The sequence below is a fragment of the Sphaeramia orbicularis genome, chromosome 16, assembly GCF_902148855.1.
Source record: "Sphaeramia orbicularis chromosome 16, fSphaOr1.1, whole genome shotgun sequence".
Taxonomy (NCBI): Eukaryota; Metazoa; Chordata; class Actinopteri; order Kurtiformes; family Apogonidae; genus Sphaeramia; species Sphaeramia orbicularis.
In genome coordinates, this window is record NC_043972.1 from 21,847,781 (window position 1) to 21,991,959 (window position 144,179).

General features: G+C 36.9%; 9 protein-coding genes and 1 pseudogene across 15 annotated transcripts in view; 6 read left to right on the forward strand and 4 right to left on the reverse strand.

Moving 5' to 3' along the window:
- LOC115435458 (mothers against decapentaplegic homolog 4-like) overlaps positions 1 to 2,180 on the forward strand; it is a 14,887-nt pseudogene extending 12,707 nt beyond the window's left edge.
- Positions 2,181 to 5,512: 3,332 nt separating this feature from the next.
- Positions 5,513 to 10,690, forward strand: LOC115435446 (acidic leucine-rich nuclear phosphoprotein 32 family member E-like). The gene is made up of 7 exons (XM_030157868.1): positions 5,513 to 5,729; positions 7,294 to 7,443; positions 7,521 to 7,643; positions 8,523 to 8,676; positions 8,835 to 8,962; positions 9,045 to 9,111; positions 9,375 to 10,690. The coding sequence occupies exons 1-7, from the start codon at positions 5,676 to 5,678 to the stop codon at positions 9,452 to 9,454; spliced, it is 756 nt and encodes a 251-aa protein (XP_030013728.1). The 5' UTR covers positions 5,513 to 5,675; the 3' UTR covers positions 9,455 to 10,690.
- A 5,301-nt stretch (positions 10,691 to 15,991) lies between these two features.
- Positions 15,992 to 48,728, reverse strand: LOC115435439 (pleckstrin homology domain-containing family O member 1-like). 3 transcript variants are annotated; one of them, XR_003937696.1, is made up of 7 exons: positions 48,489 to 48,728; positions 45,875 to 46,024; positions 27,021 to 27,161; positions 21,822 to 21,926; positions 19,907 to 20,005; positions 17,381 to 19,585; positions 15,992 to 17,265 (listed from the first exon to the last, which is right to left on the reverse strand). XR_003937696.1 is itself a non-coding variant. In XM_030157855.1 (6 exons), exons 1-6 carry the CDS (start codon positions 48,513 to 48,515, stop codon positions 18,893 to 18,895), a joined length of 1,215 nt encoding a protein of 404 aa, XP_030013715.1. In that variant the 5' UTR covers positions 48,516 to 48,728; the 3' UTR covers positions 17,294 to 18,892. The 3 variants fall into 3 exon arrangements, 1 of the variants encoding a protein (XP_030013715.1); XR_003937695.1 differs by having other exon boundaries at positions 17,300 to 19,585; XM_030157855.1 differs by lacking the exon at positions 15,992 to 17,265 and having other exon boundaries at positions 17,294 to 19,585.
- A 5,344-nt stretch (positions 48,729 to 54,072) lies between these two features.
- Positions 54,073 to 61,854, reverse strand: LOC115435441 (uncharacterized). The gene is made up of 7 exons (XM_030157857.1): positions 61,773 to 61,854; positions 60,465 to 60,851; positions 59,211 to 59,477; positions 58,586 to 58,679; positions 56,079 to 56,139; positions 55,845 to 55,954; positions 54,073 to 54,664 (listed from the first exon to the last, which is right to left on the reverse strand). The coding sequence occupies exons 1-7, from the start codon at positions 61,846 to 61,848 to the stop codon at positions 54,601 to 54,603; spliced, it is 1,059 nt and encodes a 352-aa protein (XP_030013717.1). The 5' UTR covers positions 61,849 to 61,854; the 3' UTR covers positions 54,073 to 54,600.
- Positions 61,855 to 64,070: 2,216 nt separating this feature from the next.
- Positions 64,071 to 72,716, forward strand: LOC115435448 (methyltransferase-like protein 27). Of its 2 annotated transcripts, none has more exons than XM_030157872.1 (6): positions 64,071 to 64,132; positions 68,709 to 68,843; positions 69,113 to 69,241; positions 70,094 to 70,229; positions 71,367 to 71,459; positions 71,570 to 72,716. In XM_030157872.1, the coding sequence occupies exons 2-6, from the start codon at positions 68,730 to 68,732 to the stop codon at positions 71,818 to 71,820; spliced, it is 723 nt and encodes a 240-aa protein (XP_030013732.1). In that variant the 5' UTR covers positions 64,071 to 64,132; positions 68,709 to 68,729; the 3' UTR covers positions 71,821 to 72,716. The 2 variants fall into 2 exon arrangements, with proteins under 2 accessions (XP_030013732.1, XP_030013731.1); XM_030157871.1 differs by lacking the exon at positions 64,071 to 64,132 and adding an exon at positions 65,397 to 65,703.
- A 1,378-nt stretch (positions 72,717 to 74,094) lies between these two features.
- LOC115435452 (methyltransferase-like protein 27) lies at positions 74,095 to 76,938 on the reverse strand. The gene is made up of 5 exons (XM_030157876.1): positions 76,790 to 76,938; positions 76,137 to 76,140; positions 75,546 to 75,669; positions 75,248 to 75,383; positions 74,095 to 74,366 (listed from the first exon to the last, which is right to left on the reverse strand). The coding sequence occupies exons 1-5, from the start codon at positions 76,905 to 76,907 to the stop codon at positions 74,185 to 74,187; spliced, it is 564 nt and encodes a 187-aa protein (XP_030013736.1). The 5' UTR covers positions 76,908 to 76,938; the 3' UTR covers positions 74,095 to 74,184.
- A 4,966-nt stretch (positions 76,939 to 81,904) lies between these two features.
- On the forward strand, positions 81,905 to 96,036 carry syt11b (synaptotagmin XIb). The gene is made up of 4 exons (XM_030157848.1): positions 81,905 to 82,174; positions 87,304 to 88,238; positions 90,185 to 90,305; positions 91,845 to 96,036. Exons 1-4 carry the CDS (start codon positions 82,141 to 82,143, stop codon positions 92,153 to 92,155), a joined length of 1,401 nt encoding a protein of 466 aa, XP_030013708.1. The 5' UTR covers positions 81,905 to 82,140; the 3' UTR covers positions 92,156 to 96,036.
- Positions 96,037 to 100,605: 4,569 nt separating this feature from the next.
- On the forward strand, positions 100,606 to 124,435 carry LOC115435417 (NLR family CARD domain-containing protein 3-like). 4 transcript variants are annotated; one of them, XM_030157809.1, is made up of 13 exons: positions 100,606 to 100,661; positions 103,198 to 103,335; positions 106,441 to 106,560; positions 107,621 to 107,719; positions 110,517 to 110,609; positions 110,856 to 110,960; positions 111,461 to 111,568; positions 114,218 to 114,270; positions 116,437 to 118,318; positions 121,650 to 121,823; positions 122,028 to 122,201; positions 123,148 to 123,321; positions 123,463 to 124,435. In XM_030157809.1, the coding sequence occupies exons 1-13, from the start codon at positions 100,621 to 100,623 to the stop codon at positions 123,470 to 123,472; spliced, it is 3,171 nt and encodes a 1,056-aa protein (XP_030013669.1). In that variant the 5' UTR covers positions 100,606 to 100,620; the 3' UTR covers positions 123,473 to 124,435. The 4 variants fall into 4 exon arrangements, with proteins under 4 accessions (XP_030013669.1, XP_030013672.1, XP_030013670.1 ...); XM_030157812.1 differs by lacking the exon at positions 111,461 to 111,568; XM_030157810.1 differs by lacking the exon at positions 107,621 to 107,719.
- A 3,973-nt stretch (positions 124,436 to 128,408) lies between these two features.
- plin6 (perilipin 6) lies at positions 128,409 to 142,132 on the forward strand. Its single transcript, XM_030157847.1, has 8 exons — positions 128,409 to 128,482; positions 129,504 to 129,543; positions 130,104 to 130,302; positions 131,752 to 131,834; positions 131,949 to 132,186; positions 135,509 to 135,690; positions 139,478 to 139,744; positions 141,102 to 142,132. The coding sequence occupies exons 1-8, from the start codon at positions 128,478 to 128,480 to the stop codon at positions 141,495 to 141,497; spliced, it is 1,410 nt and encodes a 469-aa protein (XP_030013707.1). The 5' UTR covers positions 128,409 to 128,477; the 3' UTR covers positions 141,498 to 142,132.
- A 362-nt stretch (positions 142,133 to 142,494) lies between these two features.
- The window catches only part of LOC115435451 (ras-related and estrogen-regulated growth inhibitor-like protein), a 4,972-nt gene continuing 3,287 nt past the window's right edge, over positions 142,495 to 144,179 (reverse strand). Inside the window, exon 4 of the mRNA XM_030157875.1 lies at positions 142,495 to 144,179. This exon is cut by the window's right edge and continues 639 nt beyond it. The gene's annotated coding sequence lies outside the window, so the exon portion shown is untranslated.

A 144,179-nucleotide genomic window follows, 5' to 3' on the forward strand; every position in this document is an offset into this window, starting at 1 on the left:
TTAACAACCTCAGGTGTAGATTAGCCCAGTTACACATGTACTTCACTTTTTTCTTGTTGTTCTGCTGTCTGTCTGTTTTCAGGTCCAGAGTTTTGGTGCTCTATCTCATACTTTGAGTTGGATGTTCAGGTGGGTGAGATGTTTAAGGTCCAGTCCAGTTGTCCTCTAGTCACTGTGGACGGATATGTGGATCCTTCAGGAGGAGATCGATTCTGCCTTGGACAGCTGAGCAACGTCCACCGTACGGCTGCCAGTCATCGGGCCAGGTAACCAGTTTAAACCAGATTAAACTGGTTTAAAGCAGCTTGAACTAGTGTACTGACATACAGGAGAATAATACACATAATTTACACAATAATGTGATGTAGCCTCTATGAAACCACATCAGAATAACTGTACAAAACTCTAAATACATACATTGATTGAAAATAGCATCCCATCAATATTTTTTCAACATTATGTTTCCATTTTATTTTGGCTTGTGGCATTTTCTAAAGGATATTGTTTTCATAACAATTTGTTTTTAAATCTTAAATTCACTGTTCCACTGTTTTTTCCTGTACAGGCTCCACATTGGTAGGGGTGTTCAGCTGGAGTGTCGAGGGGAGGGGGATGTCTGGATGCGTTGCCTTAGCGACCACTCTGTGTTTGTTCAGAGTTTCTACCTGGACCGAGAAGCCGGCCGAGCACCAGGAGATGGAGTTCACAAAATCTACCCTGGAGCTTATATCAAGGTGATGACACAGTGAAAGGATGAACACACCCTGCATCTGGTGACCAGTCTGTGTCTCACCTGGCTGTCTGTCTATCTGTCTGTCTCACCTGTCCGTCTGTCTCTTCAGGTGTTCGACCTGCGTCAGTGTCACAGACAGATGCAGCAGCAAGCAGCAGCGGCTCAGGCAGCCATTGTGTCTCAGGCGGCAGCAGTTGCTGGTGCAATTCCCGGTCCGAGCAGTGTGGGAGGCATCGCTCCAGCTGTCAGTGAGTAATACCAATCTCTCGAGAAACACACAGCTGTGAATAAAGAAATGAACTAACCAGCTGTTGACCAGTTGTTGAAATTTTAGGCCACAAAATGCTGTGTTTGTACATAGTGCATTAATAGGTGTTGACCTTTAACCCCTTCCTTTACAGACGTGTGCTCATCAGCAGGCCTTGGTGTGGATGACCTTCGCAGGTTGTGTATCATTCGTCTGAGTTTTGTTAAAGGCTGGGGTTGTGATTATCCGCGGCAGAGCATTAAGGACACGCCCTGCTGGTTGGAAGTTCACCTACACCGGGCGCTGCAGCTGCTCGACCAGGTGCTGCACACGCTGCCACCGCGGGAACACACACTCTGACATGGACAACCAATCACAGCTCAGTGTTTGAGGCGTGTTATTGACCAAAACTTTCCAGAGACGCACAGGCGCCTGATGACATCACAGTCCCCGCCCACCTCATCCTCCTCCAGACAGGTGTGCTCACTCTCATCATTCCAGTTTTCATGGATACCAGCATCCAGCATCATTAAAGGGTCAGTTCATCTAATCACTAAAAAATATTTTCATTATATAATCTAAAACATAAATGTTTAACATAACAATTTGTATTTTATAGTAATAAAATTATCTATGTAATAGTTAGACCCATAAGCTGTGTTCTTCTCTGATTTGTCAGAGAAATTACATTTTTGTTATTGCAAAATACAAAAACAACAAGGAATGCAAAACAACAAAGAATTTGATGACACAGAGCTAATTTTTCTAATTTATAATCTTGAGTTCAGAACGTAAAATGTAATTTTGTGTTTTTAAGCAGCTTATATTTGTATCAGCAGGTGGCAGCAGAATATAAATAAACAGTATGAACATTATACTGTTTTTTATGCGTATTGCATTCACATGAAAAAATAAAAATCGGCTCTGTTTTTCTGAATTAATGAGATAATTATCTCGTTAAAACAGAGCCAATTTTTTTTTTATTTTTTCATAAAATCGTTTCTTGTAATTATGAGATAATTATCAGTTTAATTCAGAAAAACAGAGACGATTTTTATTTTTCCATGTGAATGCAATACGCTTCCATAGTTTACTAACTGGAAATGACAAAGAAAACTTATTTGTCAGCTCTTATTGCAGTCCATATTTCTTTATTCTTATTTGTAAAATGTCTTCACTTTGTAAAAACACAAACATGTACTATAAATAAAAAAAGAAATTTCGTGAAAAGATTTACCTAAATATTAAGAAATTAATAGAATGTGACACAAAACTTGTTCATTTTATTTCCTTGTTCTTATAAAGTAAAACCCTTGATTTTTCAGTTTTGAGCAGTGTTTTTTGTACCAGCAGAGTCAAAATGAGCAGAGGGTTGTAAGTGTGAAAGCTGTGACTAAAAATGATCTGTATAAAGTTTAACCATGTTCCTTTGTTACAGCAGGATGAAGTAATGTGAGTCAAAAGTGCGTTTAGTTATTTTCTCATGAGAATTCAATGGGAAGTTTTTCACAATTTTGTGTGATTTTCGTGGTTACTTGAATCGCAAAACATTATCTGAATGTTTCACACATCTTTATATAAAGATTATGTGTAATTTATGTGAACTGGCCCTTTATATTGATAATAATACTCAAATCCGAGCCCTGCTGGAGATCTTTATTTTTTAATGTTTATTTATTTCATTGATTAGCTACCAAAGATCTGTTTTTTTGCTTCTGTTGGTATCATATTCTGTTTTCTTTGTGATTCACTATTTATTCTGTTGTTACTCTCTCTATAATTTTATTTACCATTTAACAGTTTTTAACAGATTTTATACTGAAAATGTGTCAGATGTTTGTTCAGATGAAACTTTTCTGATGAAAATAAACCTGTTGTTTCCTCTGTGTCTTTGTGTTCTGTTACTCAGTACTTTAAGTAGTTGAAGTTCGCATTAAATCCTATCAAAAACTAGAATAAAATAGATTAAATATCAGAAAACAAAAAAGAAATAAACCTGCGCAGGAGTGTAACATGATGTATGTGGAGTAAATGTTATCTCATATTGCATACATACATCTCAATATAATTTTCAATGGGCTGCACACATGTCAGCATGTGAAAACGTGCTTCTTTGTAGCTGGTTTCACAGCCAGTGTTAAGGAACTATATGATTATATGAAATTATTTTGGTTTGCTTTCTCTTTTTCTTTCACCCAGACCCCTTTCCTTATCCTAACCGAACTTACCCTAAATGACTTGCCCTAATGAGTATAAAACATACAGAAAATAAAGATTAACCACAACATTGTCAATGCATAAATGCAATAGTTGTGTAGTTTACATGCCCTCTGAATTCCAGCATATTTTTAGTATAAAACTCTGAATTGCTAGAGCAGAACAAACCATGAGAAAGCCACTTAGCTATGGTTAAAAACTATACTATACTTGATTTTACATTACTTTCTCTACTAAGTATCTTAGATGCTGCATTGAAGCCTTTAAGGGAAAACCCTGTTATAAACTGTATTTGTGTTCACAAATGTCATGTATGTGTTTATGATGTTTTGAAAATGACTTGACAATACAGTTTTAAACACCAGTTTTGATAGTTTTGGCATTCTATGATATAAAAAGTCAATACTTCCACCATTACCAAAAACTCCCTAACTCATTCTTCTGTGTATGAACTCCAGACATTCATGTCCACATGTTTTGGTGTTTCTAAAAACGAACTCAACTACGCCCCCTTGTGGACATTTGTGTGTCTTCTTCCTGTACATCCTGAAGCACAGATGAATGACGTTGGCTATTTTAAATTCATATTAATCAGTGACAATGGATCTCACCTTCTGCACACACTGGCTTCATGACATACAGTTCCTTAAAAACATTGGTTTCTTATTTATATTAAACAGATAATCAAGTTTCTCTGTATTCCCTCATTTATTCCCTCAACAATATTACATTTTGCACAATTATTACAAATTGGAGCAAGATTTTTGACATTTTGAAAAATTTCAAAATAGTCTTTGTGTAATTATTGTGTACAAAATAAACAGTTACCATTTTCATCCTCTAAGTTTCAGTTATTTTCAGAATCACAAATACTCAGAAAAGCTATAAGCCAATATGCTATTTTATGAGGGTTATGACAGTATAGATTTATAATTATACAAAAATGTAGTTTTTTTCTGTCAAATAATGACAAATGTATACTGACGAAGGTGGAGGGATATCTCGGAAAAATCCACGTCATTCTCTTCACCACATTCTGATAAACCAGAAAAGCTGCAGTAGATGAATCCCAGCATTAAGATACAGGACCTAGAGATATAGAAGATCCTTCATTCCCACTCCCATCAAAGTCTACAACATCTTAGTCTAATGATTCGTGGATTGGTGAGTACTCCTTTTTATCTTTCTTTCTTTTTATTGAGCTGATCAAAAAAAGTAAATTTCCCTGTGGGCATCAAGCTCATTAGGGGCCAGGAAGTTGACAAAGATACAAAATCCCTTGAAGGATCTAGGGTCATGCAAGAAATTTTTTTTTTAAATATCAGCTTTAAAACATGCATTTACTATTGATTTTTGGGACATGGAAGAAGACGCCTTAGAATTACTTAATCTTACCGCTCTGTAAGTAATATCATTTATTTTAGTTTAGTGTACAGCACCTTCTGAATGCAGGGATGTGAAATGGATTTCATTACATTTTATTACACACACCCTATAACCTTAAAGTGTAAATATATACTTAGTTTGAGTCTTAAACTGAATATCTGGAAATCATTTATAGTTAAATAGTTTATCTAATGTTCTGTTAATGTGTTTATATTGCTGATGTTTCACCCTTTATTTCACAACAGTTAATGTAATTAAATTAATATTTACTGTTGAGTTTAGGAATATCAAAGACCAAACTTTATAATTAATTTGTTATACTGCTCAAAAAGCAGCTTAATTTGATTCAATTTTTTTTATTTTAAACCCACCTTTCTGAAGCTACATATGTGATCTGGATTTTGTAACACTTTGTTACACACATTCTGTTGCCTATAAGGTGAATGTCCACTGATTCTGTGATTTATATTGAATATTTGGGAATCATCTCCAGTTTATCCTGTGTTCTGCTAATGAGTTCATATTATTGACATTTGACGTTTTATCTTAAAACTGGCGAATAACAAAGTTTCCTACTTCTTGTAGGCTATTATGACTGTCGGAACCGTGCACACAATGAAATCTGAAAAAACTGCTGGTGAACAGCTGAACAGTGACACCATCACATTAAAAAGTGTTTGTTTTCATGGCATTTGTCTTCACTTCTATGTTATTGGCGCCATTGAGGACAAAGACGGGGCGTGTCTAAAGTTTAAATGTTTCGTGTTATCATTGCTATTGGATATAATATGTGAACGCCTTTGTGACTCTGCCCAATGGAGGAGAAGAATCTTGCATAATAAAGTAGCGAAGTTGGGTTTTGATGAGTGCTATCTCCAGGGGCCAATCGCGAACTAGGATCTAAATATTCACTGCGAAAGGGGTGTGGTCTTCCACTGGAGGTCGGGCGCGAGTGAACATGGCGGTTTAGTTATCTCCTGGCGTCCGTCGGAGTAGGAAGGCCACCGTGAAAGCGCGCTTCGCTGTATCGTGTTTTATTTTCAGTTTTCCTTTGTTATACTTTGTTTTTGTGCCCTTTGTCCGGGCTTCACCATGGAGATGAAGAAGAGGATTAGCCTGGAGCTGAGGAACAGAAATCCAGCCGAGGTGTGTAACTACATCAGCGAGCGCGCACTTTAATTTATTTATTTCTTTAAGAAATTCGTGAGGGATGCAGACTCGATTAGAAATGACGATGCCGTGGACATTCGCGGCGAGCGGGCGTCGAGTTTTCAGCGGTGGTGACCCAGAAAACGCCCGGTCCAACATGGAGGAACCCGTGTGTCTCCAACGGTCGGCTCCGGAGGCGCCCACCGCGTGCAGCCGATGCTCCCTCGCGCTGTGACATCTCGCACGCTCGTGGGGGGCAGCCCGGAGCCTCGCGCGAGCCCCTTTGAGTTAGCATTGTATGCTAACAGGCTAACCAGAGTCTGCTAGTTTGGAGTCCGTTCTCTCATTGTAGCGGGCGGAGAGTCGGCGCTGCTGCCCGTTTGTAGAGAAACTTAACACACCGACATGTTTATCTTACTTCGGTTAATCTTTAAAAAGCCGCCCGGTTCTCAGTGTGGCCGAGTTGGCTTCCATTTTAACCTTCAGTGTTCAATAGTTCACGATGCTTGTGATCTGAAGGCGCAAACCAGGCTCCGTTCAAAACAACCGACATTTTAACGTCTAGCTCACAATGTTTGCATCTATTTCACTGTTGTTAAACCGTTTTAGCCCTTTAGGAACCATGTAGATGCTACTTATGTGTTCAGCCCACTTATTTTGCAAACTATTGGCTGTAGACGAAGTTGAACCCGGTTGTTCCTACGCTTCCCCGCCCACTGAAGCGACCATTGGGCTGATGATAAACACAACTCCCGTCGACAAGAGGCGGCAACAAAATTTTAGCGAATTAAAACGGCTGAATTCAACGGCTTTACGTATTACTTTTAATATTTTATAACTATTGATTATATAGATATAAATGAGTTTAAGCACGTGCACATATAATATGCACTGACTGATTAATGTGCTTTACAAATATTTGTATCGACTCAATCGGGATTGACTGACCAGCTGTTCGCAGTTAAAATAATAGCCAAAAAACAAAACATAATGACCTCTATTTACGTTTAGCTCGGTATTCATTCGACTTGCATGTTCAGTTATCCGGTGTCTATTTAGGTTAAAAATAGATCATTCTTGAGCTGTAGCGATTAATCGACATAATTGGCTATTAAAAGGCAGACGTTTTGATCATTTTTGCGAATACTTTACCAGCAAAGTTTAAAATCTGTGTGCAGCTTTGTAAATGTTTTCTAAACCAAGTCGATTAATTGCAAGAATGATCAACGGCTTAGTCGATAATTGTTTGTTACATCCTTAGTTGATCCCCAACAATTGATGTGTACCGATTAAGTAGTTATGGTCATAATATGACTTATTGTTGCTATATGGGCTTAAAAATCCACTATATTATTTACTATTTGAAAACAGGAGTACTGACTGAAGATGATTTCGAATAATATTTCATAATCATGGCAGCAGTTGGCTTATTGCAGGTGTTTGACTGAAGTGTGAATCCCAGGTAGTCTGTGGTTACTCTACTGTTAAACCACGAAGGCGTTGCCCTGGTCACATGGTGTTTTTGATGCGGTCACATGAGCTAACTTGTTGTGGTCCTCAGGTTGCAGAGCTGGTGGTGGATAACTGTCGCTCCAGTGATGGGGAGGTGGAAGGTCTGACAGATGAGTACTCGGAGCTAGAGATCCTCAGCATGGTGAACGTTGGCCTCAGCTCGCTTGCCAAGTTGCCTAAACTGCCCAAACTGCGCAAGGTCAGTATGCTGCTTTTTCCCCTCCCACAATGCACCATGCTCTGTTACTCCCAGTCTCACTTGAGTGTCTGTTTCAGCTGGAGGTCAGCGATAACAACATCGCAGGAGGTTTGGAGTCATTGGCAGAGAAATGTCCTGCTCTGTCCTATCTGAACCTGAGCGGAAACAAAATCAAAGAGCTCAGCTCCATCAAGGCTCTGGTAGGTCTCACTGGTTCTGGGTGTGTGTGTATAGAGAGAGAGGCTGTGTGTGCACGTGCATTTAAACCAAGTGAACAAAGACAAAGATGACTGAGGGGACAGTTCAGACTTAGTTAATGTACAAGGTTGTCTAAATTTTGACTATTTGGTATAGGTCTGGTTGATCTGATAATCTCAGGTGTAATAACTTGTATGATCTGCTGTTCAGATAGAATGTACAGATCATGTCACTAAATAAATAACAGCCCTATCAAAACTTTCCAACTCAGCTAATGTCTGTTTTAAATGTCTCATTAATCATAAATATGTTGTTCACAGCATTGAACTGGGTGCTGTGTATGTATTAGGATGGGTACAATGTAGAGGCAGAATTTCCCTATGGGGCTAATGAAGTGAATTAGCTTTTAACTGAACTGTGGGTGTGTAGCATGGTTGGCCCTAGTCTAGTAAGTGTATATCAGTCTGTATAGTGGTTCTTTAGCATCCGTCTGTTCTAAAATGTTTAGTCACTTTAACCTGCTGGCTTTGTGTAATGTGATTTTTGTTGCTGGTGAAGAAATGCAATGAAGCTTCAACCTCAGTCAGAGCTGATTTTCTTCCATTCAGATCTGCTTGGACAACCTCTGAACTCTTATGTGCAGGGAGTGTGATTTACACAGATGTTTTACATTCATGTCAGTGTGATACATTTTCATTAAATTATAAAACTGTTGGAACAATTGAGGCCACATTCTTAAATTAATAAAAAAAAAAAATCAGATGGATGCAGTGTCACAGATGGATGTACAGTTATATCAGTCTGTGCTGAGATAAAGGAGTTTCAGATTATGTCTGAGAAGCTGTTGAGACCCAGTGTCTGTGTGCTCTTGGCCTTTGTAGCAAAACCTGAAGACCCTGAAGAGTCTGGACCTGTACAGTTGTGAGGTGACCACGCTGGACGACTACAGAGATAATGTGTTCGAGTTGCTGCCGCAGCTCACATACCTGGACGGATATGACGAGGAGGACAACGAGGTGCCCGACTCAGAGAACGGTGAGACTCCTTTGGATCTCATTCCAACCGGGTTTATATAAGAACAGGGTGTCAGGGTCTTTTTAGGTCTTTTATCACAGCACAGTTCCAGTAATTCAGGTCTGCATTTGGACCAGTTTGAAACTCACCTGAACTGTCATCTACATGATTGTGTCCAGATGACGATGATGAAGCTGGTCCCCCTGGAGATGATGACGATGAGGATGATGAGGATGACGATGAGGAAGGCTCTGAGGGGGATGACGATGAGGTCGGTCTGTCATACCTGATGAAGGAGGGAATCCAGGTGAGTCTAGGATCCAAACCTTAGCCGAGTGTCGTGATAGATGTGCATGTCTCTTCATGGAGCTGTATCGTCTTCATTTCAGGATGAAGAGGACGATGGAGACTATGTTGAAGAGGATGACGATGATGAAGAGGAAGTGGAAGATGGAGGTTTGTGTTTACATCCGCACATCAACGGTTCTTAGTGTGTTTCAGGTCTTTAGATTAAGCTGTGATTTATAGAGGTTAAAAGAGGGTTTATGAGAGTTTTTGACTTCAGATATGATTTACAAAACCATTACAAACAATTTTGTAGGTTGCTTTTGTGTTATATCATTATCTTATAAGTTAGTTTTGTTTTCATCTGGTTATCATTTAATTAAAAAGATTAAGATGTGTGTTGACGTGTCCATCTGTGTTTTCATTCCCTTCAGATGAGGATGGTGCTGCCGTTCGAGGAGAGAAGAGGAAGAGGGATGCTGAGGACGAAGGTGACGATGATGATGATGAATAGTTGAACCCCCTGAACACTGGTTACACCTGACCCCTCCCTCATCCAATGACCTCTGACCCCACCAGAGTGGCGGCCACCACAGGGACAGGACGCTGCCTTCAGGTTCAGGACTCATAATTGGAAAATATCCCCATTAGCTCAGCCTGGTTTCACACAAACATAGACATTTCTGCTTCATTTTAAACTTTTCCTCCACTTTTATCTGGTTAATGTTTTACAGTCGTGTGATGAGACATTAAACACTTTATTTTTCATGTGTGTAAATGTTTTAAGTAAGCAGTAAAATCCCAGTTTGGAACCATGTATACAATGTAACTAATCAATGACTGTTACTACTTTCAATCTTGGCGTTAAAGTTGTCACTGCTTATCCTAATGAACATCAAATTAAACTGAATGTTTATTATGATCAAAAGCCAGTTTTTCTCCAATATTGACCATTTGATTCTAATACTCAGTTCTACACTGTAAAAAAAAAAAAAAAAAAAATGAACGATTGATGGAAAAATGTGCTTAAGTCACACAAAGTAGGGTGTTTTTATCAAATGAATGAATTCATGTAAAAAAAAACTGAGAAGGCGTAAATCGAAATAAAATAAATGGCAAAACGAGGTTAAGGTAGAATAAAAGTAGTTAAATGTGGCTGATTATTGTGTTTTTTTCATATTTAATAAATTAATGAAAGCTGTGAAATAAATGAGGTGGAGGAAAAGTATAAAATGTCATTAAAGAATCTGTTTATGTTTAATCACTGGAAACATTAGACCAAACTTCAAAATAGGTCAAAATTAAATGTAACCTGTTATTTTATTATTGGTTGATCTTTTTTTATTGTTTAGTAGTTGTTTGTTATAAAATGAATCGTAAATTTTTTTTCTGCAGTTGATCTAATACTTAAATCAATAACTAATCATTGATTGGTTTTTCAGCTGCAGCTTTAAGTGGTTCCGTTTGTTTTGTTTCTTCTACTGCGTTACCCAAGAGCCTCGGCAGCCCTCATTTTATTCTCTGTGACTGTTAGTGCGTCTGCGGTCAGGTGTAGCTCCGCCCCCTTCCCTGGCCCCGCCCTCTCACCTGTCGTCTGCGGCTCAGTCTCATCCATCTTTCTCTGTAAATAGAATGATCTGGTGTCGTAGGTTTGTGTCATGTCGTCGACGCTTCTTCTCTGGTTTATTTTATTTTTTTATTCCTGTGTGATGTCATCAGAGTGTTTTTGAATAAAACCAGCTGAATTCTGTTTCCTGTTTAGTGTCAGTCTGTCACTTGTTGCTGATTATTCAGACATTGTGATATTATGTTAACTTTTTTCAACTGTTAAAATAAGTTGGGTAGAACTGTGTAAAAAGAAAAAAAGAAGAGAATGAAACCGAGTTAGAAACTGTCATGATCACAGTTGGTGAAGTAAATGAGGTTTCTAAATTTCCATTAACTGGGTGAGTTTTTCTATCCTTTTAAAGCTTTTTCCACATATTAAAGCTTATGAGGTGGGGGGTGTTCCAGTTTGTAGTAAATGAATAGCTTTGCAAACCTGAATAACTGAGGGTAAGTGGTGAGTAATTACAGATGCATTTTAATGATGCTCTGTTCTTCCAAATACTGAAAAGTGTGTTTCCATCAGTATTTTGTCAGTTGCTCAGGGTTTGCTTTTTGCTTTTTTGCCACTTGGGGGCGCTGCACACCCAATGAATTTTCATCTCAAGACAATGAGTTTTCAAACCCTCCTGCGTGAGCTGACTTTTACAGTTCCATTTACGGAGTATGTTCTCATTTTATTTCTTGAATTTTCCTTCTGATGTTTGTATTTTCCAGTTGAACAGATCAGTGTTTTTGTTCTTGTATGTCTGATTCTTAATGATGGTGAGTTGCAGCCTTGGTGACCTTTGACCTTGATGATGCTGAGCATAAACTGGCAGTCAGAGGTCATACAATGTCACTATTTCCTTAGAGCCATTCAAGCTGATCATCGGTTTCTTCCTGTACTAACACACACATTCATGAGGAGTGTGTGTGTTTCCTTATCTCCTTATATGGAAGTGCAGATTGAGTGGGCGGGGCTTATTCAATTAAGTCAACTTTATTTCTAAAGCACTTTAAAAACACCACAGTTGGCCTAAGTGCTGTGCACAGGCAAAAATAAAACAAAATAAATAGCCTCTAAGAATGAATTAAAACAATAAAAGCCAACCATTATTATTATTAATTTGTGATGATGACCATGTGTGCAGGTTCTTAAATCTTATCATCATGAGGCACCAGAGGATTTTTTTTTCTCAGAGCCTCAGAGATTATATTCAAAATCTTACATACTTTAATAAGATGAATGGGAAAACAAACGAAAAAAGTGTTGGCTAGCTGATGTCTATGATGAAGTGTTATTACACATATATGTTGGTTTATGTACATTTATACAATAGATTTGCAAATCTTCCACTTGAAAGAACCTATAAAATGAATGTTTTGTAATGTAAAATCTATTAGCTCTGAGACAAACATTCCTTTCAAGTAAAACCCATTCCCTCATCAGTTCACACAGTTTCATGTTTTGATCCAAGTCTGTATCTTGGAAGCTACAGACAACCAGTGTTTTTGACAGAATATTTTTTTATTAATGAATCAGACTTGGTAAAGTTTCACTACTTTTATTCTGGATGTTTTTTTTTGTTTTGCTTGTGGGCAAGTGTTACCACAAACATTCGATCAAATACCATTAATAACATTTTACCATAGTTTTTGTGTCGTGTTTTTATGTTTGTGTAGTTTAATTAAGTTGTTTAAGCTTGTTTGTTGAAAAACCATAAATTTTACAATGATTAATCTCAAATTTATGAGCCAAAAACTTTGATTGAATATTCAAGTTTTTTTTATTTTTTGTTTGTATGTCAGTTTTCCATTAATTAGATCTGGTTATTCTCAGAGTATAGATTCTCTTCCTTTGAAAATATACTGTTTTCTCGTAAATTCATAATTTCAGTATCAGGGAATATTAGATCTTTTTCTAGCAAATTGTGCAGGAAATCTGTTTAACTTGACAGTGTGGAGTGATGTAGCCCCGCCCACACATACCTTATTGGTCAGCTGTGTTTTCTGTCCCAGCCTCACCCGTCTGTGTCTCAGTCGGGGGATTTTAATAGTTTTGTTTTGATTTGTTTGGATGAGCGCAGACTCCACCTGACAAACAAATGAGCTGCAGATACAACCTGAGTTTGTCTGTTCACCTCAGTCACTCAGGCTCCGCTCCCTCAACACCTGCAAGCTGAGGTCAGGTCAGAGATTAGACAGAGGTGCTTTGCACTGTGTTGCTGACCTGTAAAGTAATTTAAAGGTTCAGTCAACCGCACTTTAGTTATTGTAATCACATCCTATGAATGCACCAAATACATTCAGTTACACCATTTAAATGTTATAAATCATGTGAAAAATCCAAAATTGGTCAGTATTTCCTTGACACTTTTTCTTGTATCTCCTCGGGTTTTCACCTCAGGCTGTGGTTTGTATAATCCAGGCGCTTCTTTCACACGTCACAGGTCCAGTCGGTGGAAAGACTTCTGTAAAATCTACAACCTCTTCAGTCCCTGATCCTTAATTTGCATTTTAACAAATTGAAGCATATTTGAAGATGGCACACTGAGATTGTTTTCCAGCACAGAATCAAGGTTCAACAAGTGGAGGAAGTGAAAAAACAAGGAACTGACACCAGTGTTTTGTTCATTAAAAAAAAAAAAATTTAAAAATCCTGTGATCTGTTTTTTTGTTCATTATTACTTGTTGTGAATATGTTTCTTCAGTCATTGCCTGGTGAAGATGGCAAACTTTTATTTAAAATAAAACAAAAATGATGCAAAGGACACCACTAAAAACAAAGAAAATACAACAAAATAATGATATAGAAGACACAAAGTCAAAACGCTGTAAAAGTGTTTACGTGAAACGGACACTAAATGGAGACTATTGCAGAGAAAAGGTGTCATAATGCTGTGGCCTAGAGGGGCAGTAGCCCAAAAAATTATCCACTATAAAAAAAAGGAGATTGTGATTTTTTAAAAATTTTTTTTTAAAAGAAGTATCTGAAAAATAAATGTACCCCTTAAGTAAAAATACACTTGCATGAAAAAAACTATCTCCTGAAAAAAAAAAAACAACTTTTGATAAAAACTTAATTTGTACAAAGAAATAAAATAAACTTTAAAACCAACTTCATGCTTTGAGAACATTTTAGAATCAGTTTTTTACTTTTACTATAGCTGTGTTTTTACATTTATTTGTATTTCCACTGGACAAAACAGTGTAATCATTGTAAAACAAGAGAAAAAATGGAATGATCCTTTAAAAGAAACATTAAAATACCATAAGATGGAATTAAAACACACACATCCAGAGGTGAATCATCAGCTGGTGTGAACTGAGGTGTCATTAAAAGCATCTGAGTGTTAGTTTGAGACAACAGGTCGCCTAGCAACACACACACAAACACACACACGCACACACTCCAGGATTCCTCATTAACAACTCAATAAAAGCTGCTGATCCAGGTTCAGTTTGCAGGTTTTATTTTAGCACATGAAGCTGACTCACATGTCACATCACTACTGACTACATCTCCCATCATCCCCTCTGGGTTTAAGGCTACAGCAGCTGTTCAGTCCCAAAGAAAACAGAAACATAAAACAGGAAGACATGTTGAAGAAGCTGCGGAAAAAACCTCAACAGGAGAACGTTTAAAGTGAATGCAGTTAGTCTGAGATGGGGATTTTTCAGATTTCGTTATTTAGAGGGAGTTTATTTTGACTTTAGAGTGACAGATTTATATTAAAAACAAAAAAACAAAACAACTAAAACCTTTTCCTACAGACGCTTCTACAACACTTTATTATGGCCACTGTAGGTAAAATGATTAAAAAAACAGCCAGAGGAGGTTAATATTAGAGAAAATTCTCAGATTCATGTTGTATATTTATAGGAATCCACTTTTTCTTGTAAATTTACTTTAATCTCTGAGAATATCCCCATATTTTTCCCTTGAAAATGTGCAAGTTCTAAATTTCCCACTGCATCCCAGAGAATATTTGAGTTTTTCTTATAGATGCACTGTTTTTATTCTGAGTTTCTTCACTGAATATTAGCTCCCTTCACCTTTTCTTTGTTAAACTTACAGCACAGTACGCTGCTGTACTCTCAAATGTTGAGGAATTTTATATCCATTAAATTCAGCCTGAAGTTTTTACCATTTATTTGTTCAAAATCACTGATGTGAAGTCCATCATGTTTTTTTTTTATTGCTACATCTCTGACTGTAAACACACACAGAACCGAAACCAGTTAAAATCAAGCAGCTTTTACAGTACAAAAGTCTGAATCTTATTTAAAAAAATAAAACTCTGTATTAACTGCATTGCTGGCTTGTGTACAAATGGTTCAAACCAGCACAAAAAGGACACTGACCAGCTGTTTTCTACTATTCATTGTGTTATCCTAAATGAATATTATGTGAGAATTTTAACATTTTTATACAGAGGAGAGCATCCAGGTTCTGGTACAGCATTGACATAATTCCATTCAACTCCAGACACATTTTAGTAAAAATACAGCCTCAAACCATGTCCTGAGCTGTACTTGAAACATGATTTATCACCAGTATTTCATAGTAGTTTACATCCATTTTTTACATCCACATCCAAGAAAATGAAGATAAATGTCACTTTTGGTTCGAGTAGTTGTGAAATGTAAGATTCAAAGGGGAAAAAAAGCTTTTATAGCTGCAAAAATGTGTAGAAATTATTCCTGAAAGCTTTGTCAAAAAACAGTTTCTCTGCTTCTAAACCAGAGGTGTCAAACATATGGCCTGCGGACCAAAACCGGCCCACCATAAGGTCCAATCTGGGCCATGGGGTGAATTTGTAAAATGCAAAAATTTTAACAATCAAGGGTGTCAAACTCATTTTCGCTTTGTTTTAGTGTAAATAAGTAAAATTACATGAAAATGTTTACATTTCTAAACTATTCTTTAAAATGTCTTAAGAGAGGTAAGTGCGATTTTAATAATATTCTGTTACTAAATGTTTTGTGCCTTTTTAGATCCACTGTAATCTGTAAGTTGTAATACGCATATGTAAATGAAGCTCAGACATAATATTGTTAAATTGCACTTACTTAAAATTTTTCTGAAGAAATTACAGGTTGTTCATGTTATTTAAATTTTTTTACAGGATACTTTGTAGATGTAAACATTTTCCTGATGTAATTCTACTGTTTTCTAAAACATAGAAAAAAGTTTATAGAGTTGACATTATTTATAGGTTATTATGTTATTATTTTCCTGGCCTGGCCCATTTGAGATCATATTAGGCTGCATGTGGCTCTGAACTAAAATGACCTAAAAAATTAACATGAAGTTAAGTGGACCAGTGTTACCTTTCAAACTAAATGTAACTCATATTAATCAGTGATCTTAATTTAATGTTATCTAACAATGTAACAGCAAATAATGTGCAGGAAAGACAGAGAAGTTCCACAAAAAGGTGAAACTAGGGCTTTTTTGAAAACAGATTTCAGTTCAAACTGGTGGAAAACTTGCTCTGTTGTGAAATTGTGTTGTAGTTGAATAAGATATCAACTTCCAGTTCTTTTCAGTGTAAGTTTTGTTCTTTACGCTACAACATTAGGGAATTAATCACAATATGCCAATTCATTCACACTGAACAGAAATGACAGGAAACTTGAGGGTGTTTTGAGATCTTACATTATTTGTAAAGAAAGAGATTAATTTATTAAATTAAATAAATGAAATGTAGCTAATCTTGTATTTCATTAGTACCAAATAATAGATACTCTTCTTAAGGAGACCATGTAACTTAATATAAAAAAAACCCCAGTAAGAATCTTCCATTTCATCACTAGTAAAACCATAGATAATATTAATTTAATGACATCTACAACACATTTTATTCAGAAATACTGGTGACAGAACATTCATCTTCACATTGATGCCATTTTTTCCTGTTTCGTGACATATTTGGCCCCACAACGTGCAGTGAATTGTCATCATCCTGACAGACTGAAGCCGGTGGAGTGGTGTGGATTTGTCCCTAATCCAGATCTGACTGTAAGGTTTTTAGACGTTCTACAGATTAACGCTAACTAGACAAACACTCAGACCATTGGGGGTTGGACGCTTCCTGCTGCTGGACTTTACGATGTTTGAGGCTCTCTGAGGATTTTGGGATTAAACTGAAAGTGAACCAGTCCAGTTTTTTGAACCTGAGTCGTTGAGTTTTATTTTATTCCAGCTGAGACTGATGGAGGCTGATGGTTCATTCACCTCCTGTAGCCTCCGGTTTGTTAAAAACATTCACATTCGGACAGAAGAAGGAAAAAAAAAAAAAAAAAAAAAAAGAGTCCAAGGTGGATCCAGTCGATACTGGATCTGCACAGTCTGGAGACTAAAATCTGGTGCTATTTGTTCACAGCGTTCATAACATGTCATTGTACCTGCACCAAACATCAGTCTGTGACTCTTTAAATGAAAATCAGCAAAATGTAATAAAGCAAAAAGAACAGGATCTAAACTAACAGACCTGAACACATGAAACCTAACCCAAAGTAAATGTAAACAGATTCAGAGCAAATATAAGATGCTCAGAATAAAGGTTTGACTGTTTATTTATTGTACAGTTACAAATTTAATTTTATAATATCAATTTTTTTCTCATTGATTAGTATCTTCTTGTAAATCTACCACTTTAATCCCAGAGAATATAAAGTTCTGTCTTGGATATTTGAGTTTTTTTCCCTTGTAAATGTGTTATTATTCGGTTTCTTTTTGTTTGGTTTTTTTTTTTTATATATTTACCACCATTTGCCAGTCTCAGTTATTTTTCACATTCAAGTTTAATCTCAGGGGACATTCAGATTTTTGGAAGTTAATGGTGACTTTCACATCCATCTCCTTCTGAGTTTGTGTTTTAAGTGTTTCAGGTTTACCTCTTACTGATCATTCTGAACGCATCAGACATAAAAGACAAAACCCTGATGCTTTTTGTATGAACCTAGAGTGTCTTCAGATCAGCTCCTACTAGATTGGATTTGTTTATGACGCTGCATTAACTTGAGTGTCTTTTGGTAAAAATTAGTATTGATTGTGCTGTAATAAAACTACAAACCAACATGGTACGAATTATCAGGGCAAGTTGTGCAGCCTGTCAGAATTTACCGGATGGGGTATCAGTTATGGTCAAAAAAAGCTACTCCCACAATAATAACTGTTAACATTACCTTAATCTAATATGGGTTTAGGTTTGGAAAACTGATTTTCTTTCATATCCTACATGCTTTTTTTTTGCCAGTTTGGATGTCTTAAAATAGCAGTGATAAAGTTCTTAAACTGTGCTGGGGTTTATCAGATGCCAAAGTGCTCTGAGGTGCTGAATATTTACTGATATTTATTTCCCAAAAAGAAACTCAGCAAACACAAAGATGGTAACATAATCCTGATCTGAGCTCACGTTTAACAACTCCGTCACCTCTTCATGTTCAACCTGCATTAGTACCGTTAACTGCACCCATGTTAGTTTTCTGTGCCTGCTCACAAGTTGTATATAAAACTACTTCTGTGAATTTGTTTTGCTAAATCGACACTGCAAAGTCAAAGTACCACATGTGGACATAAATAACAGACAGAATCAGGTGTCTTTCACCTGCAGACTCTCCTGTTGGCACATTTTCATTCCTAAAAACACAATTAAACGTACCTCAACTCGATTCACTATAATCTTTGCTGACAAACTGAAAAAAAAACTGCCAATCCAGACATTTTTTTTGTATCTGGACATGTATTTCAGGTATTTCCTAAATGTCTGCTGCACGTCTTTTAGACAAAGAGTTCAGTGCAGAGGTCTGATGCTCCTATGAGGATTGCTGTGATCCCTCTAACTACTGAAACAAAGGGTGTTTTCAAGTCTACAGTTTGGTCACACTGCTCCACTCGAATTTTCTCTTTCTCTTTCTTCTCTTTCTTTTGCTTTTCTTAGACATTTGCTTCAAATACACTTGAATATTTTACAGAAATGCATCTGTTTTTGACAATACACATCCCTGTTCAGCTGGTTAAAGAATCTGGTTTGTTCATCCGGTCATATTTGACTTGAATTACATTCTATGACAAATAACCTGTTGGATTGTTTGGTTGTCTTTTTGAACTGGAGTGTGAGTCTTGTGGAAGAACCAAAACATGTAGAGAAACTAACTGGAGTCTGATTGGACTGATAAAGCCTGCCATAGCAGGTCTGAAAACGCCCCCAATCAGAATCTGAATCCTTCAATAAATTAAAAGCCATCGATCCCATTTTTAGGAACTTTTCCAGCTGACAGAAATCAAAGCAGCTGCTGTCTTCAGCTTCATGGATTTGTCATTTCAGTTTCAGACCAGTTTGAGCCGGTTCGGTTGTCACATGGGGCTCTTGCGGTCCTGGTTCTGTTTGGTGCTGTTGGAGGGGCTCAGTGAGGAGTTGGAGTCCAGTTGGCTGTACAGTGCTTTCAGCTCCTTCACCTCCTCCAGCACCTCTTTGGCCTGACTCCAAGCCGCCGACGCCTCCTTCAGGAGTCTCTCAGCTTCGGCTCGAGCTCCCTCAACTGACTCCTTCCCCTTTCCCTTCCCACGATCCCCTGCTTCCCCATCCGCCTCCGCTCTCACTTCGGTCAGCAGCCGCTCAGTTTTCTGCAGCTTCTGACTGATGAGCTCCTGCAGCTGGTCGATAGGAGCCTCCGCTGGCGAGGAGGAAGATGATCTGGACGCCACCGCCGTCTCTGTCCGGCTCTTTGTTTTTGTCTCCGAATGCGTCAGGATCTCGTCCATGGAGGCGCAGCGGTTCTTCTCTGCCGTGGTCAGCCGCTTTCCTGTTTGTACGGGGCCCACTGGCGTCACGTCACGAGGAAGGCTTTGGGATTTCCCAGAAGCCTCTGTAGTCCGCGCAGAGAGAGCACCATCAGTTTTAGATCTGGGACAGTCTGAGTTGAGGTGGGAGAGCGATTTGTCCAACTCGACCCTGAAGCTATCGCAACCATCGCCATTATGAGACGGACCATCCTCCTCCTGGATCAGGTCCAGAGTTAACATGCCATCTGAAGATGACGTGGACGCCTGGAAAGACCAAGAGGAGGTGGATCAGTCCACTGAAACCAGAACCATAATACTGAAAACATATGTGATGTCCCAGCTTCAACAGCTCAGTTTGAACCTGAAACATGTTCATTCACAGTTCATGGTGATTCATTTTTAACAAATTGAATTGGCTGTCAACAAAAACTCATTGTCTTCAAATATTAGCATCAGACATTTACTTTACAATCTTCAACTCTTCTCCTCAACAACTTTTTGATTAGCTTATGACTTGTAGCCTTAGTTTTACATGTTTCTAATTGTTATGGAATTGACAAGTTAAAGGAGGAGGAGCCAACTGACCACAGCTAGCAGGTGACCTCTGGTTGGCAGCCGTCGGTTGTGAGGAATCTTCACTCGATCTCGTGTCAGATGAGAAAGCTGAGCATCTACAACCGTCACCTGGAAACAACACAAACATCTCAAATCAGCCCTTTACTTTTACAAAGAAATAAAACATGTAAAATGACCTTTGTAATATAACCAATAATGGACCGAGGATCAATACCTGTGGAACTCCATTTTCACTCTGAATCAAACTCAAGTCAAAACAAAACAGATTGTAACTTGTGTTCATAAACACAACCTCAACTCTGAGGACATCACTAACTTGACCTAAAATATTTTATGCAATTATTAGATAAAATCATTAGTTTAGGTAGTTGTTACAGAATGTAGAAGTGCATTATATTCACAGTGCAAATCAAAAACTTAGAATTGTTATTGTAGATAAGATAAAAGCTAGCTGTAATAAAAAGCTTCATACTTAAGGATATCCATTATCATAACAACATATTTTCTGGGATGAAGATTTACAAACTCTTAACGCATAATTATGAGGTATATTAATTACAAAATCCTGATCTCATAGTTTTCATAAAAAACCTCATAGTATGAGATTTGTACCTTATAATTATAAAAAACTAACCTTATGATAATGAAAAAATACCTCAGAAATTACTACTACAAGTATTACTGAAATTATGAGAACTTAGTGTGCAGACATAAACATAATCCTAAAATCTATCAAAAGAGAAAAGTCCAATTATCTGAAGGACATTCATGATTATATTCATACATGGGAAACTGACGTAAACATTTCCAGTATTTAACCCGGGAGAAGTTCCCTCCAGATATTTTACCAGTTTCCCAGGACCCACTGACTCTGAGTTTGGAAAACAGCAAAACATCGATACAACACGAATGGAGCTTCGGTTCATGAAAGGCTTTGTTTCAGCCTGGAGCAGAAAGTATCGATCACAGTATTGATCAGAATATTGGCAGGTGGAAAATTTAGTGGAGGGAATGTTAACCAGCTGCTGCTCACAGACAAACACCACAACACACAAGATAAAATGTGTTGACTCTTTGTAAAAGAAACTATAACCGCCTGTGTTGTCTATTTGAATTAAAAGGGGAGTCTACTGAAGCAGGAAGGAGTGTTTACATACTCCTGTTTTCACTTTCACAAACATGAGTCGGTGTGACGTGTAAATGAACATAAACAACGTCCTGATCAGACTGTATAAAGCTGCACATCCTGCCCAATAAAACTGAAATGTCAGTTCTCAGATGGTTTGTGGAGGTGTTAACATCAACAGATAAATTAACAAATGAAACACTATACATGGGTTTGCAGGAGCTGAAACCATGAGAAAATAAGAACATGAGGCAACAGTGAAGAGTCATCAGAGCAGTGTGATAAAGGAGAAATATAGCGGTGATAATAAAACAAGTACTTAGGAGGTTATCACAAACACACCATAACTATAACTGTTATGTAATCAACCACCAATGATCTGCTCACTGTTCTTTTTTGTTTTGTTTTATGTGTCTGTATTTATTCTTTTTAGATTTTTATTATTCTTTTTTTTTGTACTCCTTTACTGTAAATGTCTTATATGTTTTGTTTATGATTTGGGTGCCTGGGATGTATTTGCATGCCTGTTTTGTCAAGGGATGGGGAATGGATGGGTGTGGGGGAGGGTGGTGGGAGTTTGTGTTCTTTGACTTCCATATGAATATTTGTACTGTAAAATCCTACATTTGTGCTTTAAAATGAATTTAAAAAAACCTTGAAGAGAGAAAAAAGTGGTTCATGACTGATATGAAGGAAGTTAAAAGTAATAACATGATTCATTAAAGTGGTTTTGCTTCATTTTACGCAGTTTTTTCCAGCATGGAACTGACTCCTATGAACCTCCGGTGATGGACATACCTCGTCTAAGATCCGGTTCTTGGCTCTGGTGATGGCAGCATTTAGGGCATTGATCCAGGATTCTTTTTCCTCCGGACTCACAGCCAGGAAGATCAAGTTGGGAACCTACAACATACAATAAATATGTTTTCTTTGTTCTGGTCCTATCACCGTTATTCCATTAACTCCAATTCATCATTGTGATTACTTGACATATTCAATTCATACGTATAAAAGCAGTTGGTGAAAGTAACAGATATAACAGTTTAATTAACAATATTTCATCATTATTTCCATTTCAAGTTTGTACTCTTTAATGACACCACAGCATTGCATTTTATTCTTCTTCTGCTACAAGTTTAATGTAGAACTTGCACTGCAAAGTTTATTAGATTTTGTACTTTATTAAATATTTAAGTTTGTTTAACTCATATCATATCTGACATATTAATGTTGCAGTGTTTGGTAGTTTTAGTGTCATTGGGCAAAAAATACATAATTCCCTTTTAGTGTATTGAGAAGAAACCACAATTAATTTTACCCACTTATGATCACAAAGGGTTTTCAGAATGGTAAAATACTGACAGATGTAATTACAGACTCTCATCCATGGACAACTGGAAAAGTGATGTGGAGGTTCATCTGTCTTTGTATCTATTCTTCTGATTTGGATTGAGAGGAGAAGCTGCAGAAAGACAGTGTGTAATCTCAAATTCTTATGTTTTTTTCATCTCCTGTAGCTTTAACAAAAATCAAACACAAGACTCCAACAGTCATGAAAAAACAGGAAAAATCATGGACTCAAGTTTCATTTTTGAGGCCTGGAAAAGGGAAAAATTAAGTGAAACATTGTAAAGTTTTGGAAAAATCATGGAGTGTTGTAAGTTTGAGCAGTTTGACATATTACTGAGTGAGGATTTTTTTTTTTTTTGTTACAGCTCAGTTTTAAGTCAGTTGTAAGTTCAGTTTCTCTGACATTTGAGTTTGTTTGACTCTGTTTCTGCAGATTAGCATTACTTTTACAATGTTGCTTTAACTTTACTCTCTTCTGAATGCGCTTTGTGGAAAATGTTCTCTGAAAATATGTAGGAATCCTAAGAACAGAAATATAATTAATGTCACATATTTCAAGATTCAGTTACAAGAAGTGTCTCTTCCTCATAAGGTGTATAATTAAACTCTTATTAGAATCATGTGGGGTAAAATAAAGTTAACAGAAAAGACAATGATATTGTTATTGTTATCACAATTATTTGTGTAGTAATTGTCAATGCAAATTTCAAGATTGTGACAGTTTTCTTGGAGAACATGGGTATAAAATAAACCAAAAGTGCACAATATGAAGTTTGAGTATCTTCATTATAATGTGAATATGTTTAACCCTTTATATGGCATTAAAATTTCAACCATAGTGTGTTATTGGACATCATCGTCTATCTTCTCTTGCCATAAAACATCTGAGCAGCACTTGCTAAAAAGTAAGCACTTGCTACAAAAAAACTGTTATAAGGTCATAAGCTGACAAAAATCCCTCATATGCAATATTTACAGTTTCAAAATGTCTATAAAATTTCTCTGAATCACTGTATAGTGTTATAAAAAACACAGGCACAGGATTGGCTCCATATTTAATGTTTGAGGAAATTACCAAAAATAGTCACTTGCCTGATAAAGGGTTAATAGTCAGATCACATTGGCAATCAATGTCAACAACAAACAACTGAACTCAAACATAAGCTGATAATGAGTGAAGAACAAGATAAAAATACAGAAAAGAGAGATTTAGCGGCAAAAAGAAAATATGTGAAATTTGTATGAAATTAGTTCAGACACAGAAATGATGATGTTGAACAAAATCTTCATCCATAGTGACTTCATGTGAGTTAAACAGTGCAGTGTATTAAACTTCCTCATTTGCTCTAAAGTCACTCAGCTGCTTAAAGTCTATGGAAATATAACATTGTGAGTTTCATTGTCCACATCCACCCTCTTAGATCACTAAACACATTTCACAGTTTCTAGTTGACAAAGTACCAAGATGCAGACATTCATTATCATTTCACTGAAAATCAAACAAAGTCTGCAACTGTTATTCAATCCACGTCCTGTGTACTTTATTATATAGAATCTACATAATTAGATTGTTCCTTTAGTGGAGTAAAACCTCAATCTTAAATAATTGAACAACAATTATTTTAATAATTAATTACTCATTTAAATTAATATTCAACCACACATAATTTACTAAAAGGTTTGGGATTGCAGTGTGAATACTTCCTGGTTTTCTTTCTTTTTCTGTGACACTAAGTGAATATCTTTGAATTTTTGGCCTTTAAAATGGTGATCAACATGTTTAAACCAATCACAGTTAATAAAAACTCTGACTAAAACTGAAAATAGAAATGAAATTACCCCTCTGTAAATCATGGCTTACCTTATAAAGCCTGAAAAACTCAAATTAAAACTAAATTTTTTAAGAGAAACTCAACTAAAACTAGTCAATGCATCTAGAAAAAACTCAACTACAGCTACTCATGCACTTGTAAAACTTAAATAAAATCAAAAAATATACTCCAAACCTGTCATTTGTACTTGTCTATTGTTACATCCTGATTTATTTTGGAAAGCTTCCTGTTTGCTTCCTGTTGGGTTCCTGCTGGTCCACCTGTGCCTTCTCGAGGGCAGGGCCTATATAAGCATCCCCTCTCTCTCTGATCCAGCTCTATAGACGTCCTGCCTCAGAAGCACACTTGGGCACTTACATCAACCTGACTTTCATTTTGGTTTGATTTAGTTTTCTGTTATTTCAGTAAACTTTACTTTATTTGTTAATTGTGGTCTTGTGTCCATCATTATGTTTGACTCATGAGCCAGCCCTAACATAATAATGGAGGCCCATCCCAAAATCTAGTTTTAGTTTGTGAGGTTATGTGTGGTTCCATGTGTGGTGATTTTTGAACTCGCCCAGTTCAGTTAGCTGTGGTGCCGGACAGACCAGCACCACTTTGTTGTTTTTGTGTTCGAATCCTAGGGTGGCCCCTGGCATGAACCACTGAACATATTTAGGTAAAGTACGGTAGTATATAAACTACCAGACAGAGAGGGGCCTGGGCATGTTCATGGGTTGATTTGTGTGGTGCATTCAAATTTGTTGCTGCAGTCCAACTGTGAGCTCTGGTACTTTGTGTGAAGTTGACTGTTAGCCTCAGCATTAGCTCCTTTTGTTAATTTTGGGCTCTTGTGTGTAGTTCCACTGGGTAGAACTTTGTGTGAGGTCGACTGTTGGCCTGTGTATTAGCTCAGTTTCACTTGTTTTGGGTCAGTGTGTGTGTAGTTCTACTGGGTAGACTCCACTGTGTAGTAGTCAAGGTTTTGTGGTGGACTCCGTTTGAATGCTTGTGGATCTGTTTGCTGCACTTTGTGGATTTCTGTCTTTGTGGCTATTGTTTCCTGTTTTGTGTGGTAGTCTTGTGGATTATTTTGTTGGCCAGTTGCAGGTGAGAGCTGCTCCTGTTCAGTGTATTTGTGGTCATTTGGTCATGTTTGATTTGTAGATGTTGTTTCTGATGCCCTATCACTGGTTCCTGTGTGATACCACCCCTTGGATGCCATTTTTAATGGAGGGGGAGGGGGGGTGTTACATCCTGATTTATTTTGGAAAGCTTCCTGTTTGCCTCCTGTTGGGCTCCTGCTGGTCCACCTGTGCCTTATCGATGGCAGGGGCCTATATAAGCAGACCCCTTTGTTGTTGTCATCCCCACTCTCTCTGATCCAGTTCCGTAAACCACCTGCCTCAGAAGCACACTTGGGCACTTGCATCAACCTGACTTTCATTTTGGTTTGATTTACTTTCCTATTATTTCAATAAACCTTAGTTTTATTGTTAATTGTGGTCTTGTGTCCGTCATTATGTTCGACTTACAAGCCAGCCGTAACACTATCTACCAATAAAGCATATTTCTGTTAGAATTTCTAATCTGTTAGTTAGTCTATTTGGTCATATTACTGACATTCTAAAAAAAGGTAGTTTGATACTGAAACTAATTTTATGACTAATTTTACAGTTTTCATTTAACTAAATGAATAATAATTAACTAAAAATGCTGCAACGTGCACCATTATTCTTTAAAAAAGCTGTTGTGAAATGATTTAGGGTAAAAACAATAACAAAAAGCTGATGAAATCTGTCCAACGGTATAATCTGCTGTAGCTGGTGTGTGTATTTTCACTTTTCTGAAATCTAAACCTTCATGTGGGCGGGACCAAATGTTGTCAATCATAGACAACACTGAGTGAACAAACCAATCACAGAGCAGAACACACACACAGTTTAGTGAGTCTCAGTGGGAGATGGATCAGCAGATGGTGGAGTCGAATGCAAGCGAAGAATAGATGCTAACAACAGTCAGTAGGACACCCTATCCCCTCCCCAAGGCATTCTGGGTATCTGTGGGAAGGCTGTCGAGGAAAGTGTTGTTCAGCAGAAGCCGCACCTGTGTTCGCTGATCCTGAGTCAGTTCTATTCACTCTGCTCAGTCACTTTCATGGCAGCTGAGTCTCAGGTTTTAAAGGCTTTTATCAGTCGCTGTGGTTCCATGGATTAGTTCAACACGACTGAAATCTGTATCAGAGATTCAACTCAACTGTTTACATGGACGTTAAATACAGTTGCATGAACCACGAAGTGCAAGTGGAACAGTGGAATTGTAAAAGAACAATAAAATAATGATACTTTGGAGCAGGAAAAAGCTACTACCTGAGTAATGCAAACTGATGTCATGCCTGCTTCTATTCCAAAAAAACAAATGATGCATGTTTGAGGTTAATTTATACTTTATTAAAAACAGGAAAAGTTTGAGCTGAACATCTAAGTCAAAGTAATAAAATACCTAAATTGCTAAGTTTATTTTTGGACATATTTATTTCCTTCAAGGCCAGTTAATTCAGTGCCAAGTTCTGCTGATAAATGTACTTTTATTCTGTCATAATATGTCAGATTTAATCACAACAGAACTTTAACCTGAACAAAGTGATTCTACCTGTCATGAAGTATGAGCAGATGCTGAACTGGACATTTTACAAACTATCAGGATTAGCAGAACTCAAGCAGATGAATGACATCAAGTGGAATTATTCACTTTTGGGAAAATAATATGGTTTATAAACAATATGGTTCAGTTAGTGTTTAGATAATATCATTTAACAGTTGTAATAACGTACCGTGTTTCCTGGTGAGCTGCAGCGCTGTAGTCTGAACTTGCTGTGGTTCTTCTTGCTTCGGCTCTTGTTCTTCCTGATTTCTTCACATCGTTCATAGTCCGTCAGGTCCAACACCTCGTCTGCCCGACCCAGCTCCTTCACCTGCAGAGACACAAAAGTCAGAGGTCACAGGTCAGCACACCACGTGACTTTAGATTCACTGCTACTTAAAACCACACCAGAGACCACTGCTCCTCAAACACTGTTTTACATTTGAGTTTGTCAGGGTAGGGTTGACCTTTTTATAGTCTTTATACCATAATCTGTACAGTGAATAAAGATGGATGTAAGAACATGTTACATGGCTTATGTCAGAAACATCTTTACCTCCACCAGGAGGTATTGTGATCACTTTGCTTTGTGTGTTTGTTTGTGTTTGTTAGAAATTTTACAGGAAAACTATTACAACCATCTTTACCAAATTTTACCCACAGATAGGCCTAGGCCCTGGGACAAACCCATTAAATTTTGGGCCAAGTAGGTCAAAGTTCAAGGTCACAGCAAGGTCACAAAATCTCAAATTTTCCTCTCACATTGAGCAATTTTCGAAAATTCATAAAAAATTCAAAACAACTCAGATTAGCCTCCAATTTGATACACATATAGCTTATAACAATATCTTGTATCTGGCACAAAATCATCCACATCCACTGTGGAATGTGGACTCTGTGGACATTTCAATTTAACATGGAAAATCCCATTTACGACACATTTTTCATTATAACTCAACAAATATTGATCGGAATTTAATATAATTTGACATACACATGACTGGTACCAAGTTTCAACTTCTTCTGCTGTATGGAACAACCTTGAAACTGTTTAATTTAAAAAAAAAATAGTCGATCCACATATGGACACCGTTCAGGGTGCTTGGCGGAGGTTTGCATTGTCTGAACACTTGTTCTAGTTTTGATCCCGGTTCTCTGTCAGCTCTGGAAACCTAACAAACTGACTGAAAACTCCAGCCACAAAATTAACTATAGCATTTGTAGCTGAACCCCCTGATGGTCTTGTCAGTGTAACTTCTTTACCACAACTACCAATGAAATGTCTGTTAGGGCTGCACGATACTGGCAAATCTTGCAATATGTGATATGGGTGTACAGTATTGCGATAATGATAATCTTGCAATATTTCCCATGCACCTAAAGAAATACCAATTTCATCTACTAAGAAAAATGTTCCTTCACAATGTTAAAATGAGCCAATTGTTTGTATGCTGACTCAATTATTTATAATTTAAGACAAAATGCTGTCCTACTGCAATCAATTACACAATTCTGTCCAAGAACCTGGTGATGTTGCACCCATAGACATTCAGACACAAACATAGTCAAATATTTTGTCATTTTATTTACATATAACAATGTGTAAATGACATGGATGTATTTCATAATAACAAAAGTGCCAGAGTAACGCCATGTAAGAGCTTTAACAAAACACTATTCCATTGCTTGCCTGGTTTGGTAAATACTGCATATAAAAATAAAATCTTTTAATATAATTGTTGATCAGGCCTTGCCCAAAGTTGTGTTCTGAAAATATTCACATCTTTTCAACATTAATAACATGTGAACTTGTATTCAACCAGCAGCAGTAGCATTACTTCAGTCTTTTTTCCAGAAAAACTAGTATGTTAGAGCGATAGAGAAAACCACTCTGGTACCCCATGGCATGTAAAACAGAAAGTTAATGAGAAAAAAAAAAAGATTGCAAGTCTTTGCGATATGAATATGGCACACTCCGTTATTGTAATAACGATATTTTTTCAATATATTGTGCAGTCTTAATGTTTGTTATGAAAAAGTATATTTAATTCAATACTCAGAGGCTCCAGCATCTGTCAGTAGCTTTATCATCCTTCTAGAAAGTCGTGGCCAAGACGGATGGAGAAGCAGCTTGTGACAGAAAGGTTGCTGGTTCAATACGACATGGCAGCCCACTGATCACAGTCTGCAGTGTGTGGTGTGTTCCTGTATGTTCAGCTATGGGTTAAAGGCAGAGGCTGCATGTATATATATTAACAAATAATTATTTAAGATTCAACAGTGTCTTCAGTTTCAAGATGTTTTAGGCTAAATGCATCCAAATCACAGACATGAGACTTTGTCATGTCAACACCAGAGACCAGACAGGATTCTTCTGATAATAGTCAAATACAGTGTAATAAGGCTTCTGGTTTACATAGTAAAGCAGCTGCCCTGAAACAACATACAGATGATTTACATACTCTGCTTTGGCTAAATTAGTTTTATCTTCTTATTTTACATTTATTTATCCAGGACATCCCACTGAGATACAAAATCTGGTTTTACCAAAGATAGCAGCTCTACAGACTCACAACATAAAAACAACTCAACATATATAGTACATCATATTGGGCAGAAACCACAATGACAGGAGAAAAAATTATTTAACACACAAAATAAAAAACACTCATATGTAAATATAAGGTGTACCACATGCCTCTTTCACCACAATCTATGTTGTCCTTAAATTCTGGACCACAAATCACTGCACACTCTACTGTATTGTTCTCTGGTATTACCATATGCACACACATACACACGTACAAAAACACTACATCCATTATGCACATGGCAAAAGGGAGCAGTACTGTTAGTTAACAACGTGGAATATCAAGATCACACAAATCCACTATTATTAAAGGAAAAGAAAGTGAAATGTATGGATCTGGTCGAATTCAAGACTGCACAAATAATGTACAAGGCAACGCAATATGTGGGGTGAATTTGTGGACTGGTTTGGAGGAGTTGAAAGACGGTAAAAACATTAATCACTTTTAAAAAATGCACAAAAAGAGGTTTATGGAAGAGGGTGGCTGTTAACTCTAATGACACTGGTGAATATATGGGCAGCACATTAAGACAGGATAGAATGTAGTATAGATGTCTAAGTTAATATGTAGTGGAATATATGTATATATGATATATTTTATATATTAAATTAATATAAAATAATATAGTTTTCAGGTTGTATAAAAACATAATTGAGATTATATACAGAGAGTCATATATAGTATAAATTATAAAGAGGGTCATGTATAATTAGAAATGATAACAGATTGTATATTGTATTTATATGGGTTTATATTAAGCACATATGTAATGGATTATGATGTAGAATTATATATGATCATTATTATATCCTCATTTTGTTTTATTATTTTTGTTTGTTTTTAAGTAAAGCTGTGAAACTATTGTCCCCTCCAGAGGATAAAAATGCATTGCTGGGTCTCAGGATATTGACTGGTATAAACATATATATATTTTGTATTAATATAAATTCATATAATTTGTGTGTTGTTAATGAGTTGAATTTGGGGTTTAGATGGATAACCTTTTGCTTCAACCTGCTCCATTTTGAACACTTTACAGAAATGACCTAAATTTATGTATTTATTTGTATTATTCTACATGTTCAAAGACAAATATTTGATTCATTCATTCAAATTCAACAATGGATAGAAATGAACCTGTAGCTTCAGAAATCTCTAGCTTCAGCTTGCAATGTGAAGCTTTTTGTTGGATATTTGCACGATAGGAGTAGTAGTTTCACAGACCCTTGGCATTAGGGCTCCTGCTTTTTCAGTAAAAGTAGAAGAGGCCTCAAAAATCCTGCAACAGTCTGTAAATCAGGACCAGTGAAACCAGTTCAGTAACAGCTGGTTGGTGACCAGATGGGGGTGGGTGGGGGGTGGGGGGTCAGCTGTCTGTGTGTGGCGGTAACAGAAGGTGGGTGAGGCCTCGTCCCAACACATGTCACATCAGCTGTACAGACTGACGGCGGCAGAACTGACTCTGTGTCAGTGTTTTTCTTCTAAATTAAGCTCCATGGGCGAGAATTCTTCAAAATAATTCTGACTAGTGATTCTGACTTAAATGTTAACATCACATAGAGGCAAAATATGAGGGCTGGAATCAGTGCTCAGAGAAAAGCAAAACAACGACCCAAAATATGAACTGGAACAGTGTAAAGTGATTATATTAGAAACAGTGTAAGTGACTAAAAACAGTCCCAGTTATATAATAATAATAATAATAATAACTGAACACACAGAGAAAAAGAACTGATAAGTGAATATGGCCATGTAGTTGTTCATAGTGTCAGTAAAAAAATTCTTTGTTGACAATACTGTTATTTAAATACATGTCATTTCAGATAAAATTACTTTAAAGGAAAATAACAGTTAAAAAACAAAAATTGCATCTAAAATCATCTGGATTTTTGATTAGTTTGATGTTCATTTTCAGATTTACTGACTTATTACACTGAAATTGTTGATTAATCTAGGTTTATTTATAAATTAATATATTACTATTTTTTCTTTTTGAGAAAATGACACAAAAGAAATAACAAGATGTTTGAGATTTTCATTTGAGTATAACATTTCCCCTACACCTTGCAATAATAATGCACTGTTGCCCTTAAAGTTGGAATAAAATACTTTTACCTCTTCTCATGAAATGAATGTGACAGTAAGATTTATTCTTGTTACATAAAGTGTAACTGGAACTTAGTATGTAATCATCACGTCTGGTCAGAGGTGATTACTGATATGTATAAACAGGAATAAAAAGAGGCATGTCTGAAAACAAAATTATTCTAACTTTATGGGTAACAGTATAGTTTAGCTGTAGTGTAGCTGTTTGTCAAATATTGCATTATCTTTGACAGGACCCCCAATCTGAGACTCTGTCCACAACACAAAAGCCACTCATAAACCACAAAAAAAACCCTGAATGTGGATTGTTTTATGCAAGCCATGTTTTCATCTTCAGTTCTGATTCAGGCGTGAGGAAGTCAACATGTCTTTTTTTAGTACGTCCCAGGCCTTATGAGCTGTGAGTAAATATAAAAATTCTTTGTTGCTCTAATCAAATTCATGTTTTTAGCATAATGCTTCACTTTTTGTTTCATATGTATAACTATTTACTCACTTATTCTCTTATCACTGGCATTAAATAGGTGTTTTTAATCATTTTATCATTTAACATTTTCCATGTCTACTTCTACTGAAATAAACAGCCTGAGCAGATCAACTCAAGCTGTGTCCCCAAAGTATTAGGGCTTTTTTGATCAGTTATTGGCTGATATTAATAGGCTGAATCTCACATAGCAGGTGTTTCTTCCTTTAGCAGCAGCAGCAACGGCAACAGCTCGGTGGTTTCTGCAGGTTAACCTCAGCTCATTAATCTCCATGGAAACAGCATCCATTATTAAACAGCTCTAAACAGGGACACTTCCTGGGAGAGAAGCCACGCCTACACACACACACACACACACACACACACACACACCTTGACAGAGCCAACAGGACAGCAGCTACACATAGGTATGAATGGATCTCCTGTGTGTGACTCTGATTGGCTGTAATAAGTATAATGTGACTCTGCATCATCTGTCAATACTCAATTATCAATATTCAGACAGTCAGTGGAATCCTTACATAACAACAGACCACAAGTGACCCCTGACTTCCTGCTGGTTTGTCAAGTTTCACCATGGTTTATGGTAATCTGCAACATTTTTTATTTTTTGCATGTCTTTATTCAACATTTCAAAGTTAAGAAATACCGAGGCTGTTTAAGAGACGACAAAATAAATATATATAGTATTAAATAGTGTAATTTTTCTTCTACATGAGGTGCAGCGGGGATGATGATGATAAAACTGATGATATTTGTAGTGTGTTGTACAGCATGCATAAAAACTGAAGTAAATGGGTTCTAAAGCTTACAGTTATTATACAATGTGACCCCTGACCCCATGACAAGAAACAGCACAACGTTAGAAATGCCTGACTTGTGTTGAATGAAACATCAGAAAATGAATGCAATAAATCTTACATTGTCTGAACTAAAAGGGTTAAAGACATGCAAAGAGAGGTCACGTTAAATACGACCACTTTGGACAAACACATACACTCATACAATGTTCATTAAGTCATACTTGGGTATTTTTATGGAAATCATGAACACTAAAAAACAATTTGTCATAAAGTGAAGACATGTGTCAAGGATTGCTCATATTCCTTTAGTTCAGGGTATGATTTAAGGAAGTACAGGTAAAATTCAATGCTATTTCAAGAATGCTTATTTTTAGTGCAACTCTATATTTGTTCTATTTTAGTCGGCAGTATTATTTAAGTCAGTAGCATCATCAGTGACAATCAGTATCAGAAACAGGAGACTTAATCAGAACTGGTGAAGACTCTTGGATGAGAGACGAAACGTTTTGAAGAACAAGTCCCGTCCAGTTGAACTTTGGAAAAACTACAAAGGATGAAAGACGACCTGGACAAATGAGAACTTCTACAGACTCCAGTGTTGATGTCACTCCAACCTTGTCCCACAGAGATCCATTATAAACTTCCAAAAATCCTAATAAGAGCATAAATATCCCACTTGAATCTCAAAGTGGACTGAGTTTGAGGGAATATTGCATTCATTTTACCAGGAAAAAAAAAATTTGGAAAAAGCTTAATTTAAAAAAAAAAAAAGTATAAAAGGTAAAAATGGAAACATAATAGCAATAATGTCTTAAACAAGCTGCATGTTTTATCAGTGTTCTTTTTTGTCTTATTTTGATAATGTGGATTTTAAATAAACAGTCAATGCAGTACTTATGTGTTTTTAAAGGTCTGTGTATCTTTGTTTAATATTCGACATTGAGACGAGGGTTTAATGTCATGAGACAAAGCCTCCGTGTTTTTATTGACATGTATGTAATATCATCAGCGGCCCGCGGAGCCACAACTAGTTACATCACATGTGAAACACACGTATGTATGTACACACACAGGACAAGCAGACAGATGTATGTGCACATATCAGCCTCATGTGTGACACTGATTCTGCTGAGGAGGATTATCACTGAGGCTTAACGTCACACTCAGAGTAGCAGTGGATTATGGGTGAGCACTGTAGGCAGGCGGGGGTTAAACAGTTTGTTTTCTGTGAAAGTCTTCCTGTTTTAGACTCCAGCTGAAGCTCTGATGGAGGTGAGAGGTCAGCGGCTCTGATCCTCTGTCTGGCACGTGCACTCAGACGTTCAACACCACCTTTACACTGTTTCCACTTTGAACAAAATGTTTCTAGGTTTTCCGGCCATTAGAGCGCTTATAACGGGACCTAGATTTCCTCCTAATTCTCCACATAAAAACATAAGTACACACTGAAAATACATAAATCTAGGCTACTAGTCTCAAATGTTCTGCTGTCATTTCAAGTCCATTCAGATTACCCTGTTATTGTTTAACTGACATTATTTTGTGGATGGTAGATTTAATACACAAAGGAATATTACTATGCAAAGGGTCACTGCAGGACATCATTAATGAACATATTTATTTCAGTTTCTCTGTTGCCAGTGTCTTATTGTAAATCAATAATAATCTATATCATAACACTGGAAGGTTTCAGAGCATCTGTGTGTGTGTGTGTGTGTGTGTGCGTGTGTGTGTCTGCACAGTTCTGAGAAACTGAGATGTTTTTACCAGGCCAATTTGGTACCTACAGTTGAGGAATAGTCCCATCTCTCCATTAAATATCTCGGCAAGTTTATAGGATCAATATTTTGGGAGATATTAGCAATTTTGGAGTACAACAGCCTATCACATTGCATTGCCCATGACGGCTGACAGGAAGCACAGTACCACGCTGCATGATGGGAAATTACAGTTAAATACAGGAATGACGCATTAACTTCAGTTCTTAGATATTGGTATTAATATGACCCGTGAACTATAATATGTAAAAACAACAACAAAAAAAACCAAAACAAAAGCACTAAGTCAAATTTGACCTGTCAGAGGACATATAAGCCTCCACAAAATCTAAACATGGGACTTGTTAATAATTTTTATTTACTTGAGCGATTTTGTCTTTAAAAACAGGGGAGTTGACTAGTTTATGAGCATTTTGCCTGAAAACTATGCAGTTGTTTTTACTTCTGAAATGGAAACTATATATATGTTGTGAATTCAAATATCATGACAGATGACAATACAAGACAGCAAAATGACCCACTTCAACATATAAAAATAAAAAAATACTGAATGAAAATCTCTGAAGCTTCTGCTATATCAGTGTCTCAAATCTGATACTCAAAAGAAGTCTTTTTTTTTTTTTTACTTACTTTAAACTTTTGCAAAATAAAAGCAAACAGCAGAAAAATATACAGGGTGAGGAAGCAAATTTTACAATGAACATTTAGTTGTTTTTTCTCAGCAGGCACTACGTCAATTGTTTTGAAACCAAACATATATTGATGTCATAATCATACCTAACACTATTATCCATACCTTTTCAGAAACTTGCCCATATGAGTAATCAGGAAAGCAAATGTCAAAGAGTGTGTGATTTGCTGAATGCACTCGTCACACCAAAGGAGATTTCAAAAATAGTTGGAGTGTCCATAAAGACTGTTTATAATGTAAAGAAGAGAATGACTATGAGCAAAACTATTACGAGAAAGTCTGGAAGATACTATTAAAGAAGAATGGGAGAAGTTGTCACCCGAATATTTGAGGAACACTTGCGCAAGTTTCAGGAAGCGTGTGAAGGCAGTTATTGAGAAAGAAGGAGGACACATAGAATAAAAACATTTTCTATTATGTAAATTTTCTTGTGGCAAATAAATTCTCATGACTTTCAATAAACTAATTGGTCATACACTGTCTTTCAATCCCTGCCTCAAAATATTGTAAATTTTGCTTCCCCACCCTGTATGCCAGGCAAAAAGAAAGAAAGAAAGTCAGAGAGAAAGAAAGAAAGAAAGAAAGAAAGAAAGAAAGAGAGAAAGAAAGAGAGAAAGAAAGAAAGAAAGAAAGAAAGAAAGAAAGAAAGAAAGAAGTTCCCACCCAGATGTAAGTAAGCAAAGTTCAGATCCTTCCACTGGATAATTCCTGCAGTGAGTAATATATTTCAACTGGTAACAAGTTCTTTAACCTTTAACTAATGCAATGAGAAGCTTCTTATTTCTTAAATAACCATCAGTTTGTACAGAGAATAAAAACTGAACTGTGTTTCAACAGTAAGAGGTCAGATGGTGGTCTGATGAGCCCAGACTGATCCTGTTCCAGAGTGATGGAGTGATTACCCATCATGCCTAGTGCCTACAGTACCAGCCTGTGTGGGCAGTGTTATCATCTATGGTTGGTTCATTTGGTCAGGTCTAGGTTCATTAATGTTATGTGTCCAAAAAATGATGGAAATAAATGTGACACTGTATAAGCTCATCTAAATGATGCTACTGTGCATGCATGTCATAGTCAAAACTATAGGTAAGTGTGGGTCAACCTGTATAGTAGGCGACTAATTCAATAGTTGACAACAAAGTGATAATTGTTGCAGCTCAACATCAAACCCATGATCCTGATGCAGACACTAAAACCCCAGAAGTCAGAGGTCTTAGCACAGACTATCTGAACATGACCTCCTTTGTCTCCTCTGGTTTAAGGAGGATTAAACTGGTCTTTATGGTATTGACTGACCTTAAATACAGTAGGATCAGAATTTATGACTTGTTAACAGATAATTATAAATGTACTTGTCATGTTTTTGGTACAGACAGACATTATAACACATAACAGACTACAGACTTTAACCCTTAAACACCAATAACTATATTTTGTATCAACCTTCAAATAAATGTTCTTTATATTTAAGCTTTCCTGAGTGATTTATCTTTATTTATAATTTTTTCCTGTGCATTTTTCCAAAGAAAATCAGGCATTTTCCTATATCGAATTTACTGATTATGTGGATGTTCATAAAAGCTCAGTGTAAATTCAAAGGTGATTATATCGGAACAGAGAAAACTGAAGAAAAAATGACTTGTTCAGCAAAATATATGATAAAAATGAATGTAAAACATGCATTCACAACCACTGTCATCTGTCAAAACTACATGGGTTTTACTGGTGAATTATGTTTACTACAGAGTCTGAACATCTATATGGGTCATATCTGATGACGACAAAGAGCTGACAAACTGCATTTTACATAAATTTCATGAATATATGAATAGGATTAGTGGTTCAAAAGTTGTTAAACTGTTTAGACCAGTAGATGTTTTTTTCTTGCTGGTGGTTGTCAAAGTCTTTGAGGATTAAAACCAAATCTAGCCTGTAAGTCTAGACCACATCGAGACCACCAAGACCAGGGAAGGTTTGTTGGCATGGTTATATTATATTAAATACTTATTCAGTTGTATTGTTACTTTAAATTTCATGAAGAGTATGACATCAACTACAACTCCCATCATGCCTCAGTCAGGGGGCTGGTTGGCATCATTAAGACCCTGCTGACCCGTTGCCATTGGCTACAGGAGGGAGGGAATTGGATGGGGGGACATCTTTGGAGGTTTTCTATGATGTCGCCATGGTAACAGCACCCCCCCACCTTCTGTCAAAGCCTTAATTAGGACTAAACACAGGGCCTGGACTCAGCTGAACCCTGATATATTAAACAAAATATTACATTTAATAAAGTGAAAGACTGAGAATATGTGAAAAGTATCACAAATGAAAATGAGGAACCATCAGATATTTAAGATAAATTTAATAACACACCAAACTGTCATCGAAATAGTTCCAATCACTTTCTGTCGATAAGTTAATTCATGAATCTGCTGTGATGCAACAACTCTAAAAAGACGAAAAGACAGCTTTGAAAACCACTAAATTAAAAACTATAAGAAACAGTGCCTAAAATATAACTGATGAAGAAGAACCACTTTGGTTTGGATTGGTAGTCCTGTGGTTTCTAACTTCATCTGTGTTTTCAGGGGTTTCTTTAGGTTTTAAACAGGATTTTTGTTACTTCTTTATGGACGTAAAAAGCAAATTAGACATCCAACCCCACCCACCTTTAACACTGAAACTCATCATCACAGATACAACATGACCAAACACCATCCAGGCCTGTTTCTACCTGTGCATGGGTTTTTATCTTTACTGAGTCAATTCAATTTAAGTTCAGTTTAAGTTAGCTTTACAACTTATTTCGAATAACAGATTTTATTTTTTTTTAGCTTAATTTTTCGTTCGTTTTGAGTTTTTCAGCTTTTGTGAGTTAAAGTTGATTTACTGAAGCTAAAAAAAAAAAGTTGGATGAAAGAATAAATGACGAATAAATGATGTTGTGTAAAGATATTTGACTCTTGTTCATCATGAACTTTAACATTTGAGTAATTCTGTTTACCTTCAGTTGGATGGCATAACGGTGTTTTATTGCGTTTGTGTTTATTTTAAAACTTGCTGCTTCATTTTCTGTTGTTTTAACTAAACTAAAACTCGGCAGTTCATTTATTTATTTAACCTTTATTTGACCAGGTAGGTCAATTAAGAACCACTTCTCATTTCCAATGACGACCTGGAACAGCAGAACAGGCAGAAAACAGTACAAATGAAACAAAAAAGAAACTAGTTATAAAGTTATAAAGTCACATAAAGAGCCATAATAGTGCTAAAAGAGAATATTTTTTTTACAGTATTTACAATAATATATTTTTTAAAAGAGTAGTTATTAGCAGTAAAAATATAAAAACAGATATTAAAGCTTTACCACATGCCGTACCAGTGTTAAAAGGAAACAACAGGTGGAGTATTGTATGGTGACATCTATTAAAAAACAAAATGGCTAAAAGCACATGCAATATTCGTGTAATAATGGTAGTATAGAGTACCATATAGAGTAGAGAATTAATCTAAACAGAGATAAATGTACTCATGCACTTGTAAAACTAAGCCATGAATTGAGTTTGTATCAGCAAGATTTTATGATCATGTCATATCTCAAGTAAAAGAGGAAGAGCTACAGATCACTGGTTATTATAAGACTTCACAGAGGAAGTTTTAGTCTTGTCAAATCTAAAGCAGATGTGTGTGTGTGGTTTCTATTCCTGGTTGGACAGGAAGTCGAAGTGATGACTGGAGAAACAGACCACCACAGAAGCAGAACCAGAGTGTGAAGCTCCGCCCACAGACACACAACCTAATTTGGAGGTTTTGTTCGCTTTCTAATGAGGGTTTGTCAGGTCATTTGAATGACAGAGGAACCGATGAAGAACAGTGCCATAGAAAGTGTTGCGCTGCAGCTGAGACGACTCTAAAGCTGAAACTGACGTCACTTGAACGCATCACAGTCAGCTGGTCAGACAAAAAGAGACTAAAACGGAAACCACAAACACCTCCACACTGGTTCTATCAGACACCATTTACACATATGTACGCACATTTTTACAACCAGATTAAGGGTGAAATAAACGAGACAAAAACATCAAACCTCCAAAAGCTGATGCACATGTCTAGTTTGTAGTTGTCTGCAGCTGCTTATATGACCACCCAAGTACAAACACACAGAAATTTAATGGTTTAATGATCAGATCATACACGATCAGCTCTAAGTGTGTTTCTTCAAATGTCTTCACTCCAATTTGTACAATGACTTTTAGTCCCACCACCAGAAACAGCTTATGTGTGATTAGCTGCAGTGTAGCATTCTAACATGATGGAAAACTGACTCAAAGATTTTACCATGTGGTCAGAAATTGCTGACTAAACTGGTCAAAATAGGAGCATATGAGCCACGGTCACATTGTGTAACCGTTATCGAATCTTGTGACCATCATCAACTGTTCGTCTATCTTCTAACCACATTGTCATTTCACTATTTTAACTCATTCTTAGTTCCTGTTTCAGCCTATTCTTGGATGCGTTGCAGAATGCGATGAGTGGATGTATATTTATAAATGAAATGAAGCTGAAATATGTTGTGTTCATTCTGTCTGAGGTGGAAGTAAGTCATACATGTGCAAGCAAAAAGATAGTATTGAGTCTTAGCTTTTAAGTCTGAAGAAAGTCCTAATGTTCTGAGGTGAAAATCAAGCGAGTCAAGTCGAGTCATTGTTCAGGTTGAGCAAATGACGAGTCATGAGTTATATATCCTACATGAAAAGTTCAGCCATCGAAAACAAGTGTCCCACATGAACAACAAAGTTTATTGGTGGTTTAAAATTTTACGTCATTCCTCATTCCCTCTATGTCTCTAATTTCAGTTAGAGGTTGTTTTACAATGACAGACTCATTTTGCATTAGAAATCACCAAATTGTTACTTGCAAAATTATATGTGATTTTTCACTATGTTTCTGAGCAACATCAAGTCAGCTGAACTCAGTACGATTAAGGACAGCTGGTCTGAGTTTGCATTCACTCTGCAGTTTGTCAAACGAAACAATAACATATGATAACAAGTGGTGCCAGACACAACAAACCCCGCCCCTCGCACATACTGTAGCTTATTTTGGCATAGATCCAGCTGATGTCATCATGTCTATGCGTGTGCTGATGTCAGCATATCAATTGCCTCTATATATGTGCCAAGTTCGAAGTAAATTGAAACAAAATTGAAATTTTGCCCATTATAAGTAAATGGAGAAGAATAAAAGACTTTTTAAAAATTTATAAAATATGTGAACTTTGACTTATTTTCCCCAACACGTAACCAAATCTATTCTGGGTCACTGGCAATCTATAAACCCAATTTGGTATGTATTGAACCAATAGTTGTGCTGCTCCAGACATGTGAAATTTCACCCATTAAAAGTAAATGGGAAAAAAAAAAGATTTTAAAAATTCATTAAAAAAATTCGAACTTTGACCCACTGTTCCCAAAAAGTAATCAGATCTATTCTGGGTCACTGGCAATCTATAAACCCAAGTTGGTATGAATTCAACCAATAGTTTTGCTGCTAGAGTGTAAACAAACAAACAAACAAACAAAAACAATACCCATTGCCTTCCCTTCAGGGTCAGGGTAATAACATGTCCCCCTCCTCACATGTGGTAGCACTGCACCAAGAGGACAAGACAATGAACAGAACACCTTTGCAAATCTACTGGTTAATGTAGGGTAACTTCTGTTTCTGCCACAAGTGTTTACCCAAAATGCCCTGCGTTGTAGTCCACTTCCTACATTTGGGTGCACTTGTAGTAGTAGTCTTTAGGTGGACCAGAGTTCGATCCACATTAAAGTTCAATTGTGCAATCACACCTCCCGAAACAAACTGAATTTTCTGAGCAAATGAACTAGACTTGGATTAAACAGGTCTGGTGTGAATGCACCTTAAGTCTCAGTCAAGTCTGATCTTTTATCAGTGTGAGTCGAGGAAGTCTGAAGTCACAGAAAAGTGACTTAACACTAACTTAATTCTTCATCTCTTCTACCAATATAATTTTCTGCACTAGGCCAACTGGCATTAATAACAATAACAACAAAATTGACAATAGTACCCATAATAATACTGATCCCAGAGTTGCCCTTCTCAGACTACAGATTAGGATTCTACATTCACAACATTAAATAAAAATAAAGCAAAATGAACAAAACAAACATGAAATCACAAAATCAGGGACTAGAGATGATTTTTTTTGTCTTTCACACCTTATTTTATATTCATTTAGCCATCATGTTTCATAAATAAGTTAAAACCACAATTAATCATCTGATTTCTTCAATTGAAGATTAAATATCAGCCCTTAAAATGCAAAGAAATAATGACTGACAGTTATCAAGACTGACTGATATACAAAGGTTTATCATGACACTATCTTCACTTGTATCGCCTGGTCCTGAAAACCTGATGATCTCAAAACTAAAATAGCAAGATTTTACATTTTTATATATGAGGAGGAGCTAAAAAATCTTTAAAAAAGCGACTTTTAGAGGCAGTTTTTGACAATAGTAAAGTCACTGAGTCGTGTTTGTTTGTGTGCACTGTTTGTGTTTGTGTGGGTGTGTGTTAGTTGGCTAACATTACTTGTCAGTGTTTGAAGTAATTGCTGATGTTATCTTCTATCCCTGACTCACATTCTGATATTCTATCCTCCAATCGTGGTTTGTCCCTGATGTGGATCAGGCAGCCAAGGTGCTTTAATTCACAAATGAAAGAGCCACTAAAGTGTAGATGTTAGGTTTAGGGTTATCATCATGTAGTTTTATAAGGTTAGATCCTAGGGAGAAAATAAAGCTGAAAAAGTGTGGGAACCCCTGTCCATGAGGTTCACCAACCACAAATATTTAAGATCAGCCCATTTTCCACAATAAATATATGAGTAAATGTGATGTTTTTGTCTGGGTTGTAGGTTTGGGTTTTCCTCGATCTCATTTTTGGACTAAAAATCAGATTGTGGCTTAGTTTAGATTTAAGCAGAAAAGCAGTAAACGTATGAACTGGAATTGTAATGTACATGATAGAGGTTTTGTGAGGACGTTACTGGTTGTGTACGAGGTTCAGTGGTGAAACCGGAGCTTTATCTCTGTCAGTGTGTCTGCAGCTCACAGGGACTGAAACTCGACTCCTGCAGAGTAACGGCTGTAGAAAGTGGAGAACAAACTTTCTGTTTCCAACCAGAACCAAAACAACAACAGCAGCAGAACCAGGGCCTGAACAAACCCGGGCCTGACTGAACCAAACAGACACACTGAATTGAAAACACACTGAAGGGCTCCGATGGCTCCAGGTGACCAATCACAAACATGGACAGGTGTAGAGCTGCAAATGCTCACAAGATGAATCAGAATTTAAAGACATTAAATGGGCTAAAAATGTAATTTGTTGCATCCAAAGAAAGAAACAACAAACTGTCACTGTGTGAGTTAATGCTATGACCATTAACAAACAAATACATCTACCTATCATTATAGTTCTTTATTGTATTTCAGTGTTTTTCAACCTTGGGGTAGGGACCCCACATGGGGTTGCCTGGATTTCAAATGGGGTTGCTTGAAATTTCTAGTAATTGATAAGAAACAAACAAAAAAAAAAGACTTACTAATAAAAAATATATGATGAGTTGAGAGAAACAATCCCAATTCATAAAAGACCTGACAAACTGTGAGTCTGAAACTGAAGCTGAAGCACTGTGGTTCTGTTTATGTGTCAAATGTTCATTGTGGTCGGTTTCAGATGCTGCAGCTCTTTCATAATTCATAGTTTCAGTTCTTGTTTGTTCAGTATTAACTGTCAGCCTTGTAAATTCAAGCTGGACTGACTGTACATATCCTAACCAAGGAAAATAAAATTCTCCCTTTGTGCAGTAATCTACACCTGGCTTTTCTGCCTCTGTCCAGAATAATATACATTATATAGACTAAATGTTGTCTAAAATTAAGTTTATTTGCAACATAATATAGCAAACTATTACATGATCAAAAACAAATTAATTTTTGCAAAAAAAAAAAAAATTGTTTTGAATGTCTGGGGTCGCCAGAAATTTGTGAAGTTAAAATGGGGTCACGAGCCAAAAAAGGTGGGAACCACTGTTGTATTTAATGCTTTTCATGGTTGTTGTGGCCTGATTACTTCAGTTACACGCTGTCACTGTTCAAATCTGTTGGGAAACAAGTAAAGAACAAACATAAAAACAGAATCCACACACTCAAAAGGTCTAAGCTTTTAATGCTTGTGTTCTTGTTGCTTGTGATAAACACAACTTGCTGAAATGTTGACACTTGTTTTCTGCTTTTTGCTTTAGTTAAGTTTCTGACTCGAGTACAATGTTTTCTGCAAAAGCTGACACTATTGTGACAGAATAATGCAGTAACAGAGCTACGTCTCTGCTATTTTTAACCCATAAAGACCCAAGAAACCACTGGTAACACAAAGCATCTGCTGATCTAAAATGTTAATCCCTGTTGCACCATGTAAATAGCTAGTGTAAAATGCAGTTTGTCATCTTTTCATGGTCATCAGATATGACCCATTTGGACGTTCAGAGGCTCCGTAGTGAACGTGGAAACATCATCATTTTCTACAACATTGATTCACAAGTAAAACCCATGGAGATGAAGTTGGACAGTGGATGGAGATACATGTTTTTGTGTTCAATTATTGATATAATTTCCTAAAAAAGTCAACTTTTCTTCAGTTTTCTGTTTCTGATATAATAACCCTCAACTTTAATCTGAGCTTTTATGAACATCTACACAATCAATAAATTACGTATTGGAAAATACATGATTATCACAAAAAAAAGCACTAAATACATAGCGTGTTATTATAATAAATGATGATAAACCACTTAAGAACGGTTAAAATAAAGAGGAAAAATTCACTTGGGAACAGCCACAAAAGTAGGACTGGGTCTTTATGGGTTAATAGCATTTCTTAATATTATGACAGTTTTGGTCTTTTCCTGTAATCTCTCAACCAGCTTGTACTGATAAGAAGTGACAGCTGATAGTTTGTTAACAGTAACATCAGTGTGTTTCAGCAGAGCTACACTTTCACCATGTTGGACTGACGCCACACTTTCACCTCTAAACTGATTATTCCTGTTCAGACCTGGCATTAGCACATGTATCCAAATTTACTTCCAGTGATCCCTTTGTCGTCAGATCTCACTTCCAGCTCTAAGGGTATTGTGAACCAGCATCTTTGAATGATAGTGTACACAGCAACAGACGCTGAAACTGTCACTTCACGGTGTTTCACATTAATTATATACACTGACAGCGATAACCTGGATCTTTCACATCAATCTTTTGTTTTAAACAGTGATCAGAGCGATTAACACGGGGCTCGTATTCAGTACTCAGAGGTAAAACTTCACAAATCTGAAATAAAAGAACATAAACTACGCACAATGTAAATAATCATACTGTAAATATTGATATAACAACTCTGATCTTTTTATTGGTTCTTTTATTGGTTCTTATGCTGTCATAATGACTGAATATTCATGTTTAAAAGGTTTATGAATTTCTATTGGATTATGTGAACTATCATTTTCTCACTGTGTAAAAAGTGTATTTCAGCGTCTCAGGCAGATCTATAGAAATGCATTTCTGTGTATTGTTGAAATGTTCGTACGTCTTTAACTCATAAAGACCCAGTACTACTTTTGTGGTAGCTCCCCAAATAAATCTCGCTCTCCATTTAACCTTTCTTAAATGATTTATCATCATTTATCATAATATTATCCTCTCCATTTTGTATTTTTTCAGTGAAAATCTGGTATTTTCCTATATTTATTTTACTAATCATGTACTTTAATCATCATGTTAAGATTACATTTAAGGGTTATCATACCAAAAATAGAGAAAACTTGAGAAAAAGTGACTTTTTTCAGTAGAATCCATCATCAACTGAACATAAACCAAGTGTCTCCATCCACTGTCATTGATCCAACTCCATGGGTTTTACTTGTGAATCAATGTTGTAGAAGATGAAGGTGTTTCCACGGTAACTACGGAGCCTCTGAACGTCCAAATGGGTCATATCTGATGAGCATGAAAAGATGACAAACTGCATTTTACACCAATTACTTACATGCACTGATAGGATTAGTGGCTCTAAGGTTATTAAACATTTTAGATCAGTAAATGCTTTTGCTTACTGGTGTATATTTAGGTCTTTATGGGTTAATTTGACATTGCACACTGAGTATTGAGTCATTCAGTCTGCACCAGGACACATTACCATTCAGTGATGTGATCATGTGATAAAGAAAGTCGGATGTTGACAGATGTCTGAACGATCAGACTCATGTTAAATCTGTTATTTCTGTTCAAACAAATTAACCAACTGCGATGACATCCCAGCAGGTTGACGTTTGTCTCCATGACGACACTGCCTCTCTCTCTCACCGTGCAACATCACCTCTGACACCTCGTTACCATGGTGATAATTAAAAGTCTTGTTAACGAGGTGTCAGATCTGTCTCCACAGCTGATAGTCACCTCTAGGCCCCTCCCCCTGCAGACCCCGCCCCCTCCAGACTCACCTCCTTTTCACAGATGAACAGCTGTTCTCCCCTGAGCACCGCAAAGCGGTTCTTCCAGATTTCACGGAAGATTCCTTTACCGCAGAACTTCCGGATCCAGCCGACCTTTTCAGGCTGAGTGTTCGGAGGTGCTGAGTCCTGACCTGGACCCTGCAGACAGGAAACAGGAAGCTGCCAGGTGAGACTAAGTACTCACTTTAAAAATAAAAAATATATATCAGTAGTTTAATGTAAATGAGTGTATCATGTTGTTGGGATATGAATTTATGCAGGTTTACTGCTTATTTATTAATTACAAAAGTTTGCACTGTGTATTTTTGCAGCATTTTGTCTAACTGGTGCTATTTTTTTTAATCTTTTTTTTTATACTTGTTTTTTTCATTTCATTGTACAGGGAATATGTTTCCTTGCTGCATATGACAATAAACGCTTTGAATCTTGAATCTTAAAAGAAATCATTGTTCAGAATTTGTCATTTTGTTGATAAAGTCTTTAAAATTGTTAAAAATGTAACAAGATACAACTGGTAAAATATTATTGATCGGAAAAAATATGCCTCTATATCCTCTATCAGTCAGCCTCTAGCTAAATAAAATTAAACTATGGTGATGTTGATGATATAAAAAACTCCTGTAAAATAATCAAATGCAATGAAAAAATTAATGATAATCGTTGAATAAATGACAACAACAGATTTAAAGTCTGTTGTCAGTGAGTCAGAGATGAAAATGAAAACAGCAGTGACTCCTGCAGCTTCATTCATGCTCAGACTCAGTTTGTGTCTTTGTCATGGAGATTCAATCACATTCCTGAATCTTCAGCGTCTCCAACAACCTGAACAACGCCTCCCTGACCTTAAACCAGCAACCGACTAGCAACCAAAGACCTGCAGAACTGATGGGAGTCATACTGTTCACAAGGTTTTTCTAATATTAGTCATGAAGAAGATGTTCCTCTGAAAAAGGGGAAGTGGTTTTGCAGATTAAACTTCCTTTTTTAACTGCGAACAGTCTTCAACACCATGAGTCATTTGAGCAAAAAGGTTAAAATCACGCGACACAAGGAAAACAAAGAAGCCATAAAACAACAAAAATGTAATATTTAGCCTGAAAATGTGAATACAGATAAGATTAATGATTATCTGTTTTGTTTTGTCCATGAAATGTGGGCATTTATCAATATAGTGGCAAAGGATTATGAAAAATGTTCATTGTTGTTTCCAAAGATTTTTTGTTGCTGTTACAGAAAGAAACCAGCAGTTATTCACATTTAACAAGCTGAAGTGTGAGGATTTTTATTTGTTTTTCTGACAAAAAAAAGAAAGAAAGTTAATAAATTCTAAGAATAGTTGGCAGTTAATCCAGTTGTTGAAAACTGAAGAATTAATAGATTTATTGAAGCGGCAGTTGGACCAAACAGCAAACTGCTCTTTTGATTTCCAGACACGCCACAATGTTTATGAATGCCTATCAACTCATAAAATGAACTGCATTCATGTGGTTACTGATGCTGCAGTTTCTGGACTAATGGTGGAAAGTTTCTAAATACTTTTACTGCAGTATCTGAGGTACTTGTACTTTACTTTTACATTTACAGTATTTTCAACAGCTTTCTCCTTCAGTGTCTCAGTCAAATATTCTGATTTCTACTCAATTTGTTCCTTGTTTCTCTGCTCAGATATCATACAAATCCTTATTTTAGTTTAGTTTGTTACTGGTTAGATGTAATTCAACTGAAATATGTGATTTAGGACAAAGTTAGAAGCATTTTACCTGTTTTTCTTTTTGGGAAATAAATGGCTAATTTTCCAGAAACATTTTTTCTTTTCGTTGTTGAAATTACCTTTTACAGTTTCTAAGGTTAACACTTTCTCCACCACTGTCCTGTTATGAATAGAATAATACACTATTATTCCCACAGCTGGGACTTACATCTTTACAATATAAAATATTACAAAGCAGATTAAGATTGAGTATACAGAGTAAAAATTATAAACTATTTTTGGATACAGGAATGTCAGTAATCACAGTGAAAGATAAAAAATTAGAAGAGAAAATGGAGATATACTGTATACATTCAATATAAACAATGTGCACAGTAGTGAAAACAGTACATCAAAAGCTGGGACAGTCTAGTTATTCCATAGGAACAGAGATGAGTTCCTCAGTAATATGAATAATAACAATAAACCAATCATAAAGAGCATTCAGACTGGAAGAACAGATGATTCTGATGTATTGATCAGTCATGTATTGATGCTGTGTGATGCGTTCAGGGTCCATTTGTTATGTAAGTGCATTAAATGGCCTCTCGGAGTGGAACCGGATCTGTTCAGATATAATAATTTGATCTATATCCGTATCTAATCTCATCCTCTTGTTTTTTTTAATACATGTTGTGTGTTTCGTTATTGTTTGTTTGTTTTAAGCACTTTCCATCATCTATAGATTCGTCTTTTATTTTGAAAACAGGAAAACTAGCGCGTGTTGTTGCCTTCAAAATAAAGGCTTAAACTAATCCTTGAGGCTTTTGTTCCTCGAGCTTCAGTCCGGACCTTCTGGAACCGGACCGGGACCAGCCTCCACGGTCCGGACCCGGTGCCGGGAACACTCACCCGTTTCCCGGAGCTGTTCTTCTTCATGCTGGCGGCTGTCAGGCTGCCGGTGGCGGACGTCTCTCGGTACTTCTCCCACTTTCACGGTAACTCCGTTATGTCCCCACAATAAAGAGCGGCGGAGGAGGAGGAGAAAAGCGGCTTCGGATGAGTTCAAGTCCGGGCGGGAGGACCGGAGCCTCCGCCTCAGCTCCACCGTCCTCAGCTGCTGGTGTTCGGGGTGCCGCTGCTCGTCGTCCCGTTGTTGTTGCTGCTGCTGCCGCCGGGCTCCGCTGTGCTCTGACCGGCCCGGAGCTGCTCTGGGAGTCGGTGTCCGGTTACTCCTCCTCCTCCTCATCCTTTGGACTCCCTGCTGGCTCAGCGGCTCCTCGGCAGCCTCACACCGCCCCCTACCGGGAGAAGTTGAGGACACATGTATAGAGTTGTGCAGGTCTAAGAGCCTCATACACCCCAATATGATCTCAAATAGGTCAAACTCGTAAAATAATAAAAACATACTAATCTGTAAACAAGTGGTGCCAGACACAACAAACCCCGCCCCTCACACACACTTCTCCCATTACGAGTAAATGGGAAGCTTTTAAAAATTCATTAAAAAAAAAAAAAAATTGAACTTTGAACGACTGTTGTCCCAAAATGTAATGAGATCCATTCTTGGTCACTGGCAATTTATAAAGTGAATTTGGTATGAATTCAACCAATAGTTTTGCTGCTACAGATGTGAAATTTCACCCATTATAAGTAAATGGGCAAAAAGAAATATTTTTAAAAAATTCATAAAAAATGTTAACTTTGACCTACTTTTCCCAAAATGTAAGGACATTTATTTTGGTCACTGGTAATCTATGCACCAAATGGTAGGAATTCAACCAATAGTTTTGCTGCTAGGGTGTTAACAAACAAACATACAAACAGAACCAAAAACAGTATCCCTTGCCTCCCCCTCAGGGTAACGACAACTCCTAAAACCTTTCTTTATGTTCTACAGTTAACAACCTGAAAAATACATTTACATTTATGCATTTGGTAGACGTTTTTTTCCAAAGTGACCTACTGGGGAAAACCAATCAAATCAATCAATCAATCAATCAATCAATCAATCAATCAATCAATCAATCAATCAATCAATCAATCAATCAATCAATCACAATTTTATTTATATAGTGCCAGATCACAACAAAAGTAAGAAAAAAATAAACAAACAAAAAATAAGTGCAATTTTAACAACATAATGTCTCAGATTATCATTTACACGTTACACAGTGGATCTTTGTAGATCACAGTGGATCTACAAAAACACAAAACATTTAGTAACAGGTAAAATATGATTGAAATTGCACTTCAGACATTTAATGTTGTTTATATTTTTTCAGGTTATTCACTTTTTGTACGAAAAGATAGTTTGTAAATGTAAACATTTTCATGTAATTTTGCTTTTTCACACTAAAACAAAGAGAAAAAAAATGTTGTTATTACTTACAGGTTATTATGATAGTATTTTACTGGTCTGATTACAATTAATCAAATTGAGGTTAAATATTTACAAATGTTACTAACATTTCCATTAGTAGGCTATTGTGTTAGTGGGAAAACCCATAAATGCTGAACAGATTTAGGCCCTAAGTTTGGGATGTCTTTCCATTATTAGGCTGTAAAGATGAAATATATGGATCTTATTATCTATTTTAACTTTATTAATTGTCATATGTTGCAGTGTAATGGTTCTGGAAAATGAAATTTATACTGGATATCGTCTACTTACATTATATCTTTACAAAACAATTTGCTAAATAAAATAAAGTGCCACAATAGAGATATAACAGTGTTTTGAAGGAGGCATTTGTAACAACGACACTTCATATTCTAATTTATTTTGTTGTTTTGTTTTCATTATTAAACCACAAACCTGTCTCAGTGTAATCTCCATCTGAAAAACCAAGTGAGTGTATTTTATTTCCTGCCCATTGGTCTCAGATCAGCTCAGTCAGACTGGTGGGGGTTACATCCGAAGTCAGAGGTCAGAAGGACAAGGGGGAGAGGGGGCCAGACTGGGATGTGGACTGATGTGAATCAGTGTTATGTGGTTCAGACTGATATGGACAGATGTTCTGATCTGGAGTCAGTTTCACTAAAGTGGGTCAGAGCGGCTGATCTGAGGATTATCTTCTGTCACGCTTCATTAAAAGCATCACGCACAAAAACACAACAACAATAAACCTGTCGGTTCACGTCGCTCCGCACCCGCTAATCAGACAGAAACCTCAAGAGAGAAATCGAAGAAACTTTACTGAACATGAAAAGAAATAGCACATGGTTAATTTGTGGTTGTAAGACAGAAATACAGTTTAATCAGCAAAACAGGGAAAGAAATAATATTAACAATATCATAAATAACTAATATAAAGGTATTTTTTTACAGAATGGCCACTCCAACTGTATTTGTGTCCAATACACAATTTACACTGATCCGCCAAAACATTATGACCACTGATAGGAGAAGTGATAATAATATTTATTATTTCATTGCGTGACCTGTCAGTGGATTAGATATATTAGGCAGCAAGCCAACATGTAGACCTCAAGGCTGATGTGTTAGAAACAGCAAAAACGGTCAAGGGTATGGATCTGAGCAACTTTAACAAAGGAGAAACTGTGATGCTCAAATCACTGAGTCAGATCACCTTCAGATTTTGTTGTTCATTCCGATGTAAAGTGCTTTGTCCCTACCAAAAGTATATATAAACAACCAGATCTCAACTAATCCAGCATCTGTGGGAGCAGAGCATTATTACCATCTGTCTAATATTGTGTAGGTTTCCCTTTTTCCACAAAAACAGCTGTGACCTGAGGCCTAGACTCCACCAGACCTCTGAAGGTGTACTGTGGTATCTGGACCCAGACGTTAGCAGCAGATCCCTGAAGTTTGAGAGATTGGTCCATTGTGGTGTAAAATTACTGAGATACTGGGAAACTGGTTGGGTTCTACTATGCCTCTACACCCTCAGTTTTGTCTTCTTGGTGACAAGACCATGGTACCTGGTGTAACAAATAACAAATTTAGTATTACACAGCCACATGACTGATTCTACTCAGCTGGAAGAAGCCAAGATGTCCCTCTGTGAAAGAATGGACTGATGAACTGATGAACTTAAGACAGTGTTTTTCAACCTTGGGGTCAGGACCCCACGTAGGGTCACCTGGAATTCAAATGGGGTCACCTGAAATTTCTAGTAATTGATTAAAAAAAACAAAAAAAACGTACTTATAGAAAATAAATATACGGTGAGTTGAGAGAAACAATCACACTACAAAAAAGACATGACAAAGTCTGAAACTGAAACTGAAGCACTGTGGTACTGTTTATCTTTCAAATGTTCATTGTGGTCAGTTTCAGATGCTGCAGCTCTTTCATAATTCATAGTTTGAGTTATTGTTTGTTCTGTATTAATTGTCAGCCTTGTAAATACAAGCTGGACTGACTGTGCATATCCTGACCAAGGAAAATAAAATTCTCACTTTGTGCAGTAATCTACACCTGGCTTTTCTGCCTCCGTCCATAATAATGCACATTATATAGACTAAATGTCGTCTAAAATTAACATTTATTTGCAACATAGCACAACAAACTATTACATGATCAAAAACAAATTAATTTTAGCAAAAAAATGTTTTGAATGTCTGGGTTTGCAAGAAATTTGTGATGTTAAAATGGGGTCATGAGCCAAAAAAGGTTGAGAACCACTAGATTAAGATTTCATCATACGAACCCATGCTGGGAAGAACTGACTGTAAAGGGAAAGCAAGTCAGTTTTGGTTGCACGTTCATTTAAATTTAAACTAGAATAGAAAGAATTGACTGACTTTTTTTTTTTTTATCTTTCATGTCCATTGTTTTGTCTTATTTTAGTGTTAAGGGATGGCTGTCTACTGTTCTTTGCAAAAGTTGTGTACTGTATTTGTTCTATGCATGCTGCTCTGCTTTGAAAAATGAATAAAAATTTGAATTATAAAAAAGTTTGAGAGACTGGGATGTCTTTCCTTGGTCCATTTTTGGTCAGTACTAACCACTACAGACCTGGAACAAACAACAAGACCTGCGGTTGTGGAGATGCTCTGATCCAGTCATCACCGCTAAAGTATGGACCTGGTCAAAGTCACTCAGGTCCTTATGTTGCTCATTTTTCTGCTTCCAGCACATCATCTTAGAGGTAGCCTAAATGTTCACCTGCTGCCTAATATATCCAATCCAGTGAAGGGAACCATTGTAATGAAATAGTCAATATTATTATCACTTCTGTCAGTATCATAATGTTATGGTTGATTGATGTAAATATAAACTCAAAGGCTTTTAAGCTTCAAACTTCAATCCTTGTAACTTTCATAAAACTAACACAGTCCAAAGGGTTTAACTAAAAGGAATAAAGCTGTGTGTCTGAATCTCTTTCCAATTTTTTTTTCTCACAGCCTCGCATTCAGTGAAACAATGGCTGATGTTCTAGTTCAGTGGTTCTCATCTCCCCTCACCGATCCTATACTGACCCACTTTTGTAGAATTAAAACCTGCAGTTTTTACTTCTGCTGCCTTTTGAGCTGGGTTTTATTTTTAGTGTAAATTAAAACGTGGTGCCAGGCACAACAAACCCCGCCCCCCACATATATTTCACCCATTATAAGCAAATGAGAAGATTTTAAAAATTCATAAAAAACTTGAACTTTGACCTACTGTTTCAAAAATGTCATGAAATCCATTCTGGGTCACTGACAATCTATAAACCAAATTTAGTATGAATTCACACAAGAGTTTTGCTGCTACAGACATTTGAAATTTCTCTCATTATAAGTAAATGGGAAAAAAAAAAAAAAAAATTAAAAATTCATTAAAAATTGTAACTTTGACCTACTTTTCCCAAAATATAATGAGATCTATTCTGGGTCACTTGCAATCTACAAACCCAATTTGGTATGAATTCAACCAATGGTTTTGCTGCTAGAGTGTTAACAAACAAATAAACTGAACCAAAAACAATACCCCTTGCCTCCCTTTCGGGGGGTGGGGTAATAAATGACAAATAAAAATGTGAATTTACATTTTTAGATTCTTCACATGTGTTTGTTTCATTGCCAGCAGTTTGTGTGTGTGAGGAAACATGACCCTGATTCACCTGGGTATGAACACTGCCCCCCCCCCCCCCCCCCGCCCCAACAACCTGACATTACACCGAAGTCACTCATACTCCTTATATAGTCTTGAATCACACAAGGTTTTTTTGTTTTATTACCTGTTTTTTTGCCTTTTATGTTACTACCTTGTATACATAAGTACATATAACAGTAAATATACACAGGAGAGGAAAACATAAAAATACAATAAAAGAAATTAATAATCATTCAGTTAAAGCAACATATTTATACAGTGTGTTAATGTTGTTTAACAGTTTGTTAATTTATTCTTTTATGTTCGTATTATAATATAAAATATCCTCCTGAGAAAGTAAAGATTTTTTTTTTTTTTTTAAATAAAACATATATTAAATAAGTACCTTCATTGTAAACAGCAACAGTTTGTTTTTTGCTTTTTTTTTCCCCCAGAAAATGTTTTTAAATTAAAGCTGTGAAATTCTTGTCCCCAACACAGGACAAAAATATATTGCTGGGTCTCAGGCGGCTATGACCTAAAATGAAGAGAGAAATTTACAAAAGTAAATAAGCTGCTCCTCACAGGTATAGATTTATTACACTTATTTATAACATTTCATAAATATCTTTGTGTCTGTGTTGGTGGTGTCTGTAAAAGTTTTCAACAAAAAATGAAATTAAGAGAATGTTTCAGTGATATAATGTAAAACAGCAACAAACTCTGCCTGTCATTAAAAACAAAAACAAAAAAACAGAAACAAAAACAGATGAACTTTGACCTTTACTTTGTACCTTAATATACTTACAAGTGTCAGAAAAACAAACACATGCAATGCAAACATCTTTTTTACTTTAAACAGGAATAAGAAACCAGTTAGATGTTTTATTATAAAAGTGTTTGGTGACTGTTAACAAACACCATTTCCCACAAGCACCACACAGTCACATGGTAGAAGAAGAGACTTGATCACCATCATCATCTGCAGACGACTGAAGAGTAAACGACGGCCTCCTCTTTGCCCGCAATTCCTCTATTAGAACTGGCAAACAATAAAAATAAACCAGTTAATCTATAATTTACCTGATCAGAAACAGAAACACTAGAAACATTAGTCACCTTATAATTAAACCTGCCTTAGTGCGTCAAAGTTCTGTTATAATTACCTTTAACACAGGGCTATTCAACAGGCAGCACGCTTTCCAGCACAGGCGCATCAATCAAATTGGGCCCACTACCCATAAATAGTAAATAAATAGTTTAACTACTGCTAACTGTACATATGGCTATTTGCAGCACTGCCACTGTTTAGCAAAGACCAGAAAAACTGGCTATTATATGAAAAGATGGCATATTCAATGGAGAAGAGATGCAAATTTTAAAATAGGATATTTAACAAAATTTGATTTGTGTTGGTCAGCGAACAAAGCAATATAGATGGTCATAAATTGCTTTAAATGTTATGTTTACTTTTCTTACTTGCACTAAAAGCCAGCAGTTACTATGACTGCGATTGTATGTTATGTTAAAATTTAACGAAACCTTAACAGCTAAATACAAATGTTGAAAATGCGATGGCGCTGTGTGTCAATTGTACATCCAATGTTAGAGTAATACTACGGGGGTCTGGCCCACAGTCCATAGTATTGCAATAATTTTGGCCCATGGGAAAATATAGTTGAATAGCCCTGCTTTAACATGGGATTTGTAATGTTTCTAGATTAAAACATTCAATCTCATTTAATGCTTTGTTGTAAGTAAATAAAAATTTTGTAAGCTCTTGTTTAAGTCAAATCATGTACAGATTATGCAGTGTACATTTTCTCTGTGAGAATACAAAATATAGATAAAGTTACAGAATTAGTAAATTATAAACACAGATTGCAGTTTTATGGATGTGTTTTCTTCATTATGAATATGAATCTGACACCTGTGACATTATTGTCAAAACTACATCATCAGGTGGCAGGCATGAGTGGAAGATAACATCAACTCTGCAAACTGCACATGCAAGAAAGGTGGTGGATACGAGGGATGAGGAGCAAAATCAGGTATGTTATTTACATCAAATCATTTCAATATAACTTTGTCATATTATCTGTATGTTGTTTGTAACATTTGAGAAAATAGATGATTTAGTTATCTTTTTTCTGTGTTTGTAAATGTGTCTCCACTGGAAATGTTACATATTTTCATGTTAAATGTCATGTTTTCAGTGTTACCTGCTCTGCTTGGTGTGTTTGAACAGTATGGCGGCGTAGCTGACGTCGTCCACGGTTTGAGTGATTTTGTGCCCATCAGACAGAACTATGTGACTGTAGATGTGATCAGACTTCACACACAAAACAACATGTAAAAACTAATCCGGAGAAACACAGACGTTAAAGATAACTGATGCTGAATATAGAAATATGAACTGTTCAAAATGATCAACACAGAATGATGAATATGTTCACCTTTACACTTGTTTCCTCTCCAACACTTGTATGACCCTCATGGGCCGCAGCAGCACGCTTCCTGTAAAACCATCATCATCATCATCATCATCATCATCATCTTCATCATCATCATCACGTCACTGAGAAAAAGTGAAGACAGAGTAGAGCAGCAGAGTTCCATCTGACTGAACCTGATCAGTGTCGTCTAGTTAACCCCTTCCTGTCTGAACACCTTCTGTCATGGTGTGGATGTCCCGAGAAGAGTGTGGACTTCTATTTTCTTCTCAGAATCTTAAATTGTAAGATGGGTAAGGGTATTATGGAATTTATGACCATCATAAACTGCATTTTGTTTTACCCTTGAAGAAACTCTGAATGTAAAATCATTTGACTGGTTCTCCAGGGCCTGTAAAACGCCTCTTCAGCCTGAACCAGAACTTACTATTTTTGGCTGTCCTCAGACTATCGAGAATGTACCTGCAACACTACAGCGTCCACTGGAACTCGGAATGATAATCACTAAGAGGCTGATATTAAAAGAATGGAAGTCTCCAAATCCTCCTTCTTTTCAAATGTGGGTCAATGATATGCTGTCACTGATAAAGATAAAAAAGCTCTGGTCTTTGAGGACATGCTCTGTGAACACTTGGACTCTGTTTCTCGCAAACTTGGAGGAAGTTAGATTGGACTAAGGATTTTATCTGTATGTCAGTGACTGTCCTCTGTCTCTGCCCCTCTTTCTTTAAGTAAGGACTGGATAGTTTATTAATTAATTAGTTATTACACACATCTGAGCCTTTGGTTTTGTGTTTTAATGTAACTGAAAACTGTTACTTAAAATAACAAAAAAATAAAGATAAAAAGCAATCAATCTTATTAGCTCTGGCTCCTCTCACTTATGGTGTTGCACATATTATCATGATGTCTATAAAACGTTCATCATTGTTTTTAGGTTATTCTTGATAAACCTTCACAGAACATTGAGTGAAGTAGTTTTCCAAAGCCTTTATGCCCTTTTCTTGAGGATTTCCTGGAGGTTGTTTCTGAACACTTCAGTGACACCTTTAGAAAATGTCCTCATCAGGTTCTGAAGAGTCACCCCACAAGTGGTTTCTCCGAACCCCTCAGGAAACATATTATCAAACTTAAACCTGTTCCTTGTCTGAGGCCTATGCAGCACACTTGGGATTTTCTTGACCGAATTGTTTTTTAAAACATGTCATTGTGCATAGAGGTGCTGTCATGTTGAAACAGGACAAAAAGTTTACTAAACAGTTCAACTAGATGCTGTGGCTTCAGAAATAAAACTTAAATGGAAAAAAAAAAAAAAAAAAAAAAGATCTCACCAGGAAAAAACAATACTGGTGTATTGTTTTGTAGCCATGTGTCGACCTCTTGTGGTTGTATGGATAAGTGCATGTAAAATATAAACCTATGGTTGACCATGGTTAATAAAACTGTGTAGATTTAAAGGTTTGAGATGTGTCCTGGGTTGAACTGAAGATAAACAGTGTGTTTCCTTTATTGATGTTCAGTATATAGCTGTCTTATCTTGACCTGACCTTGATCTTTTCTTTTTTTTTCTTGTCTAAACCTAATCAAACTCTATTAGTCAAGACATTGTCACAGCCCTAAATGCAACAATTACGTAGTATTTTAACATTACCTGTATTTTGTGAGCATATGGTAATTTGGAAGTCATTAACAACTGATTTATTTTGTCATTTCCATGAGGACATTATGCATGAAACAACTAAAAGTAACTGCTCACTATGTGACCACAACTATATAATCACCTCATCACAATTATTTCAGTTAATTTTTTTTTTTTACATTATTGGGATAATGATGTCCATTAACATGAAAAATAACAGAAATGAAATATTTTATGATTACAACAATGTTTACCATTGTATGACAAGTGTGTTGTAATAACATCATCTTGTTGCACTGCATTCTTCTTCAACTATCAAATAAATGTAGAACTAGCACTTCTGTGGTTCATTTTGATTTGGTTTCTCTGCACCACATCAAGTCTAACACAGGAAGAACTCATTTCCTCATAGCGACTATGAAATCATTTGCACTCAAACTATAACTAAGATTAACACTGGATTGCACTGCAAAGCAAATATGTATGTATATGTACACACACACACACACACACACACACACACACACGTAACATTTGCAAATTGCACAGCGTACATATTGTACACTGCACATTCTCTTGTTTCGTAAATATAAAAGTGTGTTTCTGAGTTTGTTTTGGCAGTCACTTTAATTTTATACATTTATTTGACTCTATATGTATAATTAAACTATTATTGGTCTCACAAGTGGTGGCATAAAGTTAATAAAATGGACAATAGCATTAATCATAATTATTTGCATTTATTTTGTAACTAATTATCAACTTGAATTTCAACATCCTGCTGCTCACTAAAACTGAAATCACTCATTTTCTATGTGTAGAAAACTTAAGATAAAAGCTGAATTTAATTATCTAAAATCCCCAGTTTTACCTTTTAAAGATGATGAAGAGCAGAATGAGAGTGAACAGAGCCAAGAGGGCCCCGAACACCACACCGACCGTCAAAATCAGATTATCACTGTCCTCTGGAGACAGAAACATAATGGTTTAATACAAACTGTCCATCTACACACATTTAAATACAGAGGTGATAAACTGAAACAAAAAACAAAGAGTAATTATTACACAACTAAGCAAGAAAACATACATTTACAGCTTTTTTTTTTGGAATAGAAGTTGTATTAAGGTATGAACTAATAAAACTTAATGGATTATGATGGAGGTGAATTGAAAAAAGCAGTTATAAAATGGATAAAGTGGATTATGTTCTTATAAATTATCAAGCGATGTTTTTATTTATTTGAGAATGACTCAAATGGTGGTGATTTGATAAAAACAGAGCCATGATGGGTTTTTTTTTTGTTTTTTGTTTTTTTTTTGTCTTATATTCATCATTCACAACAGCAAATAAACTATATTTTCGGACCAGTCTAAACTTCAAATGGTAGAGAAGAAATAGGTTTTACTTTTTTTTTTTTTCTGGTGTTTTTTAAATTTAATTTGCTCTTTTTTATTATTTGATTGTTTTATGTGAAACAGTGCTGCTGTCGACCAACCTTCATCTACATTCATAATCAGGCTGAACGCTGCAGAGCCTGTATTCTTGACATTCTTCAAAGCACATGTGTAGTTCCCTGAATCCCCTGCTGTCAGCGCGTTGATCCGTAGGGCGGGGCCTTTCTCAGAGAGGGTGTGGCCATCTTTCATCCAGGTGACCTCCATGTTCTGGAAGCTGCAGTGTTGTGACTGAGCTGAACAGAACAGAGAGAGGCTCCCACCTGGACTCAAAGCTCCATCATGTGTTACCTTCAGCTTCATACTTTCTGTGGGACAAACAAAACCACCATCAGCGGAAGTACACATACTGTGGTAGAAGTACAAGTACTGAATCAGCATGTGTACAGCAAAAATGTCCTCAAGGTATGAAAGTGGGTTGGAGAATAGCAAAATACTTGGCAGAGTTCAATGACATGAGAGATTGTAATGAAATATATCACAAATGCATGGGGTGTCCAGAATTTTATTTTTTCCAAAACTGCATGTACCGGTAAACATTTTGGCATTACACAAATGGGATCAAAAATTGCTTTTATCTCTTGTAAATGGCATCTAAGTGCAATTTTTTCCCCAAAAAAATATTTCATGAGGCAGAAGTTCAGCTCTTGTTCATTCATGTTCAGTCTTTATTCACCCTCTACATCCTGATGGTGACATAAATTACATATTATGTTCTGCTGATCCATATCAATAATAACCTTTAATCCATAAAGACCCAGTGCTGCTTTTGTGGCAGTTCCCAAATGAATTTTACTCTATTTTAAACCTTTCTTAAGCGATTTATCATCATTTACTCTAATACACTGCTCTGTATTTTGCATTTTTAAGTGAAAATCAGGTATTTTCCTATATTTAATTTACTGATTGTGCAGACGTTCATAAAAGCTCAGATTAAAAGTTAAAGGTTATCATATCCAAAACAGAGAAAACTGAAGAAAGAGATACATTTTTCCATAAAATATATCATTAAGTGAACATAAAATAAACATCTCCGACCGCTGTCATTTGTCAAACTCTATGGGTTTTACTGGTTGAATCAATGATGATGTTTCCGTGGTAACTATGGAGCCTCTGAATGTCCAAATGGGTCATATGTGATGACCATGAAAAGATGACAAACTGCATTTTACACCAATCATTTACATGTACTGATAGGATTATTGGATCAACAGGTATTAAACATTTTAGATTGGTATATAATTTTAGTTGCTGATGGATGTTTGGGTTTTAATGGGTTAATATGAGGTTCTTACCGACCACTTTGAGGTTCACTCCTGACGGCTCTGTGAAATGTCCCACTGAGTAATTCACCTCCATCCTGAAGCGCAGAATGCTTTCATCACTTTTCTCCACATTTCTGATCTGTAAAGTGCAGTCTCCAGTTTTGTTTCCCAGGTATTTGTATCTGGATTCCCGGTTGAGGTCTGTGGTTTTGAACTCGCTGTCATACACTGATGGGGTGGTACCGTGACATATGAGATGGTTTGAACACCACCTGACTCTGACAACCTTTAGTTTGACCTGTGGTCCTGTAGGACTACAACAGGTCCTCAGGGGGGTGAAGGTGCAAGGGATGGTGACAGTCGACCCGGTCATGGCACAAACATTAGATGGATGATGCACACTCTGACATGCAGCCACTGGTCACACAGGGAAAGAAAATGAGTAATACAAAGACAAAATAGAACTCTGTGACGCCTTCAGCCAAAATGATCTCACAATCATTGTCATAGTGAAAGTTGCAAGAAATAAAAACAGTCTTTCCATTTTAAAGGCTGATATTTTGGGCTAGAGCGAACATTGAAGAAACCAGACGGTTATTAGTGGTTTTAAAATGTTTGTAAATCATTCAGCCAGATGAAAACAGTCATTTTTGTTCACTTATTTGCTCCTTTTACCGATTATTTCATTCCTTTTTTTGGTCATTTTATTGATTACATTGTTTGGTTTTGTCTGTTTAATTTCTTTTCTGTTCTTTGCTGTTATTGTTTTATACATTTGTATTGCATTAATTATTTTGTCTATTTTTGTTCACATTGTTGCTTATTGTGTTCATTTTAGTTTGTGCTTTAGATCCCTTAGTTACAATTTTTGTTTGTTTTATTGATCATTTTGTACATCTTTGTTCATTTTGCTGCTTTGTTTTGTCCAGTATTTTTCCTACGTTTAAAGCTACAGGGTGTGTATGTCTTCCTGTATGAGACATTGATATTTCTTAAGAAAAAAAAACAAATAATTAACACCTCAAAACAAGTAAAAAGCTGCTAAAGGTATCCATTAGGGAATCAACTACAACTATTACATCAGGAAAAATCATTGTCATAGTCATAGAAATGGCATAAAACATGATTTACAGAGTTTTATAACATTTTTGCCCAAGATTCAACTGATCATTGAAAACATGTGACACGAGCCTGTCTTCAGCAGTTCCTCTGCTGTGTTTAAAGCCAATACATTCACATAAATCTGTCCTTATTTAATGTAACTGACATCAGATACAAATATATGACAACTGTACCACTTATTTGCTTATAAATCTAAAGTCAATAGTTGAGTGTTACCTGTAAAATGAAGCATTAATCCCCACAGAATGTTTTTATCCCTACCAGACATCCTTAGTTTCTGGCATTGGGTCATGCTCTGCTATTGTTAAACCGACTGATTGTGAAATGAAGAAGCATTTTGAGGCACTTTCTGACTTCCTTCTTTCTTTCATTTTTCCGAGAAGTCTTCAACTTCACTAAATACAAGAGAATTGTGTGGCAGCTCTGTAACAGAGAGAACGTAAAGTCATTTGTCTATTCTGCCGGAAACTCACAAAAATGAACAGTTGAGGAACTGAGTCTAAAAGCTATTTATGCACTGATCAACCTAATATGTAGATATGCTTCATATCTGTTGAATGTAAGTGTTTTATGGGCTTCTTAACCCCCAAAGACCTAGAACTATTTTTGTGGTGACTTCCAAAAGATTTTTTCTCTACATTTAACCTTTCCCATGTCATTTATCACTAGTTATTATAAAATTATACTCTGTGATTTTCATTTCTTACTGAAAAGCTGGTATTCTCCCGTATTTAATTCACTGATTGTGTTTATGTTCATAACAACTCAGAGTAAGTTTGAAGGTTATTAAATCAAAACAGGGAAAACTAAAGAAAAAAGTGACTTTATTGGCATAATAAAAAAAAATGAACTGAACATAAAAACTCTCCAATCACTATCATTTGTCATAGTACATGGGTTTTATTGGCGAATCATTTTTGTAGAGGAATTGTACATGTAATGATAGGATTAGTGGTTCAAGGGTTATTTAACATTTTAGATCAGAGGATAGTTTTGGTCTTTGAGGACTGATGTGTTTTCATTTATGTTTCAAAATTTTCAACAGAGTTTTATGGATTTGATGCAGTTTTATGTGTATTTGATGTTGTTTCTGGTGGGTTTTATTTGGTTTCATGCAGGACTGATATACTTTAAGGCAGGGGTTCCCAAAGTGGGGTACATGTACCCCCAGGGTGCACTTGAATTTTTTTTTTTGAAAAATACATGAAATAAGTCATCATGTACCAATACAAAATAAGTGATGAGAATTAATGCTGAAATATAAAAGACAATAAATACATTCATATAATAGTTTTATTGTCAATCATCTTGTTTAAGCTTTGGTAACATTTAAGAACATTTCTATTTTATATTATTCAAAATGAGTTTATTTGATTAGCTAAGTAATTATATTTTGTTGATTGAAAGGTTAATTTATTATTTAACAACCAATTTATTTATTTTTCGTATCAGTGAAAGAGGGCACTTTTCAGTTTATGTTTTGCACAATAGTTACTTTAAAAATGTGTTATTTTAGAACACATTTTATTCTCAAATTGGAGTGTCAGAAGGTAGTTTTCTTCAACAGACATTTAACAAATTGTGTTTCTGCAAGCAGATTCACTCAGAACATTATTATTTATCAGAAAACAATAACAACTCCAAGACTTTCAGAAATACTCAAGATGGCTCTGGAACATAGAATGGCAGGCCACATAAACAAGATGAAGAGAAGTGTAAAATCCAGCTATACTGTAAAAAAACAAACAAACAAACAAACAAACAAAAAAACTACACCTAAACATCTGATCTATGAAAATGAAGGTGAGGGCAAAGTTGATAAAAGCATTAGTCAATAGAACTTGTGTTGAAAGCTGAAATATTTCATAATAAACTTCAGTCTGTTCTCTTTCGGGACAAAACAGATGTTTGTCAGTTTTTATCAGTTGGTTTACGATTGAGCAGATTCTTTCAACAGTTCATCTGGTTATCTTTAAGGTGATGGGCCACTATAGGTGACAATTCGTTTTGAGAAATGCCACAAGGGCACAAACCGAGGCCATCAACAAGTTCAGGAAAGACTCTGAAACTGATGAAATCTCCCCTTCCTGTTCCTCACACATATGTCTGTCTCCAATTACAAACCCTGACTCTATACAATGACAGAGGAGCCACTACATACTGTACAAGACCACATAATTTATTATTTCATTTCATTTCACATGTTTATTTCAAACCTGCTACCATAGTTAAACACTTAACAGACGACAAGTGGACAGCCGATACACACATGGTTTGAAAAGGGGATGAAAGAAGCATTGCTTTTAAAATTCCAACCCCTCACACCTCACCACACAACCCATCACAACATTTCACTACACCAATACAAAACAATAGAGAACATTATAGAACAAAACAGAACAATACAGAACAATACAGAACATACAAAACATTATAGAACAATACAGAACATTACAGTAACACATCGTCACAGGACAGGAACGTAAACAGGCCCGGCCACATTCCTTATAGACTTACTGTGATATACGCACAAACAACAAATCAAGTGAACAAAAGTTGCACAGCCACTGCATCAGGTAAGCAACGATATTGAATTTTGTATATAGTGTTTGCTGTGAAACTAGGTACCTGGTGCATATGTATAAATAGCATTAGCTGAGTGTATTTACAGTATGGTGTGGTTTAATAAATCCAGTCTATGTCACAGTGCTCAGTGTGTTTTCAGATTAATCATTTTATTTTGCCAATCAAAACACTGAACGAAACATAGGAACAGAATGTGCAGCTTTTACTTATTAGTGTTGTGTAATAGGACGACTCTCAGTTTTTAAACCTTTCATACGCTGTAGGGTGTGTTTTTGTGTCAGGGGGTACATTTATACACTTACTGATACAGAGACTGGTTTTCATCCTCTGGGACAATATCAACATTAAAACACTTTATTTGCTGCATTCCAGTGTTTTTTTAAGCATTCGTTTCACCCTTTTCCTTAGGGCAAGAATGTTTTAACTTACATAAAGCAGTAGCAGCATAAAACAAGAAAACAGGAAAAATACAGAATCAATTGTCATATCTACTGTACATTTATAAAGTCATGTCAAAAAAACAGTATATATAGTATAATATTTTTCAGTATCTATTATTTTGAGTGTAACAAATCTATTTGCTACCGCAGTTTAAAGTCTGCTGTGTTCCATTTGCATAAATACAATTATTGTCATTTCATTCCTATGGATTTTGGATTATATTTCAAAGTAGAATAATATATTATAATCACTTACTCAGCTGCTGATGTTTGCATTCAGCCCCCTCCTACCTCTCATCACACTAAAAAATGTAACCCTTTCATGCATAGTGGTCACTACAGTAGACAGTTATTCTACAGCTGTTCTCTTGTGTGTTCATGGATTTTAGTGTTTTAGTTTCAAATCAGTGAACACAGTGGATCATCCCATACACTGACATTTATATCATTACTGTAACTTTGCTGTTCTTGATAAACCTGATCTGCAGTAATATGTTTGAGTGTAAATCAATTGCTTACTATTATTATTATTATTATTATTATTATTATTATTATTATTATTATTATTATTATTATTATTATTATACTGTGTAAGAGTCAAAATATGATGGCTAATAGGAATTAATGTTTATAAATTTATTTGTGTGAAGTTGCAAATTTCTGATTTTTCTTTGTTGCTATTTAATGCACCATCACTGTGTATGTGCAGGGGTTGGACAAAATAATGGAAACACCTAACATTGTGGCATCATAGAAGGTGTTTCTATTATTTTGTCCAACCCCTGTGTGTCTTTGACCTCTGCTGTAGAGAAAAGTGAGTGAGCTTACGGAATTTATGAGCATATAGTTTTTTCTACCGTCTGACATAATGTAAATAAGCCTTTTTTGTTTTAATACATTTTTGGAACGGATTACAGTCTTGTCATTCGCGTCAGAATACAACTCATTCGTGATTTTTTTGGAAACGAACGGAAGATAAATACATTAAGTAGAAAAAACTGGACTATGGATATGGAGACCTAATTAAGGCTCCGGTTGTATTCTGAGGGGAATTCGGTTCTAAGAAGACGGCACTGGAACGTTGTGGACACACCAGACGTGAAGGAAAAACCAAAGAAAAGGTAGAAAACTGAGTTTGGCCGTAAATTAGTCACTACTGCACCGCGTGCACATAAGACGGTTCCTGTTATTATGCGCCATTATACTTATATTAAGGAAGTTGTGACGCACATCAAATCAAATCCAATTTTATTTATACAGCACCAAATCATAACAGAAATTATCTCATGACACTTTATAAATAGAGTTGGTCAAAACCAGACTTTAAGCCAATTTACAGAAACCCAACACAATCCTCCAGGAGCAAACACTAGTGAGTGGTGCCAGTGGAAGGAAAAACTACCTTTAACAGTAGAAACCTGGAGCAGAGCCAGACTCCTGAAGGATGGAGGTCTGCCCTGACCAGCTGGGGTTAAAGAGAGAGAGTAAAGGAGGAGAAAAGAGAGAGGATAGAGTTAGAGAGAGACTGGGGGAGAGGGGGGAGGTAGGGGGAGACATGGATGCAGCTAATGCACAGATAACTGAACTAGAACATCCACAGAACTGTATAATAAACACTAGGGCTGGGTATCATGTCCAGTTTCCATAGTCGATTCGATTTCGATTCATAAGGTTCTGAATCGATAAATCATGATTCGATTCGATTCAATATCGATTCGATTCAGTATTAACTGATTGATTCAGTGTAATTTAGTGATACCAAAGTACAATTTTGAGTTGTAACCTGATTATTTAAGTACTGCAGTCATGCAACACATCAATACTGGTATCAATATTGACATTAGAAAGGAAATAAATATTGCATTTCAACAGTAAATTGCTGAATCTGCTCTGAAATAATGAACGGGACAGAAACATTGTCATGTTTTTACAGTGGCTCAGAACAGACTTCGTCACCTTTATTCTGTTTTATGGCTGGAGGCTACTACTCACTGGGGGTGGGGGTGGGGGGGTGCGCTCTGTGATTGTTGGTCGGAGCGGGGGGGGGGGGGTGAGTGTAGTGGTCGGACATTGTTGCTTTGCTATTCCTCTAACTCTATACTCAGCCATAGGTGATAGCATGGATCCAAGTTATTATTCCAAGAACGACCAGCTTCCGCGACTCGCCAGGCGGCCACTTCCTTCACACTGCAGGTTCAAGTTTGAGGCTGGAGGACCTCCAGCAGAGGGGGTTTCCCCACTGCGTCTTTTCTGCGTCTTTTTCGTGAGCGAGACCAAGTCTTCCCCAGGGGTTCACAAGATGGAGCCGCCTGCGGTTCCACGTACTCCCGGTCCTGCTCTGAAAAATCTATCTCATCCACTATTAATCGATTACGCAAAATTAAAATGAGGTCAATCTAAGATAGATTAAATCGATTTTTTTACCCAGCTCTAATAAACACTATCATAACTATATGGATAAGTGAGTGATGATGATGAAGGAGGAGAGAGGCAGGACCACAGCAGCAGGTCCAGAGATGATCCAGGAAAAACCTGTGATGAACCTGGAAGAAAGCAGTTCTAGAAATCTGTTTTATGTGGCAACCAGGCACCAGCGACACAGCGCTGCATCCCAACCAGTGGGAGAGGGCCAACTGCCATCGCATCGCGGCAGCAGGCACCCCCACCCAACAGAAAGGAGCAGACCCCAGTGAAGGAAGGCACCACAGCCACCAGAGTCCACAGCCACCCCCCGGCATGGAGGGCCCCCTCTGATGAAACACTGGAGAATATAGATAAAAAACATTAAAAAGATGTAAAAGAATTGATTAAAAGAATCTAAATGTAAGACATATATATAAATATAATATAAACATTAAACATTAAAATGATAAAACAGAAGCATTGGTTAAAAGAATCTTAAGATATATATATATATATATATATATATATATATAACTATAAAACCTTAGAGTGGATAAAACAGAGGTATTAGTTAAAAGCCAAATTAAAGAGGTGGGTCTTGAGCTGGGTTTTAAAAATTTCTACATTTTCTGCAGCCCTGAGGTTCCCTGGCAGACTGTTCCATAGGCGAGGAGCATAATGCTGAAAAGCTGCCTCACCATGAGTTTTTGTGTTAGCTTTTGGAACTGTTAAAAGGCCAGTGCCATAGGATCAGATACTGACTGTATCACAGTATATATCAAATTCTGTGAAAACATCACCATTAGGGATGTCCGATATTGGCTTTTTTGCCAAAAACTGATATGCCGATATTGTCCAACGCTTAATTTCCGATTCCGATATCTACCGATACCGCTGCCGATATATGTGGGATATTAAACTAATTTTAGGTAACATCACATATCTCCTGTCATGGAATTAACACATCATGCTTAATTTTATTGTGATGCCCCATTGGATGCATTCTCAAATGCAACAAAGCTTTCAAAATGTAAACACTGTCTGTGCAAAGAATACATACTTCAACTTAAGTTGTGGAAAAAATGCCATATTTATTTATTTTCTCTCCCTCCCTCCATGAGTCTATTACAGTGTGGCAACTCTACTGTACAATTTTGAAAACTGCACATTTCTTTCAGCTACGAACAATGCTTCATTTACGCGTCGGTAAATGCCAGCGAAATCAAGGCATTATTTTATCGGTTTTAATGACAGGCAAAAAAACCGATAACGATATTCACCGATATTACATTTTTATGCCAATATCAAGCTGATAATATCGGTGGGCCGATATTATCGGACATCCCTAATCACCATACCAGCTCGGATTGTTTGCTGTTACCCCAACAATAAGACATGGATCACCAGCCACCTGAAAGCACTTCTAAACAAGAAGATGAGGGCTGTCAGGGCTGGAGACAGAGAGGAGCTGAGGAGAATGTGAACTGCACTGATTCTTCAGCTGTCATTCAAGACCAAAACTTAGCCTGTAAACTGGAAAGAAATAGGGCTTGGACATTTATCAACTAACATGAAACTGTTTACTGAACTCAACTGTTTCTGAATGCATTTGACAGTATCACTCTACTGTGATGTGAATTATGAAAGGAACGATAAGGTCTGGTGTTGGATGTTCCTTGGTCCGTCACTTCACCTGTCGTGTCATGTGTTTCCCCTGTGACAGGTGTACAGTTATTTACTCATCATGTCCACCAGCAGTAGAACCACTAAGGCCAGTGTTAACTTTCAGTTCTGCAAAACATCAGACCCAAAGCAGCAGGTCGAACATTATGACATCTGGGCCAAACACTATGACAAGGTAAGTCCAGCTCAACAACACCACCAACAGGAGAATCAGAGTAACTGCAGCTACAAATATACAAACCCATGAAATGAAATACAACTTAAATCTGTTTATTAATTCATCCTAACTTTAAGTTTTAAAACTTGCCTTAAAACCTATGTTTACTCCCCAGCTTTTGATCCAGCATAAGATTCTACTCTCTCTTTTATTTTTGTATTGGTCTTGTTGTTTTCATGGTTTAAATTGTTTTTATTGTTTTATGTTTGTACAATTCATGCTTTCAGACTACCTCACTGCTGGGCTACAGAGCACCACACCTGGCTGTGGACTTCCTGTCCGAACACTTCTGTGGGCATCCTGAGGAAACCCAGGTTCTGGATGTGGCCTGTGGGACTGGATGGGTTGCTAAACTGGTGAGATTTACATGTGAGGCTGCAATAATTGAGACAAACAAGTCTGATGTTCAACAAAATTAAATAAAACAAGTGGTGCCAAGCACAACAAACCCCACCTGTCACAAATTCTAGCTTATTTTGCCATCGATCCACCTGATGCCATCGTGTCTATGCTTGTAGTGATGTCAGCATATCAATTGTCTCTATATATGTGCCGAGTTTGAAGTAAATTAAAACAAAATTTATGTTTTATAGGCATTTCAAATTTTGCTCATTATAAGTAAATGGGAGAAGAAGAAAGATGTGAAAGACTCATAAAGAATTTGAACTTTGACGTACTTTTTCCCAAATGTAAACACATCTATTCTGGGTCACTGGCAATCTGTAAACCCAATTTGGTATGAATTTAACAAATTATTTTGCTGCTACAGACATTTGAAATTTCCCCTACTATAAGAAAATTGGGGAAAAAAAAAAAGATTTAAAAAATTCATTAAAAAATGTTTGAACTTTGACCTACTGTTCCCAAAATATAACCACATCTATTCTGGGTCACTGGTGATCTACAAACCCTATTTGGTGTGAATTCAACCAATAGTTTTGCTGCTCAAGTGTTAACAAACAAACAAACCAGACCAAAAACATTACCCCTTGCCTCCCCTTCAGGGGGCGAGGTAATAAAGTGTCTAAACTCATAGATGTTACAGTGGACAATATACCTAGACACAGTCACAAACATAAAGCCTAGATGAATATTTTCAGTCCATAGAGAACTTGTCTAAACAGAAGCTACACACAGCTTGACCAACAGGAGGAAGCAGAGGAAATGATTCAGAACTGGAATTGATTGTATTTGTGTTTTGTGTTCAGATGACAGAACTGGGCTTCAGGTCTTTTGTGGGAGTGGACGGCAGTAAAGGCATGCTGGAGTTCGCTGCTAAAACTGGTCTGTATCAGGACCTCAAACTGGCCTTACTGGGAACACAACCACTACCTGCACAGACTGGTATGTCACCCTCACACCTCAACACAATCTGTCTGTCACAATCTGGTTCAACTTAGATTGTGATAAATCTTCCTTTGTCTTGTGATCTACTTTTCAGAGGGGTTGTATTGCTTGTACAGTGAAATTATTTCAGTCTGTGTATACTTTGGTGTCCTCCTGCATTAAAATGTTCAACTTGAGACCCTTTAATCAGCAGAACAGGCTTCTTCATTGTATGACAAAGGTGTCAAACATGCGGCCCGCGGGCCAAATCTGGCCCGCCAAAGGGTCCAGTCCAGCCCTTGGGATCAATTTGTGAAATGCAAAAATTACACTAAGATATTAACATTCCCCTTAGTTCAGGTTCCACATTCAGACTAATTCAATCTCAAGTGGGCAGGACCAGTAAAATATGATCATAACAACATATAAATAATGACTACTCCAAATTTTTCTCTTTGTAAATGTAAATATTTTCATGTATTTACACTAAAACAAAGTATAATTTCGCAAAAAATATGAATAACCTGAACAAATATGAACATTCTGAAATGTCTTAAGAGAAGTACAATTTTAACAATATTCTGTCTGTTATTAAATGTTTTGTGTATTTGTCGATCCACTGTGATCTATAAGTTATAATGTACGTGTGTAAATGATAAACTGAGGCAGAATATTGTTCAAATTACAGTTATTTTTTCAGTTTGTTCCTGTTATTCACATCTTTTGAAAGGATAGTTTGTAGATGTAAACCTTTTCATAATGTAAATTTACTTTTTTTGCTCTAAAACAGAGAAAACTTTGGAGTTGACATTATTTATATATTATTATGTTATTATTTCACTGGTTCGGCCCACTTCAGATCAAATTTAGCTGAATGTGGCCCGTGAATTAAAATGAGTTTGACACCCCTGTTGTATGAAATTATCAGAATAGGACTAAGTGCAGAGATGTACAATTATGCAGAATGAACTGTAGTTGGACTAAGTTGCTGCTAAAACCATGATTGTATGGTAAATTGACTCAACTTGATTCAGATCACGGATTGTGATTATGCCACAAAAGATCACCAGAATCTTTTGAATGTGATTTGTCAGTTATGTAATCTGAGTTTTATTGCATTTGATATATTTTCGATGTGCTTTTATGTGGCTTCAGGTGTGTTTGATGTGGTGATCATCATCGGTGCCCTGGATCCAGGTTTTGTACCAGTCAGTGTTATCAGGGAGCTCTGCAACGCTGCCAAACCAGGTAACTACTACACACAGCATGAACGGAAGAATATCTCTAACATGTTGTACTTGACCCTTGTATTTTAAGTCTAGTTTCTCAGTTGTCTTTGAATGACTTTTCATTGTCAGGAGGTCTGGTGTGCATGGCGAGAGGCAAACATACAGGAAAACCAGCAGCCGAATACGAAGAGGATCTGCACAGAGAGTTTCAGCTGATGGAGGAGGAGGGACTGTGGAATCTGGTGGGAACCAAACACTTCGACAGATACATGGAAAACCCACATGTGGAGTGTGATGGAGATGGAGAGGACCATCAGGAGAAACAGTTCATCAGTGGGACTGTTTACCTGTACAGGAAGTCCTCACTGAACTTCAGTTAAACTGAATTTTCTGAGTGGTTTTGTCTAGTGGCTTCACTTCAGCTCAGAGCTCAGTAACAGTCTCCATACATGCAGATAGATAGATAGATAGATAGATAGATAGATAGATAGATAGATAGATAGATAGATAGATAGATAGATAGATAGATAGATAGATAGATAGATAGATAGATAGATAGATAGATAGATAGATAGATAGATAGATAGATAGATAGATAGATAGATAGATAGATGTAAATAGCAATTTTACCAATGATGCAACATCAATAGAAACAGTGTATCTTGATTTCATCTTTAGTTATATCCAATACACACTTGGTATCAATATGAATCTATTCTAAAAAGGAAGATTAGACTTTGATCAGTGAGTAGTTAGCTCAAACATTTGGGTCAGACAAAGGCTTTGTCAGTTAAGGTTTGATTATAGGGACTGTGGTACACAGCCTGTTCACTCAATTATGGGAAAAACATCTTATAATTTATTGGTGTTTCCATGTTCACCACAGAGACTCTAAACGTCCAAATGGGTCATATTTGACGACCATGAAAAGATGACAAACTGCATTTATTTGAATTATTTACATGTATTGATAGGATTATTGGATGAACAAGTATTAAACAGGTCAGGGGATGTTTTTGGGTTTGGGTGAGTTTAAAGTGAAATTTATCATGCATTAAATCACTGTACACATTATTTTATAATTCTACAATAAAACATTCACCATCTTATTGTGACTCTTTATATTCTGGTTAGGGTTCAGTCCTAAAACCTGGGAGAAGATGACTGAAACAGATGAATATGACAATAACTGAGATATAAACTACAGAAACATAGCCTAATTGTAATTTGTTACATGAATGTGAAGTAAAATGTAATTGTCTGCAATAATAAAATGATGTGAAAATGCCAAAACATTGCTGAAAGTATGTTCCTTGAGTGAAGAGGCAATCAGCACGGAGCAGTTTAAAAATTAACGTTATGTAAAATTAATGAGCAAAACAAGCATTCACAGTGATGACAGAAGACTAGTGTTGCTTTAATGTCATTCACAAACACAGGCTGTATAGATAAGTGAAAGTTTTTCCTTTTTTACATTAAACAATTGTCTTGATTGGAAACTACAAAATGCAACATTTCTTTAAGGTACGTTTTTAAAACTATTTTTATTTATTTGTTTATTTATAAACGCAATGTCCTTTGCAATGGACAGCATTTTTTAAGTAGAACTATGAAACTTTTGTCCCTTACAGAGGACAAAAATGCATTGCTGGGTCTCAGGAGGTTTATGTGAGTGGCAGAGGTAGAGAAGGAATTTTTCATTGAACACTATAGAAATATAGCATTTCTTGGCAGACCTCTATCTCACTCTACTATTCAGGTAAGTATAGAGTTCACAATCACTACATTTGCACTTAGTTTCATTAAACAACAACAAATTGGATGTGTGTAGCAATAGGTTTAATAGCACAGCAGTGACAAAAAAATCCATTCTAACATAAGATCTATAAATGAAATCAGATTTATTTATTTTTTTTTTATACTTTTTTATATTTTTTTCTACTATGTTCACTTTGCACCATGGGGCCTTAGAGTCTTGTAATTTCAGTTTTCTGTATGCGATGCACATATGGTAAAAACTGACGATAAAGCTGACTTTGACTTTGAGATGTATCTGCTATCTTTGAATAGTAATCTATTTGTCCTGTTTTAACCAACACCTACAGTCAAAAATATGTTTGGTGAGTTCACAACAACTTTGACTTTTGGCACGGAAATCTTTTCAGTTCATTTTTGCAACAAAGTTAACCCACTAGACAGTTCTGAAGACATTATATCAAACTCTTTCTGACACCTAGTATTTTTAGTTTAGTTTTAGAGATGCACCATAGATATGTTTTAAAAATTAAATCCTGCTATTCTATTGTCCATCTTGGTTTCATTGGTCACTTTGAAGCCAGAAGTTTGTTACATGACTAAGTGAACCAGAGCACTTCTGAGTGGATCCAAATAAAACACATTTCATTTGTCCCCATCAATAAGGTTTATACTTGATGAAACCATGGCCATGATGAAACCAAAAAGAAGAAACATTAGAAAAAACCATCAGCTACACTGTACTACCCACATTGTTTTAAATGAAAACCTGTCACCTTTCACTGTGACCTTTGCTGGTCATGTGACCCAACGCCTCACAGGTCAGGGGGGGGGGGGTCATCATGAGGATTAAAGTGTAGTTTGTTACATGCAGATGCACAGACATAGGTTCAGTGTGATTTTATTTAATTTTCAGTTGTGTAACCAACAGTCACAATGTGTTCTCAGCATTAAAGTTTGAGTTTCATTTGACATTTGACACAGTTTAATTAAAGCTCAGTGAGTGTTTGCACTGATGGACTTCCTGTACAGGTAAACAGTCCCACTGATGTACTGTTTCTCCTGATGGTCCTCTCCATCTCCATCACACTCCAGATGTGGGTCTTCCATGTATCTGTCGAAGTGTTTGGTTCCCACCAGACTCCGACGATGATCATCACATCAAACACACCTGAAACCTCAGAAAATACATTGTAAATACATCAAATGCCTTAAAGAATCAAATGCAACCTGATAAAATTCTTCAAAATTGATCAAACCCAAATAAAATAAAATAAAGTCCATATAAAAACCTTATCGAACACACCTTAAAACAGGTGCCATATACAGCCCAATGTGATCTCAAGTGGGCCAGACCAGGAAAATAATAACATAATAACCTATAAACAATGTCAGCTCCAGTGTTTTAGAATAACCCCCTGCCTTCACCCATTGGTAACTGGGATAGTTAAGGATGAAGGGGGTTCAGAAGATAAATGAATCAATGAAAATTATATTATGAAAATGTTTACACCTACAAATGACCTGAAATGACCTGAAATTTCTTAAGAAAAATAAATGCAATTCTGACAATATTATGACTCAGTTCATCATTTACACATGTGCATTTCAGCTTACAGATCACAGTAGATCTACAAAGGCACAAAACATTTAGTGACAGGCAAAATATTGTTAAAATTACTCTTACTTCTTCTAAAGCATTTCAGGTTGTTCATCTTTGTTCCGGTTATTCAAATTTTTTGTGAAGGGATAGTTTGTAAATATAAACATTTTCATGAAATCTATTTTTTCACACTAAAACAAAGAGAAAAAATTAGAGTTGTCGTTATTTGCAAGTTATAATCATAGTGTTTTACTGGTCTGACCCACTTGAGATTGAACTGGTCTGTATGTGACCAAAACTGGGCCGTATGTTTGACTCCCCGGACTTAAAACATATTAGTCACGTCTGAAACCCAATAAATCCCACCAGAAATGACATCAAACATATGAAAAACTCTATAAAACCTCCTCAAACAGCCAAAAATATGTTGAGGTGTGAAGGTGATGTACCAGTCTGTGCAGGTAGTGGTTGTGTTCCCAGTAAGGCCAGTTTGAGGTCCTGATACAGACCAGTTTTAGCGGCAAGCTCCAGCATGCCTTTACTGCCATCCACTCCCACAAAGGACCTGAAGCCCAGTTCTGTCATCTGGACACACAACACCAACACAACCAGTACTGAAATGTGTAGTTGTGAATTATTTCCTTTGGATTCTGTAGGATGTGCCCTGTTGGTCGACGGGTTATAACTTATAGATGACATATTAGGACTGTTTCCCTCTGTTGTTGCAAATGTACATGTGAATCTCACCAGTTTAGTGACCCATCCAGTCCCACAGGCCACATCCAGAACCTGGGTTTCCTCAGGACGCCCACAGAAGTGTTCAGACAGGAAGTCCACAGCCAGGTGTGGTGCTCTGAAGCTCATCAGGTTGGTGTCCCGAAAGAGTAAAACATATTTCATCTGTCGTCACTCTAATTTTCCTGTTGGTGGTGTTTCTCATTAACCCATAAAGTCCCAAACATCCACCAGTGAGCAAAATCATTCACTGATTTAACATTTTTAATACCTGTTGATCCACTAATCCTGTAAACATGTAAATAATTGGTGTAAAATACAGTTTGTCATCTTTTCATGGTCATTAGATATGACCCATTTGGATGTTCAGAGGCTTTGTAGTTTCCATGGAAACACAATTATCTTCTACAACACTGATTCACCAGTAAAACCCATGGAGTTGGAATAATCTATAAAAGAATCAATAAAAGTGGATGGACACACTTATTTTATGTTGAGTTATTTTTTTCCTCTCTTTTTTTCTTCTTTTTTTCTTTTTCTTTTCTTTTTTCTTCTTCCCTCTTTCCTCCCAAATGAATTTTTCTCTATTCAATCTTTGTAAAGTGATTTTTCACTTTTTATTATGGTAAAATCCTTTGCATTTTGCATTTTTCACTGTAAATAATGTATTTTCCTACATTTAATTTCCTATATTATGATCATGAAAACACAGTCAATTCAAAGGTTATTAGATCAAAACAGAGAAAACTGAAGAAAAAGTGACTTCATCAGCAAAGATATCATTGACTGAGCATAAAAAAAACAAGCACCCCCAAACATTGTCATTTATCAAACTCCATGGGTTTTTCTGGTGAATCAGTGTTGTAGAATGATGTGTATGATGGTGTTTCCACGTTCACTATGGAGCCTCTGAATGTCCAAATGGGTCTTTTTTTTTTTTTTTATTGTATGTTGAGTTATTGATATATTTTGCTGAAAAAAAATATGTTTTTCCTCAGTTTTCTCTGTTTTGGATGGAATAACTCTCAAATTCAATCTGAGCTTTCATGAACATCTACATGACCAGTAAATTAAATATTGGAAAATGCCTAATTTTCACTTAAAAATGCAAAATACAGAGCATCACAGTAGAGTAAATGGTGTTAAATCTCCAGAAAAGTCAAAAATAGAGGAAAAAAAAAAATCATTTGGGAACTGACACAAAAGCAGCGAGGGGTCTTTATGTGTTAAGCTCTGATCAAACCCACACAAACCCACCTCCTCATAGTTGTGTGCCCAGATGTCGTAGTAATCGACCCGCTCTTTGGAGTCCACTGTATTACTCGACTGAAAGGCGATCCGGGCTTTGTGGACAGTTCTATTGCTGGTGGACATGATGACACAACTGTACACCTGTCACAGGTAAGACACAGGACGACACCAAAAGAATCCTCAAAGAGTTTCTAACTGCCTCAGTTTCTGCTTGACGTTCTCTATCTTATAATATATTTTGTGAATCAATTTAATCTTTTCTGGGATTTTGATTTTTCTCGTCTCAAACTCCAAACCAAGATCATGTTTCAGTTCACATTATCTACATTAGTTTTGCTTTCCCTCTGTCATTTGTAAATGAGAGGTGGTTCTAAATTGACCTACTTGGTTATGGTAAATGGTCAGTACTTATATAATGCTTTTCCACTCCTTCATGGTGCCCAAAGTGATTTACAATTCCTCACATTCACCCATTCATGCACACACTCACTCACCAGTAGGTGGCTGCCATCATGCAAGGTGCTGCTGCGCCCTACTGGGAGCAATTTAGGGTTCAGTGTCTTGGTTAAAAAAAACAGAAAATCAATTTTGGGATCAGACTAAACTGTGCATCTGATACCTCCAGTACACACCTCTGTCATTAGCTGTGTGCTACTACGTACAGCCTAATACCTGTAAAAAGTAATCACCCCCTCAGATGTTTGCCCCTTTTATTGCTTTCAAAAACTGAATCATGTTTAGTATGATTTGGCTTTTTGACAAGAATTTACCCCCCCCCCCCAAAAAAAAATACCAAAAACAAACACAGCATATAATGTAAAATATATCTTTACATAAATATTCACCATTTTCAAGTAACTGAACCTGTGGGCAGTTCTTAGTCGGTGTTTCACATCTGGACATTACAGTTCTACTCCATTCTTCTTTAAGTGCTCATCCTCTGTCAGGTTGTATAGAGATCAGATATGAACCGACTTTTTCAAGTCCAGCCACAAATTCTCTACTGGGTTGAATTCTGAGCTTTGACTCAGCCTCTCCAGAACATTCACCGTCTTGTCTTTAAACCATTTCTGTGGAGCTTTGGCTATATACTTCGGCCATTATCTTGCTGCTTTGCTTTTTTTTTTTCCTCTGGTTTGTACTTTTACATAATCTTTTCTCTCAGCTGCTTGGAATGTTGTGTATTCATGATGGAATTGTAACCAGGAATCTTCACTTTACTGCTAACAATACCCTTGCGTAACTTCCTATAACTAGTTGGAAAGTCCAAACAATCTATAAGTGAACCAAGTGCTCAGGTGTGAAACTGCATCTGGACTCTGGTGTAGAACAAACAGCTGATCTCTAGTCTGAGCTGAAGGATGTGGGCCAAACTGAATCGTGGTTTGGTGCATGCATATTGTGAAAACATTTGGATGTTTAGAGCTTCTGGACCAGTAACAAGAATCTACACAAGGCTCGTTCCCAAAACCAAGAGAAGAAAAACTAACAGGAGTCAGAAGGTGTTTAACTATGGGTAAATGAACATGATTGTGACAGTACTCAAACTTCCTTTCACTGTCCAACGACATGTATGTTAATAGGAGGTACTAGCCTGATTCTTCATTTACAGTGTGAGAGAAAAACTAATTGAAATAAAAAATGTAGATAATGGAATATAAACAAAAACCAGGATTCAAAATTTCAGATGTGAAAACACCCTCAACTCCACTTTGTAAAAACAGTTTCTTATAAAATGTCAGAATTCTTTTAATTTTCTTACTTTTCCCTTCACATAACTTCTTTATCGAACGGTCCCGCCTACTACATGATCATGATGAGTTTCAGCTTTAACTAGACCTCATTTTCTTTCATTTTCAGTGTGTCGTTTATGACCTCAGAAACATCCCTAGATTAACAGATTGAACTGAACTAAAAGTAAATATGACAACTGTTAATGATTTCAACTTACCCATGGAGGAATCCTGGTCTGAGCTTTCTCAGGTTTATGAGGAGAATGAGTTGCTGGGCTGCTCATTTAACTGGAAAAACCAGCAAAGCAAGCACCTGATAGAGTGACCGGTTTTACCAGAAGTCTTTCAGACCCCCTTTTTTTTTTCTCTTTTTTCTGGTGCTCTAACACTTTTTGGGTCTTGAAAACAATAACACCTGCAGTTCACAACCAGATTTGCATATAGTGTATCATAAAAAAAAAATAATGGACAGAACAAACATGGGCTACACAACAATAACAACATCACTAGAAAGCATATCAATCCACATCAAACCAATATGAAACTAAACAAAACACAGCTGACATACAGCAAATGCTTTAAAACTAAAATCAAACTCAATAAAAGACTGCTGATAATTGAAGGAACCCACCCTAAACTAAATAAATCCCATCCAAAAACACACACACACAAAAAAAAAAACAACCATAAAACACACATTAAGGTAAATCAGTCTCATATGAAACAAATAAAAACCCACCAGAAACTACATCAAATTCACATAAAACTGCATCAAATCCATGAAACTCAGTTGAAATTAGTCAAACAAAAATGAAAACACATTAAGGAGCTGATAAAACACCTATGTTCAACACACATAAAACATACCAAATAATTATAAGAAAGCTATACAACAACAGTAAAACCAGTCTGTGCAGCACTAGCTGTTATGACCAGTTATTATGTGTTTATTGCTGTCCACTCCCACCCATGACCTGGAGCCCCAGGACAAAACCAAGATGGCAGCTGAATTAAACTGAAATTATTATCCCAGCTGAATGAATGTTGATTTGGTTTCATAAAAGCTGCGGCACATAAGATACCATGGAGATGTATTTTTTGCGTTTAGGATCAGACTAAGTGTCCATCCACACCGATCATAATAATGATCGCTATAAATGTATAAATGGGGAGTTTTTATTATTGTTGTAACTCATCACGAGTCACGACTGTAACAGTAAGACAGATAAACATCACAAGGATCACCTTCTCACCAATTTAACCAACGATAAAAACACTGACAACTGATCAAAATACATCTGAATTTAAAGGGAGTCATAATATATTGGCATTCCATGTCATGCTTTAATTTGCCTTAATCTTTTATAATGTTATGTTAATATGGTGACCACTATATGTTTTACTAATAATAAAATTTACCAAACAGATGGTAAAGTACAAGTTAATTTGACATAAAGACAGTACAATACCAATTAGATTAGCACAAAGAAAGTAAGGTAGTATTAACTTATAGCAATCATACAGTGCCATTTAATTTTGTATAAAGATTTAGTTTAGCATAAAGAGAGTGAATTATGCAGATGGCAATGAACTATAAACTTTGGCATAAACATGAAACAGTAAGTTTAGTTTAGTGTAAAGATAGTAAAGTATCCTTTAGTTTAGCATAAACACGACACTACAGTTTAGTGTAAAAAAATTGTTTTGTTTTTTTTAAAAGTGCTATAATCTTGGCTCGTGAAACTAATAATGGAAAAACCTGTTTTTGATTTAAAAAAAAGATAAAAACACGTTCCTGTTTATTATCTAAGACTTTGATGACACAGCTGAGGGGGCGGGGTCTCTGCTCCCGCGAGGACCAGTCTGGTCAACAGGATAGTACTTAGACATCTCACTCTGCTCGATTTTCAAGAACCACAACTGTCAGACTAGAGCAGTGGTTCCCAACCTTTTTAGGTTTGTGACCCCATTTTAACATCACAAATTTCTGGCGACCCCAGACATTCAAAATGGAGACTTATGTCTTTCTTTATCTTTTTTTTCTTTTCTTTTCTTTTCTTTTTTTTTTTTTTTTTTTTTGCTAAAATTAATTTGTTTTTGATCATGTAATAGTTTGCTATACTATGTTGCAAATAAACATTAATTTTAGATGATATTTAGTCTATATAATGTATATTATTATGGACAGAGGCAGAAAAGCCAGGTGTAGATTACTGCACAAAATGAGAATTTTATTTTTATTTGGTCAGGATATGCACAGTCAGTCAAACTTGTATTTACAAGGCTGACAATTAATACTGAAAAACAATAACTCAAACTATGAATTATGAAAGAGCTGCAGCATCTGAAACCAGCCACAATGAACATTTGAAAGATAAACAGTACCACAGTGCTTCAGTTTAAGCTTCACAGTTTGTCATATCTTTTATGGATTGGGACTGTCTCACTCAACTCACCATATATTGTTTATTAGTAAGTTTTTTTTTTTTTTTTTATCAATTACTAGAAATTCCAGGCGACCCCATGTGGGGTCCCGACCCCAAGGTCGAAAATCACTGGACTACAGATTAAGAGAAGATGATACGCACCCAGTTAATTAGTATACTAGATCATATTCCAAATGGTAGAAATGTTAAGGGCCAGTGATTTTGAATTATTCATTTTAAATTAATCGGATTTGGCCTTAAAAAAATTTACAAATTAGAATAAACACAATTAAAGGGATAGCTGCCCATGACAGGAGACAAGAAAACAATTATAAGAAAATATGCCGTACACAACACACTATTATATTAATAAACTATATAATTACAAACTACGGCAATTTCTACAGGTAAAAATGTATCTTCCAAGAGAGCTGTTAACATTTTGGAAGTGTGTTTTTACAAAATCAAACGAGAAATAAATTTGTTTTTCAAGAGATGGGTGTTAGTTTTCAAGGATTAAAAAAAATCATAAAAACAAAAATGTGTTTGACACTACTTCTTTACCAGCAGAAGCTGTATACTTGTGATTTTTTTTTTTTTTTTCAATACTATGCCAATATTTCCTGCATATCTCTTGTTAGACATAAATGCACACATTTCACATTTCAAACCTACAAAAACAACAAGCTAAGTTTAATGAGTGACTCAGAGTGGAGCTTCATAAAGGCTGTTAAATTAGAGTAGATTAACAAAGGATTGGCCCAGACAGTTACAAAAAGAACTTTACATGTTCAATGCAACTGCTAAAATGTAACACATTATTACAATCTTACCGTGACTTCATTTTACAGTAAGGCCCAGTATGACCAGTATTTCTTTTTTATTAGCGGAGTGCGTTCTCTGTCAATACACGATCTTCGACCAGTCTCATCGCGAGCTCCTCCGCGCAGCCTCCCTGCATCCTAGCGCGAGCATCACTGCGCATCGAGCTGGACGCAGAGATCGAGCCTCCGCCCGAACAGCGGACATATGAAGGCTGTGTGCCCGGGACCGCCTGTCTACTCTCCCGTTTGCGGTGATTCCTGTCGTCGTTTGCTCTCTATGGATGTGAAGTAAGACGTGCTTCGTCGGTGTCCTCCCCGTCTCTCTGCGCTTCTCCCCGCTCGGTCAGGACCGCATCCTTCCCAGATTCACAAAATGGCGGACATCACTGAGCTGCGACCCACCTACGGTGAGAACCAGGCCTTTTCTGCTGCTTCAGCCCTCAGTCTACAGATAACAACACCCTGTCAAAACGACCGCAGTCAGACTTTATCAGGATTTGGTGGTGTATAATCATGGTCAAGGCAGGTTTTCAGGCTAAAACGCTCTGTGTCACCCTGGTTAAATGCCTACACCCAGTCAATGAAGAGTTATCTCATCAGCACCTGAATTTACTTCATTTGAGGCCTTGTTGAACCTTACAGTGACTTTATTTATTTTCATTTACTTCACTAAATGTCAATTTAAAAGCTGATTTTTCATGACAAGAAGGTTTGACTGGATGATTAAATGTTTATCGTCAGCTTTTGTTCTTTTATATTTGTAATCATATATTTATATGTATATAGAGAGAGACATGGTCACACACTTTTGTGTAAATGCGTTTGGCCTATACATATGTGTAATAAATATGGACAAATTAAAATAACACGGTCCGACAGACGCGCCAAACAGGGCGTTCTCGTGCTCCTACGCACCGTCTGCCTTATCTCCGCTGTCTCGTGGGCTTCAGTGTGCGTGCGCGTGCCAGTCGGGGTGGGTATCGGATGACGTCATGTCTGTACCCGGCGGTTTTAGCCCGGGATTCAGACGCACGAGCCTCGGAAACGTTTTATCACCGCGGCCTTTGTCAGTGCTTTAATAACAATAATAATAATAATGAAAACAAACAATCAAGAAAAAATTAAAAACCACATAAACATAAGAGACACTCATTTATAATGTATGAACATAAATAATGCAACAGTAGAAATGAAGTAAAATAAATATTGAAGAATTATTAGAGAATCAAGTATGAGTACAAGAAAACAAATTAAAATTATCACAAAACACTAGATGCATTAAAATAATTACTACTAAACTGCTAAACTCAGTCTTTGTACTGCTATGTATTATTATTACAGTTACAATGTTGCCTGTAAAGTTGGAATTATTTTGTTTTCAGACACATTCTTCTTGCTATTCTTATTTTTACTCATCACCTTTGATTCGGTCCAATGATTATGTTCTGAGTTCCAGTTACATTTTCTGTATCAAGAGTAAATTATATTGTCACAATCATTTCATGAGAAAAAGTATTTTATTCCAACTTTATGTGCAATGGTGTCATGAAGAAAGTAAAAATTGATTAAAAAATATGTACACACAATAAAATAAAAATAGAGAAAGTAAGGCATATTAGAAAATTAACAGGAAACTTACAATATTCATCACACTTTATATTTTTGAATCTTGCTATAAGTGACTTATTTTCAAACAGTAACTGATAAATAATAAGAAATTGCAAAACAATGAAAGAAAGTTAACAAAATATTTTAAAAATTGTCCTATCGTTGATCATGAATCACTGTGTTTTTGTGTGTAGTGAGTTTTTTTTTTGTGTGTGTGTGTGTGTGTGTTTGTGTGCGCGCGCGCGCGCGTGCTTGTTGCTAGGCAACAAGCTCAGCTGTTTTCAGCTCTTTCCAAAACATGACCTCATCTCATGGAATGAATGAACAGAGTGCTTTTCATCCTCCGACTGAAGTTTAGAGTCACCTCCATGTTTCTGTTTACATTTACACATACATGTATTTATGCTTTTATTCATTTGTTCAGTCATCTAAAGGCTTTGACTGAGAAACAATAAATATTTACCCCAGAGTGCTGCAGTTTGAATTTATAGTGATGGAGAAGACCACTTTATCGTATAATCTCTTAAGGATTATTTCTAATAATGATGTTTACTTTGCATAATCAAGATCATTATATCATTTGTGAAAAAGCAGTAGGTGAAACTAACAGAAATATCATTTTATTAATATTTCCACATGGTTTTCCATGATTTGACCAGTGTCTTTGGCTGGTGTGTTTGTTTCTTTTTCTCTTCATCCATTTCTTGTGCAGTAAGTATAGTCAGAATTATACTGTAATTCAGACAGTGTTAACATTAATTGCACTTAAATAAACTCATTTAATCTTATCTGTATGACAGTTAATCATCAACTCAGATTTTATTGTTGTGACAGTTCTGTGTCTCAGAAATAAAACTGACTAATGTGATAAACCCAACTGTGCTGAAGAAGAAAGCTGACAAGCTGACAGACAAGCTGATTAAGTATGAAATATAGGCTATATGATATTGTTGTCTATTATGTTAATTTTATGCCATAGTTTTATTATTTGCTTTAAAAAGAATGAGACACATTTATTGACAGAATTTTGGAAAATAAAAAAATGATTTTTTTCTGTATTACTTTTGTTAATAAAACTTGAGTGTGGTAGATATGACTTAATATTTGAATCACCAAGACACAAAATCTAAACCTCTGTGTTGCTTGTTCTACATTAAACTTACAGTGAAAGAACGAGACACAGTAATATGATGTCATTAAGGAGAGCCAAATGATGTGAAAATGATAAAATCTTGCTTTTGTTCATTTCACCAACTGTTTCTATACAGGTAAATAGACATGATTATTACAATTATGTAAAATCACACTTATTAATAATCTTTATTCTGTAATCATTTTAACAGGGCTCAGAGTTCTCTACCTTTTAATACTTTTAGCTGGAAAAACTAACTGGAATTAACAAAATCACAGCTAAAGTAAAAATTGCTTTAAAATTTTGAAGGTTAACATGATCCTTATATTTCCTCCAGATAAGACACAGCAGGTGCAGCCAAGTCACTCATGTTAACAAACTTCACTTCTAATTAAATATTTTAGGTCATGTATAAACTTATCATAGACCTGAGGCTACATCACATTACATGATCTTAATCAGTTGATGATAGGGCTGGGTAAAAAATTGATTTGATTGATTTTGGATCGATTTTATTTTAATTTTGCGTTATCAAGTAATAGTGGATGAGATAAATTTTTCAGACCGGGATGGCGAGTACCTGACCTGGGTACCAGTGAGGCTTGGTTGGCTCTGTCTCGCGGGCCCCTGGGGGAGATGGGCGTCTCGATCTTGCTTTCGATGGTTCTGGCGCGAGAGGGGCATGGAGGAAGGGTGAGGAAAACACCTTTGTGCCTTTGGTCCTCCTGGCCTCAAACTTGAACCCGCAGTGTGGGGGAATTGATCGCCCGGACCGTCTGGTCTGGCAGAGGCTCTCTGAGGCAGGTCGCGGAAGCCGGTCATTCTAGGAATATTCACTTGGATCCACACTCAGCCATAGGTGATAGTAATGCGCCTTAACACTAGAAGCCACCAGCCATAAAACAGAATAAAGATGATGAAGAAGTCCGTTCTGAGCCACTATAGAAACATGGCAATGTTTCTGTCCTGTTCATTATTTAAGAGTAGATTCAACTATTTACTGCTGAAATGTCATTTATTTCCTTTCTAATGTCAGTATTGATACCAGTATTGATGTGTTGTATGGCTGCAGTAGTTAAATAATCAGGTCACAGCTCAAAATTGTACTTGGGTATCACTAAATGAATTTGAATCAATCAGTTAATACTGAATTAGGAATGCAAATTATTGTTTAATTCATTAATCATTAGTTGGCTGACCTTGTCGATCAATTAACAATTAATTGATAAGCGGTGATTTTCCTGTGAACCTGAATTTTTCTTTCAATAGGGTCTATAAGAATAAAAGCTAAATATTGTTTATATACTTCAGGAAAAAAGCATGTCATATTCCTTAATGATTGATTTATTGTACCATTAGGGATACAGAACAGGAAATGACATTTATGTTGTAGAACTAAATTAATTCGGCAGAGAAATAAAATAAATGGATCTGATGAGGGGCACTTTAGAAGAAATGGGCATTTGTGACTTTGCATCACCACCTGACACGATGGGAGTGAGATTTCAGTACGGAGGAGGATCACACAGGGGATGGATTTCAAGGAGCGGGGAGATACAATGCACCCCCCCACTCTGTCCTGGACCAGACCAATTCTGACCCTGCATATGTGCATGTATTGAGCCTCCTGCACAAATAGACAACCTGCAGCATGTGTGACAAACAGACAGACAGGTCAGTGTTTCGCTCCATCATGTCCCTAAAGCCATTCTAACTCATCAACGCCACCATCGTTGATGAATTGACCGGTAACTGGCTATCCCAGCCTTCGGACAGGTGTGGGACAGGTGAACAAGGTGACTCCCCCCGATATTCAACCTCAACGATGAAACCTAGTTTGGGTAGTGGTGTCCCCTACTGATGACACCACAAATATCACTGTGGAAAAGGGCAACTAATAGACAGCTGTTGTAATTTCATCGAGTAAATTCTTATCGACAGTTAATTTATAGTCGATTAATTGTTTACATCGCTATACTGAATCGAATCAATATCAGATTGGATCCAGTCGGATCATGATCAGTCGATTCAGAACCTTATGAATTGAAATCGAATCATTTAAGGAGATTGGCCATGATACCCAGCCCTACTTGATGATGGTTAAATTCATTCATTTATAAAACAGTGATCACTGAACTGACACTAGGTCTAACGTCCTGTAACTGCACCAATCACAGCTCACATAGATTCCCATGGTATTGTCTGGGTGTGTGTGTTTTCTACACTCATTTGGACAGTACGTCTCTGTCCACAGCAGACAAAGACCTCTTCATCACTGCTCCTCCTCCTCCTCCTGAACCTCCTACACTGATCTCACTCTGACTCAGTTTCCGTTTGGTCAAAAATGTGTGTCAGTGATCTGAACGTATTCAACAACTAACACAAATCTCACACCAATATCACATCCTGAGTCTTTGTGTGTGTTTACACTTGTATTTAACACTATCTACATGTGATCCACTCAAAACTCACTTTAACAAGTGGAAACTTCATCAGATACAGGAAATCATACTGTTTTATTTTCTCCTTTCTGTCATGAAGGGCATGTGTGTAGCTGTTTGAGAGTTAGATATGGATCTTGTAAACTTTTGCTTACAGCCTGCAAGGGGCCGGTGCCAAACTTCTACAATTTTATGGTGACTTTGATTCTACTGGGTATCAGAATACGTCAAGGTTTATGTCAAACCTGGCCTGAAGAATCTGCTGACAAGTCTGTAAAAAGTGTCTTGTTGTGAAATATAAATGTAAATGAACATTGTAACAGATGTGACTGATATGTTTCTTTCTGTCCCTCAGCCATGTCCCCCGTCCTGGCGGGCTTTCTGGGCGCTGGCGTTCTGGTTCTGGTCGTGGTAATTCTAGTTCTGCTGTGGTCTTTCTGTCAGCGCCGCTACCTTCGTATCTCTGGCCGATACAAGCTCCATGGCGACCGTTACTGTGATGCTGAGGACCCGCCCTACAAGTTCATTCACATGCTGAAGGGCATCAGTATTTACCCAGAATCCCTCAGCAGCAGTAAGAGGATTGTGCGTGGGATTCGCCGCGCTGACCGGTCAGACCGTGATGGAGACCGAGGTTGCTCTAACACCATGGGCCGGGGTATGGTACTGGTGGACGCTGAGAACAACATCCTGGACGTCCCAGGCCAGCTTCAGATGAGTCACCTTGTTCCACCCAGTGCATCTGGTCCTGCCCACAGCCAGGCTCGGTTGGAGCGGGCTCTGCCGGTTCGTGCAGACTACTGCTGCCTGGACAGCAGCTCAGCTAGCAGCAGCCAGACCAGCAGCAAGACGGCATCACCCTTCACACCTGCTTCATCAGAGCCGGAACCCGAGCCGAGTCTGGGCGCCATCAGCCTCACCGTGGATTACAACTTCCCCAAGAAGGCCCTGGTGGTGACCATCGTCGGGGCCCGGGGCCTCCCCGCAATGGATGAACAGGCGGGTAGCTCGGACCCCTATGTGAAAATGACCATTCTGCCTGAGAAGAAGCACCGCGTCAAGACCCGTGTGCTGAGGAAGACCCTGGATCCACTGTTTGATGAGACCTTCACCTTCTATGGTGTGGCCTACAGCTCACTGCCCGAGCTCACCCTGCACTTCCTGGTGCTGAGCTTTGACCGTTTTGCCCGCGATGATGTCATTGGGGAGGCAGTTGTGCCACTGAAAGGTGTCGATCCAAGCACGGGCCGAGTCCACCTTAGCCAGCAGATCACCAAGAGGAACATGCAGGTAGGTTCAGATGAGATGTTTGAATTTGTTTCACTATTAGACTAGTTTTGATTCAGATGAACTGAATAGTTTTAGTGTTAGTTTCAGGTTTTCAGAAAAGCCTCTATAGGTTTTATGTAGTGTTTTTGAAATGTTATTATTATTTATTTAAATGTTATTGGATTTTATCTGATGATTATAGTGGCATGGCAGTGTGTCTGTTTTTCTGTCTGTAACCATGGAAACCGCCTCCTCATCACCCATTTGTTGTGATCAGGTTAAAGAGGGTAAACATCTTTATCAGAGAGGCTCTATTGTCCTACTGAGGTCTCACTCAGACACAAATGAGTCCCTGTGGCTCATGATGTCAAACTACATGGTTTAAACCTTGGACACAAGGACTCACTGTTCAACGTAACCTCTGACTCTGACTTTCCTGCAGCTGCTATCATCAGTTTTAAGTTTTAGACATACTTTCTTGAACAGAAGACATGCATTAATCACACTTTTGACCAAAATGTAGTATTACGATTATGAAACTGCTTTTTCAAGGGTCAGTTCACAGTAACTCCTGTGTAAAATACAAATTAGATCGTGAAAACATGTCACTGTTTATTAGCTGACAAATGAACATAATTATATATTGAGGACAAAACTGAAACTCATTTTAAAGTGTAAAACAAGCCTGCTAGTGCCTCCTTGTGGCCAAATGATTTCAAACTGATGTTTATCAGTGATTAATCATCTGGCCTGATTCCTCAAATCAGATTACTGATTATAAATCATTTGTTTAACACACTATTTCCATTATCTTTTCATTGTTTTCATTTTAAATTATTGGATAGAAACAATATATAGAGAGACACTGTTATATTTAAAAACAAAATGTAACAGATATGATGTTTGCAGACCTCTAGTCAAAGCTAATTTGCTGGTCTTGTCCTTGGCTTGGCTTTCAAGAAGCAGTATTAATGCCAGACTAGAAGTGTGAGAAACTGGGAGAATGATTAAGAATGAGCAAATATGCACTTTGATTCAGGTCAGGACTCAAACAGAATAAAAATGCAGGTCAGGAAACCAACTACAGGGTGTCCCATAAGTCTCCATACATAGGAAAAATAAACGTTTCTTGACATAAACCATTTTTATTTATATAATATGCTCTGTGTGACTGCCATTTTGTCGGGAACACATTTCAATGCGTGTCCTCCGCTGCTGAAGAACTATAAAGAAGAAATATAAAGAAATACATGTTAGAACCATATGTATTATGTCTCCTATGTATGAAGACTTATGGGACACCCTGTATAACTGATAACATAACAATAATATAACAGAACAATAAAACAAGTGATAGTTATATGTTTAGAGAATTGATTTAAACAACAGTTTTGCAACAGTGTTAAACCTTTTAAACCAGTTTATTACCTCCACCAAGGAGGTTATGTTTTTGCTGGCGTTGGTTTGTCTGTCTGTCTGTCTGTCCATGTGCAAGATAACTCAAAAAGTTATGGATGGGTTTGGATAAAAATTTCAGGAAATGTTGATACTGGCACAAGGAACAAATGATTTAATCTGCCTTGGCGGAGGTCTGCGCTCTGCAAGTGCTTTTCTAGTGTTTCATTTGCATTCCTTAAACTGAAACAAATAAATATTACAAATCTGTGTATCCTAAACTCAAAAAGGTGACTGAGTGAATGCTTTGTGTTTTACTTTGTGTTTCCCTTGGTGATGACCTTGTAAATTTCTGAAAAGCATCAATTAGTCATTTGGTATTGATGATGAAGAAAAGCATCAGATCTTCACGCCTCAGAATGTTGATTAAATTCATTGATTGTATCGATCACCAACCACTCTCATGTAAATGTGAGCAGCTCTGTGTGGATCAGTGAGCCTCTGCCTCTTGTGTGATTGATTCATTATCAGCTCAGTGACACTATCTGATTGATGCATTGATTGTGTTTCAGTGTGACAGTCGTGGTGAGCTGCTGGCATCTCTGTCCTATCAGCCGGTGTCTCATCGTCTCAGCGTTGTCGTCCTGAAAGCTCGACATCTGCCCAAGATGGACATCACCGGCCTGTCAGCCAGTGAGTAACACAAGCTTAACTCTGTAGAAACATTTAACTGTCTGCAGGGACCTGTTACACAAAGCAAATATCATATGTACTATATTAAAACTGCACAGTAGGAGCAAAAACCTGCAATTTTCACTATTAAATTGAAGATTAATATTAACTTTATTGATCCGACTGGGAAGTTACTTTGTCCTTCACCTCACAAAAAGTAAGAGAATAAGTAAAGGTAAAATGAAAACAAGTAATCTGTGAATTATTTACAAAATAGTGTGTCGGCCATCTTTAAGGCATTGAATGGTAAAAAAAAAAATTATAGGCATTGTATAGTAAAAAGTAAAAGTTCAGTTTAAAGTAAAGATTTTAATGGATTTTTACATGTTTATATTATCTGAGTCAGTGGACCCACTGCTAAATTTGAGCACAAACAGTAAATTGGCAAAGAAAATTAAATGCTTTTTGACCAAATTGGACATGAAATTCCAACATTTAATTTTAAGTTCTCATCATCAGTATCGGACAATAAGAAAAGATATACTTTATTGATAACACAGACTTTGTTGACTAACATCAGTAAATGTGATGACATTTTCCAAAAGCAGTGTCTCTATCTTATCTGTTGTTCCATAAATTTATAGGATCAGATCAACAGTTTCTTTCATCTTAAAAATTTCTACACTCAAGGCCACTGGTGTCTGGCAAACAAAGAACCATGTTGATACAAAAATTAATGTATTTTTTGTGATGATGACAAGAAGAAACCTGACAGACAAACTAATCTCAAAGAATATTAAAACTGCACCAATATGCAGCACGATGTATTGAAGCAAAGAGCTAGAAGAGGGTAAGCAAAAAATACAGACAAGGTGAAAAAGTAAAAAGATCATGATGAAACATGTGATTCAAAGACGATTGCAGTGTCTACATATGTATATGCCCATGGCTTTGATGGTTGAAGTGCAAACCACTCACAAGCATCTGCTCAGTGGACATGAAACATCTAATGGTACTGTTAGCTTTATATCAATTCTAACAAATAAGAAAAAAATGATATTTTTAATGCCAGTCAAGTCATTAGCCCTGAATTACACACACTGCATCATCTTCTACCTCTATACTCAACAAAAGACAGTCTTTGGGGTATTATTAGTACCAATAAGGGCCAGTGCTTATCTATTCTAGGGTTTTCGTTACATACCGTTTACCTTGTTCATGAATGATGACTGAATCTGCAGCTCCTCTTGCTAACATTGTGACAGTCATAATGTTTTATTTAGACTTAAGTGAAGTCTAAGTGTGTGTGGTTTGTGTAGGTGCCTCAGTAAATAGGAGGCAAGTCTTTATTTGGATCAGAGAACTGATGTAAGTGTATGTGTCATGTACTGTACATGAGCTCATCATGTGTCATGGACTCTTGCAGCTCCATGGTGAGTTGTGATTCATGATGTATATAAGACAAACTTATAAAAAAAACAACAACCTCGATTGCAGTGTAACAGATTTCAAAGACTAGTTTAACATTGATAGAATGATGATAAATGTTTCTCTCTGCAGACCCCTACGTGAAGGTGAATGTTTTCTATGGCCGCAAACGCATCGCCAAGAAGAAGACTCATGTGAAGAAGTGCACCCTGAACCCAGTCTTCAACGAGTCCTTCATCTACGACATTCCCCCCGAGCTGCTGCCCGAGATCTCTGTGGAGTTCTTGGTGGTCGACTTCGACCGGACCACCAAGAACGAAGTGCTGGGCCGCCTGCTGCTCGGCCTCCATAGCCCCTCCCCCTCCGGCACCACCCACTGGAGGGAGGTGTGTGAAAACCCCCGTCGGCAGATCTCCAAGTGGCACAACCTGAGCGAGTACTGAAGAGGCGGAGTCGCAGCGAATGGTGTCGACGGGCTGGGACTCGACCAGTGACCAACACTGGAAATAAAGACTCGGTGTACATAAACACACACACACATACACACACACACACACACTGTTGGTGATCATAGATAAACTCTGTCTCTGTGACTGAGTTTAAACAGCGACGGCTTTAAGGACACTACGTGACCACAAACAGATCTGCTTGTGTTAGTTCGACCATTCGCTCTGTTTCCCATAAGGCTGGAAGTCAACGATTCAGATCAGACCCTTCAGTCGAACCCTGCTGTGGTCCCCACCACACAAGATGAGAGTAAAAGGCTTTTTTTAATTTTTATTTTAACCACAGTTACTTATTTACACTGTTACCCAGAAAACACAAATGACAAGGGAGGAAAACAAACAACAATCAGTGAGCAGGAATTAAATAATCTGCCGGAGTCGTTAAAGACGACCATATGGAGGCTCTTAAAGGCAGCACTAATTGAACCACACTTAAATAAAAATCAAATAGCATAAAGTAGAAAAAAGAAAAAAAAAGTCATAATTAAATCTTAGAAAGCCCTTTTTTAATATGGTATAATATTACCATAGTGGCCCCGAACGCTGCAGCCACTGTTGGTTCGATTTAATAACAGGCTTTTGCTTCATCATATTTGACATTTCATGATATCTCAATTTCTATTAATACATTTCATCCAGATAAACCTACATCTGGTAATATTGAGACTTTCTTTGTAAATATGTGATTATTTTTTGACCCTAATACACCTTCATATTTAATTATCATATTTAATGGGTGAAATAAAACAGTTGCAGTTACAGTGAACATGGACATGTAACAATTTCTATTTACATTTTTTATCTAAGATTGTTTTGCTAGAAACATGCAAGAGAGGACAGTGACCTTAAACTTTCAGCAGCGTTTCTTAAACATGAATCCAGCTCTGGAAAGCTGAAGGTTTTCTATATGTCCCAGGCCTCCTTGGTTTTTCCAGACCTCTTATATTTAATGTAAGGTCACTGCTCCTGTATCAGGTCAAGTCTTTAAGATCTATTTCGTGTCATGTTCCTTCAAACCGTCGCTTCTTAAACTCTATGCTCTTTCTCTCTAACCACAACTACACAGCAGAAAAAAGTTTTTAAACCATAAAATAATCTGAGACCACGATGGGAGGGGTGGGGGGAGGGAGGGGGGAGGTTCTCCAAAGTCATAGAAAAACAAAACATATCTTAAGGAAAAAAAAAACTCCCTTTCTTGCTGTCGTCATGCAGTTCATCGCATGTGTGTCCGAAAAAAGAAAAACAAAAGACGAGCTGCTGAAATCACTCCAACTGACAGGTGTGACAGAAAACAAGATGCCCCGTATGTATATGAATCGGCTCCGCATCGCTTCACTCATCAGTTACGACGTCGACCAACTGAACAGCGGACGAAGGCTTCCTCTGAGATTCAACGCCGGGTTTGTGTAGAGGCCGAGAGCAGCTGAGTCCCGTCAGTGTAGCACAGAACGCAAAGAAAACGTCCTCTGTGGTGGCGGAGAAAAGACAGGAAACAAGTGGTTTTATCTCAACACGTGATCATGTTCACATTATTTTCAAAACCAACTGTTCCTGTCATGAAATTCAGTGTAATTAATGGTCAGACAAATAATAGTTTATACCACTATCATAGAATGAGCTGAGTTTAATTAAAGGAGGACATTCCCTCAAAAAAAGCAGGAGTCATTTATTGGCATCAAACTTACTGGCATTACAATAAGGGTACATTCATTAATATTATAATGAATAAAATAATGTTTCTTTTGATCATCTATAGTTTTGTTCATGTTAAAGAAGCAACTCGTAAATTTTTTTTTGTGTTGGGGAAGAGAATACTTCACAAAACATTTTCATATCAGTCAATACAGATTGTTACTGATAAATATTAACTCTTTTGTTTGTTTAAATGCTGATTTGTGGTCCTGAATGAAAGTTTGTGGTTTTAAACCTTTCATTGGAGACTGAGATTTAGCATTCATTTTGTTTATTTTGATTTAATGCGTTGAAAACTGACATATCTGGGTCTCAGTTCAGTAAGATAAACATAAAGGATGATTATTTGGGTAAAAACCCAAAAACCTGAAATGTTTTATCTGCTTTAACCAAGATTGTAAACAAAATCCTAAAGACATCAAGAAAATATAACTATAGCCAGAATAATCAGTATAATTATTATCACCCAGACCTGATTTACAGTAATTAGTCCTAAATTATTACTATTTGTAGTAACTGGGAAATGGTGTTAATTTATTCATTATTTGCTATAATGAAAACGCTACTGACAGTTAACTGTTAAGTAATGTTCCCTTACTGTAAAAATAAACAGATGCCACATATGTAGTTGTGGAAGTATACAAGCCATGTTTTCATAAATGTATGGACTGAATTGGATTTGATTGTCATATAAGAAATGGCAAAAATTTCTATTAATGGTTTTCATTCAGGTTTTTAAAGTAACTATTTCCATCATTCTCTGTTATAGTCAGATGTAAATGAACTGTGGCCAAAACAGAACTAAATCAGTGCTATTAATCAGTACATTTTATGTAATAACTTGGACGAGCTGCATTTATCACAACTTCACACTTTCACAGCCAAATTCTGTCAGTAAATGTGTCAGATCAGCTGCAGCGATTTGTCGATTATATTTGTCTTCCAATGAAAGTGAATCAATCTTTCAAGTAAACAGATAAAACGTAACTAAAAATTGTTCATTTTCCACGCTAAAAACAGACGAAGTTCTGTTTGCTATGACTGTTTTTTTTTTTTTTTTTCTTTTTTTTTTACCTGAATCACTGAAGCCCGATCAAAATTTGTCTCTTAAAACATTCATATGAGGCGACCCCTATAATTATCACAGTAAATGTCAAAGCACCATTTCTTTGTGGTTTAACAGCTGGTTTTTGGTCCAGAAGTAAAAATAGAAGAAAAATCATAAGGTTGACTAAGAGGAAAACACACCTGTTAGATTTGTGATTTAGTGCTTATCTTGTTCCATCAAGATGAAAACATAAAAGAAAGTCAAAAAACAAAAACGTTCAAATACTATCGAGGTGTCTCAGCTGAGAATGTGAACAAATTAAATATGTTTATCATGGTAACTGTGATTATCACCATATAAACCTATGTATTGCAGTTTTTGTTGTTTTCATTTCCTGGCCCTGACTGAAACTGTCATCTGAAATGCGTTAATCTAAACATGAATCTGTGGCAATTATAAAGCATGTTAAAACAAGAAACTAAGGACAGGTTAGTTTGAACACATTTCAGACTTTTCCTCGGCTGCTCTCAGCCTCCTCCTCTTCCTCTTTGTCTCATCCTGTACATTTTCTATTCACCTCATTTCTTCTCTTTTGCACTTTTTCTGGGAGGACTCAACCTGCTGGTGGCGCCGTTGTATTTGTGATTTATTCTGGGTCGACAGTTATACGGCTGCGAATAAATATTTGTCTGAAAATGTAGAATATTGGGTTTAACTGAGCGATGGCCGACTGTTCAGCAGAGGTGATGGCTCTGTTTAGTGTGAAAGCACATTTAGTCCAAATTCCACCTTAAATCTGCTCGCTAACATTTAATAACCTCTGTGAAACTAAACAATAACTTAGAGAAAAGACCCAAAAATGCCACAAACGGACCAACACGAGTCCAGAGGAACGTGTCCTGTGAACTGTAGATTTGTACAGATATGAACATGTTTGCTGGTTCCCTTCCTGTCTGATTGTCCTCGGAGCTTTTAGTGTGTTTGAGCGCCCCCTGCTGTAGACCTGGATGCTAACCTCTGTGTTGGGTTTGTTAACACTCATTGGACGTGCAAATAAAAAAAACAAGTTAGCCATGAACACCTCATGTGACTCCTTGTTTGTTCACTAATCTTTTTTTCTGTCTTTTTGCACTTTTGTTTGTAGATTTCTTCACAGTTACAAGCACAAATATGACAACAGTGACACACCTCAGCATCTACGTGTTAAATTGTGTTCATCATCTCAAAGTTAGTCATGTGTTATACATTTTACAGTGTTTGGCGCTGCTCTTCCATTGAACTGAGTGAGGGAGAAGGGAGGAAATGGGGGGAGACAAGTATGGACAGCAAACTGAACTATCATCATTATTAAAACTGGAACTGCTGTTACTAGTAGAACTACCAATTACTAGTACAAATTCCCATAACTATTAATACTACTACTCCAAGTACTAACAGTAGGTATATGACCACTGCAGCTGTTATTATTAACTCAGTTACTGAGCTGTCCCTCTGATGTGCTTGTTCCCAGTGGTGCAGTGGTCCCTGTATACTCTGAATTTTTGCTTTTTTTTTTTTTTTTTTTTTTAAAGTAGTCCAGAAAAACGCCCTTTTAGAAATGTTGACATGTAAGACTTTATATTTACTTTACCCAAAAATCCATCAGTAGTATTTGCTCACTATTATAAAATTATCATGACTTGATCAGGAGCAGTTTATAGGGTTTTACTGGTCACACAAGTAGCTGCATGAATGTAAATGTATTCAACATGAGGCAAACATAGGATACCGTTAGCCTTTCATAACGCTAGCCTTTCATAATGTTAGCCTTTTATAACGTTAACCTTTCATAACATTAGCCTTTTATAATGTTACCCTTTTATAACGTTACCCTTTCATAACATTAGCCTTTTATAACGTTAACCTTTCATAACATTAGCCTTTCATAATGCTAGCCTTTCATAATGTTAGTCTACTCGCATGGTTGAACTATTGGTGACACCGTCTCTTGTCTAAATGTGCAGTCATATGGTCCAGTAGTTTAAAACAGTGACTCATTTGGAAACCACCTTAAAACTTACCACAGAACTATATATTCCATGAAAATAGGTTCTCTTGATATGTGTCATTCATTTGAAAGACATTCATTCTGCCTTTCTCATTCATATTTCCAATAATCGCACATCTTTCAACAAGATGTGCAGTGACCTGTCAATCAACTGGGGTGGTACTGGCACCAGAGGAGTCCAATCAGGTTCCAGAGGTGGCCAGCACTAGTTACCAATATCTTCCTCGGCGTGACCCGCCCTACTCTGCCTCTGATTGGCTCATCAGTCCTCATGCCTAAAGTTAACCAATCTAATCAGTGACAGCAGCGAGTACTAGCCAATTAGAGGCAGAGTAGGGCGGGTCATGGCTTCACCATCCTAGGGGAAGAAATGGTCATTTTGGCTCAGATACTACTATACTATACTGAATGGTGCGTGTCAGGGGGATTTAGAAGGTGGTATACCCAATGATGACTGAAAAATAAATGGGTATTCTCTGTATACCCTGGACTACACCACTGCTTGTTCCTAACCCTGTCTATCGTTGTTACTGCACACAAGTACGTCTAAGATGAATAAAGTATTCTAATACTAAGGCAACCGTTAGTATTTTTCAATGTTAATAGATGGTGGATGTTTGGGTCTTTTAGGCTTAAGTTGTGCTCTACAAACCAGTGACTGCTTGTAAATCTTGAATAAATCTCCAGGCTTTAGAATCTCCTGGAGGTCTGATTTTCTCAACAGGACAGATGGGAGAACCGGAACAATTCTCCTTGCATCCAGTAGTGACTCAAAGACAGGTTTAATTCCTTCAACTGCTTCCTTTTTCAATGGGCCTGTTTGAAAATTTTGGAGTGATAACTACAGGTTTACAGTTTCCAATTAGGCCTACGTCATATTTATGAGTGGCCCACACACAGCTGGGAACTTCAGCCAGTGCAGGGAAGACTGAAAGAGGATCTGGAATGGAGGCAAACTGGTGATGAGACTGAGCATTTTCACTGACTACAACGACTGAGTGCAGACATGAGAAAGTCCTTTTTAGAGGTTCTTTCCAGGCCTGTAGAGAAGGAGAATAATTGGCATTTTCAGAACCTTTCTGCCAATCATTCACTTGTCAACTCTGGAAAACAAAAGCACCAAAATCCTTCCACTGCTTTGAGCTAGCTTTGGTAATATAAATACAGGTACATCTAAAAAAAATTAGATCACGAAAAAGTTCAATATTTTTTGTTATTCATTTCAGAAAGTGAAACCCATATATTATATAGACTCATTAGACAGAGTGAAATATTTCAAGCCTTATTTCATGAAATTTTGATGTTTATGGCTTACAGATAATGAAAACCCAAAATTCAGTGTCTCAGAAAATTAGAATATTGCATAAAATCAATAAAAAAAAAGGATATTTTTAAACAGAAATGTCAGGCTTCTGTATAGTCTGTTCATTTCTATGTACTCAATACTTGGTTGGTTCTCCTTTTACATGAATTACTGCATCAGTGTGTGGTGTCATGGAGGTGATCAGCCTGTGGTACTGCTCAGGTGGAATGGAAGCCCAGGTTGGTTTGATAGTGTCCTTCAGGTCATCTGGACTATTGTTGGATCTGGTGTCTCTCATCTTCCTCTTGACAGTCCTCCATAGTTTCTCTCTGGGGTTTCAGGTCAGGTGAGTTTTCTGGTCCATCAGTCACAGTAACACCATGGTCATTGAACCAGCTTTTGGTTCCTCTGACAGTGTGGGCAGGTGCCAAGTCCTGCTGGAAAATGAAATCAGCATCTCCATAAAGCTTCTCAGCAGAAGGAAGCATGAAGTGTTCTAAAATGTCCTGGTAGATGGGTGTGTGGACTGTGGACTTCAGAAAACACAGTGGACCAACACCAGCAGATGTCATGGCAGACCAGATCAGCACTGACCCAAAGTCCTCTTTTCAGATGAAAGTCAATTTTGCATGTCATCTGGAAATCAAGTTCCCAGAGTCTGGAGGAAGAGTGGAGAGGAACAGAATTCTCGTTGCTTGAAGTCCAGTGTGAAGCTTCCACAGTCAGTGATGATTCGGTCTGCCAAATGGGGCCTTTAGTGTCAGAAATGTGTGCTATAGGAGTAAGAAAAGTCAGTCACAACCTGCCTGTTATATCAGGTGTTTTTAACCGTCCCCCTCCAGGATGAAATTCATTCAACAGGAGTAGGGATGTAAAAACCAGAGGGGGGTTGATCTCCTCCACCCCCCCTGACAAATCGCACCCTGCTTACCACTACTGTCTGCATGACTATATTCCAGCCTGTTTGTTTCTTCTGCTTCATACTAGCCGCCATTCTGACAGATTCTGACAGATCTGTAATGTGCATGCATACATGAGACCTGGGAACATGACGACCATATATGAAAGAGCCAACTGCAGTGGAGCCCCCTCCAGCAGTTGGTGCCCAAGTTCTGTTCAACAGAACACCGGCCCTGCTGACACTTCTGCAAAAGCTTCAATTAAAAAAATATTCAGATTTCCACCGCTCCTTATGAGCAAATGTGCATAAATGAAAGTTCCTGAGCATTTAACTATAATGTCTGCAACACCTTCTACTATGATCTGGAATATGTAACGAGTCATTTAACCCTTTCATGCATAGTGGTCACTACAGTAGACAGCTAGTCTACAGCTGTTCTCTTGTAAATTCATGGATTTTGTTGTTTTAGTTTCATATCACCCAACACATTGAACGCTTTTGCATCATCCCATACACTGCAATTGATAACATTACTGTAACTTTGCTGTTCTTGATAAACCTGATCTACCATGTTTGAGCGTAAATCAGTTCCTTGTTATTGTTATTAGAGTGTAATTAAGAACTTTTTTTTTTTTTGTGCATATTATCTCCATTAAGTGAGTAATGATTAGTATTAGAGTAGCAGTACTACTATTAGCAGTACATTTTATCCAAGTGCAATACAGGTATTGAACACACTGCAATGACAGTATCTCAAAAAGGACATATATTTAACATATGTCCATAGTGTTCAGCCAGGGTCAAAGTGCAATATATACTTATCTCTACTGTTTCTTGGTTGGTGACATGCCTGTTTTTATTCTGTATATATATTTATGCTTTCTTCTTCTTCTTTTAAACTGTTTTGCACTACGCACCACTAGAGAGCTGTCTCTTATAATTTCATTGTACATAACGTATAATGACAATAAAGGCATTCTATTCTATTCTATTCTATTCTATTCTATTCTATTCTATTCTATTCTGTTAAAATGAAAGAAAACATTAGATTAGCAGCATTAAAATGTTTTTATTTCATAGTTTTCACACAGTATATCAGTACATACACATTTCTTTGCTTCAAAAATTAACATGCTGTCCAGCTGAGTGGACATTCTTGCAACTCCATGAAAATTAGCTTCATAGAAAAAATTTGATTGCATTATATTTTTAATGCCGACAGAGGAATAAAATCACTCTAGAAAAAAATCTCAGTGAAGGTTCTCATAATTCATGCATGAAAGGGTTAATCCACATGAGTGAAAACATGTCTTCATATGCCATATATTTGGGAATGAAAGGGTTAATGTCTGCCTTCAGTGGACCAACAGGGGGCAGAGTTTCCATACATGAGAAAACGAAACTAAAATGTATGGAAGTCTCCGCTTTGAAGCAGAAAACGCCTGAAGCAGGGTAAGTTTGGCATTAATTTGCCGTTAAAAGTCTCAGTATTTGTGTTAATTGTACAAACAAAACCAAACCCTCAGTATTCATGTGTTCATAGTACTTTTTCTGTGCAGTTAGTTCACTGTGTTCCTCTGGTCTGAGCCTCAGTTATTTTTTGCTGCGTAGTGAGTATGACAGAACAGCCTGTTAACCACACTGGTCTGGTTTTCCCTCTGCACTTCTGACTAATGCTATGAGGAGGACATACATGTGTGACCAGAGCCACGGTGGCAGATGTAGGGAAGTGTTTATTCTGTGCACTTATGCAGGTCACCACCCTGTTTAACTCTTTAAAACCTACAACTATTTTAGTGACGACATCCACAGTTTTATCCACACTGTTATCCTTTACATTTGGTATTTTTGATGAAAAATCTGTTATTTTCCAACATATAATTGGCCTATTATGTAGATGTTCATAAAGCTCAGTAAGTTCAAAGGTTATTAGGCCTATATATTTCAGTAAAATACAGAAAGGTACAGAAGTCCAACATTAGGTTTGTTGGTTTAGTAAAGTTCTGCCTTTCTCAGTCTCTGTATTAAGATCCAATCTGGATACATGTCAAGTGTACTGCAGGAAAAACAAAAGAGAAAACACAGCTACTGTAGACTAAAGTGGTAGTATTTAGTGCAGGGGTCAGAAACCCTGGTCCTCAAGAGCCACTATCCTGCATATTTTAGATGTATCCCTCTTCCAACACACCTGATTCAAGTGATCAGCCTATCATCAAGCTCTGCAGAAGCCTGATCATGACTGTCAGGTGTGTTAGAAGAGGGAAACATCTAAAACATGCAGGATAGTGGCTCTCGTGGACCAGGGTTGATGACCCTGGATTTAGTGTGACACCGTTTTACACTTATGTCTTTAACCCTTTTGTTCAGCCAGTATGAGATTTATTGCATTCATTTTCTGATTTTTTTTAAAATACCAGGTTTCATTCAACATATGTCATATGCCAACCTGTGTTAACATTTAATAGCTAGACTGGATATGTATTCCAGATATCTGTAATTCAGTTCTTCCTAGTCAAATAGAACATTTCAGATGTCTACAATGACATTCTTCCTATTCACAGTTGTCATTTCAGATATCCAAAATGAAAAAGGATTCCAGATATCCAGAATGTAATTTTGAATATCCAACATACATTGTGACTAATAGACAGATAGATAGATAGATAGATAGATAGATAGATAGATAGATAGATAGATTACTAATCCCAAGGGAAAATGTCATTATGGATTTCCACAATTTGTATTATGACTAGTAAAAATGTAATTTCAGATAACTGTATTGTTGATATCTGCATTCTGGATATCTGGAATAGTTTTTCATTTTGAATATCTGAAATGACAGCTGTGAATAGGAAGAATGTCATTGTAGACATCTGAAATGTTTATTTTGACTCAGAAGAATTTTATTGCAGATATTCAGAATGTTCATTCTAGATATCCAAAATGTGATGGTGGATATCTGAAATTGAAAGCCCAATGCACATGAATGGCAAAAGTGACATCATTTCTCCTTGGAAGAATGTCATTGCAGATATTTGAAATGTTATATTTGACTTTGAAGTACTGAATTCCGGATATCTGCAGTACATATCCAGACTAGCTATTAAATGTTAGCACAGCCACTTATACTTTTTTAAAGATTTTAAGATGTCTTGAATTGAATTTTAAGTGGGAGAAATAAAGCTTTAGATATCTTTAAATACAATTTGTACTAGTGAGAATGTTATTGTGAATATCTTTAATTAACATTCTCACTAGTTAGAATTCAGTTCTGATTAGGAGAAATGCTATTATGACTATCTAAAATGTAATTACAGATAGGACTGTGTGTTAAAACGGCTTGCTATATATGTCAGGTGTTTCTAATGGTTTGTGCTACTTCTGGTAACGGGTCAGAGGTCACACTATGTTGTGACTTTAACCTTTACAACTCATTTAATTCAGACTTTTGGGTATCTTTTAAGGCTGTGCACACATTTCCTGTATTTTCTTGTTATAGTTTAAGCAAAGAGAATGAGAAATAAATATGTGTGTTCATTCAAACTCTGCAAAAACAACAAAACTATAGGTGGCCTATGATTTTTGCACAGTACTGTATATCATTAACTGAATGTAAAACAAGTGTTTACAACCAATGACATTCGTCAAACTCCATGGGTTTTACTGGTGAATCAATGTTACAGAAAATAACAGTTTTTCCATGTTCATTATGGAGCCTCTGAATGTCCAAATAGGTCATATCGGATTACCGTGAAAAGCTGAGAAACTGCATCTTACCTGAATTATTTACATGTATAGATATGAATAGTGTTTTTACATTTATTAAACATTTTAAATTAGTAGATGGTCACCAGAAACTGTTTAAGTCTTCAGGGTTAAATTATATTTTTCATTTTCTTCAATCATCACTGGTATAAACAGTATGGTACCACCTCCACCAAAACTCAGTGAACTGAACTCACTCTGGTTTTTATACTTTTCCCTTTAGACTGACTGAAGTTCACAGTATGAATGTCAGTGTGGGTGATGATGAGGAAGGGGCAGAGGGGTCCCATTATATGAACAGGAATCTGTCAATAAAGGAACTTCCAGGAAGCAGCAATGAACCACCACCCTCTGACAAACAGTGAGTCAACTGTCACACACTTTTATTGTTCAATTTTTAGATTAATTTTGACTTTATTTGGTGAAAAACAGTTGGGGAGTTAGTGCTCAGAGGTTAATAACATGAGCATATGTACACTAAAACTCATAAAGGTTAAGGACAAATTCAGGCTCTGCATTTTACCCAACCTTAAATATAGAACACCCAGCATTAGTATTAGTGATTAACAGTAACACTTAAAGTAGGCTAATTATTGATTCAACACTGAATCAGGTACATTGTACATCAAGCTCATTGTTTACACACATCTGTATTATGGTATGATCAAATTTTCTTCTTCTTCAAAAAAAAATCCTAGCTGGTTATTTTAAGACGGTAATATTTACACTGTGTGATGAATTGACCTCGTACATCAGTGTCAGTAATAATAATAAAAATTTGTTACAGATATAGCTTATTGTATACCAACTCTCTCTCAGTTCAAGCCATGTATTTTATCTGTATCTGTCTTAAAGGAGTGATATTTTGCTTTTTTAAATGGAATTATGCATTTTCAGATATTTTGCTGTGGTTTACATAAACTGTAAATGCTCTGCTTGAGTCTGAATTCTTCATTAATTCAACTCCACAGGTCCATCTTCAACCCTATTTCTGAGTAATGACACCAGAAAGGTTGTTTTGAGCGCTGGCCCTTTAAATGCACATGCGCCACTTCACACCCCACCCCCTTCAGGTTGTTGGTTGTGCTGCTCTGTCCCATTCAGCCACTTGTGTTTGTTAATACAACCAACCACTGAACATTTTAGGTAATCGGCTCAAAGTTTGGAACAAACAGTCATGGCGTACTCAGAGAAATGTTCATCGGAAGTAGGGCTGCACGATTTTGGCAAAAAAAAAAATCCCGATTTTTTCCTCTAAAAACTCGATTTTCGATTTTGATTTTGATTTTTGGGTAAAACTACAAAAGACAACAGAAGTCAGCATGCCATTTTCGTGAGCAGCCAACAATGCAAGGCACTGCTCTGACCTCAAATCTGTGATGGGATCACGTGATGAACCCACAGAAGTTTTATTCTTAATTAAATCTTTATTGAATGAAGTAGAGTATACAAACAATGTATACAACAAGAAAATAACAGAAGTTTGTCAGGGGGAATACACTATATAATACAATGTCCAAATCAGAGCAAATACTTATGTTTTTTATAGCCTTTTTGTTTCCACATTTATCTAACAGCTTTAAATAAAGTTCAACATCTTTCAAAAAATAAATAATATTTGGTTTTGTGTAACAGAGCTTACATTTGTGAATGAAAAATTTAGCAAGTAAGAGGACTAAATTATAAATATGTGTATATATATATATATATATATATATATATATATATATATTTGTTTTTTTTTGTTTGTTTGTTTTTCCTGGGTATCTGGGCCCACAGAAGTGATACCAATGTAAGTCAGTGACAGGCATCAGTCGTGCGTGGACCACGTTAATATGAGTGATCCACATGCGGTTCTATTTAAACTGGGGGATCCGTGCGTGGAATAGACCGACCCAGGACACGCTGGAGGGATTCTATCTGTGGAGCTGGTGGATGTGTGTGGGCACAGGGCTGTGTGGGCTCCTCTGCTGAGGCTGATGACCCCGAGACTCGGACCCGGTTCGGAAGAAGACAGTACGGTACGGATCTGGGACAACGTAAGATGAGTGATCCACATGCAGTTATATTTCAGTTGCGGGATCCGTGCGTGAAGCCACGGCTTACATTGCTATAAGTACTGCAGGCTCAGTAACACATTTAAAGTCCAGTCATTACACGGACTTCTGTGACAGACCGCTGTCACTGATAGGAGGAGGAGCCTACGGGAGCCCGCAAGCGCGCGGCCCGCAGGCACGAGAGAGATGAAATCAATTTTACGATTTCCCTTTTTTAAAAATCGTACTAATTAAAAAATCCGATTTCGATTTAAAATCGATTAATCGTGCAGCCCTAATCGGAAGTAAAAGTTATATGTGTAAATGATGTGATGTAATTAGTTACCAAAATGAATATAAAGATAGCTTTGCAGCACCTGGAGAGTTTAAATTCAAACTTTTTGAACTATTAGGGTCCAAATACACAAATAAATGAACCAAAGACGAATAAAAGTGGGTTTAGCAAAATATGAGCCCTTTGAAGATACACCAGTTGATTATTTTTCACTGGACTGAGCTGAGATCTGCTCTGAGCCTCCAACAGATTCAAAGGATCACATACAGCAGGTTTACTATGGAGGACTGAACCTGCCAAATTCAAACATGTATACAGAAATATAAAAATGGCTTGATAAGTTAATTTCCGTACCATTTATTTATCTATTTTGTCCTTATTTATATTTTTCCTTATTTAATTTTTATCCCTGCATTTATTTCTGTGTTGCTTTCTATTTGCATTTTCTTTATCTCTTTTCTTGTTTATTTATATATTTTATTTTCATCTGACATCTTATTAATTTATTGTCATTTTTTTATTCATAGTCATATTTACCTCTTCAGTATTCCCCTTTTGCATTTTCTTCCTCTGTTTATTTCTGCGTCACCTATTTATTTCTGCGTTGCTTTCTGTTTATATTTTTGTCAGTATTCCCCTTTTGCATTTTCTTCCTGTATTTATTTCTACATCGCCTATTTATTTCTGCATTACTTTCTTTTTATATTTTCTTCTTCTATTTATTTCTTCATCACCTATTTCTGAAAAAAAATATAATTAAGGACAAAATAGATAAATAAATGGTACGGAAATGAACTTATCAAGCCATTTTTATATTTCTGTGTATATTTTTTAATTTGGCAGGTTCAGTCCTCCATAGTTTACAGTTATTAAATTAATGAAAATACAACAGAACATTATTTGATGTTTCAATTCATGACATTTATTTTTGCTACATGAACTCATTTTTTATTTCAGTAATAACAAATTGAAGAAAAAGTTAGATTTGTAGCACCATTGTACAGACACAGGTTTTCAGTTCCAGTATCCGCTGACATGTACCGTAGCTACTTACCTGGTTTGTGGGCTGTTGTAGCTGATAGGACTTTATGAATACATTATGATGTAAAGATCATGGACTGTCTTTCACTTACAGAAGCAGAGCAGAGTCTCCAGACAAACTGTCAAGGAAGAGGAAGTCGTCCAAGGACAGACCTGTGTTGCCTCCCCCCATACCTGTGGATATTACAAATGAACCCAGGCCTTCAGCCATGAAGTAAGAGATGGTTTATGATACAAGTCCCATTTTTGGAAAAGTTTTGCCATTTTCTAAAATGCAGTAAAGTCTATAGTAAGAGAAAAGATTTTCAGTGTTTTCTCTGAGTGATTTAAATTGTATTTTATAAATTAATTCAATGCTTAATTCAAGATTTTTTTGCTTAATTCAAGCAAAAAAAAAAAATCTGCCAGTGGAACAAGTGAAAATTATCTTGGTAAGATTTCTTGAAATAAGATTTTCTAGATCTACTGTCTAAAAAATAAGTTCTTATATCTCACTGAAAAGTTACTCTTTAGGTGATTGTCTTATTTTTAGTGTGATGAGATATTTTGACTAGAAATGAGAAAAATACACATGGTAGGATTTAGCTTTTTTCCAGTGAGAAACACAACTCCCTTGGTTCTGTTTCTAAGTATGAAAACTACATAAAGAAAGTCTGCTGTCTCTGTTTTAGCCTCGTCAATCATGTGAATGGACATTCCATCCAACAACACAGCACATAGTTCCCATGACCAAAACGTATCAATGTAGAACAATAGTCAACTGCAAGCAGCAAGTGGCTGTATGAAATGATGATTTCTCCCATAACCCCCCGCGGCACTAAGAACGTGACATCATGCCCCCGAGCCGTTGATTGTACACTTTACCTGGTTGAATAAAGTTTTGCTAAAAACACCCAAAAAACAATGCCTTCCGGGTCATCTAAAAAGATCTACCTGTGGCAAAATGGGAGTAGAAAAGAAACAAAATTTTTCTCAATTCCAGTTTTCCGTTTCTTCGATTTTATAACGAATAACAGGATACAAGCTGTTTTTAGTTTACCAATTTTAAAATGAAAAACGGAACATGAGTCGTTTTCTGTTTTTCATTTATTAATATCAAAATGGAAAATGAATGGCTGCGATGTACACAGACCTTGGTGGCTAATGAAATCTGAAATGTTTTTTTTTACCAGTATTCACTGACTTGTACAGTAGCTGCTGATTTAGTTTGTAAGCTGCTGTAATTTTATGAATACCTAATGATGTAAAGAGCACGGACTGTCTTTCACTTACAGAAACAGAGCAGAGTCTCCAGACAAACTGTCAATCAAGAGTGACTTCTCCAAGGACACACCTTTATTCTTTACAAATGAACCTGGGCCTTCACACAGAAAGTAAGAAAGTGTTGATCAAATACAGATGTTAGCTGTTGTAAGACATGTTTTAGGCAAAAGGTAAAAATTACAGCTTTAAATTGAAGTCAGTGCTTTAGTATGTTAAGATGTAATACCACTGATAGCCACTAGATGCTGCTCCCACAGACTTACCTTGAAGTTCTCTCTAAAAATACAAAGTCTTTTTTTTTTCCAGGAGTCTGGTCTCATTCATTACCTCCGCCACGAAGGTTATGTTTATGTCGGCGTTGGTTTGTCTGTCTGTTTGTCTGTTTGTGTACAAGATAACTCAAAAAGTTATGGACGGATTTGGATGAAAATTTCAGGAAATGTTGATACTGGCACAAGGAACAAATGATTAAATTTTGGTGGTGATCGGGGGTGGTGGGGGGGCCACAGGGGCCCACTGATCTGCCTTGGCGGAGGTCTGCGCTGTCTTTTCTAGAAAAGCACTTGGAGAGCGCAGACCTCCGCCAAGGCAGATCAGTGGGCCCCTGTGGCCCCCCCACCACCCCCGATCACCACCAAAATTTAATCATTTGTTCCTTGTGCCAGTCTGCCTTGGCGGAGGTCTGTGCTCTCCGAGTGCTTCTAGTTAGCTTACTGGCCAACAGGCTGTAAGCTGTTGTCGTCATGTGGCGTCCGGCGTCGTCGTCTGTCGTCCGTTACAAAAATTTCAATCGTCTTCTTTTCCGAAACTACGATTCCTATTGACTTCAAACTTGGTATACAAATTCTTTATGATGATGTCAACAAATGTTAGTGAAATTATTTGGATGCAGATCTGATTCTTGATTTGGTGCAACATTGAAAAATTTCCCCAGTATAAGAGATAGGAAGTGGATCATTGCAATAACTCAGTAAATATAAATGATATCAAGTGTGAATTTCTACAGTACAGCCCTGATGGGGAGATGACCAAAACATAATGGCCGCATGCTGATCAGGATCTTCTTCTGGATCCGGGAACTTACGGAAAATTTAACATGGGCTCTTATGGGGAAAACATTTCAATCATCTTTTTCTCCAAAACTACAGTTCTGATTGACTTCAAACTTGGTATACAGCTTCTTTATAATGATGTCAACACAAGGTATTGAAATTATTTCAATCCGGATCTTATTGTGGATTTGGTGCGACTTTGACAAATTTTCCCATTATAACAGATAGGAAGTGGATTGATCTAATAAATCAGTATCAATGATATCAAGTTGGAATTTGAATTTTTTACAGATCTGATTGGAATATGACCAAAACATGGGCTATTTCTGTAATGTAATAGATACACAGAACTGGGTGATAATAAATAGCATCTGGATACATTTCCCAAAGCTTTTAATTTGGCCGGTAAGCTACAGGGCCATTAGTCCTATTTTTTTTATTTGTATTCTGGTTTGTCTGTATATTGTTGAATTGTTAAGATTTTAGGTCCAGTAGCAGCCTTGATTTCTGTTGTGTCTGGCTTTGATTGACAGGTGTGGTTGACAGTTCACCACCTGATATGTCAGACTTTCAGTTTCCGTTTATTGAAATAATGACATTTTTTTCTGACAAACAACTCTATCCTTGTTGTGGTTAATACGCAACATTAACAAGATGTAACTTGACTTTGTGACATGAATGTTAATAAGGCTTACTTTTCTATGGTGTTTGTAAGTTAGCACGTAGGATCAGCCCACCAACACTACTCTTTCAAATATGTTTACCTCTGACTTTGTGTCTGTTAGGGGCCGTTTACACAGTGTAGGATTCAGTCGACTCCGGGAAGATTTCATCTCGGATTAGCCTTCTGTTAACATGGAAACGGTGCCTAGAGTGCCTGAATCCGGAAACTTTTGATACCAGGGTCCAGGGTGGATTGTTATCGATACGCTCCGTATTTCAGCTCCGTGTTAATGCGAATCGGAACGTTCCGGGGTAAAATATGGTGTCACCGCATGCGCGCGCAGCCAAGAACCGCCAGTTAACCCACTCCAGGCCAGTTGGAGGTAATGCTCCTCCAAGCTGGTTTGCCAGCCTCTATGACACAATAAAGCTGCAGAAAAAGAAGGAACAACCACAACAACAATGGCCGGTTTCAGAACAACATACGTGCTGCTAACTGTGCTCAGCTCATCTGTCCAGACAAAGAAGTCCTGCGTCTTTGTACGACCACTCCCCCTAGTTGTTTGTAAATAGTGTTGTCCGCCTCTTCTTCTTCTTCTTCTTCTTCTCCTCATTTAAAGGCTGTCTAAACCGGAAATCGTTTGTGCGCAGGCACGTGTTTTTACCGCCACTGTTTCACTACAGCTCTACATCGCCAGCTACTGGTCTGGCATGGCCACTACAGCGTATTCAGCCGTCCTTGCGGACTCATGTTAACGCAGATCGTTATCATAGCGGCTTCGTCTTAACGCGGAATGATTTTATAACGCAAAGGAGAAATCTTTGCGGAGTGTTGCCGTGTAAACGTACCCTTATTCAACACCAGGCTGCTCTCAAATCTGTACATGCAGAAAACATGTTTCTCATGTTATTCTAGTGCTCAATATCATCATCTTTGGGGTTTTGTTTTTACTCGCCATCGTTCTGTGCAGCATATTTTTCTCCAAAAGAATATTGGGTTTTTGCATAATGGAAAAGTCTCAGTTAATGATATTAAAATGTCAACTGTATTCTACAGTTGTTACTTATCGATTGTCTCTCAGTAGAAAGCCTTTAGGTTTTTAGTATATGAGAGAATTTTAGTTAAACATTATGATGATGCACTGGACAAACCTGATGAACTGTCATCTTAAGACTTACGTTTCATCCACAGATCCAGAGCAAAGTCTCCAGACAAACTGTCACTGAGGAGTGGCTTCTCCATGGACACACCTTTAGTCTTCAGAAACAAACCTCGGGTTATGAAGTAAGAGACTCTTTGTTCTTCAATAGGATGATTTAACATTTAACATCTTATATCCTATAACACAGTTACATTATTATTCAATTTAGTCCTTTTATTTCTTTTTGTTTTATAAATGTGTGGTTAATGAAACCTGGTTTTTTTTTTCACCAACATCCCCTGACTCGTACACGAGCTGCTGATTTAGTTTGTAGGCTACTTTAACTTTATGAATACATTATGATGTAAAGATTATAAACTGTCTTTCAGTTACAGAAACAGAACAGAGTCTCCAGACAAACTGTCAATCAAGAGTGACTTCTCCAAGGACACACCATTATTCTTTACAAATGAACCCGGGCCTTCACACAGAAAGTAAGAAACTGTTTATCAAATACAGATGTTAGCTGTTATAAGACATGTTTTAGGCAAAAGGTAAAGATACCAGCTTTAAATTAAAGTCAGTGCTTTATTATGTTAAGATGTAATACCACTGATAGCCACTAGATGCTACTTATTGTTTTTTTCCAGGAGTCTGGTCTCATTCATTTTATTTGTATTCTGGTTCATCTGTATATTGTTGCATTGTTAAGATTGTAAGTCCAATAGAAACCTTGATTTCTGTTGTGTCTGGCTTTGATTGACAGGTGTGGTTGACAGTTCACCACCTGATCAGTCAGACTTTCACAGTTTCCGTTTATTTAAATAATGACATTTTTTCCTGACAAACAGCTCTATCCTTGGTGTGGTTACTAAGCAACATTAACAAGATGTAACTTGACTTTGTTACATACATGTTAATGAAGGTCTGTTGACTGCTGTAACTGTATGAATACATTATGATGTAAAGATAATAAACTGTCTTTCACTTACAGAAACAGAGCAGGGTCTCCAGACAAACTGTCAATCAAGAGTGACTTCTCCATGGACACACCCAGTGACCAAAGGGTCTCCTGGGACCCCAAGCAAGAAATTATAGAAATGTGTGTGTGTGTGTGTATGTAGGTGCGCATATATATATATATATATATATATATATATATATATATATATATATATATATATATATATATGTATATATATACATATATATATATATATATATATATATATATATATATATATGTATATGTGTGTGTGTGTGTGTGTATATATATATATATATGTGTGTGTGTATATATACATATATATACACACACACACACACACACTACCGGTCAAAAGTTTTGGAACACCCCAATTTTTCCAGAATTTCATTGAAAATGATGCAGTTTAATGTCTCACTGTACTCTGAAATCAAAGCATAGAACAAATAAACAATTGAAGTTAAAAAAGAAATCATGGAATCAATTTAGAGACCAAAATGTATTCTAAACTTTTGACTCATCAAAGTAGCCACCTTTGACAGATATAACAGTTGAACACACTCGTGGCATTCTTTCTACAATGGAAATCAAATATTTTTCAGACAGTTCTTCCCAACTTGGTTGCAGAAGTTCCCATAAATGTGTAGCACTTGTAGGTTGCTTTGCTTTCACTCTTCTGTCCAGTTCATCCCAAACCAGCTCGATGGGGTTTAAGTCTGGAGACTGTGCTGGCCACTCCATGTTTTCAAGCGTACCATCTTGTTGTTTTTTCTCAAGGTAGTTCTGGCATAGCTTGGACTTCTGTTCTGGCTCATTATCTGCTGTAGGATGAACTCCTGACCAACTAGGTGCATCTCAGAGGGTAGTGCGTGGCATAGCTGCAGAATGCTGTGGTAGCTGTTTTGGTTCAGGGTGCCTTTCACTCTGTACAAGTCACTGACCCTAGATCTAGCAAAACAGCCCCAGACCATCACACTTCCTCTTCCATGTTTGAGAGCTGATGTCACACACTGAGGAACTACCCTTTCACCTACTTGATGGTGTACATAAGTCCTGCGGGATGAACCAAAGATTTCAAATTTGGATTCATCAGTCCATAACACCTTCTTCCAGTCTTCAGTAGTCCACTGGCTGTGTTTCATGGGCCAGGCAAGCCTCTTTTTCTTATTCTGAAGTCTCAGCAATGGCTTTCTTGGTGCAACTCGACCCATCAAACCTGCAACTCAAAGTCTTCTCTTCACAGTTAAGACTGAGACTTGCTCACTACGACCACTACTGAGCTGTGCTTGAAGCTGTTGTCCTGTGAGTCTCCTATCACTCAAGCTGTTGACTTTCAGAAACTTGTCTTCTGATTCTGCTGTGGCTTTGGCTCTGCCAGACCTCTTCCTGTCAGCATTTCCCCCAGTTTCTGAGTGCCTTTGGATGGTGAAGGAAACTGGACTTACTGACACCTGGACTTTCTTGGCAATTTCTCTGTAGGACAGACCTACATTTTTCAGTGTTATGATAGTCTGTCTCTCTTCTATCGTTAATTGCCTTTTCCTCTTTTCCATTTTTATAGTAACACACTACTTTCTGAAGTACAATACTGTTCAAATAATGCTCCCAACGGTTTGGTACCAAAGTGTGTTCCAGCACTACTTTTATGCAGAGGGGATTGGAAGGAATTAAGAAACGCTGGGACACCTAGAGGAATTGGTAGCACCAACTTTCGAGGCTTGATCAACCTCCATTGCTGCAGAACTGCTTTAAGTTGTTAACCCATTTCTTGTTCGCTGAAAAAGGCCTTTTTGTATAATTCTGAAATGTACATTATTTTTCAGTTCTGTTTAACCTTACCTTTTTTTTGTTTACCTCTGGCAGTCCACTGCTTACCTTTGTACCATTTCAAGCTGTTCATTGGGCTTGAACTGCTTGAATTTCAATACAAAACTGGAAAAATTGGGGTGTTCTAAAACTTTTGACCGGTAGTGTAATCAAAATCTGTAAGCACAAGGGACAAGGCCGAAACACGAAACAGATTATAGTTAATGATGGTAGTTTGTCATCTGTGTTCAGTGGATGTTTAGGGTGTAATAAGAACAAATAAATAAGTTATAATTTTAAAGCAAAAACCTAAATTTAAATAATAGGTGGTATTCTTTCTCATGGTCTCATGAATTGGCTTGACATTGAATCCATTCGTGCTTTGATGAGAAAACAGTTTATTCTTTTAATTTTGAAGTAGTGCGTTGACCCGTTGGGAACCACAGGTTCTAGATCCTCTCATACAGTTTATTCCTTTGCTTTCTTTATTTTCTTGGTAAATTCCACTGGCATTTTCAGTTGAATAACCTCTCAGCTGGCATGTCTGTTTCTGCACATGAAATTTGACACCATGTCAGCGTGGCCCTATTGTTTATCTTTTGCTAGGTAACCCACTTCACTGATGATTCTATGATTCTGGGCATAGCAACGTGACTGTAAGGCTATTGTATTCCAAAATTACTAATATCTCCAATAATATTAGCCCTGTCAGCTTGCCATTTTTTGCTAGTCTCTTCCTTGTCCACAAATACAAAGTATACCAAACGGCAGCAGTCAGCTCTCCAGATTTTGTGTGATATCCGAGACACACACAAACAGAGTCCACTTCCCTTTTATAATATAAAAGAAACGTGATAATCTACTCATGCCTGGAAATGGAACCAGATATAAAAGTGAAGACAGATCGGCATGTGTCTTTCGATCTCACTGGTTGTGCTAATTTTGTGTTCATTTTCACAGACAAGTATTACTAGAGTCTTTTCTTGAGGGGATCCTACTGCCCAGTTCTTTTGGTAAGACTTTTATTACCTCCACCAAGGAGGTTATGTTTTTGCCAGGGTTTGTTTGTCTGTCTGTCTGTCTGTCTGTTCGTTTGTCTGTCCGTTAGTGTGCAACATAACTCAAAAAGTTATGGACAGATTTTGATGAAATTTTCAGGGTTTGTTGGAAATGGGATAAGGAAGAAATGATTAAATTTTGGTGGTGATCGGGGGGGGGCGCAGACCAGAAAATTTCATCAAAATCTGTCCATAACTTTTTGAGTTATGTTGCACACTAACGGACAGACAAATAAACAGACAGACAGACAGACAGACAAACAAACCCTGGCAAAAACATAACCTCCTTGGCGTGGGGGGGCCCACGGGGGGGGCCACTGATCAGCCTTGGCGGAGGTCTGCGCTCTCTGAGTGCTTCTAGTCTGATCTTTTTTTTTAATCTGGGATTATTCATTAACACCAAACAAGCAGTAAGAAATCTAGGTTGGAGCGATTTTTGTGTTTTGTCTTCCTTTTCTTTCAAAGGCGGTCTCTAATGTGTTTACACATAAACACACTGTAGCAGCTTTCATCACTTTTCCCTTCTCAGATGTAGTGGTTATCGTCAGTCAACAACAAAAGAAAATGAAACCAACAGCAAATACTTGTTTATGTTTGTGCTGTCAAACAGTTACAATTTTAAGATAATTTATCACAGGGTTGCTGTGGATTAATTTCAGTTAATCACAATTAAATAGCATTCATTTTTAATCTATATTAATTGCGTTTCATTTTGCATGAGCAGACTCAAGAAAGAAGGTAATATATATGCACTTAACATGTTTGACTAAGTATTGATGTGTTAGCCGAAGTACTAGCAGAATCCCTGACTAATTTATGCTTTGCGTTAATGTGGTATTTTAAGATGGAAGCCTCGGTGAAAAGAAAACTCCTTCCTGTAGCGTGTGTATTATACTTTATTTCCATTCAGAGGGCCAACGTGCTGTTTAGCTTCTTCCATCTTTATTGGTTGGTTCTGCTGTCTGTCACTACCAGATTAACTGCCCATTTGTTCATGTGCGATGCTAACTCTACTTGGACAAACTGCCCCAAATGCGTTGGCAGAGACGTTCAGAGTCATTCTGCAGATGGATTAATTGCATTAAATTTTTAATCAAATTAATCATGATGATAGATTAATCCATGTTAATGCGTTAATTTTGACAGCCCTAATTTATATTTATTTATATAATACTACCTCCTTTTCTGGATGTTATACTCAAATGCAGCATGACGTAATTGAGCTGCACCAAATCTAGCAGTCTGTTGACTAATTTCATTTCATCAGACAACATCCAATGCAATTGGTTGAATCAGTGAAATTAACAAGAACAGATGCTTCTGAAAATTCCCAATTTCTCATTTTTAAATTTCTTCTTATCCAGTTTCTTTTGGTTGTGGGTGATCAGTTCTTCTGTGAATCAGTACAACAGGATGTTAGTGGCATATTTTTACCTTAATAAGGCAAGTTACTGTGGTGCTCATATCTGCCTGAATATAAACAACTAAAGTTATTGACAGACAAAGGGATGAAAATTTAACTTTTTTTTTTTTTTCCTAACTTGTCTTGTCCAGCATCATAACAGCAAAATGGTAGTCTGGCTGCCTTTTGGTGCTGAACAAATTTGCTTTGCCAAGGGAAACTTCATAAAGTATATGAAGCTCCCCCTGATATTCTACTGTCTTTATTATGAGTTTTGTTGAACCGCATTTCAATGCTGGACCTGACATGGGGGGGGCAAGAAAGAAGAAGGTGGCAAAGACCCTCACAAGAAAATATCAACAATACAAACAATAACAACCATGGTGATAATTATAATGGTAACAATAACTACAACCAGAACTGAGTAAACTGGGAAAAAGAGAAAGAGAAAAATTTTTTTTTTTTGACTATTTAACTACATATATATTATGGATGACAGTATTCATAGAATCTGGATAGGACATAACACGTTGTAACCAATAAGGAAGTAATTAGGTAAGAAATGTCTATGAATGTGGTTTATTTAAGAATTATATTCTGTTAATATGAAATTCAAAGAGCTATAACTGTCAGGAGCCAAAACAATGAAAATTGTTCCACTGTCCAAAAAATCTAACACAACTGTATGCATGACAGTGTTTATCATTTTCTGGTTTTAGGTGATCATAAGATCTCTATGAGGAGAAGATGTGAAAGTGTGACTGAAGGCAGTGATGAACCAGGAAAGACAACCTATCTAAATAGGATCTACACTGAGCTCTACATCACAGAGGGACAAAGGGAAGACATTAATACTGAACATGAAGTGAGGCAGCTGGAGATGGTGTCTAAGAAGATCCAAGATACAAAAATCAGGTGCCCTGACATCTTTAAAGCCTTACCTGATCAGCAGAAACACATCAGGGTCGTTCTGACAAACGGCATTGCTGGAGTTGGAAAAACCTTTTCAGTGCTGAAATTCACACTGGACTGGGCAAACGACTTAGAGAACCAGGACATCAGCCTGGTGATTCTGCTGTCGTTCAGAGAACTGAACTTGGTCAAATATGAGCAGTACAGTCTGCTGAAACTGCTCCATGTTTTCCATCCATCATTACAGAAGGTCACAGCGGAAGAGATCACTGACTGTAAACCTGTGTTCATCTTTGATGGCCTGGATGAAAGCAGATTTTCTCTGGATTTCCACAACTGTGAGGTTGTTTCAGATGTCACCCAGAAGACATCTGTTAATGTGCTCTTGACGAACCTCATCAAGGGGAATCTGCTTCCCACGGCTCTCATCTGGATAACTTCCCGACCTGCAGCAGCCAATCAGATCCCTTCTTCATGTGTCGACAGGGTAACAGAAGTCAGAGGCTTCACTGACACACAGAAAGAGGAGTACTTCAGGAAGAGATACCCCAGCAAGAGTCCATCCGACAGATCCTTTTTACATAAACTGCCAGAGGACTGTGACCCTTCATTACAATCTCTAGACCTCGCTGGCATGTCAGGGAAGAGGAAGAGGAAGAAGTACAGAATGAAGGACAGTGATGAAAGAAAGGATAAAAGAATCATCTCACATATCAAGACATGCAGGAGTCTCTACATCATGTGTCAAATCCCAGTGTTCTGCTGGATCAGTGCTACAGTCCTGGAGCACATGTTGTCTACAAATCAGTTGAAAGAGCTTCCTAAGACCCTAACTAACCTGTACTCACACTTCTTGCTGGTTCAGACAAAGAAGAAGAAACAGAAGTATGGAAAAGGATTTGAGAAAGAGGGGCTGACAAGGGAAGACCAGAATGTTCTTCTGGGGCTGGGAAGGCTGGCTTTTGAAGAACTGGAGAAAGGAAACATCATGTTCTACCAAGAAGACCTGAAGCAATGTGGTCTGGATGTCATGGATGCCTTGGTGTTCTCAGGAGTCTGTACAGAGATCTTCAAAAGAGAGAGTGTGATCTTCCAGAAAACAGTCTACAGCTTTGTTCATCTGAGCATTCAAGAGTTTCTGGCTGCAGTCTACATCCACCACTGTTACACCAACAGAAACACTGAGGTACTGGAAAAGTTTCTGGGAGACTGGGTTCATGATTCAACACTTATCGTCTTCCTCAGAAAAGTCATGGAAAAATCCTTCAAAAGTGAAAACGGCCACCTGGATCTGTTTGTTCGCTTCCTTCATGGGTTCTGTCTGGAGTCCAACTGGAGACTGTTATCTGATCTTCTGGGTCCCAAAGACATCAACTCACAAACCAGAGAGAAAATCATAGACAATATGAAGGAGATGATCACATCCAATGTGTCTCCAGACAGAAGTATCAACATCTTCCACTGCCTGCAGGAGATGAACGACCAAACACTCCATCAGGAGATCAAAAAGTTCCTGGAGTCAAAGAACAAATCAGAAACAAAGCTTTCCGATATCCATTGTTCAGCTCTGGCCTATATGCTGCAGATGTCTAAGAAGGTCATAGATGAATTTGACTTGAAGACGTACAACACATCAAATGAGGGACGACGGAGACTGATTCCAGCGATAAGGAACTGCAAAAAGGCTGTGTAAGTACTGATGTAAACAGTGGCCTTATACATCTATGTAGGTTTTGGTTTTGCTTTGTATACATTTTATGTAGAGCTGTGCAATATGACAGTATTATGATGATCTATAAAACACCTGTCATTGGATTGTTTATTTTGTTCAGTCTAAAATCACATTCTTCACAGGAGGCTTTCTACAACACAGATGTGGGAATGAAATGAGCATGAAAGTAACACAAATAAAACAACCAAAAGAGAGACAACTACTATCACACTGTGGAGCTTTGGCTCTAAAAAATCTGACACAGAAAAACAGACTTTGTAAATACTGCTACAGGGGAGTTCAACAACTGCAAATCTGTTTAGAAAGAAGTTAGTTTTTATATACAGTACTGAGCAAAAATCCTAGTTTGTCGGTTTAGTAAAGTTCTAATGACCACTGGGGCTGGATAAAAAAATCGATTTGAACGATTTTGGGTAGATTTTATTTTAATTTTGCGTTATTGAGTATTAGTGGATGAGATCGATTTTTCAGAGTGGGACGGCGAGTACCTGACCTGGGTACCACCAAGGCTTCGTCTTGCAAGCTCCTGGGGGAGACGGGGCATCTTGATCTCACTTGCAATGGTTCTGGCGTGGAAGGGGCGTGGTGGAAGGGTGACGAAAAAACCTCTGTGGGAGGTCCTCCCAGCCTCAAACTCAAACCCACAGTGTGAAGGAACTGGCTGACCATTGTGGTCTGGTCAGCAAAGGCTCTCCAAGGCGGGTCATGGAAGCCGGTCATTCTAGGAATATTCACTTGAATCCACACTCAGCCATAGGTGATCATAATGCACCATAACGCTAGAAGCCACCAGCCATAAAACAGAAGAAAGATGACAAAGAAGTCCATTTTGAGACACTGTAGAAACATGGCAATGTTTGTGTCCTGTTCATTATTTAAGAGCAGACTCAGTTACTTACTGCTGAAATGTCATATTTGTTTCCTTTCTAACTGATACCAGTATTGAGGTGTTGCATGGCTGTGGCAGTCAAATAATCAGGTTACAGCTGTGCTTTGGTATTACTAAATGAATCTGAATCAGTCAATTAATACTAAATCGAATCAGTATCGGATTGGATCATATCGAATCATGATCAATCGATTCAGAACCTTTTAAGGAAATTAGCCATGATACCCAGCCCTTATGAGCACACAAATGCATTTCTCAGTTTCTGTATTACGATCTAATCTGGATACATGGGAAGTATGTACAGCAGTAAAAGCAAAAGTTTCATGGAAAAAACAGCTTCTATAAACCAAAGTGGTAGTATTTAGTTTGACCTTCTTTTACACTTAATATATTTTAACCCTTTATATGAGATTTATTGCATTTATTTTTCTGATGTTTTATACCAGGTTTTCATTCATTTAGTGTAACGGGTCACCCTAAATAATGCCTTTAATCTTTAGAATCCATTTAGTTCTACAGCTGTGCACATATTTCCTGTATTTTCTTGCTAAATAAAATGAGAAATACATATGTACACACACTTCAACCACGTGCATTTTTGCACTATTTGCACAGATCTTGTATTGATGATGGAGTATATGACCACTATCTAAAGTCTTCTCCAGCACGTCCCAGTGATTCTCAGTGAGGTTCAGGTCTAGGTTCTGGTGACCAATCTGTGTGAAAATGATGCTTCGTACTCATTGAAAAAAACTTTTCCCGCAAGTATAAAAGGAGAGTCTGTATAAACCTCTGTTTAATAACACTGGTCAACAACAAATTTATTGTTTAAGTTTTTTGAGCTGATTTAGGATAATTTTGGTGTGCTGAATCCAAAAATCACATTAATTTTGCTCAATCAGGTCAACTTTCTGAACTATGCTACATATTGGCTTTTTAACATTTTTGCTTACATTTATGGGCATTTTCACATCATATGATACAAAATTCTTTCATATTTCTTGCAATAAACAAGTCCTGAAGATTTTACTTTTGCCAATTTATGATTGTTTTTTTTAATATTACAGGTGAATGAAATGGCTTCGACTAGAAGATCTTGCAAAAATAAGCCTGATGTATTCTGCTACATCTGCGGTGAATACACCATTGTACCTAACAGGAATCAAGTCACAAGTTTCATAAAGTGTGCTTGCCAATCTTATTTTGGTATTAATTATTACATTTTGTGAGAAGATCAAATTTTTCAAAATCAAATTGGCAAAAAAACCTGACTTGATTGAGAAAAACAGATGTCATTTTTGGATTTAGCGGTGCAAAATGGTCCTAATTCAGTTGAAAAAACCGAGACAACTTGCAAAAAACATTTTTTGTAACCCAGTGTAATCTTCTTCCCAATAGACAAGGGACCTTGTGTACTGTCTAGTAATAAAGCAGGGAGCATGTTCACCTTGATCCTTTAGTTTGATGTAGACAAGATTTAGATATTTTAGATGACCTTTGAAACTCCAGTAACTCTAGTGGTTTGAAGAATGATTTTGTAAAAAAAAAAAAACAAAGAAAATAGGCAGAATTTGAAAGCTGTTCGATGTCAACATTTGGTGGTGACATCAGATAGAACCAAAACAGCCAAAAGGAAAATTGTATTTTATTCAGTTGCAGGAACCAGTGTTCAACCTGTGGAGAGCAGAATAAATGGAGATTTAATGCAGAATATTCAGGAGATTTGTTGCACTTAAAGAAATAACTGCATCGATCACAGCATCGATTAGGGTAAAATAACTAAACATTAATTTATTATTACTAAATAACATTCAGCATTCAACATTCAAATTAAATATGAATGAAATAGGCTACTGAAAGAATATAATATAAAATATTTTTCATTAAGATCATGTATGAAAGCACATTGCATTCACTAAATAAAAAACAAAACAAAATAAACAATAAAAAATACTTTTGTGAGTGAATTGTGAGTTAAGGATGAGATTAACAATATGCTAAAGCTATATACTAAAATGATATTTGTGTCTACAATTTGGTCTAGTTTTGGAGTGATTATTAACATGACATGGAAGCCGTTGGAAAAAAAAATATGTGGACTTTTTTTTTTTCAGTCCAGAAGTGTTGAAGTCAAATCAGAAGAGAAAACAGGTGTAATGATCAGTTCACATGCACTTTACCCAGTTTTCCTGCACATTATCCGTCCTGACTCTTCACATGCTCACGCTCGGTGCATTGGTCAGAGGATCACATGTTGATCAATAGAGTCTCCTATCACATTCGTATTAGTGATATTGCTCTGCCCTAAATATTTGTTCCAAAACTCTTGTTCTGCAAACATCAGGTCACTTTTATTTTCAATACAGAAAACTACATCTGTCATAAATGTGTATTTATAGACTTGCTGACTGTGGACTGTCAGAAAGTTGCTTTGAAGTCGTGGCCTCAGCTCTGAAGTCCAACCACAGCCCTCTGAGGGTGCTGGACCTGAGTTCAAATGTCCTGTGGGATTCACAAATGGATCTACTTTGTGATGGTCTGAGGAGTCCAGCCTGCAGTCTGGAGTCTCTGAAGTCAGTCCAGTTATTTTTAATTTTCTATTTCCTCAAATCAATACATTTATCCACAATAACGCAATGAATGCCACATGCATTTTGTTACTGTTTTCGATAATACTGATAGATTAGATTTAGTGATGTTCAGCACAATATTTAAAAACTGACCATGTGACAAGATCGTCAATGTATTTTAATCTATATAATTTATTTTTCATCCAGATTAAGTATGTGTATGTTGTCAGAGAGTAGCTTTTCTTATCTGACTTCGGCACTGAAGTCCAATCCGTTCCATCTGAGAGAACTTGATCTGAGCAAGAACAACCTGCATGATGGAGACATGAAGAAGCTGTGTGAGTTTCTGCAGAGTCCAGACTGCCAGCTGCGGATTCTGAGGTCAGTTCACTGTTACTTTACATGACTAGTTTTCATATGGCATGTTGTAAAATCAATAATGCACAATTAATCAACATTTCTGTTTATATATCAACGGTTTGTAAATGTATGCTGTAGGGCAGCAGTTCTCAACAGGGGGGCCGTGGTCCACTAGGGGGCCGCAGAGAGCTACCGGGGGGCCTGGAGATGGCTGTGAATGTTTCTGAGAAAAATACAGAAAAATGAGAGAAACAATCTAACTAAACAAATAGTTGATTTGTAGTGTTTCATTTGCACAAAATAACTACCTAACCTAATGATCAGAAATAAATAAACTGATCAGAATTCAATGTTGGGCAGTAGCATGGCTGTACGCACCACTGACTATTATTTCCTGGAGTGTATATAAATAAAAGTAGTGAACTGCTTAGAACAACGTAACTGGTGCAGTAAAGTTCCTCTGCCGCTCTGTCCTAGTCATGTGCTGTTGTGTCCTTGGGCAAGACACCTCACCCACCTTCCTCCAGTGTCACTTACACTGGTGTATGAATGCGTATAAATGTTCAGTGGCGGTCGGAGGGACTGTTTGGCACAAATTGGCAGCCATGCTTCTGTCAGTCTGCCCAGGGCAGCTGTGGATACAAATATAGTTTACTACCACGAGAGAGTGAATGAATAATGGATCAAAAATGTAAAGCGCTTTGGGTGCCTTGCAAAGCGCTATAGAAATCTAATCCGTTGTTGTTATTGTTATTATTATTATTATTATTGTTGTTGTTGTTGTTGTAATTATTGTAATTATTGCTTTAACACCAAGATCACATGCATTTCCCCATGGTGCTTGTACTGGAGTGTACATCTACATTGATGCTGCTATATTATAATACTGCTCTGCCATTACATGTGTTGACAGGTACTTCTGAACAGATTTTAATTTACACCATTTGTTCATTTTGTTTTCATTCAGACTGAGCCACTGTAGGTTGTCAAGGGACAGCTGCTACTCTCTGGTGTCAGCTCTGAAGTCCAATCCCGACCACCTCGAGGAGCTGGATCTGAGTAACAGCGATGTCTGGAATTCAGCTCTTTGTGAGCTGATGGATTTTGTGGAGAGTCCACAGTATAAACTGCAAACACTGAGGTCAGTATTTGAGTGCTGAAGGTGGTCCTTTCTGGTTTCTTCAAGAACTGCAAGATTGAAAGAAAACAAAAATGAATAAATACAAAATAAATACAATGCAAGGAAGTGTATGTTTCTTATCTCCATTTATTCTCTCATCAGACTGAATTGAGCTTCAATGATGAGGCCCATGTGAGGACCAGCTGGATCCAGATCATCTCCACATTAATGTAGCTGCAACCCCTGTGGACAATCGCTGTGACTTTTTCCACTGTATGTTTTGCTGTAACTGACTCACCGCTGCAGTCTGAACTGATCTGAGACCATCGCTGCTGTCACACTGTCACTGCTCTTTCCCTTTTCTTTTGGAGAAGAGTATCAAGTTAAATTATTCTGTCTTTGGACAATATCTTTTCTCTTTCATTTAGGTTTTATACAAATATGACATTAACTCAGAAAAAGCTGGGACATTATGTTAAAATGTAAATCAAAACAGAATACTGTAGAAAATGAATTTCAAATGTCATAAACCCATATTTTATTCACAGTAGATCATAAATAACAAAATATTTAAATTGAGAAAATGTGGAATTTAAGAAAGATGGTTAATTTGAATGTAGCAACAACAATACATCTCCAAAAATTGGGACGGGGCAACAAAAGGCTGGAAAAGCAAAGGTCTGAAAAAAAAACAAAAAACAGTCAGAGGAACTGAAGAGCATCTTGGAGATATAGAGTCTCAGAAGTAAAGACAGGCATAGGTTCACCAATCTTTAGTAAAGTGCATCTACAAATTGTGGAAGATTTTCAGAAAAATGTACCTCATCAGGAAATTATGAAAACTTTGAATATCACGTCATCTACGCTACATAATATAATCAAAATGTCCCAAGAATCAGGAGAGAGTTATGTAAACAAATCCAAAAATTAATATTGGATGGATTTGGGTCGTCAACACTGCATGAAACCCAGGCATGATTCTATAATGGAAACCACTGTATGGGATCAGGATGGATTCAGTTCACAGTTAAATTCAGTACAGTTCAATTAAAAAAAAAAAAAAAAAACTTTATTTGTCCCTGGTTAGGAATTTATAGGCATGTATGAGCTGCCTGATGACAACAAACTTTTATTACTATAAAAAAATATGAGTAAGTAGAAAATGAAAATATAAGTGCATAATATAAAAACAGCTATGTACAATAAGCAACAAACCTCCACTGTGACATCCACAAATACAAGTTACAGTTTTATCATCTGGAGAAAAACCTTTACATGAACAGGATCCAGAAACACCATCATCTTTCCTTTCATCATCTGGCATTATCAGTGCTGAGGTCCACAGCCTACATGTGTGATGTGTGTGTGATATTACAGTATATACAGAATACTTGTGGAAAATACTCCGACCGTTTCATTCAACATAAAGATAGGTTTTAATCTGTTTTTAAAATTTTTTCTTGCATTTTTAGTTTTTAGTTTAATGGCTTTATCCACTTGTATAACCTCATTAATGTCTTAATATGTAGATTCATATAAAGAACTGAAATGATTTTATTATGTTGTAGGTGCAGCTCATTCATCTGATTTTTACTCCAGTGCCCTGAAGCGGCACCAGAAAATATTGAGCATTGTGTCATTTTTATGCTTTTGCTTGTAGTCATTCTTGATTTGCTTTGTCCTGTTTTCTTATTGCAATCTCTTACATCACAGGTGTCAAACATGCGGCCCAGGGGCCAAAACTGGCCCGCCAAAGGGTCCAGTCCGGCCCGCGGGATGAATTTGTGAAATGCAAAAATTACACTGAAGATATTATTAACAATCAATGGTGTCAAAATCATTTTAATTCAGGTTGCACATACAGACACAGACAGTCCAATTAGATTTGGAGTGGGTCAGACCAGTAAAATATTATCATAATAACTTATAAATGATGACAACCCTAAATTTTCTCTGTGTTTTTTTGGTGTCCAAAAATAAAATTACATGAAAATACTTAAAAAAATGTGAATAACCTGAACAAATATGAACAAACGGATATGTCTTAAGTAAATGCAATTTTACTAATTCTGCCTGTTACTAAATGTTTTGTGCGATTGTAACTCACGTGTAAATGATAAACAGAGGCATAATATTGTTAAAGTTATACTTATTTTTCTTAAGACAATTAGAGTTGTTCATGTTATTCAGATTTTTTAAGGAAACTTTGTAGATGTAAACCTGATCATAATGTTATTCTACTTTTTTCACTGTTATCTTATTGGTCCAGCCCACTTGAAATCAAATTGGGCTGGATGTGGCCCCTGAACTAAAACGAGTTTGACACCCCTGTCTTACATGATTGTTGTTTGTTTTGTTCTGTTGTTTCACTCAACAACTGTCACTGAACACATTTCAGTATCTTCGATACACTCTATACATTGAAGGTTTAATGTGATCTTGATGCAACACAAATGCCAAGATCACAACAATGTAAAGTAAAAAATGTATATTAATAAAAGTGAGTGAAATGTTTCCGTCTTCTGCTGCACATCCCAAAACCACCGAACACACCATGATGAAGCATTAAACCACAGTATGTGAGTCTCAGAGTCACATGAATGTTTCCAAGAAACATCCAGACACTAGTTCCTTCATGAACCAGCCTCTGTGGCTTCAGGCCTCTGGTGTTTAACAGGAAAAACTCCACTCTAGTGATATCACAGGAAAAAAAACCCTGAGCTCCCATCGTAATAAGTCAAGAACAAAAGAAGAGACAAATTATCACCACTTAAAAAACTAAAACTAGCAGAGAAAAAGTCATGTGATTAGCTAAAATATGAAAACATGTTGGACAAGAATAAAATGTCAGCACAGTCCTTTAATAAACGTCTTTGTAAATGACACTTCATGTCAATTTACTCCCTTTAGCACCAAATCACCTGAAAATCTCAAAGACCATCTTAATAAAAATTTAAACTACTTATGCACATGTTGAAATAAATCAAAATAAACTGAAAAGTAAGAAGAAGCTGGAAGACTTAATAAAACAGAATAAGGTCTTGTCAGCATTTCAGCGCAACAGGAATTCTGCTGGCATTTGATTAAAACTTAAACAACCTGATGCAGATTCACACTTATTTGGTGCATTTTGTGTTTAATGTCTGATTGTCTTTTAGTTGACTTTCATTCATTTCACTGTCATTTTTTAATTTCTAGTAAATATGTTTTGTATTTCCTGTAATGGTGTAAATGATGTTTTTATGGTGGGCCTGCGCATGACATCAGATTCAGTCATGTACTTCAATGACGTGAAAAGACAAAACACACTGAAAATGGAACAGATGTTCACATGGAAACACATAGTTAAAAACAGCTTCATATGTTCAGTTTTATACAGTATATGTACCATTACCTTGACTGTTAAATAAACACATACTGTAACTAATGTTCTAAGTCTGATATCTTTAAACTAATGTTGTACTAAACTTTTACTTCATGTATAAAACCCATTTTCTAATGTTGAAGGTGAACCTGAACATAGCATATTCATCACAGTGATTACAGGCAAAGTGAAACCTGTTTTCTTTCTGATGATATTAAGTTGGAACTATTTACTTGTTGGTGATATCAGTGCTAATGCTGTTTATCTGTTTTAGCTCAGTCCCTAGCAGCTTTTTTTTCCCCCCATGTTGAAATCAGGTATCTATATATAAATGTGAACAAGTGGTGCCAGGCACAACAAACCCCGCCCCTCACATGTATTGTAGTTTATTTTGCCATCGATCCAGCTGATGTCATCATGTCTATGTGTGTGCTGATGTCACCATATAATTTGCCTCTGTATATGTGCCAAGTTTGAAGTAAATTGAAGCAAAATTGATGTTTTTATAGACATTTCAAATTTTGCCCATTATAATTAAGAAGAAAAAAAAGATATAAAAAATTCATAAAAGATTTGAACTTTGACCTACTTTTCCCAATATGTAACTACATCTATTCTGTGTCACTGGCAATCTATAAACCCAATTTGGTATGAATTCAACCAATAGTTTTTCTGCTACAGACATTTGAAATTTCACCCATTATAAGTAAATGGGGGGAAAAAAAAGATTTAAAAAATTCCTTAAAAAATTTGAACTTTGACCTACTGTTACCAAAATGTAATGAGATCTATTCTGGGTCACTGGAAATCTATAAACCCAATTTGGTATGAATTCAACCAATAGTTTTGCTGCTAGAATGTTAACAAACAAACAAACTGGACCAAAAACATTACCCCTTGTTCCCCTTTGGGGGGCGGGGTAATAAACATGATCCATGTCACATGTTGATGCTGGTGGATTACTGGTTCTTTCTTAAAACTGTAAAGATTATCATTGAGTGTTGTCCATATTATATCATACACTATGTCCTTAATGTGTTTCAGATGTCTTTTATTGGGTTTGAGTGGTGTAGCACAGGTAGAAGGCTAAGAACTTTCCTTACACTGTGGGACAGTAACGTGAATCTTGAATAATCTGGATAATAGTTGATTGTACTCCTGGTTTTGTTGTTTCCAGTGTTAAACACAGTCATGTTGCTTTATTGTTGTTTTCCTTCTGTTCTGGCGGGAAAGTGACATCAAACAGACCCGCTGTGCCTCATCTCACATTTCAATAATTCATCATCATGATTCGAATGATCATAAGTTTTGGCTACCCCTCCAGCACTTTGTGTTCCATGTACAGAGTGTCAGTAAAGGGTTATTACACTTTAAGAACTGTTCCACTGAAGATACTCAGAATACTGTTGAAGACTTATTTCTAGTCTAGATATATATCAAACACCTCACCAATTCATCCTACTGTACCTCTGTGAGTATAAATGAATCATTACCACCACCATGTGACTGTTCTTTTAGGTGTTTTCTGGTGTAACTGGATAATCAATAAAAACATGTTCATTAATTTAATAAGGAGCCTCAGATCCCGTGAGTTCAGTCCTCCTTAATGATCTCATTCAGTCTGATTTAATCGATTCGTTGTCCATCTCAAACAAACAAACGACTGTTTCAAGTCAGAATTGATGCCACAGCTGGACCATCCAATCAGCTGGTCCATCCCTGCCTTAAATCTGAGTGGATTTTTGTTGAGCAGGTCTTCAAGGCAGATCATCATCTTCATCAGCTCAGCTTCATCCTGGTGTCAGAATCTGTGATGGGGTAAGAGCGCAAACTCTTTAATTCACTATTTTTGAAATATATATTAGTGTAAACTACTTAAACTCCTGTCAGTTTCATGTGTTTATTATCAATAAGTTTGAGTTTCAGACACTTTTGAAAATTATGGTCATTTTTACTTCAAATGAATGTGTTAAATTTAAGCAGAAAAAAATATGAGTTGCCTCATTTCACACAGATTATTATAGGTTTAACAGAAGTTCTTAGTAAATTAAAAATAATGTTAAAAGATTAAAAATGAGCTACTCAATGTAATATGAAAAAAAAAAAAAAAAAAAAAATCATAATTAACTGAAAATATGAAGTCAACCAAGAAAAAACTCCCAGAACAGTCATTAAATGTTATTAAAAGACATTTTAGGTGATGTGACAGTATTTTTTATTTTCCCTGTCATGCATTTGGGTGTGGCTTCCATTTGTTGTGTTTGGTGAATAGGGTTTTAGAAAGAAGTTAATTTTTAATGTAAGTCAATTGGATATTTTCAAGCTATAACACAATTTGTAAGTGTGTTTTCAAATTATAAGATATTTTCAGGTTATGATATATATTTATATAACAAGATATTTTCATGTCATCTCTTGAAAAAATCATGTTAGAAATCATCCTCATGTTTCAATTAGATATGTTTATAGCACGTTTTCATGTTGAAATATATATTTTCACATTATATCAACATATTTTCATGTTTCATGTTAATTAATGAGATTTTAATAAATCTTTCTAGATATTTGTTACTGTTTCTGTGAAATGTGACATTTAAGTTCAGCCTGATAAAATAAAATAAAATAAACATAAAAAATTTAAAGGAAACTTTTTTCAGACTTTTGGAGCCTGACTCACAGTGACCCTGGATGTGATCTGGTTTCTTCACGCTCTCTGCTGATTGGTTGATTTTCATGCTGGTTGGAGCTGAACAGGGATTAGCTTTGTAGAGCAGCAACAGCTGATTGCCTCATGTCGAAGGGAGGGTTAAAGTCTGTCTGTCTGTCTGTCTGTCCTCAGATTTGGAAAAAGAGAAATGTCTGACTACCAGAATCACGAGGTGAGCTTGAACGCACCTTTCCCAGAATCCTCTCTGCTTCAAACCTGAAACACCCAAATAAAATTAATGCTATAAAAGTTAATAGTGAAAATACTTCTGTTTATTTACTTTGTCGTTGTTGCTGTTGTTGTTGTTGTTCTTCTTCTTATTATTATTATTATTATTATTAGTAGTAGTAGTACTAGTAGTAGTAGTACTAGTAGTAGTAGTAGTAGCAGTAGTAGTATGAGTAATGTAAAATTAGAAACATTTTTTAGTATTGGGTATGAAGGGTTAAAAGGTGACAATATTAACCAGTGTTAATAGATAGATAGTGTTATTTTACTGGGCCTCTTTAGGGAGGTTTCCTAATGACAATCATCTAATTGTTCTTTAAACCAGAATCAACAATTTAACAGAAGTGTTAAATTATTTAAAGAATAAAATACAACAGAACGGAAAACCTGTGATTGTATACATCATGAAAACTGTATAAGTCTAATACTATTTAATTTATTTTTCATTGATATATATAATTTTTTGTCATTTAAATCAAATGTTTTTCTTATTTCCATTTTCAGATGAGCGCCATGTTGAGAGTGTCCCGCCTCCCACTGGTTCGCTCTGCGCTGCAGTCCATGACGTCAGCCTACTCTGATGTCAAAGGTCGCTACCCTCTGCTGGGGCTGGTGGGGGGTGTGGCCGAAGTCGGAGTACGCAGCGTCTCTCAGATTGCCATGACACGAGCCACGCCCCTCCTCCAGAGTCTGGAGCCTCAAAGTGGGTGGAGTCAAATATCCTGCTAATAGAGATGGGACTTTTGGCTCTTTGAAGGGAGCCGTTCAATCAGGAGCCGTTCACTGAAAAGAGCCGTTCAAAAGATTGGCTCTTTTATGTTTTTTGCATTATTTTGAAACACCAATGTTTTAATGACTAAATAGGCTACATGTAATGATTGACATTACATTTTAAAGGTGTTTAATTGGCACGGCAGTAAATATTATCTTACTGTAAAAAAGAATAGTTAGTTACAATGTGTGGGCTAAATCCATGACATGAGAGGTGACATTAGGCAAATGCTGGAATTTGACCAAAAACATCACGGTACATTATGTGGACTAGTCTGTAGCCTAAAAATGAAGAAGAAAAGAAAACATTTTCTTATGAAATAACATTTTATTCTCCTCAAAACAAGAACAATAAATGTGTGTAAACATACAGAAAAAATTGCACAAAACACAAAAGTGATTTATCATTACAATTACTTAAATACCTGAACTTTGGCTCATTACTTACAGGTGGTCACTCACTCACTCTCAAACTTTTCTCTGGTTTCGACCAGTCTTCCAGCTCCGCCTCCTCCAGTATGCTCACCTCATGCTTCAAACCGTTGTTTTTTTGCTAACTTCTTGTCATGAGACATGCGCAGTGCACAAGCACTCTTTTTTTTCTGCTCGAACATTCTCCTCCTGCCCAGTGCCTCCCCAGTGACGCCAAATTGACAGGCAATCGGACACTCCCTCCTTAAAAAAAAAAGTGAACGGCTCTTTACAAAGACTCGGTTCCCATCGTTCATTTCAAAGAGCTGTTCAAAAGATTTGATACATTTGTGAACGTCACATCACTACCTGCTAATGTTAACACTACTAAAGTAACGACACCAGTGGTGCAAAAACAGCTATTTCTACTAATACTGCTGACATTGGTAATAATTATTTTGCCGAATCATGATTCATATGTCCTGCAGCTCATAGGGTATCCGCATAATAAATAATTCAGATAAAAATTCAAGAAAATGTTTCAAAGGATGCAAGGTTTGTACTGTAGTATAAGTGACATGGATGATTTGCAATGATATCCGAGTAGGACACGTCCCTAAAGGGTCCCATGTCATGTCAGTATTTTGATATTAATAATATAGCCTTATATTTCAAAGTTTTTCTCTTTTAATTTAAGTGCAAATCTCTGGAGCCAAATAGAAAACAATGTACTAATATGAACAATGCTAGTAATAATGCTAACTTTGCTAATAATATAAAGTGTGTTTACTAACACTGCTAAAGCCATAAATAATAAAACTGTTTATTAGAATAACTATTCAATAGCATGGCTAAATAATCATCAATAATCAATAATATCACTCATTCATAATAACAAAACAGGATAAATTTAGGACAACAAAAATCAAAAGTAAAGATCTGTGTAATTTTAATGAATCTCTGTTTGCAGTTGAAGTCGCCAACAGTTTTGCAATGGATGGCCTCGACCGTCTGGAGAAAAACTTCCCCATCCTCCACCAATCAACAGATGAGGTTAGTTCTGCTGCATGTCGTCCACCTTCAACCTGACTTTATGCTTGTGGTTTTCCATTGGTTTGTCAGATCCTCTAGGTGTAACAGGAGTTCTGTCTGGGTGTCCTCCTCCAGGTCGTGGGTCACTTGAAGGATGCTTTCCTCCTGACACTGGATGACGTGCAGATGTGGGTGGTGGACAATATGGATGGTGTTGTGGATCAGCTGGAGCGTCTGTCTGACTCTGGTTGGGCAGCGTTAAGGGTTCTGCAGGACACTCAGGTGGGTCGAGTGGCCGCATCTGGTCTGGATGACGTCCTGAGCCGCCTGGAAGACGCCACCGCCTACTACCTGCCCCTCCCACCTACACTACGTAAGTACTGGGGGTGGAGCGTCCCTTACATGTTTCCACTCAATCAGGCTCTGTGGAGTGGTGTGGTGTCTCTACCCTGAAGACTCTAGAGCTAAAAGTGAGCTGTTTGCTTTTGAAAATGCATGTATTTCCTGTAAAAATCCTGAAAAGTAAGAGTAGGAAGTACCCCAGGTCACGAGTTCCCCATACTGACACAGACACTTACAAATACCATGCTCTTAACTGAATGTGCAATAACCTGCTCTACCTCCCAGTATTTTAATTGAATGTGCAATATACTGATCTACCTCCTAGTACTTTAAATTTAATGTGCAATAACCTACTATACGTCACAGTACTTTTAATTCAAATGTGCAATAACTTGTTTACCTCTCAGGACTCTTATTATCATTACTATTACCCCCTTTTTTATATAATACTCTATATTTACCAATGTGCATCTGAGCTGTATGTGCAATAACTGTTTTCTTGTAGGTTTTAGCTATGTTTTATGTTTAGTATCTGCCTGTTCTTTTGTCATATCTTTACTTTTTGTTCAAGCTCCCTTTTCTGACTCAGGGAAACACTAGAATTCCAATGCGCCTATACTGCTACGTATCTGTGCAAATGGCAAATAAAGTCTATTCTATTCTATTCTATTCTATTCTATTCTATTCTATTCTAAAAGCCCTGGTCTAGTCATAAAAATTGGAAAGAGCGCTGAATTGAACATCAAAAATAGCATCTGCCCAACATTAGTATTTCTAATGTTTAAGAATTTATGCCAGATATCTTCTTTGTCATAGATGGGTCAGATACTGGAGATATAAGGACAAAAATATTAGATAATTTTTAACATGTCAATAGGAAACCTGCCTAAAGGGGCCCAAGTGATCTGTAGTGAACAATACAGAAGACTACAAAAGCTCATTCTGAGATAAATTGTTTACTGTCGTTTATTTGGTTATTTGTTTAATAGGATCCCCAGTCGCTCCCACTGTGGTAGTAGCTAGCCTTCCTGGAGTCCAGAATAAAAAGACTAAAATTCAAATACACAATATACACAAATACAATGCAAAACAAACAATTACAGATTGAATTTCATACAGAAACTTTACATAAGGAGTATCAAAAGGGTCATACAATTCATTTGACTGTACATCTACAAAATATTAAGTTACGTTACAATGGGATTTCATAGCTTTTTCAGAGGTGCATAAGTTGATAAGTCCTTCAGCTTTTTAGGCAATTCGTTCCAAAGTTGAGTGGATCTAAAAAAGACAGATATTTGTAAAAAAAAAAAAAAAAAAAAAAAAAAAAAAAATGTATTGGGATGATTGATAACTAAATTGGAGTTACAGTCCAGTATTGTAAGACCAGTATTGTATGAGTAAATTTGATGCGAGTACTTGAGCATTTCATAAAATGAGCTTGGTTGACCAGTTAAAATAATCTTCTTTATAAATATTAATAAGTTATACTGCATTTTAACATCAGTTAAAGGCCATAATAAAGTGTGGTGCATATCAGCGACACTGGTAGTATAGGGACATCTCAGAACAAGGCCAGCAGCCTTATTCTGGACAATTTAAAGCCTAGATAAGTCAGTTTTAGTAGTTGCAGACTATATAACTTATCAGTGTTCTAGGTGAGACAGTACTAGAGATCGTACCACCTCTTTCATAACTGGTGGAGTGATAAAAGAGGCGTGTCTTTACACAACAGCAATGCCAGTACCCATCTTCCTGATCACATTGTCTGTATGAGAGGACCATGATAGATGCTGGTCCACTGTGATGTCTAATAATTTCATTTGGTTAACTTGGTATAATGTAGAGCTGTTCATTCTGAGGCTCAACTAAAGTTCATTCCTCAATTCGACATTTATTACATATTGTTTTCAGACATATTCCTCTTTTATTCATATTTATACACATCAGTATCATCTCTGACCAGGTTCAGTGATAACATACTGAGTCTCAGTTACACTTTATCTATCAAGACTAAATCACATTGTTATGATCATTTTATGAGAAGAGATAAAAATATTTTATTCCAACCTTATGGACAACAGTGTACTTTCATTTCACATTTCATAACATTTGATTTCAGCAGATGTGCCTTCTGTCATTCCACACAACTAGTGACTTTATTTTGACTGTGAGATTTCAGTGTTATGGAGGGAATGTAAGTTTAAATGCATGTAGGTGACGGCTATGGAAACTTCATTCTCTGTTAATTCATGTGTTGAATGAACCAGCAGGAGGAGCTGCAGGTTTGGTTTTTGTTGGAACTCATTTTAGTTCATGGACCACATACAGCACAATATGATCTCAAGTATGCCAGACCTGTAAAATAATAACATAATAACCTATAAAGAATGTCAACTCCAAACTTTTCTACATGTTTTAGTGTGAAAAAAAGTTTACATCTACAAACTATCTTTTAAAAAATGTGCATAACATGAATGACCTGAAATTTCTTGAGAAAAATAAGTGCAATGTTAACAGTATTGTGTCTCAGTTTATCATTTACACATGTGCATTACAACTTACATATCACAGTGGATCTACAAAATACACAAAACATTTAGTTACAGGCAGAATATTGTTAAAATTGCAGTTAAGACATTTCAGGTTGTTCATATTTGTTCAGGTTATTCACATTTTTTATGAAAGGATAGTTTGTAAATGTAAGCATTTTCATGTAATTTTACTTTTTTACGCTGAAACATAGGAAAAAAATTGGAGTTGTAGGTTATTATGAGAGTATTTTACCCACTTGAGAATGAATTAGTCTTTATGTGGCCCCTGAACTAAAATGATTTTGTCACCCTTGATTGTTAATATCTTTAATGTAATTTCTACATTTCACAAATTCATCCCAGAGGCCGGATCGGACCCTTTAGCAGGCTGGTTTTGTCTTGCAGGCTGTATGTTTGACACCCCTGATGTAGAGCCTGAATTACTGAGTAGCTGTTTATTAACTTCTTTTTATTTTAGTTCAGATGCTGTTTATTAGATTTTTACATTTGCAGACTGACTTATTCATCCTTCAGGCTTTAGTTTCAATGTGTTAAAGTAAAATAAAGTAATAGATGCTGCAGTACAGTGAGTGGGTTTATATCAGTATTAAAGACCATGAGCGACCATGTGACTTTAACACACAGTGAGCACCTCTGGGTTCACTGGGCATAAAAACTAAATCATTTAGTAATCACTGGATTTATTAAACATTTGTCCTTCCTTTATTCCTACTGCATTTGATTTCACTCTGACCACATGTAGCTGACTTTGTGAAACTACTGAATTGAGATGTGACCGTTGTTTTTTCATCCCGGCAGGTCGTGAGTGGGAGGCAAGGGTCCAGCAGTACGAGGAGGAAGATGATGATGATGAGCCCAGTCTGTGGACCAGGATCCGCAGCCTGATGCTGAACATCGGCCTGCAGATTTATCACCGAATGCTAAAGGTCAGAGATCAGCTGGGGGGAGGAGTCAGAGCACTGCGGTCAGCGGCGAACACGGTGAGGACACACACCTGTAGATACACACCTGTAGACACACATGTACACACCTGCACAGATCAGACATTACGGTTTATTAGTTTATTTTCTGATTTCTGTTTCCTTTCAATCCATTTTACAAGTGTATTAGTGGTTTGAGTTAAGTTTTATGATGATATAAACCAGGCATGTCAAACTCGTTTAGTTCAGGGGTCACATCTTAAATGGGCTGGACTAGTGAAATATTACCATAATAGCCCATAAATAATAGGAACTCCACAATTTTTTGTCTTTGTTTTAGTGCAAAAAGGTAAAATTTAATAATGACAATGTTTATATTTACAAACTATCCTGTGAATGAACATGAACAACCTGAACTTTATTCAGAAAAATAAGTGCAATTTTAACAACATTATGCCCCGGTTTGTCATTTATACATGTACATTATAGATTGCAGTGGATTTACAAAAGCACAAAACATTCAGCATAATATTGTTAAAATTTTAGAGTTTGGAATTTCGGGTTGTCATTATTTACGTAGGGGTATTAGTGGTGGTAGTAATAGTAGAAGTAGTAGTAGTAGTGGTGGTGGTGGTGGTGGTGGTTGGGTGGTGACAGTAGTGGTATTAGTAGTAGTAGAAGTAGTGGTTGTTGTAGTGGAAGCGGTAGAGTTAAAGAACTGAAATGTATGAATTACTGCAGTATTTATCCAATGGATGGATCTTCAGTTTATGTTTGGTTAAATCCAGGTGGGAACTTTTTTTTTTTAAATTACTTCTTTGACCTCGGACCTCTGATCTCCAGGCTCAGGGTCTGGATTCACCCAGACGTTCTGCTCAGCACGTAGGCAGAGTTTAAAGGGAGTTTGGTCCATGTACAGAGGAAGCAGCTACTTTTATCTGTAATGATGCTCATTATACTGAGGCTCCTGTTTACACATCAGCTGGTACAGTCACATCTGCCCACAGCATTTAGAGTGTGATCAGATCAGACAGAGTCAGACTGAAGTCTTAAAGCAACACAAAACAACTCATAACTCCTGCACTGTGACATAATGTGCTGCGTTCATCAATTCATATACTTATTCCTGCTCACCAGGATGTAATCAATCGCTGTTATCTGATCGGTGTGAGTGCTGATCTGTGAGGACAACGAGCCGCTCATGAGTCCAGTCACGTAGCAGATAAACATTTCCTTTGTTTGTCTGAGTCAATGTTTTTCTGATTTTATCTGGAAAGAAGCAACAGAGAAACAAATCTCTGCTGATGAAACAGAATTAAGTGGTGGAAGAAAAGTTCAGAATTTTAATTTTATGAAAAGCACTGATGCACAGTGTCACTGACATGAACCTTAAATAGTTTAATTTGTTGTTCTTGATTTCTTCACTGAAAACAGTTCTTTAACGTTAGTTTAACACTGGGCAACAGCATGAAATTCAAAGAAAAATATCATGTTTCTGCATTTGTCTTGCATTAAATTCATGTGTTTTCTTCATTTGTTTTATATATATTATATTCATGTGTTTTGCTTTTTCATTTCATTGACTTAAATTGAAATCAGTCCTGATCTTGTAAAGACACGAAGCAATGCAAAATGAAAATAAAAAATAATGGATAGTTCACCTCAAATTCATTAAAACTAAAGCGTGAAAATGTAAGGAGCAGAAATAACAGGAAAAATGAGGAAAAGTTCCAATAACTGCTGAAGTTAAGTAATGAAGTAGTTGAACTTTGCTGCTTTGTCTTCCATCTGTTTGTTCTGTTATTATAGCTTAACCCATAAAGACCCAGCGCTACTTTTATGTCAGTTCCCACTGAAAATGTCTCTATATCTAACCTTTCTTAAGTGATTTATCACCATTTATTTATAATATTATCCTCTGCATTTTGTATATCATCAGTACACATTAGGTATTTTCTTGGGTTTAATTTACTGATCATGTAGATGTTCATAAAAGCTAAGATTAAAATTGAGGGTTATTAAATCAAAAGCAGAGAAAACTGAGGAAAAACGGACTTTTTCAGTCAAATATATCATTAACTGAACACACACCAAGCATTTCCTTCCACTGTCCAACTCTGTGGGTTTTATTGGTGAATCAATGTTGAAGAAGATGACATTGTTTCCACAGTAACTACGGAGCCTCTGAACATCCAAATGGGTCATATCTGATGACCATGAGAAGATGAAACACTGCATTTTACACCAATTATTTACACATATTGATAGGATAAGTGGATCAGCAGGTATTAAACAGTTACATCAGTGGATGGTTTGGTCGGTGATGGATTTCTGGGTCTTTATGGGTTAATTAATCTGGTCGTCAGTACTGTTCACTGCAGAAATATGTGAAACATGTTCGTTGAATGACTCAGTGTTTTCTGGATAATTGGGAAGTGTCGCAGCAGGTGAGTGTCAGGACCAATCAGGCGCCTCATTAGGCCTGTGTGCATTGTACTCACGTGTTGTCCTGGCTGTTTGTTCCCAATCAGAGGTTAGAGGTCACACTGTTCTGTTCTGACCTAAATACCTGATGAGACCCCAGAGACTCAACTGCATTTATTCACCGTAATCAGCCAACAGGAACTGAGAGCAGAGAGTTTGTTTTCCTCACAGACATTTTAAGCTGTAGCATCATCCAGTGCTCTATCAGCTGATTGGTGACACATCCTTGTATCTAAAGACAGAGCTGGCCAATTTGCACTTACTCTGAAACTATACGCACAAAATTCTCACACATTAAAAGATAATGTTGCCTTTGATCTGTGGGAAACCCTTTTTTTTTTGGATAGTTGCTCCAAAACACAGCAGATGTCAAATCTTCTGTTTGTTTAGGGTACAGTCATGGCCAGTCATTTTGGGGATGACGCATACAGATTTATGATTAAATGTGATTTATTTGTCAATAAAGGTTTTTGAAATTAGTTCATTTCACAAATTACTAGTGATGCTGTAAGTCATTTAAACCATAATTTGTTCTCATGTTCACAGATTACACATTGATGTACTCTACGCTCAGAATAAAATCTGTACATCTTCACCAAAGAGTCAAAGAATGTCCCCTCTCGTGCTAACCTTTGACCTCACATGTCTTTGTCTGCTGCCAGATCAAGGTTTTGGTTTGAATCCAATTTGTGTGGTGGGAAAGTGGAGACGATGCCAGCTGGACCCTCTAACAAGTATTTGGGTCCATCTGATAATAAGATCTCAGGGTGAAATTTTGACATCTACAATTTCAGGCTTTGATTGACAGGTGTAAATGACAGTTTACAGTTCTTTATAAGCTTCTGTTTATTGAATAAAACATTTTTTCCAGCTTTAGTTGTGCTTAGTAAGTTACACTGCGAACATAAAATGACATTGTTTAGGAAATGTTTGATAGAGTTATAGCCTTTCTGTTAGCATAACGTCACTCTGTTAGCTTATGTTACCATGACTTTACTGTTATTTAATAAAATGCCTAAATACAGGCTGTTGGCACAATTTATTCACATTTGCATCATGTTTTCCATTACTTAATCATAGTATGCAGCATGTTAGCATAGTTTACATTTATTAGCTTTAAGTGTACCTGTAGGCTAATTAATAAGAAATCACAGCCAGTTATTACTTAGAATTAGCTCCAGTAACTGTTTGACAGGCTGTGCGTTAAAACATTCAGCAGAAATTACTTGATGGCATTTAATATGTCCACAAACCAATGAATAATGTCTCAGTGTATATGATGATGTAACAGCAGTGATATTTGGTTCTGAACATTTATCCACATTAACAAAATATCTTGTTTGTGTTTCTTCCTGGGCCTCAGGTGGGTCTAGGTCAGGTCATGGAGCTGCTGAATGACCTTCTGCTCAGCCTGCAAAGCCTGCTGGTGGCACTGCTGTACCGTACAGAGAACCTACGGGAGGTGGGCCTGAACAGGGTCAGAAGTCAGGCTGTCCTATTGGCGGAGCTGCCTCCGATCCGTCAGGTTCTGGAGCTGCCAATTCAGATGCAGCAGCTCCTCGGAGACCTGCAGGAACTGTCCAAGCTCCTGGTGCAGCTGATTATCAATGCCACACCACTCTACAACATGGTGAGTGGGAGGGGCGGGGCTTCTGACACACCTGAGACACCTGTTTCAGAGACAGTATGCCATAGTAAACAGAACCGGCTAATAGGGTCCCTTTGCTTCCCATCTTCAAGGCTAATGATGTGGCCACACCAACGTCCCATCAGTGTTGGCCTTGGTTGATCACTGGACTGTTACTTGTTATTTTTTTTTACAAAATGTTTATGACTCATAACAGGCATTGGGACCTAATGCTAACAATGCCAATGGTGGTGCTAATTTAGAATAATCGTCAAATGTAATGTAATGCTAATGCTAAAGACACTAATGGTAGTAATAATAATGGATTAGATTTATATAGCGCTTTTCTATGAACGTATACTCAAAGCGCGTACAGAGGATCCATTATTCATTCGCTCTCACATCCTCCCTCTGGTGGTGGTAAACTACATTTGTAGCCACAGCTGCTCTGGGGCAGACTGACAGAAGCTTGGCTGCCAATCCACACCTACGGCCCCCCCGACCACCACCGAACATTCATACGCATTCATACACCAGTGTGAGTAGCAGCACTGGAGGCAAGGAGGGTGAAGTGTCTTGCCCAAGGACAGAACAGCACATGGACTGAGCAGGATTCGAACCACCAACCCCTCGGTTAATGGATGACCCACTCTACCATCTGAGCCATGGCCAAGTACTAACTTGGAAATGGAATGGAATCTAGTGCTAATGGAAATGGAATCTAGTGCTAATGCTAAAAATGCTAATGGTAGTGCTAACTTGGTATAATTGTGAAATAGAATCACAAAGTAACATTTTCACGTTCTCTTGTTCTTTATCTGTTCATCACAGAACTAGAAATAGAATTATAGCACTCCACCCACACACAGCATCACCAACACAGGCTCCAGAATGTACGTGGTATGGAAATTTGTCAGGTTTTAGCAGTATAACCATCGTGCATATTCTATCATATAGACTCATTGTCTGTCTATATTTCAGTGTCACATGTTATGTTTACTGTTGTGTTAGAGGAGCTTTAATACCAGAGTACAGTAAGTTGCAGAGATGAAGAGATTTCCTGTAAACACATAATGGTGAATACTGCTGATGCTCTGGTTGGAGATAAAAGTAAAGACTTCATAATAACTAAGCTCTCTGTTTCTGACTGCGTTGAGAGAATCTTGATATTGACTAGTCTTCACATGAGTCAACATTTTTGTATCTGTTTGTTTCGTTGTCTAAACCATCCACTGTCATAACTCTGTTTGGCTTTTTGTGTGAATACAGCTTGTCCCCCACATCAGTCTTCCTGCTAAGTTAAGCCAACAGTTTCTACTTCCTGTTGAAGTAATGATCTGTCTGTCGGTCTGTCTACCAGCTGCAGCAGCCGTCTCAACAGGAATTGGAGGACTTCCTGAATCAGCATGACTTCACAAACTCCTCATCACGCCGCAACTCCTCTAACAGCCTGTTCCTGAAGGCCATGGATGGTCGTCCTCGCCGCCGCAGGAGTCTGTATTCCCTGGCCAGCCGTGCTCCTCAGGGCTCCGACGGATCCAGTGGCCGCAGATCCAGCATTAAGCGGGACTCTGTGGACAACGACACCCTGTCCACCCTGTCCCTCCCTTCCGAAGGCCTTGTGCAGCGCCGTCCATCCGCTACCGAGCTGCTTCTCGCTCCGCTCAAACAATTCGTCACCCAAAGTCAAAAGGCCTTCGAGTACCTAACCCCCAACTCACCCGAAGACCCGAACAGCACTGCAGACAACTCTTAAATGCCCCACCCCCAAATCAATCACAGTCTCCTCTCCTGCCCCAGCTGGTTTTAGTGTCGGCATACGTGTTCAGTGAACGGGCTATTGGAAGATTAGTTTGAGATTTAAAGAAAATATCAAACACAATGAAGTTCTGTATTGACACATCTGACATCCTTCAACAAGAAAAAAGAAACTTCTTCTAAAGTTCAGTTTTGATTCTAAGGGCAGGGGCCACTGTTCTTTACTCACCACAGTTACACTGATGTCTGCATCAGGGTAAACTGAGACCGAGTCGTGTAATGTAAATTAAAGTGATGTGGTGGAGGTTGGACAGCAGGGGGGTCATTCCATAGAAACTCATAATTGACGACTTTAATCAGTTCATGTCCTGGATTTTGTTGAATAGATTCCTGTGTTAAGTCGTATACAGTTGACAGCTGACAGACCTGAAATTTCTGAGCAACATGCATCAACAGCAGATTATTTTTCAATGGACAGAGTTGAAATTTGTTCTCAACAATTAAAAAAACTCTAAACATCACTTGTAACATGGATTCATAGACATAATATTTGATGAAGTTACATAAAACATGAATGGATTTGACCCATTTATCATAAAAATGTGACATTCACTGATCCCTCCAGGAAATAACTGAACAAAATCTAGGACGTGCAGTGGAAAAGTCCTGGATTCTGGATGAGTTGGACTGAAATGAGCAGCTGAAGGAACACTGAATGTTAATAATGTTATTATATTATTGATCCCATGGTTAAACAATGAACCTGCTTCATCTTATCAAATTTTATTTCTCTGCTGTCTTTGTCTTATCTGATTTTTATCTCAATAATACTTTTCAGATTCTAATGTTGACAACACACTGCAAAATCACACTCATGTCTAATATAAATGTAAAAGACTCTGTTCTGTCTTATGTTATTGTCAGTATCTAAATAAAGCTTATTGATCCTGCACCTTCATCTCAGTGTGTTAATGAAAAAGAAAATTAGCCAGATACATAGTTTGATTCTGCTTTATTAAAACACATCTGACATGAACATTTACACTAATATGACTCTACATATCACAACAAGTCACAAGAGGTTGTTTCACATCAATATGTGCAGATTTCTCACAAAAGTGTGTAAATATTCTTGCAGAAAAATGCAATACAATAAAAATAATACAGTCATGTATTATCAGTAACATTATCTTAAAGATCCTGAATTCACTTCCTGAACCTGCAGAAACTCACTTTTATACTAAACTCAAAGTTCAACACAGTATTTGATCATAAACTGTAACATCAGTGAACTCCTGATGTGATGATTAAATTCAGTCACAGATTGAAATCATAACCGAAGTCTGAGTTTTCATTTTCATTAAGTCTTTAAGTTGTTTTGTTTTCCTCAGTTTAACTTGTCTTTTAGTTTCAATTTTAATTTAGAGGATTTAACTACTCTTAGTCAGTTGGTTTGGGTTTTATTTAGCTTTCGTGCCTTTTGTTTTGACCTATTAACATTTGAGAAAAAAATAAGATGACTTTCACCTCCAATTGTTTTTCATTTAGTTTGTGTATCATTTTCAGGTTTTGTCTAGAGTTTCATGTTTTTACAAGCTGACATTTTTATTTACATTTTGTCAACAAAACAAAAATTTTCACTAGGTTTATATTTAGTCTTTGCTAATAACAATAACCCTGTTTCTGACAGCTGGAAGATGTAAAACAATGACGTTAAACTCATGTATCTACACTGATTGAAACTCAACAAGAAAAATTAAGTAAATAAAACAGTAACACATTTAAAACTGTTGTATTAACAGTGAAAACCTGAATAAAACTGATGGTGAATCAGAAAAGGAATTGATACAGAGAAGTACACTGTATCAATGCGCACAAGCCAGTGAAGGTTTTTCATGGTGGGCCCAGCAGCCTCACATACTAAACCATGATGTCAAACTCATTTTAGTTCAGGGGCCACATGCAATCCAATCTCAAGTGGCCAGTAAAATCTGTATCATAATACTGGAAGGGCCCAGAGCATCTGTGTGTGTGTCGGCACGATTCTGACAAATTGAGATGTTTTTACCTGGCCAATTTGGTACCTACAGTTGAGGAATAGTCCCATCTTCACATTAAATATCTTGGCAAGTTGATAGGATCAAGATTTTTGGAGATATTACTCATTTTGGAATACAATTGCCTTATAATCATGGCAGCGCAGTACCATGCTGCATGACAGGAAATGAAGTTGAAAACAGGAATGCCGCATTTACTCCTGCAGTCCCGACATATCAGTATTAACATTGGCGCCTGCAGCCTGGGCCGCTGTTGGCGGTGGTGGTGGTGGTGGTGGTGGTGGTGGTGGGGGGGGCATGACAAATTAATGGGGCCCAGCATTCCTGGGGGACCCATCCAGCAGTGGAGTGGACCCGGAGAGTTTGAGGAATAGTAAAGTACCTTCAGTTCACAGACCACTAACCCCCCAATCTTTGACCACTTTTACACTAATATTTTATTGTTGACACACTTTACATCATGGACTGGTTGTGGCCCCTGAACTAAATTATAGCCTTGAGTGTTATATCCTCAGTGTAAGTTTGGCACTTCCCACAGGCCAGATTGGACCCTTTGGTGGGCCAGTTTTGGGCCGCGGGCAGTATGTTTGATACCACTGTACTAAATAAAACCTGGAATATCA

What these genes read in the sequence shown, in the direction of transcription:
- LOC115435441 (XM_030157857.1), bottom strand. Translation starts at nt 61,848, where the DNA reads ATGACCCAATGCCAGAAACTAAGGATGTCTGGTAGGGATAAAAACATT. An exon ending in ATTAATGCTTCATTTTACAG is followed by an intron (nt 60,852 to 61,772) that starts GTAACACTCAAC and finishes CTGTGTGACCAG; the next exon opens with TGGCTGCATGTCAGAGTGTG. An exon ending in CTCTTCATCATCTTTAAAAG is followed by an intron (nt 56,140 to 58,585) that starts GTAAAACTGGGG and finishes ATGGTTTTACAG; the next exon opens with GAAGCGTGCTGCTGCGGCCC.
- LOC115435417 (XM_030157809.1), top strand. Translation starts at nt 100,621, where the DNA reads ATGGAAGTCTCCGCTTTGAAGCAGAAAACGCCTGAAGCAGG. An exon ending in AGGAACTGCAAAAAGGCTGT is followed by an intron (nt 118,319 to 121,649) that starts GTAAGTACTGAT and finishes GTGTATTTATAG; the next exon opens with ACTTGCTGACTGTGGACTGT. An exon ending in TGCAGTCTGGAGTCTCTGAA is followed by an intron (nt 121,824 to 122,027) that starts GTCAGTCCAGTT and finishes TTTTTCATCCAG; the next exon opens with ATTAAGTATGTGTATGTTGT.
- syt11b (XM_030157848.1), top strand. Translation starts at nt 82,141, where the DNA reads ATGGCGGACATCACTGAGCTGCGACCCACCTACG. An exon ending in TGAGCTGCGACCCACCTACG is followed by an intron (nt 82,175 to 87,303) that starts GTGAGAACCAGG and finishes TCTGTCCCTCAG; the next exon opens with CCATGTCCCCCGTCCTGGCG. An exon ending in CATCACCGGCCTGTCAGCCA is followed by an intron (nt 90,306 to 91,844) that starts GTGAGTAACACA and finishes TTCTCTCTGCAG; the next exon opens with ACCCCTACGTGAAGGTGAAT.
- LOC115435446 (XM_030157868.1), top strand. Translation starts at nt 5,676, where the DNA reads ATGGAGATGAAGAAGAGGATTAGCCTGGAGCTGAGGAACAGAAATCCA. An exon ending in AACTGCCCAAACTGCGCAAG is followed by an intron (nt 7,444 to 7,520) that starts GTCAGTATGCTG and finishes TGTCTGTTTCAG; the next exon opens with CTGGAGGTCAGCGATAACAA. An exon ending in GGTGCCCGACTCAGAGAACG is followed by an intron (nt 8,677 to 8,834) that starts GTGAGACTCCTT and finishes GATTGTGTCCAG; the next exon opens with ATGACGATGATGAAGCTGGT.
- LOC115435439 (XM_030157855.1), bottom strand. Translation starts at nt 48,515, where the DNA reads ATGAAGAAGAACAGCTCCGGGAAACGG. An exon ending in AGAACAGCTCCGGGAAACGG is followed by an intron (nt 46,025 to 48,488) that starts GTGAGTGTTCCC and finishes TCCTGTCTGCAG; the next exon opens with GGTCCAGGTCAGGACTCAGC. An exon ending in AGAACCGGATCTTAGACGAG is followed by an intron (nt 20,006 to 21,821) that starts GTATGTCCATCA and finishes TGTTGTTTCCAG; the next exon opens with GTGACGGTTGTAGATGCTCA.
- plin6 (XM_030157847.1), top strand. An exon ending in TCCACCAATCAACAGATGAG is followed by an intron (nt 131,835 to 131,948) that starts GTTAGTTCTGCT and finishes GTCCTCCTCCAG; the next exon opens with GTCGTGGGTCACTTGAAGGA. An exon ending in TGCGGTCAGCGGCGAACACG is followed by an intron (nt 135,691 to 139,477) that starts GTGAGGACACAC and finishes CCTGGGCCTCAG; the next exon opens with GTGGGTCTAGGTCAGGTCAT.
- LOC115435448 (XM_030157872.1), top strand. Translation starts at nt 68,730, where the DNA reads ATGTCCACCAGCAGTAGAACCACTAAGGCCAGTGTTAACTTTCAGTTC. An exon ending in ACCACTACCTGCACAGACTG is followed by an intron (nt 70,230 to 71,366) that starts GTATGTCACCCT and finishes ATGTGGCTTCAG; the next exon opens with GTGTGTTTGATGTGGTGATC. An exon ending in CTGCAACGCTGCCAAACCAG is followed by an intron (nt 71,460 to 71,569) that starts GTAACTACTACA and finishes TTTCATTGTCAG; the next exon opens with GAGGTCTGGTGTGCATGGCG.
- LOC115435452 (XM_030157876.1), bottom strand. Translation starts at nt 76,907, where the DNA reads ATGTCCACCAGCAATAGAACTGTCCACAAAGCCCGGATCGCCTTTCAG. An exon ending in CTGGATGGGTCACTAAACTG is followed by an intron (nt 75,384 to 75,545) that starts GTGAGATTCACA and finishes TTGTGTGTCCAG; the next exon opens with ATGACAGAACTGGGCTTCAG. An exon ending in ACCACTACCTGCACAGACTG is followed by an intron (nt 74,367 to 75,247) that starts GTACATCACCTT and finishes CTGAGGTTTCAG; the next exon opens with GTGTGTTTGATGTGATGATC.